Source organism: Pseudophryne corroboree, chromosome 10, assembly GCF_028390025.1.
Source record: "Pseudophryne corroboree isolate aPseCor3 chromosome 10, aPseCor3.hap2, whole genome shotgun sequence".
NCBI classification, from domain to species: Eukaryota; Metazoa; Chordata; class Amphibia; order Anura; family Myobatrachidae; genus Pseudophryne; species Pseudophryne corroboree.
Window position 1 is genome coordinate 354,317,731 of NC_086453.1, and position 136,179 is coordinate 354,453,909.

Below are 136,179 nucleotides of genomic sequence, written 5' to 3' on the forward strand. Positions count from 1 at the left end.
CAGCAGCATTGCTATCATCAGCTCCTTGTTGTCTGGTGGGCATGGAGCTTATCTTTGTATGAGTCATTCCTGTGTGGGAGGGAGGGGGAAGTTAGCAGTGCACAAGTTGCTGCCTGCACTCAACACAGCCAGACAGTGCTAAAACACATACTGTGCAGCCCCCCACCATTTGATACCTGCAGATCCCCACCCATTTATTAAGCCCCTTCATTCTATGGATAGCCATCGATGAGAAGTCCAGACACAGCAATCAGCAGTGTGCAGCAGCCTGACACTGACAGCTGGAAGGCAGGGAGAGATCCTTCCTGGTTGTCAGGAATATGAGCAGGCACAATGCAGCAATGGCCCTTGTGCTGCATAATTGTACTAGCCCAGTGGGCAAATGCACTCTGCACCCCCCCCCCCCCCCCCCCCGGCTTAGCCCACCACTGGTTAAACCGCTGAGATATTACAAACTCCCCAACCCTTCGGCTATTACATGTGGCCCATAATGTTCGTAAATTCACCAATAATTGGATTTTAATTTGGATCAATTAACTGTCCCTTCCTGTCTAATAGTGACATTTTTTGCAATAGATTGGTGTGAGTTATTACTGCCCCCAGGTATACATATAGGACTCCCCACTCACTGTGTGCTACGACCCTTCTTCTTTGAAGACACTGGGGGTCATTCCGAGTTGTTCGCTCGCATGCGGATTTTAGCAGATTTGCTCATGCTAAGCCACCGCCTACTGGGAGTGAATCTTAGCATCTTAAAATTGCGAACGATGTATTCGCAATATTGCGATTACACACCTCGTAGCAGTTTCTGAGTAGCTCCAGACTTACTCGGCATCTGCGATCATTTCACTGCTTGTCGTTCCTGGTTTGACGTCACAAACACACCCAGCGTTCGCCCAGACACTCCTCCGTTTCTCCGGCCACTCCGGCGTTTTTTCCGGAAACGGTAGCGTTTTTTCCCACACGCCCATAAAACGGCCTGTTTCCGCCCAGTAACACCCATTTCCTGTCAATCACATTACGATCGCCAGAACGATGAAAAAGCCGTGAGTAAAAATCCTAACTGCATAGCAAATTTACTTGGCGCAGTCGCAGTGCGGACATTGCGCATGCGCATTAAGCGGAAAATCGCTGCGATGCGAAGATTTTTACAGAGCGAACAACTCGGAATGACCCCCATTGTGCACAACATTTCCAAAATGCTGTAATGATAATTTGGCAATATAACTCACTTAATCCATTTCTCTGTTGAAAATTTTGACATCATTAGTTTAATTTACTATAAAATTATACATTTTTGTAAAAAATGGAACGGGCGCCCTCTACACTGTGCATGTGCAGCTCTTGTTGCAGTTATGGCACTTAATCACAGAAACAGAATTTTAAAAACATACTTCCCAGATGATTTCCACACCCCCACATAAGTCATTTCTATTTCAAAATGCAACAATAGCAACCATATGCAGCTACTCATATCTTCCATATGCAACTCTGCACTCGACTCTTCACTGATCCTAAAAATACCCCACATGCCCTCAAGTCACCACTGGTCACAAATGTCCCAACGTGCAGGGCTGGCATATCCATTAAGCAGATTTAGGCAGCTGCCTAAGGGTGCCAGGACCTGAGGACACAGCCTGCTGAGGCTGACTGTGAGAAAAATGAAGAAGGATGTCTCTGACATCATTATCATGCTTAATGCTGGTGACCAGCTATTTTTTATACCTGCTGCACTCTGCTCCTCTGGTCGTCAGTGTTATCAGTCAGGTGCAGCAGGCAGGCAGCAGCATGTGTGCCTCACCCTGTTCCCACTAAGGTAGTCATTGAGACCCAGGCGCAACCACAGTTGTGCGGCCATACACAATGTGGTTGTATCTCCCATAGATGTGACTACAATGTGATTGGCCGCGGTGATCATTGCAGCGGTGGATTTACTTCATTGTAGGGCTATGCCAGGAAATGGGGCTGAATCACCTGTATTTTTGGGGCAGCTTTGTTAAGACACATGCAACCACTCCGATTAAAAAAAGGCCACTAACCACCTGGCTGTGCAGCCAGGCTGTGCTGCTAGGGTTCAACATAAGACCCAATGCCTCTGCAAATTGCAGATGTATCTGAAGGTGGCCTCACACATGATGGGTGACCTTGCCCTGTGCTGGGCAGCCCCCAGCATGTGCAGAGATGAATGCAGCTCTGGCTATGTATTCAACGATCTGTGGTCATCTCTTAATAGTCCCCAAAGTCTGATCAATGGAAAAAAGCTGTATTGTGCTGAGTGTTTCAGATAGGGGTACCTAATGGACACCTTTTCCCCACCACTACCATATTAAATGCACCTGAAAGATGAAAGAGGTTCCTCATTGAAAGTATAGAATAATGTCCAATTTCTTCGACCTTCAAGGAACCCACCCAGAAAATAAACAATGCCTTTCTAAATTATACCTTCCTATCCAATGAATCTCCATAATAAACTATAATAAACTAGAGATGAGCGGGTTTGGTTCCTCGGAATCCGAACCCCCCCGAACTTCACCCTTTTTACACGGGTCCGAGGCAGATTCAAATCTTCCCGCCTTGCTCAGTTAACCCAAGCGCGCCTGAACATCATCATCCAGCTGTCGGATTCTCGCAAGATTCAGATTCTATATAAGGAGCCGCGCGTCGCCGCCATTTTTCGATCGTGCATTGGAAATGATAGTGAGCGGATGTGGCTGGCATCCTCTCACTTTGTTTCAGGGGGCTGCATATCTTTATTCTGGGGACCAGCAGTATTATAGGAGGAGTACAGTGCAGAGTTTTGCTGACCAGTGACCACCAGTATTATACGTTGTCTGCCTGAAAAACGCTCCATATCTGTGCTCAGTGTGCTGCATATATCTGTGCTCATGTAAATGTTTGATTACCCAGGGGTACTCGGGCGCTTTGGGTATAAGGTGTTTCACCGAGCTGCTGCCTTAGATAAGGGGGAGTCACCCCCACAAGATAAATAAACAAAGAAAGATGGAAGGCTGCGCTAAATAATGTGTTCTGACAATATTGATATTAGTTTATTACTAGTACAATTTATTAACAGATAATATCACTTAAATTCTTATGATCAATATGTCATAAAATGCATGCAACATATATAAAACTTGATAAAATCATTCAGTAGATATAATAAAAAGGGGTTACCCAATTGGTCAGAATAGAAATTAATCGGTGAGTGGAAGAGTCCGTTCCAAATTGATCCCCCAGATCGATCTGAGTCCGGTATGTACGAATATATAGGAGGTAAGCAGTGTCCCATAGGATAGTGGTTGCCGCTAGAGGAATCGGTGCTCTTGGATTTTGAATGGTGAGCTCCTCATGCAATGCGGATTGTAAAAGTTGTCGGTCCAATCTGCTATTTAAGTCCTCCAATTCGTATATGGCGATCCGGAATTTGTGTGGGGGGTGGTTCGGTCTTCCAATTAGTAGTCTCTGGCTTTGGGTCCCATGTACAGCTGACGCGTTTCGCTGCGATCAGCTAGCAGCTTTTTCAAAGGTATCAATTACTTAGGTATGAGGGGTTTATATACCCCTTCCAATATGGTGGCTGATTAACACCTGGTCCCAATGTTGCATAATAATTAAACAATAAACAGATAAATATCTAAATAACATAAAGAAGACAAACCTACTTCACACAGGATGTGGGCCACGGAACTATAATTCGATTTTTATTCATAGTTTTAGTCACAGATAAAATTTATTTTGTTTTATTTTATTGTTAAGAGAGGAAACAGGAAATGCACATGTAATTATCAACCAATCCTTACGTTTGTATACACGTGCTGTTGCTATGGAGACTCAATTTGGAGGGTATTATTGGGTAGGGACAGGAATAGGAATGACACCTTATCCACCCCTTCAGAGGCCGATCATTTGATTATTCTAAGTCACATGATCGGGATTATTCGTAACAGGATAGGAGGTGCCGTGTTACTCACCCCTTGTATGTCCGGTCATGTGACTATAGTATGTCACATGATCGGGACGCTGATAGTAGACGTTATTGGGGAAGAGAGTGTGACACGGAGAGGCCACCGGATGTTGTCATATATTGTGGTCACGTGGCCTCCCGATACCGTCATGTGACCACTGACACGTCGCACGGCCGGGCGGAAGTGATCATGGGAGCTTCCGCCAGCCCGCAGGTTTACTGTGTGCAGGGCAACTCAGGGCAGTGCCGAATGTAGCACTTCCGCCCTTACTAGACGAAATATTTATAAATTATTTCCACTATCTACTTTCCGTGTTCAATGGCCAAATCTTATATTGTATATGGTATTTATAAATGAGCATAAGGAAAAGCAAAAACCTGATATAGACATCTCATGTATGACTTCTCTTAGAAAAGTTATTATTAATAACCATAGGAGGACAGTTAATTTCCAATAACTATATGTACATATATATATGTCCATAAGGATTGGAAAAATGATAATAATACTAGATACAAATTATAACCTAAATTTTAAAGGTGAAGAAGGAATACATATGTACACATAAACAAATATTAGATATAGAAGAACATAACCTTGATTCAATGACTTATCATTGATATAGTCAATGGTTTTGTTAGCAGTAAAGTATAAAGATAATCCATCATATCCTAGAATGGCATATACATGAAGGTCAAAATTGAGAGTTTGAAAAAAAAATTTGTTTATAATATTTAACTGATTAATTAGAGTATAGTCTAGAAGGGAAGGGAAAGATGTATGACAGAACTACAGTTTGTATCTATAGATGGCTTATTTTTCTTGAATGGATATCAATTTTTATATGAAGTAAGTCATCAAACCCACAGGCCTAATAAAGAATGTAAAATAAAAATTATATCTATACAGTATTTTATTAAATTATAGTGTTAAGTTCTACAGCCTCATTTAAACCATTCGGATAAATTGTGTCCATTCGAAACATCCAATAAGCTTCTTGTTGGCATAATCTCTTATACCTATCACCACCTCTGTTGGTCAAGGGAATGTATTCTACCCCAATTAATCTAAGACTTTTTGGGTTTCCATTATGGGCCATATGAAAGTGTTGAGAAACACTGTGGGACTCAAGTCTTTTAATGATGTTTCTGCGATGTTCAAGAAATCTGACCTTCAATTTCCTGGTTGTCCGTCCTACATATTTAAGGCCACACTCACATATTAGGACATATATGACATATGTAGAGTTACAATTAATGAAGTGTTTAATTTCATATAATTCATCGTTATTTTCTGTTTTAATATGTTTAGTTTTGTTATCTACATGGTTGCACGTGATACATCTATTTGCTCCACATTTAAAGAATCCTTTGGTTTCTATTTTAAGCCATGGATTTATTTGGTGTGCTTCCTTTCAATATTGTCAGAACACATTATTTAGCGCAGCCTTCCATCTTTCTTTGTTTATTTATCTTGTGGGGGTGACTCCCCCTTATCTAAGGCAGCAGCTCGGTGAAACACCTTATACCTAAAGCGCCCGAGTACCCCTGGGTAATCAAAAATTTACATATTCACATAGTCTATTCTTGGGCTGCTGAAGTATGAGTTGTTTCACCAAATTTGATGAAAGAATTAACAGAAGACAAACCTACTTTTCTAGATGGGACACAGGTAATGAAGATAGGGGTGAAAAGTCTGAGCCTCATTATAAACTAACGGAAGAATTTTATAAACTTGAGAACTTGCTGAAATCCGAAATGAAGCAATAGCTAGACGGTGTAAACTTTAGAGATGAGCGCCGGAAATTTTTCGGGTTTTGTGTTTTGGTTTTGGGTTCGGTTCCGCGGCCGTGTTTTGGGTTCGAACGCGTTTTGGTAAAACCTCACCTAATTTTTTTTTTCAGATTCGGGTGTGTTTTGGGTTCGGGTGTTTTTTTTTTTAAAAACACTAAAAAACAGCTTAAATCATAGAATTTGGGGGTCATTTTGATCCCAAAGTATTATTAACCTCAAAAAACATAATTTACACTCATTTTCAGTCTATTCTGAATACCTCACACCTCACAATATTATTTTTAGTCCTAAAATTTGCACCTAGGTCGCTGGATGACTAAGCTGGGCGACCCTAGTGGCCGACACAAACACCGGGCCCATCTAGGAGTGGCACTGCAGTGTCACGCAGGATGTCCCTTCCAAAAAACCCTCCCCAAACAGCACATGACGCAAAGAAAAAAAGAGGCGCAATGAGGTAGCTGACTGTGTGAGTAAGATAAGCGACCCTAGTGGCCGACACAAACACCGGGCCCATCTAGGAGTGGCACTGCAGTGTCACGCAGGATGTCCCTTCCAAAAAACCCTCCCCAAACAGCACATGACGCAAAGAAAAAAAGAGGCGCAATGAGGTAGCTGACTGTGTGAGTAAGATAAGCGACCCTAGTGGCCGACACAAACACCGGGCCCATCTAGGAGTGGCACTGTAGTGTCACGCAGGATGTCCCTTCCAAAAAACCCTCCCCAAACAGCACATGACGCAAAGAAAAATTAAAGAAAAAAGAGGTGCAAGATGGAATTGTCCTTGGGCCCTCCCACCCACCCTTATGTTGTATAAACAGGACATGCACACTTTAATCAACCCATCATTTCAGTGACAGGGTCTGCCACACGACTGTGACTGATATGACGGGTTGGTTTGGACCCCCAGCAAAAAAGAAGCAATTAATCTCTCCTTGCACAAACTGGCTCTACAGAGGCAAGATGTCCACCTCATCATCATCCTCCGATATATCACCGTGTACATCCCCCTCCTCACAGATTATCAATTCGTCCCCACTGGAATCCACCATCTCAGCTCCCTGTGTACTTTGTGGAGGCAATTGCTGCTGGTCAATGTCTCCGCGGAGGAATTGATTATAATTCATTTTAATGAACATCATCTTCTCCACATTTTCTGGATGTAACCTCGTACGCCGATTGCTGACAAGGTGAGCGGCGGCACTAAACACTCTTTCGGAGTACACACTTGTGGGAGGGCAACTTAGGTAGAATAAAGCCAGTTTGTGCAAGGGCCTCCAAATTGCCTCTTTTTCTTGCCAGTATAAGTACGGACTGTGTGACGTGCCTACTTGGATGCGGTCACTCATATAATCCTCCACCATTCTTTCAATGGTGAGAGAATCATATGCAGTGACAGTAGACGACATGTCCGTAATTGTTGTCAGGTCCTTCAGTCCGGACCAGATGTCAGCATCAGCAGTCGCTCCAGACTGCCCTGCATCACCGCCAGCGGGTGGGCTCGGAATTCTGAGCCTTTTCCTCGCACCCCCAGTTGCGGGAGAATGTGAAGGAGGAGATGTTGACAGGTCGCGTTCCGCTTGAATTGACAATTTTCTCACCAGCAGGTCTTTCAACCCCAGCAGACTTGTGTCTGCCGGAAAGAGAGATCCAAGGTAGGTTTTAAATCTAGGATCGAGCACGGTGGCCAAAATGTAGTGCTCTGATTTCAACAGATTGACCACCCGTGAATCCTGGTTAAGCGAATTAAGGGCTCCATTCACAAGTCCCACATGCCTAGTGGAATCGCTCCGTGTTAGCTCCTCCTTCAATGTCTCCAGCTTCTTCTGCAAAAGCCTGATGAGGGGAATGACCTGACTCAGGCTGGCAGTGTCTGAACTGACTTCACGTGTGGCAAGTTCAAAGGGCATCAGAACCTTGCACAACGTTGAAATCATTCTCCACTGCGCTTGAGACAGGTGCATTCCACCTCCTATATCGTGGTCAGATGTATAGGCTTGAATGGCCTTTTGCTGCTCCTCCAACCTCTGAAGCATATAGAGGGTTGAATTCCACCTCGTTACCACTTCTTGCTTCAGATGATGGCAGGGCAGGTTCAGGCGTTTTTGGTGTTGCTCCAGTCTTCTGTACGTGGTGCCTGTACGCCGAAAGTGTCCCGCAATTCTTCTGGCCACCGACAGCATCTCTTGCACGCCCCTGTCGTTTTTTAAAAAATTCTGCACCACCAAATTCAAGGTATGTGCAAAACATGGGACGTGCTGGAATTTGCCCATATTTAATGCACACACAATATTGCTGGCGTTGTCCGATGCCACAAATCCACAGGAGAGTCCAATTGGGGTAAGCCATTCCGCGATGATCTTCCTCAGTTGCCGTAAGAGGTTTTCAGCTGTGTGCGTATTCTGGAAACCGGTGATACAAAGCGTAGCCTGCCTAGGAAAGAGTTGGCGTTTGCGAGATCCTGCTACTGGTGCCGCTGCTGCTGTTCTTGCGGCGGGAGTCCATACATCTACCCAGTGGGCTGTCACAGTCATATAGTCCTGACCCTGCCCTGCTCCACTTGTCCACATGTCCGTGGTTAAGTGGACATTGGGTACAACTGCATTTTTTAGGACACTGGTGAGTCTTTTTCTGACGTCCGTGTACATTCTCGGTATCGCCTGCCTAGAGAAGTGGAACCTAGATGGTATTTGGTAACGGGGGCACACTGCCTCAATAAATTGTCTAGTTCCCTGTGAACTAACGGCGGATACCGGACGCACGTCTAACACCAACATAGTTGTCAAGGCCTCAGTTATCCGCTTTGCAGCAGGATGACTGCTGTGATATTTCATCTTCCTCGCAAAGGACTGTTGAACAGTCAATTGCTTACTGGAAGTAGTACAAGTGGGCTTACGACTTCCCCTCTGGGATGACCATCGACTCCCAGCAGCAACAACAGCAGCGCCAGCAGCAGTAGGCGTTACATGCAAGGATGCATCAGAGGAATCCCAGGCAGGAGAGGACTCGTCAGAATTGCCAGTGACATGGCCTGCAGGACTATTGGCATTCCTGGGGAAGGAGGAACTTGACACTGAGGGAGTTGGTGGGGTGGTTTGCGTGAGCTTGGTTACAAGAGGAAGGGATTTACTGGTCAGTGGACTGCTTCCGCTGTCGCCCAAAGTTTTTGAACTTGTCACTGACTTATTATGAATGCGCTGCAGGTGACGTATAAGGGAGGATGTTCCGAGGTGGTTAACGTCCTTACCCCTACTTATTACAGCTTGACAAAGGCAACACACGGCTTGACACCTGTTGTCCGCTTTTCTGTTGAAATACCTCCACACTGAAGAGCTGATTTTTTTGGTATTTTCACCAGGCATGTCAACGGCCATATTCCTCCCACGGACAACAGGTGTCTCCCCGGGTGCCTGACTTAAACAAACCACCTCACCATCAGAATCCTCCTGGTCAATTTCCTCCCCAGCGCCAGCAACACCCATATCCTCCTCATCCTGGTGTACTTCAACACTGACATCTTCAATCTGACTATCAGGAACTGGACTGCGGGTGCTCCTTCCAGCACTTGCAGGGGGCGTGCAAATGGTGGAAGGCGCATGCTCTTCACGTCCAGTGTTGGGAAGGTCAGGCATCGCAACCGACACAATTGGACTCTCCTTGTGGATTTGGGATTTCGAAGAACGCACAGTTCTTTGCGGTGCTTTTGCCAGCTTGAGTCTTTTCAGTTTTCTAGCGAGAGGCTGAGTGCTTCCATCCTCATGTGAAGCTGAACCACTAGCCATGAACATAGGCCAGGGCCTCAGCCGTTCCTTGCCACTCCGTGTGGTAAATGGCATATTGGCAAGTTTACGCTTCTCCTCCGACAATTTTATTTTAGGTTTTGGAGTCCTTTTTTTACTGATATTTGGTGTTTTGGATTTGACATGCTCTGTACTATGATATTGGGCATCGGCCTTGGCAGACGACGTTGCTGGCATTTCATCGTCTCGGCCATGACTAGTGGCAGCAGCTTCAGCACGAGGTGGAAGTGGATCTTGATCTTTCCCTAATTTTGGAACCTCAACATTTTTGTTCTCCATATTTTAATAGGCACAACTAAAAGGCACCTCAGGTAAACAATGGAGATGGATGGATACTAGTATACAATTATGGATGGACTGCCGAGTGCCGACACAGAGGTAGCTACAGCCGTGGACTACCGTACTGTACTGTGTCTGCTGCTAATATAGACTGGATGATAATGAGATGTAGTATGTATGTATAAAGAAGAAAGAAAAAAAAACCACGGGTAGGTGGTATACAATTATGGATGGACTGCCGAGTGCCGACACAGAGGTAGCTACAGCCGTGAACTACCGTACTGTGTCTGCTGCTAATATAGACTGGTTGATAATGAGATGTAGTATGTATAAAGAAGAAAGAAAAAAAAAAACACGGGTAGGTGGTATACAATTATGGATGGACTGCCGAGTGCCGACACAGAGGTAGCTACAGCCGTGGACTACCGTACTGTACTGTGTCTGCTGCTAATATAGACTGGATGATAATGAGATGTAGTATGTATAAAGAAGAAAGAAAAAAAAAACCACGGGTAGGTGGTATACAATTATGGATGGACTGCCGAGTGCCGACACAGAGGTAGCTACAGCCGTGGACTACCGTACTGTACTGTGTCTGCTGCTAATATAGACTGGATGATAATGAGATGTAGTATGTATAAAGAAGAAAGAAAAAAAAAACACGGGTAGGTGGTATACAATTATGGATGGACTGCCGAGTGCCGACACAGAGGTAGCTACAGCCGTGGACTACCGTACTGTACTGTGTCTGCTGCTAATATAGACTGGATGATAATGAGATGTAGTATGTATGTATAAAGAAGAAAGAAAAAAAAACCCACGGGTAGGTGGTATACAATTATGGATGGACTGCCGAGTGCCGACACAGAGGTAGCTACAGCCGTGAACTACCGTACTGTGTCTGCTGCTAATATAGACTGGTTGATAATGAGATGTAGTATGTATAAAGAAGAAAGAAAAAAAAAACCACGGGTAGGTGGTATACAATTATGGATGGACTGCCGAGTGCCGACACAGAGGTAGCTACAGCCGTGGACTACCGTACTGTACTGTGTCTGCTGCTAATATAGACTGGATGATAATGAGATGTAGTATGTATAAAGAAGAAAGAAAAAAAAAAACACGGGTAGGTGGTATACAATTATGGATGGACTGCCGAGTGCCGACACAGAGGTAGCTACAGCCGTGAACTACCGTACTGTGTCTGCTGCTAGTATAGACTGGATGATAAATAATGATATAAAAAATATATATATATCACTACTGCAGCCGGACAGGTATATATTATATAATGACGGACCTGCTGGACACTGTCTGTCAGCAGAATGAGTTTTTTAATTTTTATAGAATAAAAAAACACCACACAAGTCACACGACGAGTGTACTTTTTCAGGCAGACATTCAATCACAATATACTATACTGGTGGTCAGTGTGGTCAGGTCACTGGTCACAGTGGTCAGTGGTCAGTCACACTGGCAGTGGCACTCTGGCAGCAAAAGTGTGCACTGTTTAATATGTACTCCTGGCTCCTGCTATAACCTATAACTGCTCCCCAGTCTCCCCCACAATTAAGCTGTGTGAGCACAGTCAGATATTAATGACGGACCTGCTGGACACTGTCTGTCAGCAGAATGAGTTTTTTAAAGAAGAAAAAAACACCACACAAGTCACACGAGTCCACGACGAGTGTACTTTTTCAGGCAGACAATCAATAAATATAGTACTATAGTACTGGTGGTCAGTGTGGTCAGGTCACTGGTCACAGTGGTCAGTCACACTGGCAGTGGCACTAGTCTCTCTCTGGCAGCAAAAGTGTGCACTGTTTAATATGTACTCCTGGCTCCTGCTATAACCTATAACTGCTCCCCAGTCTCCCCCACAATTAAGCTGTGTGAGCACAGTCAGATATTAATGACGGACCTGCTGGACACTGTCTGTCAGCAGAATGAGTTTTTTAAAGAAGAAAAAAACACCACACAAGTCACACGAGTCCACGACGAGTGTACTTTTTCAGGCAGACAATCAATAAATATAGTACTATAGTACTGGTGGTCAGTGTGGTCAGGTCACTGGTCACAGTGGTCAGTCACACTGGCAGTGGCACTAGTCTCTCTCTGGCAGCAAAAGTGTGCACTGTTTAATATGTACTCCTGGCTCCTGCTATAACCTATAACTGCTCCCCAGTCTCCCCCACAATTAAGCTGTGTATCGTTTTTTTCAGGCAGAGAACAAGAACAGAACGGATTATTATTTAAATATTAATAAATTATAAAACTGCACTGGTGGTCAGGTCACTGGTCATCAGTCACTAGTAGTATAATATAATAACTCCTCCTAAGCTCCAGTAAGTATAGTAATGAACGTGTCTCACTCTCACTCTCCTATTTTAATTTCTAAACGTAGAGGACGCCAGCCACGTCCTCTCCCTATCAATCTCAATGCACGTGTGAAAATGGCGGTGACGCGCGGCTCCTTATATAGAATCCGAGTCTCGCGATAGAATCCGAGCCTCGCGAGAATCCGACAGTGTGATGATGACGTTCGTGCGCGCTCGGGTTAACCGAGCAAGGCGGGAAGATCCGAGTCGCTCGGCCCCGTGTAAAAAAAACTGAAGTTCGGGCGGGTTCGGATTCAGAGGAACCGAACCCGCTCATCTCTAGTAAACTTACAAAAATACAATGATAAAAAAATGATTCCGAGAGGTCTGAGACTTTTCAAACCCTCGATCTTCCAGGAAAACAAAACCTTCCAAGAACAATGGGAGAGTATATTAGATAAATGCTCTTTTTCCCTTATGGAACTAGTGATTTCCTATCGAATAGAAAAAGCCAAAGAACTAGAAGCAGAAATTGGGGAAATTAAGAAGAGACTAGAATCATCTATAAATACATCAGAGTTTAAGGAGAGGGACAGGATAACTACTGAAAAAGTAGACAGATTTGAACAGACACTTTTGGATACAAAATGTAAAAAATTTAAACGTGATTTTGAGGACTATAGAAGAGGGACAGTGAGAACATACAGACTAAAAGATAAAGAAGAACGCAGAGACCCAAGAGGCAGGTCCTATGAAAGAACTATTTGTATATGTGTACATATGTATTCCTTCTTCACCTTTAATATTTAGGTTATAATTTGTATCTAGTATTATTATCATTTTTCCAATCCTTATGGACATATATATATATGTACATATAGTTATTGGAAATTAACTGTCCTCCTATGGTTATTAATAATAACTTTTCTAAGAGAAGTCATACATGAGATGTCTATATCAGGTTTTTGCTTTTCCTTATGCTCATTTATAAATACCATATACAATATAAGATTTGGCCATTGAACACGGAAAGTAGATAGTGGAAATAATTTATAAATATTTCGTCTAGTAAGGGCGGAAGTGCTACATTCGGCACTGCCCTGAGTTGCCCTGCACACAGTAAACCTGCGGGCTGGCGGAAGCTCCCATGATCACTTCCGCCCGGCCGTGCGACGTGTCAGTGGTCACATGACGGTATCAGGAGGCCACGTGACCACAATATATGACAACATCCGGTGGCCTCTCCGTGTCACACTCTCTTCCCCCAATAACGTCTACTATCAGCGTCCCGATCATGTGACATACTATAGTCACATGACCGGACATACAAGGGGTGAGTAACACGGCACCTCCTATCCTGTTACGAATAATCCCGATCATGTGACTTAGAATAATCACATGATCGGCCTCTGAAGGGGTGGATAAGGTGTCATTCCTATTCCTGTCCCTACCCAATAATACCCTCCAAATTGAGTCTCCATAGCAACAGCACGTGTATACAAACGTAAGGATTGGTTGATAATTACATGTGCATTTCCTGTTTCCTCTCTTAACAATAAAATAAAACAAAATAAATTTTATCTGTGACTAAAACTATGAATAATAATCGAATTATAGTTCCGTGGCCCACATCCCGTGTGAAGTAGGTTTGTCTTCTTTATGTTATTTAGATATTTATCTGTTTATTGTTTAATAATTATGCAACATTGGGACCAGGTGTTAATCAGCCACCATATTGGAAGGGGTATATAAACCCCTCATACCTAAGTAATAGACACCTTTGAAAAAGCTGCTAGCTGAACGCAGCGAAACGCGTCAGCTGTACAGGGGACCCAAAGCCAGAGACTACTAATTGGAAGACCGAACCACCCCCCACACAAATTCCGGATTGCCATATACGAATTGGAGGACTTAAATAGCAGATTGGACCGACAACTTTTACAATCCGCATTGCATGAGGAGCTCACCATTCAAAATCCAAGAGCACCGATTCCTCTAGCGGCAACCACTATCCTATGGGACACTGCTTACCTCCTATATATTCGTACATACCGGACTCAGATCGATCTGGGGGATCAATTTGGAACGGACTCTTCCACTCACCGATTAATTTCTATTCTGACCAATTGGGTAACCCCTTTTTATTATATCTGCTGTATGATTTTATCAAGTTTTATATATGTTGCATGCATTTTATGACATATTGATCATAAGAATTTTAGTGATATTATCTGTTAATAAATTGTACTAGTAATATACTAATATCAATATTGTCAGAACACATTATTTAGCGCAGCCTTCCATCTTTCTTTGTTTATATATCTGGGCTCACACTGCTTTATTTTGGGGACTGGAGACCAGCAGTATTATATAGGAGGAGTACAGTGCAGAGTTTTGCTGATCAGTGACCACCAGTATATGTTGTCTGCCTGAAAAACGCTCCATATCTGTGCTCAGTGTGCTGCATATATCTGTGCTCACACTGCTTTATTGTGGGGACTGGGGACCAGCAGTATTATATAGGAGGAGTACAGTGCAGAGTTTTGCTGACCAGTGACCACCAGTATTATACGTTCTCTGCCTGAAAAACGCTCCGTATCTGTGCTGCATTGTAGTATATAGTAGGAGTACAGTGCATAATTTTGCTGACCACCAGTATATAATATATAGGAGTACGGTACAGAAGGCTACTGCTCTAGCTACCTCTGTGTCGTCAAGTATACTATCCATCCATACCTGTGGTGCATTTCAGTTTTGCTCAATTTGCTGACCACCAGTATATAATATATAGCAGTACGGTATAGTAGGCCACTGCTCTACCTACCTCTTTGTTGTCAAGTATACTATCCATCCATACCTGTGGTGCATTTAAGTTTTGCACAGTTTGCTGACCACCAGTATATAATATATAGCATTACGGTACAGTAGGCCACTGCTCTACCTACCTTTGTGTCGTCAAGTATACTATCCAGCCATACCTGTGGTGCATTTCAGTTTTGCACAGTTTGCTGACCACCAGTATGTAATATATAGCAGTACGGTACAGTAGGCCACTGCTCTACCTGCCTCTGTGTCGTCAAGTATACTATCCATCCATACCTGTGGTGCATTTCAGTTGTGCGCAGTATATATAGTAGTAGGCCATTTCTATTGATACTGGCATATAATTCCACAAATTAAAAAATGGAGAACAAAAATGTGGAGGGTAAATAGGGAAAGATCAAGATCCACTTCCACCTCGTGCTGAAGCTGCTGCCACTATTTATGGCCGAGACAATGAAATGCCATCAACGTCGTCTGCCAAGGCCGATGCCCAATGTCATAGTAGAGAGCATGTAAAATCCAAAAAACAAAAGTTCAGTAAACTGACCCAAAAATCAAAATTAAAGTGTCTGAGGAGAAGCGTAAACTTGCCAATATGCCATTTACGACACGGAGTGGCATGGAACGGCTGAGGCCCTGGCCTATGTTCATGGCTAGTGGTTCAGCTTCACATGAGGATGGAAGCACTCATCCTCTCGCTAGATAACTGCAGTGCCACTCCTAGATGGGCCAGGTGTTTGTGTCGGCCACTTGGGTCGCTTAGCTTAGTCACACAGCTACCTCATTGTGCCTCTTTTTTTCTTTGCATCATGTGCTGTTTGGGGACTATTTTTTTGAAGTGCCATCCTGTCTGACACTGCAGTGCCACTCCTAGATGGGGCAGGTGTTTGTGTCGTCCACTTGGGTCGCTTAGCTTAGTCACACAGCTACCTCATTGCGCCTCTTTATTTCTTTGCTTCATGTGCTGTTTGGGGACTATTTTTTTGAAGTGCCATCCTGTCTGACACTGCAGTGCCACTCCTAGATGGGCCAGGTGTTTGTGTCGGCCACTTGGTCGCTTAGCTTAGTCACACAGCTACCTCATTGCGCTTCTTTTTTTCTTTGCTTCATGTGCTGTTTGGGGACAATTTTTTTGAAGTGCCATCCTGTCTGACACTGCAGTGCCACTCCTAGATGGGCCAGGTGATTGTGTCGGCCACTTGGATCGCTTAGCTTAGTCACACAGCTACCTCATTGCGCCTCTTTTTTTCTTTGCTTCATGTGCTGTTTGGGGACTATTTTTTTGAAGTGGTATCCTGTCTGACACTGCAGTGCCACTCCTAGATGGGCCAGGTGTTTGTGTCGGCCACTTGGGTCGCTTAGCTTAGTCACACAGCTACCTCATTGCGCCTCTTTTTTTCTTTGCATCATGTGCTGTTTGGGGACTATTTTTTTGAAGTGCCATCCTGTCTGACACTGCAGTGCCACTCCTAGATGGGCCAGGTGTTTGTGTCGGCCACTTGGGTCGCTTAGCTTAGTCATCCAGCGACCTCGGTGCAAATTTTAGGACTAAAAATAATATTGTGAGGTGTGAGGTGTTCAGAATAGACTGGAAATGAGTGGAAATTATGGTTATTGAGGTTAATAATACTATGAGATAGCCCCCAAATTCTATGATTTAAGCTGTTTTTGAGGGGTTTTTGTAAAAAACACTCGAATCCAAAACACACCCGATTCCGACAAAAAATTTTCAGGGAGGTTTTGCCAAAACGCGTCCGAATCCAAAACACGGCCGCGGAACCGAATCCAAAACCAAAACACAAAACCCGAAAAATGTCCGGTGCACATCACTATAATAAACTATATCTTATTTCTCATGGTGTTGCATGACTAGTCCTAGATCCAAAGGAACCTTTTGTGTTTGTATATTTCAGTGACCTGTGTCAGGACAAAGACATGACATTGAAGATAGCAATAACAAAGACTATGAAATGTAACATTGACAAAGAAAATCTCACAGAACCAGAGGTGCTCCCACCAGCAGACTGTATCATCAGTGTATGCATGCTGGATACCATCAGCAAAGACCAAGCTAATTATATAAAGAATCTCAGGAACTTTATAAAGCTACTGAAACCTGAAGGATACCTGATATTGGTGGGGTGTTTAAATACAACTTATGGGATGGTTGGGCAGGACAAGATACATTTCTGCAAATATGATGAAAACTTTGTAAGAAAAGTTTTCACTAATGAAGGGTTTATTATTGACCACTGTGCAGTGCACAAAAGAACATCAGTGAGTGACCTTATTGACTATGAGGCAATTTTGTTTATTACAGCTCACAGAGAGTGTTAAGGCCTGATTCAGAGACGCATGCTCTGTTGATGTTGTTGGGCGTATTTTAGCATTTTCATTTTTACTGCACATGCATAAAAATCACACTACACATGAATCCTGATCATGTTCATACTGATTTGGAATAGAGAGATAAGACTCTTATTTGGGGGCACTGTTCTGTATGTGCAGTAAATATACATAAAACTTAACTTTTATTGTATATCTCATGAAACTACTGTATGTTAATCCTGTTTTTTGTCATAAAGCACACTCAATAAATAAAGATTAAATCATTTGAAGTATATTTCCTTTTTTTCATTGCAACAGGGATCAATATTAGGTGGTTTAAACACTTGACTAGATACTCTGTGTGTCCTAGTAGTAAAGGTAATACAAGTAACAGCACAGAGGAGTGAGATCATTGACAGCAAAAAATGACATGACATCTCCAGACTTTAAACTCCTAGCCAAAGATTATCACACTCAATAAATCCCAGAGTATTGTACAGTATGTCATGTGCAGGTGTCATATTACATTGGTACTTGAGTCAATCTCTGTGATTTGAATGGAGATTGTCAGGTCCCACATTCTCTTGTATCAAACCTATTTCAGGTCTATCTATGCCAGTTATACTGTATATCAAAACATCTCTGAGTTAATACTAATATCCACAGTTTAAACCTTGTGTCAGCATGCTATAATAATTAATTTAAGAATAATTCCTAAGGTGAGGACAGCCTCACTACCCATTCTGAGAGACTGCACATGTGAAAAAAGATTTTTGATAGATGATACCTTAACCCCTGTCTGTGCTGCTAACTTCTCTCAAGCAGGGACTCCAGTGTGCGCACTGCCGGAGTTACCAACAGTCTGTTGCCAACATGCACATTTCACCTGGGAGACTTGTTCATGGTCAATGTGTCAGACACACTGACCATGAACAAGCCTCCCAGGCGAAATGTGCATGTTGGTAAAAGACTGTTGGGTACTCAAGCAGTGCGCACAGTGGGGCATTTTAATGTGGCACAATATGAAGTGGAGGCACTATAGTATGACATAAGATGAACTGGGGCACTGCAATATGGTGTAATTTGTACTGGGGACACTGTCAGGGGCAGATGTACTCCATCTTGGAGAGGAATGCATTGTAGAGAGATAAAGTACCAATAAATTTGCTCCTAACTGACATTTTTCAAACACAAATCTAGAGAAAAATTGTGGGGGGTCTGGACTGCACACCCTATTACTAAAGATATTAAGAGCTGCTATCATGCTGAGGCTTCTAATACTATGCTGGAGGAAGAGAAATACAGATGCACACTCCTAGCACTGAGAACACTGATAATAAGAATAATTTAAATGAACCCTCAAAATTAACATGGAGTATAAGTGAAGTTCTTAACACACATTTGTGCAACTATGCGGGCCCATGTACTGTGACCAGGTGACTTCTGCACATGGGTACATAACATCCCTAATAATATCATATTATATACTGTACATTTATCAAGGTCTTACCTTCCAATAGTGCCCTTATAAATGTGTGATTTGAAATGCAGGAACCAGAATAGATTATCCATCTTATGAGAGTTTTATGGGAGTGTTGCAGACATAAAGTGGTTGCATACACAGATGTTTAGTCGCTCACATTGGAGGCCACACTCAGATGGAGAAAATGTATCTGCTAGCTGGGGCACATTTCTATGGTGCAACCGATGATAGTGTGTAAAGATGAACCAAATGGTGTTACAGCTTCATTAGATGTTGGATGTCAGCGTCTCAGTCCTAAAACACTTTTACACCATGGGAAGGACTTTTACTACCATCTTGATTTTTTCCCAGATGCAAGCACGGCAAATAAAGCAATTGCAGCATGTGACTCAGATCAGCCCCTAAGTGTCAGAAGCAATTAAAACATAAATATACATTGCTACATTTTACATTCCGGTCACTAAGCCCCATGAAAAAGTTTACCATTGAGACTTCTGGCATAGCTAGTTCACTACTCTAGTCGGACTCAACATGACTAGCTCACTACCCTAGTTAGACTCACATAGCTAGCTCACTACCCTAGTAAGACTCAGCAGAGCAAGCTCACTACCTTAGTCAGACTTGGTGTGTCTAACTCATTACATATCTACACATACCAAGAAGCAGGGAGTTCCAAGTGCTGATAGTAGGAGCCTGGGAGAAGTGGTTCCAGATGCCAGTTTAGGAGCTTGGTGGTGGCAGCGAAGTTACCCACCCACTACACAGTAGACAGACTCAGGACTGGCCCAACACACCTCCCTCCTCTCTTATCTGTCAGCCAGCAGCAGCCTCTTTCAAAAGCCAAGCACACACTGCTGTGTGTTGGACTACTGTGGTTGCAGGGAAGCTGCTGGCATTGAATGCAGCAGTCTTCTCTGCCTGAGGGGTATGTGCAATTGAACTGAGCTTCCCCCCTGATCTGATCTATGGTCAGGTTGGTGCCGATTTGTGGTGCATGAATAGTAGTTTGTAAAATTATTCTACTAAAGGGGATTTGACCACACCTCTGCTATTAGGCCATGCCCCTTCATTACCAGGGCCCAGCCAAGCTCTCTTTGGCCCTGCATCCAGTCACACTTTCTACTAATGAAAAAATTAGAACCCATGTTTTTCACTAAAATAACTTGAAAGTGATAAAATTTTTGGCATATTTAATAGATATCAGACTTTACATTAGATTTTTTATTCAACAGAATATTTGAAATAATAAAACAAATTAAACCAATGAAAAATTAACAAATAAAAATGATATATGATGGGACTCTTATCCTTATATTTTGTTGCTCATCTTGTATAAGCAATCACTGCAATCATGCAATATCGGTAGTTCTCAGTGAGACTTTTTCACCTGTCAGCAGGTAGTTTGGGCCACTCTTTCTGAGCAATCTGCTACAACTGTGTCAGGTGTGATGGGTGCCTTCTCCAGGCTGCATGTTTCATCTCTTTCTTGTTGGATAGGATTCAGTTCAGGGCTCATAGAGGCCACTTCAGAACACATCAATGATCTGTTCTTACCCATTCTTGGATACTCCTAGTTATTTAATTTGGGTCATTATCCTGTTACAGGACCCATTACCTGCGACTGAGCTTTCTGACACTGGGAAGTATGATTCACTCTGAAATGCCTTAATAGTCTTGATATTTCTTTGTACCCTGCACAGATACAAGATACACAGATACAACCAGACACAGAAAATCAGCTCCCAAACATAACCAAGCTTCCTCCATGTGTCATAGTAGGTATAGTGTTCTGTTTTTATAGCTTACTTTTTCCATCTGTGTACACAGAGCTAATGTGACATGCCAAACAGCTTCGGTTTTGACTCATCAGTGAATAGTACATTCTCCCAGAAGCATTGTGTCAGTGTGCAATTTAGAAAATTCCAGCCTGGACTTTTTATGTGTTTTGTTTTTTAAAGTGGATTCCTCCTGGGTCATCTTCAATGGAGTCCACTGTCACTCAAAAAGTGTTGGACTGTGTGATCAGAGACTAATATACCTTGACCTTGGAGTTCAGCTTGTAACTCTTTAGAATATTTCCTTGCTTTATTTTTACCATTATCTCTATCCTTCACTTTAATCTGGGGTTGATTTTCAACTTGTGACCACATCCAGAGAGGTTGCTTACAATCACATAGACTTAAATGTCATAATAATATTTGCAACTGTAGTTACAGGAATATTGGACAAGGTCTTACAGCCTTTACCTTTAATGTGCATGTCTTTAATGTTCTTTCTGATCACAGATAACTCTCCTTTGCTTTCCCTGGACCATATTCATTGTGGTGCACAAGATGATACCAAACTGCAGAGTGATTACTTTTTACAGTAAACTTGCATATTTTCGCACAAAAGCACATGTTCTCACACATTAGAAGGTTCAAGTTTGTCACAAAACTAGCCCAAATTATTAAACTGCAGATTTCAAGTGTGAGGCAATTACATTGTGCGAGTGTGTACGAGTTTTCTCAAATGAAAACTTACACATTGTAAAGTCTGTTTCATTACACTGTGCACATTTCACAGAAGCATGTGCTGATCTGTGATATCTGTGCATGCATCTGTCAGGAAAAGTGCTGAAACAGTTAAAAAAGTTTATTAAAAAAACCCAAACCATAACCAGCCCAGTACTTTCTGAGCTGGTTCTGGTTGCTAAAATACAGGGGAAAAATTTAGTAGGGGTCCCACTGTATTTTAACAACCAGCTCTTGGACCAGTCATGGTTCCAAAAATATGGGGAGATGATGTATTTTTGGAACCAACACCTGGCTCCACTAGTTATGGAGATAATGCCACAGCCAAGGATACACATTTATATAGATCCCTGCAGCCACAGCATTAAATCTTCAACTAGTCAGCCCTGTCTGAGGTTCCCTGGGGGAGTAGGGATGCACCAATAAAGGGATTCGCCCCTCCAGGCACACAACCAAGTGCCAAAGCTGAAGCCCAGGGCTATGTCCACAACCCAATGGCTGTGGGTGGTGACTTCATAGTCAATTATATAAAATGAAGAATTAATATTGTCTTTTACAGTAGAACTATAGGTCCCAGCAAGCTTGGAGAACCACAAGAACCAGTATCTGTAGTTCTATTGTAATAGAAATCTAACAATAAAGACATCACTCACACACCGTGAAAGTATCACTTCATTAAATATATATCTACCATCACACAGAGCCCTTTGGTCCCATAGTCCAAGGAGACATCCATAGGGTACCTGTTACAAAAAATAATATTCACCTAAATTTAGGTGTAGATCAGTCCTCTTCTTTCCATGTAGGCATCCACAGATTAAAAACAAACACCCCATGTAAACCAATCCACCCGGATATGAAGGGATCCATGTGTATACAACTTTTCTTTAATGGTGGGTCTCCACATGACATCTGTAACTTGGAGATTCTACAGCCAATCAGGGAGTGCCATGCAGTATAGGTCTACCGCATACCACGAGGTTAACTGAGGTCACCTTTGTTTGTGACCTCAATTAACTTTGTGGTCTCCGGTAGACCGCCAGTTTATACCCATAGATTTCAATAAGGGTTTTTTCCCCATTGGACTCTATGGGCTCTGCTTGAGTGACAAGTGAGAAGCACACAGCCAATAAGGATAGAACTACAATGTGGCACTCCCTGAATGACTGGCGGGTCTCCAAGTGACAAATGTTACATAGAGGTCAGCCATTTGGAAAAGGGGAGCGTGTTATGTGTTTTTTATTTTTTAACCAAAATTTAAATGAAAGAAAGCATAGAAGTTGCTCAGAACTAGTTTAAACACATAATAACATCTGTGTTATTGCACTCTGTATATAAGTTTATGACATGGTTCCTCGTGATCTTAAACAGACACAAGACCATATCTATATCCTCTCACACTAACACAAATCCATCTCCTGATCATCTCACACTGACGCAAGGCCATCTGACAATCATCTCACACTGACAAAGCTCCATCTACTGATTATATCACACTGACACAAGACCAGCTCCTGTGCATCTCACACTGACACAGCTCCATCTTCTGATTATCTCATGCATACACAAAAGACCATCTCCTGATCAACTCCCTCTGACACAAGACCACCTCTCAATCATCTTGCACTGACAAAGACCATCACCTAATAATCTAAAACCATCTATTGAGCATCTCCAAGTGATACAAGAGTGTCTCCCAATTATCTCACAGTAACACAAAACCATGTCCAGATCATCTCACACTGACACGAGCGAAAAAGAGATATTGTCAAGATATTATGGGTTGATATTTCTATGGGAAAGAAATTTACAAAAAAACTTTAAATGGGTACATGTTATATACCGCCTGATACTGTATTAGTGTGACTGAGGAAGTGCTATATATGATACTGTATTAGTGGACTGAGGAGGTCCTAATCATTGGGGACTTTCATTATCCAGACATAAATTGGGCCAGCGAATCATGTTATAGAGCTAGGGGTAAAAGTTTCTTAAATGTGCTAAAGGATAACTACTTGTCGCAAATAGTTGAAGAACCAACCAGAGTAGGGACTATACTAGAGCTAATACTAACTAACATCGTGAAGATACTAGTGAATACCACAGTAGGTGAGACGTTGGGTAGCAGTTATCATAATTTGATCACATTCGATATTAGCATTCAAAAGCAGCACTCTAATGGTACAAATAAAAGCCAGTACTGAGATGTGTGCTTAGCGATCTTAACACAGACAGCTCAGCACACATCTCTCTCCCCTCTAAAGCACAGTGCAATGTGAGCTGTGCAGGGGGGATTTGGTGTGCGCTCATTTCACCCAGTGGGTGAAATGAGTGATGTGCCAGATTGGCCAATCTAGCACTGACGCTATCGCTGTGGGGGGTACACATGTAGAGATCAGTGCTTAAGTTCTGAGCTATCTAGTCAGTTACTTAGAATTGAAGCACTGATTTCACCGTGTGTACCCCCTTAAGATTCTTAACTTTAGAAAAGCTTATTTTAACATGCTGAAACACTCAGTAAAGAACATAGATTGGGGAACTTTGTTTCAGGGAAAGCTGAAATGTGGGATGTCTTTAAAATTATGCTAGACAAATATACCCATAAGTTCATCCTCTTGGGCAGTAAAAATAAAAGTATTAAATTCAAATAAATGTGGATAAACAAAAATGGTAAAGTAAAAAATGGATAAAATGAGGTGAGCATTCAAAGCATTCAAAACAGATGTGAAGGCAGAGTCCTTCCAGTACTACAAGGAATACAAAAAGGAAATCAGAAAAAAAATAATATATAAAATGAAAAGCAAATCGCTAAGGAGAGTAAAACTAACCTTTAAAAAATTTTTAAGTACATAAATGATAAGAGGTTAAAAAAAGAGAATATAGGACAATTAAAATGTGAACTGGCATACCTGATAAATGACGACAAAAAAAAGCTAAAATACTGAACACTTTTTTTTCATCAGTGTTTACCAGAGAGGACCAGATGATGGGATTATTGAGTAACAATAATAATAGTAATTATAAAGGCTCCTTGCTTAATACTTATATGTCAGAGGAAGTAGTCTGTGAATGATTAAAAATAAAATTAAGACTAATAAATCTCCTGGTCCAGATGGCCTTCATCCAAGGGTTCTGATGGAGCTAAATGCTTAAATAGCAAGGCCACTGTATCTGATTTTCACTAAATCACTTAGATCAGGCATGGTACTTAAGGACTGGAGTCTAGTGGATGTATTTCAAAAAGGTATTAAACTTTATCCTAGTAACTATAGACCGGTTAGTCTGATATCAACAGTGGGGAAACTATTGGAAAGTATAGTAAAGGACAGCATACAGGATTACTTGGAGTTTTCCCATGCCATTAGTAAGAACCAGCATGGTTTTGTGAGAAATACAGTAGGTCATGTCAAACTAATATGATTAGCTTCTATGAGATAGTAAGCGACAATCTCGACCAGGGAAACACAGTAGATGTGGTTTATCTGGGTTTTGCAAATGCTTTCAACACAGTACCTCACAGGAGGCTGATTTTCAAATTAAGGGAGCACGGTATAGGAGACACTATTTGTACATGGGTGAGTAATTGGCTTGATAACAGGGAACAGTGAGTGTTGATTAATCGGATATTATCCACCTGGGCTAAAGTAAACAGTGGAATACCATAGGGTTCTGTTTTGCAGATGATACTAAAATATGTAGGGTAATCAAGTCAGATGTGGATGGGGAGTCTCTTCAGAGTGATTTATTTAAACTGGAAGTTTGGGGAACAAAATGGTGTATGAGGTTTAATGTGGAAAAATGTAAAGTTATGCACTTTGGGACTAGAAAAACATGCACCCTACCAATTAAATGGGGGAAATTTAGGGGAATCTGTATTAGAAAAAGATTTGGGGATGTTCATTGATAGAAGATTTAGTAGCAATACACAATTCTGGTCACAAAATGTCAAAGTGCAGCAACAAAGGCAAATAAAGTGTTAGCATGCATTAAAAGGGGAATTGAGACAAGGTATGAGAGCATAATTCTGCCACTGTACAAATTGTTGGTACAACCACATCTTGTCTATTGTGTACCATGTTTCTGTAGGATACCATTGATGCTTTTCCATTGTGGGTTAAATGTACTAAAGAATCTTATCGGTTTTTCTCTTGATGGTCCACTCTATGGGGTTAAAAGAGAATGTCTTAATTGAGATTTGACATAATGAACAGCAAATTTAAATTCTATTGCTGTACCCTGTTTTTTTTAAGCGTTCACACACTTGTTCTTTTCGTAATTGATATGTGTGATAATCTGAGCAATTCCTCTTTGTCCGGAGTAATTCTACTTTAGGAATTGCTCTGATAGTCACCGGTTAATGAGAACTGGTGGAGTTTAGTATACTATTTGTGGGTGTTTTTTCCTAAAGACATTTGTACTGATTCGCCCATCCATCTCTATACTGATGTTAGAACCAGGAAATTGAATTCCTGTTGGCTTCTTTCTCCTGTCATTTTTAAATTAAGATTATTTTGATTTAGGATGGTAATAAATTCCTCAAGAAGTTCATCTCCTGCCCCCCAGATAATTAATACATCATATATGTAACGGAGGTACAACAGGGTGTATTTTGTATATTTTTCCAAGGTCTCGCTAAAACACATGTTCTTTCTCCCACCACCTCAGGAAGAGGTTGGTGAATGATGGGGCACAGGCTATCACCATCGCCAGCCCTCTAACCTGAAGGTAGAATTTCTCCTCGCTAATAAAGTAATTTTTGGTCAGTATAAATTCCAAAAGGGAGATTAAGAAATCGTCAAAGTCTTGATGTATTCCCATGTTTAAGAATTATTTGATGGCTGCAACACCTTTATTATGATCGACACTGATATATAAACTCTCAATATTACTAGTGTGCCGCGACCAGTTGCAAGGTGTGCCGCGGAGCCAGAGCAGTGTCCTGCACCTTCAGAGTGAACTGTTGGCCCGGGCTCTTTTTAGAGGATCAGTCATGCTCCGGCCGTGACCTATGACTTGAAGATGCGGCGGTGTGATATCATAGGTCACTGCTGCCGCGTCTACCACCCAGCCAGCCCACTTGCCTGCTTACACATCTTCCAGTTCCCGCCTGCATACACAGCTTTCCTTGCCAACCCACATCCACACCTGCCCAACCGCCCCCTGCTCAGTATTTGCAGCACTCCACTATGAACGCCCGCAACCGAGGGACAGGGAGGAGGACAGCTGACCGGTAGGGGCTAATATTTGTTATTTTATTTCTCCTGTGGGGAACAATAAGATTTATGTGGAGAGAATAAGGATTTATATGGATTTATGGGGGGAACAATGTGAATAATTAATGTGGGGAGCAATACGATTTATGTGGGGAGAAATGTGATTGATTTATGTGTGAGCAACATGATTTATGTGGGGAGCAACTGTGTAGGCCAATGTATGTGTGGATTTTTCTTTACTGTGAGGGCCAATGTGTGTTTTTTGTTTTTTTTCTGTGGGGAACTGATGGTGTGCCCTGGGAATTTTAAAATATTATTCGGTGTGCCGTGACTAAAAAAAGGTTGAAAATCACTGCTATACAGTATTGTATGGCTGTCCCTCCCCCCAGTCAAACACCATTTCTGCAGACACTAGTTAATCCACTTTAATCTGAATACACATTCAATTGCTGCTAATTGAACACTAGTGTCTACAGAAACAGGTTTTGACTGGGGGGCAGTGATAGCCATATTGTGAAGGATATTTCTTAAAGCAACCAAAAAGGTTACTGCATATGGAGTTTGTTCATGAATGCACCACTTCGGATACAGCATACTGTACAGTATGTCATACAGAATCTCACAGTATACTCATTATTAGGCTCACTCAGATACTGTATGTTTCAGAACGCCTGTATTTCTTTAACATCCTAGAGGATGCTGCTGGCAAGTCTCCCTGCTTTGTGGGACTTAAGGGGGGTACTCACGGAGCGATCACTTAGATTTGACTAGATTGCTTAGATTTTACGCATGATCGCTCCGTGTGTACCTCCCACTGCGATAGCGATGCGCAGCTCTGCGCATCGCTATCGCTGGTGCTAGATTGGCCTGCATGCTAGATCTCGCTGCCCTGCTTAGTGTGGCTAGCAATTGCGGGGCATCTGCAAAGCCACGCCCCTTTTCATAGGCCCTATCCCCTTTTCGGGAGCACGCGGGTTCGCCACGCATGTGTCCCTCCTTAGAACATAAGAAAGTTGGGAGGTATGAAGTAGGAACCAACTTCTCATTAAGTTCCATGGCTCTGCTTCCGCTGACAGGACACCATTAGCTCCTGAGGGTACTGAACATAGCCCAAGCCTGGCCAGTGCTCACTCCCGCAGCACTGCCGCCACCCCCTAACAGAGCCAGAAGTCAGAAGAGTGGTGAGTATTCATCACTGGAGACCTTTCATATGCTGACCTGTCATGTCGACCATTTTCATGTGTCAACCATGAGTCCATGTCGACCATGTCACTGTCGACCAATAGTGGTCGACCTAATGACCTAATGACTGTCGACCTTAACATGGTCGCCCATCCAAACAGATTCCTCCGGGCACAATTTCTAAACTGACGTCTGGAGGAGGGGCATAGAGGGAGGGGCCAGCCCACATGTTTAAAGTCATTTAGTGCCGATGGCTCCTACAGACCTGTCTATACCCCATGGTACTAAATGGACCCCAGCATCCTCTAGGACATTAGAGAAATGTACATTACTTAAATACAGTAGTAATAATGTGCAGTACTGGACTGTACTTACTCCTCAGGGACAGCCGCAGTAATTCCAGTTTCCTGGGCTCCCTGGTGACCAGATCACTCCACTTCCTCTGGAGTGACCTGAGGCTGCAGGACTGGCCATATTTTGCTCGGATCTCAAGGCGGGCTTTATTGTAAGCCCGCCGCTTCTCCGAGTTCGTAGTAAATGGCCGGTCCCGCCACCTAAGCAGGATCAGAAGCTCCCCTCTAACGTAACGTCTCCCTGCCATTTTTGCCTGATGTACAGTAAGACGCCGGATGCAGTCCACAAACCGTGGATTGAATCTGTAGCCCACAATGCATGCAAACTGAATTTGCTTCCCCACCGCCTGCAATGTGGTATACCCATAACGGATTTTATCCGGTGTCTGTGTACAAAACATAATGGAGCCCAGCGGGAAAGAAAAAACAGACCAAACAAGTGTATTTATTTAAAAAAAAAAATATAAAAATAAATTCACCAGAAAAAAAAAATATTCCGGTCTCAACAGGATTCGAACACGGGATGCACGCATTGCAAGCAGACACTGTAACCATTATGCCACTGCTGACCATGTTATGAGTTGGTACTCCAGGTAAATATATGATGTGTTTTGATGTGGTGTACTATTAACGGATTTTGTCCAGTGTCTGTGTACAAACCATATTTATATTAGAAGGGATTAGGTACTTGGTTTGTCTTTTTTGGAGGCACAAGTATGGGTCCCCCGTATTTTTTACACCAGCATCGGGCTCCACTAGCTGGACAGATAATGCCACAGCCGGGGGTCACTTTTATACAGTGCCCTGCGGCCGTGGCATTAAATATCCAACTAGTCACCCCTGGCCGGGGTACCCTGGTAAATATATGATGTGTTCTACTCTTAGTGAACGCGGGGCACCGTGCTTAACATGGAGCATTCGCCACCTAGCGGTGAAAATGTGTATTACATGACGTGGGACACAACGCACGCCATAACGTTATTACAACTCGCGATTCAGGACCCTAAAAAGCGCGCTATGAGCAACGGTGTATGAGGATACATATGTATTATGCCCTACAGTAAAGCTTCTAATTTCTTTTAAATTACCTGCTTGTTGCCAAGGTTTTCACATGCTGTGTGTCATGTTCATTGCTAGGTGTTTCATGCACTTGGTGTCATGCTCATTTCCAGGGGTTTCATGGGCTGGGTGTCTTGCTCGTTGCCAGGGGTGTGTAATGCTCAGTTCCATGGGTAATGTTCATTGCCAGGGGTGTGTAATGCTAGTTGCCAAGGGTAATGCTCATTTCCAGGGGTGTGTAATTCTCATTGCCAGGGGTAATGTTCGTTACCAGGTTCAATGTTGTTGTCAGGGGTGTGTAATGCTCATTGCCAGAGGTAATGCTCATTTTCAGGGGTAATGTTATTGCCAGGGGTGTGTAATGCTTGTTGTCAGCGGTGTGTAGAGCTGGCACCAGCACCTGCATGCCAGCTCCCCCTCCTCCTTACCATAGTACTCCACTCGGGTGTTGGCGTTTCATGAAATGATGCATTGCGTTGTGACATCACGACACAAACGCGTCATTCTGCAAAACTTTACCCAGATTGGGGTACTATGATAGGGAAGAGTGGGAGAAATCTAGGGACAGGAAAAGTGCTGCGGTGGGAGCCCTGTGCAGTCGCATGACTCGTCCGCCACTGGAATGGCACTGCCTCCCGCAAAACACCCTCCTGCTGTCAGTCATTTGAGATTGAGTCCTCACTGTGAGCGTCCATGCAAAAGGACTTTGCGTCTGCATCTGAATCAGGTCCAATATTTGAATATGTATTCGCACCAGGAATATTGAAAAAAATTTACATTTGTAATTATCATATTTAATTACTTTTAATTAAATCACTGAAATATTGTGCACTATTTAAACATGTAATTGAAAAATGAATATTATGATAATTTATTCTGTTTCAGGAGATGATCACACTGTCACCTGCATTCCCATGACAGCTCCTGGGGCTGATACCCCATCATCTTATAACATTGATATCCTGGTTACTGATGAATATAAATAACTGGGTACTGGTGAGTATACTGTACACAGATATCCTGGGCCAGTTACATATACAGTAAGAGGGAAGACGTGAGAGTCAGTAAGTCTGTGATACAGTAATACAAGATGGATTCAAGCTCACATAAATTCTATCCTGTACACGGCTTTGATTCTAGAGAACATCTGGAAACATATTTTTCTAACAGACCAGACATGGTATTTGGAGAAGATACAATGAAATTTCCAATGGAATGTTTACACCATGCATTCAGTGAGGGTATGTACAGTAACAAAGCTATCCTAAGGGTAGGTGCATGTATGTGCGCAGTTGTGTTAGACTGTATTCTCCAATGAGATATGGACTTATATACTGTACATGACAAATATATTCTCGGTATGGCGATGCAGGGGCGTATCAATTGTTTGGCGAGGATGGCACTCGCCAGGCGCTCTGCCCAGAGGGGGGGGGGGGGTGCAACCTGGCAGTGCCACCCGAGATCAGTTTTGAATTTCATTAATGCTTCTATCTGCTCAGCTCAGCTGCTCTGCTCTCTCAGAAACATCAGCGCTGCCGCTGATTGAGAGAAAGTGGCAGAAGAGAGAACTGTTAGTTTCTGTCAACAGGAAAAGTCCAGTGAGGAATAGAGGGAGGGCACTCGCGGGGGCACTCTTTATCATACAATATATTGTCAGGCAGCAGTGGATCAAATGCAGCATTGGACAGCCTGTACTGTATAATCACAAAATACATGCTGCAGGGATTGAGTTTTAGCCATGTGTGTCCCGCCCCCACATCACCCGTGGGTGCACTTGTGGATATAGGGGGGGCACCCGCGGGGGGAGGGGGTATGAGGCAGGGCACACATGGCTAAAACTCAATCCTTGCAGCATGTATTTTGTGATTATACAGTACAGGCTGTCCAATGCTGCATCTGATCCACTGCTGCCTGACAATATATTGTATGATAAACAGTGGAGCAGCTCTTGCTGTAGTCTACATAGCAGCTCTGTACCTCAGGGGACCTCTCCTTTTTTGCTGGGCTGTGGAGGCTTTCTCCATGCCACAACAGCAGAGGATCAGATGTCCAACAAGCTCCTCCCCCTCCTTCCTGACAGAGGTAGAACAGAGCAGGAACTTTACAACAGCACCCATTGACCCTTCCCCCCCTCCCCTTATCTCATTCCTAACGTGACCAGTGGTGAAATGACTACTGGCATATTGTAACAGTGACACAGGAGTGGCTAAAAACCTGGAGCCTGGAGAGAACAGAAGCTTAAGGGGTGACAACCGCAGCAGAATCTTGGAAGAAAGGTCTCCAGGGAATCAGCTGGTAGAAGTAGTAAAAGGTTAGTGCTTATAATAGGAATCCGGTCAACATATTGGCATTTGGGATGAGTCGGGATCCCGACATGGATCACAGTGCTGATGCCGGAATCCCAACTGTCAGGTTCAGGGAAGGCTGTGGGGAGAGAGGGTTAGGGTTAAAAACTAAGGGGGGGAGGGTTAGGCGGCGGGGAGGGTTAAGGTTAGGCACTAAGGGGGGTGCATTAGGCAGCGCGGGGGGGAGAGTTAAGGGCCCCATACACTTATCCGACCACATGTCGGAGGCGATCGCAGGTGATCACCCCGGCAGCCTCCCGGGGGGCAGAATCGGCCATGATACATCGTATGCTTTCCTTTTTCATCTGATGTATCCTGGGCAATCCCAGCCATGCCCCCAGGTCAGACCTGATTGAATGTGCAGCACATTCAATCTGGAGGATCCGCACATCGGATCGGATCGGACCAGAGACACCTCAAAAATGCCTGATTTCACCCAATATATCGGGCCAAATGCCCGAATTGGGCTGAAATAGGGTATAATCGCTCTAGTGTATGGGGCCCTTTAGGGTTAGGCTGCTGGTAGGGAGAGTTAGGAGGGTAGATGGAGAGGGTTAAGATATTTACCTGGCAGGTACAGACTGTTATACCACTGTCAGTCTTCTGACACCTCTCACCATCTCAAGCACTGGCATCCCAATATCATCCCTTATATTATAATTATTATTTTTATTATTATTTATTATATCCATCTTATAAAACTTTTTAAATATTAAATTAATCTCTATTTTAAGCTTTTTTCTTTTAACATGTGGTAAAAAAACATTGAGAAAGGAGAATATAGTGATTTAGAGCAGAGTACACACCAGAATGACATCGCCACAATTTGTCATATAGGAACAACAAATCGTGCGGATGTCTAGTGTGTACCCTCAATTGCGCACTCCCATGGACAACATACAATATAATTTGATTGATCATGCTGCAGGTCAATCAAACGAGATCTTGTGCTGCAACTTTGTAGTGTAATGATGAACGGAACAAGGTATCATTCCGTCAGTCATTACATTGTGTAATGTGTACCAGCAATCTTGCATGGTCCGCAACGAAGGGAATTCATCCTGACCATCCACAATATTTCTGAATTTATAGATGTGTACCCAGCCTTTTTTATTATTATAGTACACTGGCTGTTGTGACATGGGCCATAACAAGGATAGAGGAGAACCCCTCCCCTTATCTCATCCTCAGCTCTTCCACTCTACCTCGTCTCCAAGGTCGGAAATACTGGCACTTTTCGACAAGAATAGGTCAAATTTGCATTTGACCTATTCAATTCACTTGCCATTTTTCTGACAATTCGTAAATTCCGACTTGTCAGAATACACAAGGATTTGCGGATTACCTGCGGATCCACATGTTTTGTCGGATTAGCGACCAAATCTGACAGTTTTTTTGCCCTGTTTCCAACAATGTCAACCTGACTTTAAAAAAAGTCGGATTGACATTGTCGGAAACGGACAAAACCTGTCGGATTTGGCCGCTAATTGAATACTAAACTGTCGGATCTGACAGTTCAGTAATTGAATAGAACCCTATGTGGCATAATGTGAATTGTGGACACTACTGTGTGGCATAGCGTGAATTGTGGGCACTATGTGTGGCATAATGTGAATTGTGGGCATTATATTTCAGTACATATAACATTATGCTGATGTTTAATGTTATATTACTGATTAAACTGTATACATCAGCTTAATTGATGCACCCCATAGCTGGATTAAAGAGGGGGCCCCTATCCCAGGGGACCCCGTCCCTGCCGTCCACCACAGGCTGTTTACTTGCATGCCGGGACGCGACGCTGCAGGCAGTGGTGTGACAATAGTGGGTGCAGGGATGGCTCCAGACTGCCTTCAGGGGCCGCCGCTCCACCTGTTCCCTGTCACACTACACTGCATTTCCACCCATGCACCGGAGATCTGTCGCAGTGCACTGCATTCCCCACCACTCTTCCGGAAATCTGAGCTGCCCGACGCCCCAGCGTCCCCGGCACCCTCCCTCCTCCAGCAACTGCCCTGTGTGTGTGGGGGGGGGGGGGTGAAGCAGTTATGGGCACAGTTCCAGGAGTATCCTCTATTCCAGCCTCACACTATCGTGCAGTGCCATGGTGCTGCATTGGCGCTGGCATTCTGATCCTCCTGCCGCCAGCCTCCTCTTCAACCTGTGCCTGGGTCTGCGGGCCTCCCTTGCTGGAGCGGTGAGTGACCAGAGAGCCCTGTGACCTCCTGCTTCCTACCCCCCTGTGAGTGGCCCCATGTACCCCCACCTTATGTGTGTGTGGCCCCCTCTTTCTCCCTCATCCTGGTGTGTGGACCCCTGTGTGTGTATGTGTGTATATGAAACCTTGTTCTCTCCTTTCCCTCCAACCCCCTGTGTGTGGCCCCTCTACCCCCTGTCTTATGTGTGTGTGGCACCATCTACCCCCCTCTCACATTGTTGTGTGTGTCACCCTGTGCCCCCCTACTCCTGTGTGTATAACGTTCTGTGCTCCCCATGTGTGGTGCATTGTGTCCCCTGCCCCTATGTTTGATACACTTTGCAACCCCTGCATCTCTGTGTGTGGCGCCCTATGCCCCCTACCCCCCACCGTGTTATACACCCTGTGCCCATTGCCTTTGTGTGTGTATCACACTGTGCCCCCCTACCCCTGTGTACATGACATTCTGTGCACCTATCTGGCGCAAATAAACTAGCTCAAGCTACTGAACTCATAGAAAATATAGAGTCAGCTACCCAACTGGATTTATTAAAATGTATTACTAAGTACTCCCTGAAAGATGCATACCCCAATGTGGAAATCGCTTTAAGGATCTTCCTGACACTACCTGTCACTGTGGCATCCTGTGAACGTAGATTCAGCAAACTGAAGCTGATTAAAAATTATCTTCGCTCGAGTATGGTGCAAAAACGCATATCAAATCTGGCTATACTTTCAATTGAGCAGAAGGTTGTGGAAAATATAGATTTGGAAGCCATAATTAGAGACTTTGCATCTATAAAAGCAAGAAGAGTAAAATTCTAGAACACTGCATTAATCAAGTTACCATTGTAACATAATTTTGCAGAGTATGCATATTTTTACTAATGCAACCTCTAATAAATGTTTAATAAGAGTTTATTTCTTTCAAAACTGTTAACTTTTGTTTTTATTTGCAAATATCCAAGATATAAGTAGAGATGAGCAGGTTCGGTTCCTCGGAATCCGAACCCCCCCGAACTTCACCCATTTTACACGGGTCCGAGGCAGCCTCGGATCTTCCCGCCTTGCTCGGTTAACCCGAGCGCGCCCGAACGTCATCATCCCGCTGTCGATTTCGCGAGATTCGTATTCTATATAAGGAGCCGCGCGTCGCCGCCATTTTCACTCGTGCATTGGAGATGATAGGGAGAGGACGTACAGCGTTCTCTCAGTTGTGTTCAGTGTGCTGCAAATATCTGTGTTCAGTGTGCTGCAAATATCTGTGTTCAGTGTGCTTGCAAATATCTGTGCTCAGTGTGCTGAAAATATCTACATTCTCTGCCTGAAAAATGCTCCATATCTGTGCTCAGTGTGCTGCAAATATCTGTGCTCAGTGTGCTTTACTGTGGGGACTGGTGACCACCAGTATTACATAGTAGGAGGACAGTGCAGGGTTTTGCTGACCAGGGACCACCAGTATTATACGTTCTCTGCCTGAAAAACGCTCCATATCTGTGATGCATTGTAGTATATAGTAGGAGGACAGTGCAGAATTTTGCTGACCAGTGACCACCAGTATTATATCAGTACGGTACAGTAGTCCACTGCTCTACCTACCTCTGTGTCGTCACGTATACTATCCATCCATTCCTGTGGTGCATTTAAGTTGTGTGCAGTATATATAGTAGGAGGACAGTGCATAATTTTGCTGACCACCAGTATATATCTAGTAGTACGGTACAGTAGTCCACTGCTCTACCTACCTCTGTGTCATCAAGTATACCATCCATCCAAACCTGTGGTGCATTTAAGTTGTGCACGGTATAGTAGGTGGACAGTGTATAATTTTGCTGACCACCAGTATATAATATATAGCAGTACGGTACAGTAGTCCACTGCTATACCTACCTCTGTGTCGTCAAGTATACTATCCATCCATACCTGTTGTGCATTTAAGTTGTGCACAGTATATATAGTAGGAGGACATTGCATAATTTTGCTGACCACCAGTATATAATATATAGCAGTACGGTACATAAGTCCACTGCTCTACCTACCTCTGTGTTGTCAAGTATACTATCCATCCAAACCTGTGGTGCATTTAAGTTGTGCGCAGTATATATAGTAGGAGGACATTGCATAATTTTGCTGACCACCAGTATACAATATATAGCAGTACGGTACAGTAGTCCACTGCTCTACCTACCTCTGTGTCGTCAAGTATACTATCCATCCATACCTGTGGTGCATTTAAGTTGTGCGCAGTATATATAGTAGGAGGACAGTGCATAATTTTGCTGACCACCAGTATATAATATATAGCAGTACGGTACAGTAGTAAACTGCTCTACCTACCTCTGTGTTGTCAAGTATACTATACATCCATACCTGTGGTGCATTTAAGTTGTGCGCAGTATATATAGTAGGAGGACAGTGCATAATTTTGCTGACCACCAGTATATAATATATAGCAGTATGGAACAGTAGTGCACTGCTCAACCTACCTCTGTGTCGTCAAGTATACTATCCATCCATACCTGTGGTGCATTTAAGTTGTGCGCAGTATATATAGTAGGAGGACAGTGCATAATTTTGATGACCACCAGTATATATCTAGCAGTACGGTACAGTAGTCCACTGCTCTACCTACCTCTGTGTCATCAAGTATACTATCCATCCAAACCTTTGTTGCATTTAATTTGTGCGCAGTATATATAGTAGGAGGACAGTGCATAATTTTGCTGACCACCAGTATATAATATATAGCAGTACGGTACAGTAGGCCACTGCTCTACCTACCTCTGTGTCGTCAAGTATACTATCCATCCATACCTGTGGTGCATTTAAGTTGTGCGCAGTATATATAGTAGGAGGACAGTGCATCATTTTGCTGACCACCAGTATATATCTAGCAGTATGGTACAGTAGTCCACTGATCTACCTACCTCTGTGTCATCAAGTATACTATCCATCCATACCTGTGGTGCATTTAAGTTGTGCGCAGTATATATAGTAGGAGGACAGTGCATAATTTTTCTGACCACCAGTATATATAATATAGCAGTATGGTACAGTAGGCCACTGCTCTACCTACCTCTGTGTCGTCAAGTATACTATCCATCCATACCTGTGGTGCATTTAAGTTGTGCACAGTATAAATAGTATGAGGACAGTGTATAATTTTGCTGACCACAAGTATATAATATATAGCAGTACGGTACAGTAGTCCACTGCTCTACCTACCTCTGTGTCATCAAGTATACTATCCATCCATACCTGTGGTGCATTTAAGTTGTGCGCAGTATATATAGTAGGAGGACAGTGCATAATTTTGCTGACCACCAGTATATAATATATAGCAGTACGGTACAGTAGTCCACAGCTGTACCTACCTCTGTGTCGTCAAGTATACTATCCATAAATACCTGTGGTGCATTTAAGTTGTGCGCAGTATAAATAGTAGGAGGACAGTGCATCATTTTGCTGACCACCAGTATATATCTAGCAGTACGGTACAGTAGTCCACTGCTCTACCTACCTCTGTGTCATCAAGTATACTATCCATCCATACCTGTGGTGCATTTAAGTTGTGCGCAGTATATATAGTAGGAGGACAGTGCATAATTTTGCTGACTACCAGTATATAATATATAGCAGTACGGTACAGTAGTCCACTGCTCTACCTACCTCTGTGTCATCAAGTATACTATTCTTCCATACATACCTGAAGTGCATTTAAGTTGTGCACAGTATATACAGTAGGAGGACAGTACATAATTTTGCTGACCACCAGTATATAATATATAGCAGTACGGTACAGTAGTCCACTGCTCTACCTACCTCTGTGTCATCAAGTATACTATCCATCCATACCTGTGGTGCATTTAAGTTGTGCGCAGTATATATAGTAGGAGGACAGTGCATCATTTTGCTGACCACCAGTATATAATATATAGCAGTACGGTACAGTAGTCCACTGCTCTACCTACCTCTGTGTCATCAAGTATATTATCCATACATACCTGTGGTGCATTTATGTTGTGCACAGTATACATAGTAGGAGGACAGTGCATAATTTTGCTGACCACCAGTATATAATATATAGCAGTACGGTACAGTAGTCCACTGCTCTACCTACCTCTGTGTCATCAAGTATACTATTCTTCCATACATACCCGAGGTGCATTTAAGTTGTGCACAGTATATATAGTAGGAGGACAGTGCATAATTTTGCTGACCACCAGTATATATCTAGCAGTACGGTACAGTAGTCCACTGCTCTACCTACCTCTGTGTCATCAAGTATACCATCCATCCAAACCTGTGGTGAATTTAAGTTGTGCACAGTATATATAGTAGGTGGACAGTGTATAATTTTGCTGACCACCAGTATATAATATATAGCAGTACGGTACATAAGTCCACTGCTCTACCTACCTCTGTGTTGTCAAGTATACTATCCATCCAAACCTGTGGTGCATTTAAGTTGTGCGCAGTAAATATAGTAGGAGGACATTGCATAATTTTGCTGACCACCAGTATATAATATATAGCAGTACGGTACAGTAGTCCACTGCTCTACCTACCTCTGTGTCGTCAAGTATACTATCCATCCATACCTGTGGTGCATTTAAGTTGTGCGCAGTATATATAGTAGGAGGACAGTGCATAATTTTGATGACCACCAGTATATAATATATAGCAGTATGGTACAGTAGTGCACTGCTCAACCTACCTCTGTGTCGTCAAGTATACTATCCATCCATACCTGTGGTGCATTTAAGTTGTGCGGAGTATATATAGTAGGAGGACAGTGCATAATTTTGATGACCACCAGTATATATCTAGCAGTACGGTACAGTAGTCCACTGCTCTACCTACCTCTGTGTCATCAAGTATACTATCCATCCAAACCTTTGTTGCATTTAAGTTGTGCGCAGTATATATAGTAGGAGGACAGTGCATAATTTTGCTGACCACCAGTATATAATATATAGCAGTACGGTACAGTAGGCCACTGCTCTACCTACCTCTGTGTCGTCAAGTATATTATCCATCCATACCTGTGGTGCATTTAAGTTGTGCGCAGTATATATAGTAGGAGGACAGTGCATCATTTTGCTGACCACCAGTATATATCTAGCAGTATGGTACAGTAGTCCACTGATCTACCTACCTCTGTGTCATCAACTATACTATCCATCCATACCTGTGGTGCATTTAAGTTGTGCGCAGTATATATAGTATGAGGACAGTGCATAATTTTTCTGACCACCAGTATATATAATATAGCAGTACGGTACAGTAGGCCACTGCTCTACCTACCTCTGTGTCGTCAAGTATACTATCCATCCATACCTGTGGTGCATTTAAGTTGTGCACAGTATATATAGTATGAGGACAGTGTATAATTTTGCTGACCACAAGTATATAATATATAGCAGTACGGTACAGTAGTCCACTGCTCTACCTACCTCTGTGTCATCAAGTATACTATCCATCCATACCTGTGGTGCATTTAAGTTGTGTGCAGTATATATAGTAGGAGGACAGTGCATAATTTTTCTGACCACCAGTATATAATATATAGCAGTACGGTACAGTAGTCCACAGCTGTACCTACCTCTGTGTCGTCAAGTATACTATCCATAAATACCTGTGGTGCATTTAAGTTGTGCGCAGTATAAATAGTAGGAGGACAGTGCATCATTTTGCTGACCACCAGTATATATCTAGCAGTACGGTACAGTAGTCCACTGCTCTACCTACCTCTGTGTCATCAAGTATACTATCCATCCATACCTGTGGTGCATTTAAGTTGTGCGCAGTATATATAGTAGGAGGACAGTGCATAATTTTGCTGACTACCAGTATATAATATATAGCAGTACGGTACAGTAGTCCACTGCTCTACCTACCTCTGTGTCATCAAGTATACTATTCTTCCATACATACCTGAAGTGCATTTAAGTTGTGCACAGTATATATAGTAGGAGGACAGTACATAATTTTGCTGACCACCAGTATATAATATATAGCAGTACGGTACAGTAGTCCACTGCTCTACCTACCTCTGTGTCATCAAGTATACTATCCATCCATACCTGTGGTGCATTTAAGTTGTGCGCAGTATATATAGTAGGAGGACAGTGCATCATTTTGCTGACCACCAGTATATAATATATAGCAGTACGGTACAGTAGTTCACTGCTCTACCTACCTCTGTGTCATCAAGTATATTATCCATACATACCTGTGGTGCATTTATGTTGTGCACGGTATACATAGTAGGAGGACAATACATAATTTTGCTGACCACCAGTATATAATATATAGCAGTACGGTACAGTAGTCCACTGCTCTACCTACCTCTGTGTCATCAAGTATACTATCCATCCATACCTGTGGTGCATTTAAGTTGTGCGCAGTATATATAGTAGGAGGACAGTGCATCATTTTGCTGACCACCAGTATATAATATATAGCAGTACGGTACAGTAGTCCACTGCTCTACCTACCTCTGTGTCATCAAGTATATTATCCATACATACCTGTGGTGCATTTATGTTGTGCACAGTATACATAGTAGGAGGACAGTGCATAATTTTGCTGACCACCAGTATATAATATATAGCAGTACGGTACAGTAGTACACTGCTCTACCTACCTCTGTGTCATCAAGTATACTATTCTTCCATACATACCTGAGGTGCATTTAAGTTGTGCACAGTATATATAGTAGGAGGACAGTGCATAATTTTGCTGACCACCAGTATATATCTAGCAGTACGGTACAGTAGTCCACTGCTCTACCTACCTCTGTGTCATCAAGTATACCATCCATCCAAACCTGTGGTGAATTTAAGTTGTGCACAGTATATATAGTAGGTGGACAGTGTATAATTTTGATGACCACCAGTATATAATATATAGCAGTACGGTACAGTAGTACACTGCTATACCTACCTCTGTGTCGTCAAGTATACTATCCATCCATACCTGTGGTGCATTTAAGTTGTGCACAGTATATATAGTAGGAGGACAGTGCATAATTTTTCTGACCACCAGTATATAATATATAGCAGTACGGTACAGTAGTCCACAGCTGTACCTACCTCTGTGTCGTCAAGTATACTATCCATAAATACCTGTGGTGCATTTAAGTTGTGCGCAGTATAAATAGTAGGAGGACAGTGCATCATTTTGCTGACCACCAGTATATATCTAGCAGTACGGTACAGTAGTCCACTGCTCTACCTACCTCTGTGTCATCAAGTATACTATCCATCCATACCTGTGGTGCATTTAAGTTGTGCGCAGTATATATAGTAGGAGGACAGTGCATAATTTTGCTGACAACCAGTATATAATATATAGCAGTACGGTACAGTAGGCCACTGCTCTACCTACCTCTGTGTCGTCAAGTATACTATCCATCCATACCTGTGGTGCATTTAAGTTGTGCGCAGTATATATAGTAGGAGGACAGTGCATCATTTTGCTGACCACCAGTATATATCTAGCAGTATGGTACAGTAGTCCACTGATCTACCTACCTCTGTGTCATCAAGTATACTATCCATCCATACCTGTGGTGCATTTAAGTTGTGCGCAGTATATATAGTAGGAGGACAGTGCATAATTTTTCTGACCACCAGTATATATAATATAGCAGTACGGTACAGTAGGCCACTGCTCTACCTACCTCTGTGTCGTCAAGTATACTATCCATCCATACCTGTGGTGCATTTAAGTTGTGCACAGTATATATAGTATGAGGACAGTGTATAATTTTGCTGACCACAAGTATATAATATATAGCAGTACGGTACAGTAGTCCACTGCTCTACCTACCTCTGTGTCATCAAGTATACTATCCATCCATACCTGTGGTGCATTTAAGTTGTGCGCAGTATATATAGTAGGAGGACAGTGCATAATTTTGCTGACCACCAGTATATAATATATAGCAGTACGGTACAGTAGTCCACAGCTGTACCTACCTCTGTGTCGTCAAGTATACTATCCATAAATACCTGTGGTGCATTTAAGTTGTGCGCAGTATAAATAGTAGGAGGACAGTGCATCATTTTGCTGACCACCAGTATATATCTAGCAGTACGGTACAGTAGTCCACTGCTCTACCTACCTCTGTGTCATCAAGTATACTATCCATCCATACCTGTGGTGCATTTAAGTTGTGCGCAGTATATATAGTAGGAGGACAGTGCATAATTTTGCTGACTACCAGTATATAATATATAGCAGTACGGTACAGTAGTCCACTGCTCTACCTACCTCTGTGTCATCAAGTATACTATTCTTCCATACATACCTGAAGTGCATTTAAGTTGTGCACAGTATATACAGTAGGAGGACAGTACATAATTTTGCTGACCACCAGTATATAATATATAGCAGTACGGTACAGTAGTCCACTGCTCTACCTACCTCTGTGTCATCAAGTATACTATCCATCCATACCTGTGGTGCATTTAAGTTGTGCGCAGTATATATAGTAGGAGGACAGTGCATCATTTTGCTGACCACCAGTATATAATATATAGCAGTACGGTACAGTAGTCCACTGCTCTACCTACCTCTGTGTCATCAAGTATATTATCCATACATACCTGTGGTGCATTTATGTTGTGCACAGTATACATAGTAGGAGGACAGTGCATAATTTTGCTGACCACCAGTATATAATATATAGCAGTACGGTACAGTAGTCCACTGCTCTACCTACCTCTGTGTCATCAAGTATACTATTCTTCCATACATACCTGAGGTGCATTTAAGTTGTGCACAGTATGTATAGTAGGAGGACAGTGCATAATTTTGCTGACCACCAGTATATATCTAGCAGTACGGTACAGTAGTCCACTGCTCTACCTACCTCTGTGTCATCAAGTATACCATCCATCCAAACCTGTGGTGAATTTAAGTTGTGCACAGTATATATAGTAGGAGGACAGTGCATAATTTTGCTGACCACCAGTATATAATATATAGCAGTACGGTACAGTAGTCCACTGCTCTACCTACCTCTGTGTCATCAAGTATACTATTCTTCCATACATACCTGAGGTGCATTTAAGTTGTGCACAGTATATATAGTAGGAGGACAGTGCATAATTTTGCTGACCACCAGTATATATCTAGCAGTACGGTACAGTAGTCCACTGCTCTACCTACCTCTGTGTCATCAAGTATACCATCCATCCAAACCTGTGGTGAATTTAAGTTGTGCACAGTATATATAGTAGGTGGACAGTGTATAATTTTGATGACCACCAGTATATAATATATAGCAGTACGGTACAGTAGTCCACTGCTATACCTACCTCTGTGTCGTCAAGTATACTATCCATCCATACCTGTGGTGCATTTAAGTTGTGCACAGTATATATAGTAGGAGGACAGTGCATAATTTTTCTGACCACCAGTATATAATATATAGCAGTACGGTACAGTAGTCCACAGCTGTACCTACCTCTGTGTCGTCAAGTTTACTATCCATAAATACCTGTGGTGCATTTAAGTTGTGCGCAGTATAAATAGTAGGAGGACAGTGCATCATTTTGCTGACCACCAGTATATATCTAGCAGTACGGTACAGTAGTCCACTGCTCTACCTACCTCTGTGTCATCAAGTATACTATCCATCCATACCTGTGGTGCATTTAAGTTGTGCGCAGTATATATAGTAGGAGGACAGTGCATAATTTTGCTGACAACCAGTATATAATATATAGCAGTACGGTACAGTAGGCCACTGCTCTACCTACCTCTGTGTCGTCAAGTATACTATCCATCCATACCTGTGGTGCATTTAAGTTGTGCGCAGTATATATAGTAGGAGGACAGTGCATCATTTTGCTGACCACCAGTATATATCTAGCAGTATGGTACAGTAGTCCACTGATCTACCTACCTCTGTGTCATCAAGTATACTATCCATCCATACCTGTGGTGCATTTAAGTTGTGCGCAGTATATATAGTAGGAGGACAGTGCATCATTTTTCTGACCACCAGTATATATAATATAGCAGTACGGTACAGTAGGCCACTGCTCTACCTACCTCTGTGTCGTCAAGTATACTATCCATCCATACCTGTGGTGCATTTAAGTTGTGCACAGTATATATAGTATGAGGACAGTGTATAATTTTGCTGACCACAAGTATATAATATATAGCAGTACGGTACAGTAGTCCACTGCTCTACCTACCTCTGTGTCATCAAGTATACTATCCATCCATACCTGTGGTGCATTTAAGTTGTGCGCAGTATATATAGTAGGAGGACAGTGCATAATTTTGCTGACCACCAGTATATAATATATAGCAGTACGGTACAGTAGTCCACAGCTGTACCTACCTCTGTGTCGTCAAGTATACTATCCATAAATACCTGTGGTGCATTTAAGTTGTGCGCAGTATAAATAGTAGGAGGACAGTGCATCATTTTGCTGACCACCAGTATATATCTAGCAGTACGGTACAGTAGTCCACTGCTCTACCTACCTCTGTGTCATCAAGTATACTATCCATCCATACCTGTGGTGCATTTAAGTTGTGCGCAGTATATATAGTAGGAGGACAGTGCATAATTTTGCTGACTACCAGTATATAATATATAGCAGTACGGTACAGTAGTCCACTGCTCTACCTACCTCTGTGTCATCAAGTATACTATTCTTCCATACATACCTGAAGTGCATTTAAGTTGTGCACAGTATATACAGTAGGAGGACAGTACATAATTTTGCTGACCACCAGTATATAATATATAGCAGTACGGTACAGTAGTCCACTGCTCTACCTACCTCTGTGTCATCAAGTATACTATCCATCCATACCTGTGGTGCATTTAAGTTGTGCGCAGTATATATAGTAGGAGGACAGTGCATCATTTTGCTGACCACCAGTATATAATATATAGCAGTACGGTACAGTAGTCCACTGCTCTACCTACCTCTGTCATCAAGTATATTATCCATACATACCTGTGGTGCATTTATGTTGTGCACAGTATACATAGTAGGAGGACAGTGCATAATTTTGCAGACCACCAGTATATAATATATAGCAGTACGGTACAGTAGTCCACTGCTCTACCTACCTCTGTGTCATCAAGTATACTATTCTTCCATACATACCTGAGGTGCATTTAAGTTGTGCACAGTATGTATAGTAGGAGGACAGTGCATAATTTTGCTGACCACCAGTATATATCTAGCAGTACGGTACAGTAGTCCACTGCTCTACCTACCTCTGTGTCATCAAGTATACCATCCATCCAAACCTGTGGTGAATTTAAGTTGTGCACAGTATATATAGTAGGTGGACAGTGTATAATTTTGCTGACCACCAGTATATAATATATAGCAGTACGGTACAGTAGTCCACTGCTCTACCTACCTCTGTGTCGTCAAGTATACTATCCATCCATACCTGTGGTGCATTTAAGTTGTGCGCAGTATATATTGTAGGAGGACAGTGCATAATTTTGATGACCACCAGTATATAATATATAGCAGTATGGTACAGTAGTGCACTGCTCAACCTACCTCTGTGTCGTCAAGTATACTATCCATCCATACCTGTGGTGCATTTAAGTTGTGCGCAGTATATATAGTAGGAGGACAGTGCATAATTTTGATGACCACCAGTATATATCTAGCAGTACGGTACAGTAGTCCACTGCTCTACCTACCTCTGTGTCATCAAGTATACTATCCATCCAAACCTTTGTTGCATTTAAGTTGTGCGCAGTATATATAGTAGGAGGACAGTGCATAATTTTGCTGACCACCAGTATATAATATATAGCAGTACGGTACAGTAGGCCACTGCTCTACCTACCTCTGTGTCGTCAAGTATATTATCCATCCATACCTGTGGTGCATTTAAGTTGTGCGCAGTATATATAGTAGAAGGACAGTGCATCATTTTGCTAACCACCAGTATATATCTAGCAGTATGGTACAGTAGTCCACTGATCTACCTACCTCTGTGTCATCAACTATACTATCCATCCATACCTGTGGTGCATTTAAGTTGTGCGCAGTATATATAGTAGGAGGACAGTGCATAATTTTTCTGACCACCAGTATATATAATATAGCAGTACGGTACAGTAGGCCACTGCTCTACCTACCTCTGTGTCGTCAAGTATACTATCCATCCATACCTGTGGTGCATTTAAGTTGTGCACAGTATATATAGTATGAGGACAGTGTATAATTTTGCTGACCACCAGTATATAATATATAGCAGTACGGTACATTAGTCCACTGCTCTACCTACCTCTGTGTCATCAAGTATACTATCCATCCATACCTGTGGTGCATTTAAGTTGTGCGCAGTATATATAGTAGGAGGATAGTGCATAATTTTTCTGACCACCAGTATATAATATATAGCAGTACGGTACAGTAGTCCACAGCTGTACCTACCTCTGTGTCGTCAAGTATACTATCCATAAATACCTGTGGTGCATTTAAGTTGTGCGCAGTATAAATAGTAGGAGGACAGTGCATCATTTTGCTGACCACCAGTATATATCTAGCAGTACGGTACAGTAGTCCACTGCTCTACCTACCTCTGTGTCATCAAGTATACTATCCATCCATACCTGTGGTGCATTTAAGTTGTGCGCAGTATATATAGTAGGAGGACAGTGCATAATTTTGCTGACTACCAGTATATAATATATAGCAGTACGGTACAGTAGTCCACTGCTCTACCTACCTCTGTGTCATCAAGTATACTATTCTTCCATACATATCTGAAGTGCATTTAAGTTGTGCACAGTATATATAGTAGGAGGACAGTACATCATTTTGCTGACCACCAGTATATAATATATAGCAGTACGGTACAGTAGTCCACTGCTCTACCTACCTCTGTGTCATCAAGTATACTATCCATCCATACCTGTGGTGCATTTAAGTTGTGCGCAGTATATATAGTAGGAGGACAGTGCATCATTTTGCTGACCACCAGTATATAATATATAGCAGTACGGTACAGTAGTTCACTGCTCTACCTACCTCTGTGTCATCAAGTATATTATCCATACATACCTGTGGTGCATTTATGTTGTGCACAGTATACATAGTAGGAGGACAGTGCATAATTTTGCTGACCACCAGTATATAATATATAGCAGTACGGTACAGTAGTCCACTGCTCTACCTACCTCTGTGTCATCAAGTATACTATTCTTCCATACATACCTGAGGTGCATTTAAGTTGTGCACAGTATATATAGTAGGAGGACAGTGCATAATTTTGCTGACCACCAGTATATATCTAGCAGTACGGTACAGTAGTCCACTGCTCTACCTACCTCTGTGTCATCAAGTATACCATCCATCCAAACCTGTGGTGCATTTAAGTTGTGCACAGTATATATAGTAGGTGGACAGTGCATAATTTTGCTGACCACCAGTATATATCTAGCAGTACGGTACAGTAGTCCACTGCTCTACCTACCTCTGTGTCATCAAGTATACCATCCATCCAAACCTGTGGTGAATTTAAGTTGTGCACAGTATATATAGTAGGTGGACAGTGTATAATTTTGCTGACCACCAGTATATAATATATAGCAGTACGGTACAGTATTCCACTGCTATACCTACCTCTGTGTCGTCAAGTATACTATCCATCCATACCTGTGGTGCATTTAAGTTGTGCACAGTATATATAGTAGGAGGACATTGCATAATTTTGCTGACCACCAGTATATAATATATAGCAGTACGGTACATAAGTCCACTGCTCTACCTACCTCTGTGTTGTCAAGTATACTATCCATCCAAACCTGTGGTGCATTTAAGTTGTGCGCAGTATATATAGTAGGAGGACAGTGCATAATTTTGATGACCACCAGTATATATCTAGCAGTACGGTACAGTAGTCCACTGCTCTACCTACCTCTGTGTCATCAAGTATACTATCCATACAAACCTTTGTTGCATTTAAGTTGTGCGCAGTATATATAGTAGGAGGACAGTGCATAATTTTGCTGACCACCAGTATATAATATATAGCAGTACGGTACAGTAGGCCACTGCTCTACCTACCTCTGTGTCGTCAAGTATATTATCCATCCATACCTGTGGTGCATTTAAGTTGTGCGCAGTATATATAGTAGGAGGACAGTGCATCATTTTGCTGACCACCAGTATATATCTAGCAGTACGGTACAGTAGTCCACTGATCTACCTACCTCTGTGTCATCAACTATACTATCCATCCATACCTGTGGTGCATTTAAGTTGTGCGCAGTATATATAGTAGGAGGACAGTGCATAATTTTTCTGACCACCAGTATATATAATATAGCAGTACGGTACAGTAGGCCACTGCTCTACCTACCTCTGTGTCGTCAAGTATACTATCCATCCATACCTGTGGTGCATTTAAGTTGTGCACAGTATATATAGTATGAGGACAGTGTATAATTTTGCTGACCACAAGTATATAATATATAGCAGTACGGTACAGTAGTCCACTGCTCTACCTACCTCTGTGTCATCAAGTATACTATCCATCCATACCTGTGGTGCATTTAAGTTGTGCGCAGTATATATAGTAGGAGGACAGTGCATAATTTTTCTGACCACCAGTATATAATATATAACAGTACGGTACAGTAGTCCACAGCTGTACCTACCTCTGTGTCATCAAGTATACTATCCATAAATACCTGTGGTGCATTTAAGTTGTGCGCAGTATAAATAGTAGGAGGACAGTGCATCATTTTGCTGACCACCAGTATATATCTAGCAGTACGGTACAGTAGTCCACTGCTCTACCTACCTCTGTGTCATCAAGTATACTATCCATCCATACCTGTGGTGCATTTAAGTTGTGCGCAGTATATATAGTAGGAGGACAGTGCATAATTTTGCTGACCACCAGTATATAATATATAGCAGTACGGTACAGTAGTCCACTGCTCTACCTACCTCTGTGTCATCAAGTTTACTATTCTTCCATACATACCTGAAGTGCATTTAAGTTGTGCACAGTATATATAGTAGGAGGACAGTACATAATTTTGCTGACCACCAGTATATAATATATAGCAGTACGGTACAGTAGTCCACTGCTCTACCTACCTCTGTGTCGTCAAGTATATTATCCATACATACCTGTGGTGCATTTATGTTGTGCACAGTATACATAGTAGGAGGACAGTGCATAATTTTGCTGACCACCAGTATATAATATATAGCAGTACGGTACAGTAGTAAACTGCTCTACCTACCTCTGTGTTGTCAAGTATACTATACATCCATACCTGTGGTGCATTTAAGTTGTGCGCAGTATATATAGTAGGAGGACAGTGCATAATTTTGCTGACCACCAGTATATAATATATAGCAGTATGGTACAGTAGTGCACTGCTCAACCTACCTCTGTGTCGTCAAGTATACTATCCATCCATACCTGTGGTGCATTTAAGTTGTGCGCAGTATATATAGTAGGAGGACAGTGCATAATTTTGATGACCACCAGTATATATCTAGCAGTACGGTACAGTAGTCCACTGCTCTACCTACCTCTGTGTCATCAAGTATACTATCCATCCAAACCTTTGTTGCATTTAAGTTGTGCGCAGTATATATAGTAGGAGGACAGTGCATAATTTTGCTGACCACCAGTATATAATATATAGCAGTACGGTACAGTAGGCCACTGCTCTACCTACCTCTGTGTCGTCAAGTATACTATCCATCCATACCTGTGGTGCATTTAAGTTGTGCGCAGTATATATAGTAGGAGGACAGTGCATCATTTTGCTGACCACCAGTATATATCTAGCAGTATGGTACAGTAGTCCACTGATCTACCTACCTCTGTGTCATCAAGTATACTATCCATCCATACCTGTGGTGCATTTAAGTTGTGCGCAGTATATATAGTAGGAGGACAGTGCATAATTTTTTTGACCACCAGTATATATAATATAGCAGTACGGTACAGTAGGCCACTGCTCTACCTACCTCTGTGTCGTCAAGTATACTATCCATCCATACCTGTGGTGCATTTAAGTTGTGCACAGTATATATAGTATGAGTACAGTGTATAATTTTGCTGACCACAAGTATATAATATATAGCAGTACGGTACAGTAGTCCACAGCTGTACCTACCTCTTTGTCGTCTAGTATACTATCCATAAATACCTGTGGTGCATTTAAGTTGTGCGCAGTATAAATAGTAGGAGGACAGTGCATCATTTTGCTGACCACCAGTATATATCTAGCAGTACGGTACAGTAGTCCACTGCTCTACCTACCTCTGTGTCATCAAGTATACTATCCATCCATACCTGTGGTGCATTTAAGTTGTGCGCAGTATATATAGTAGGAGGACAGTGCATAATTTTGCTGACTACCAGTATATAATATATAGCTGTACGGTACAGTAGTCCACTGCTCTACCTACCTCTGTGTCATCAAGTATACTATTCTTCCATACATACCTGAAGTGCATTTAAGTTGTGCACAGTATATACAGTAGGAGGACAGTACATAATTTTGCTGACCACCAGTATATAATATATAGCAGTACGGTACAGTAGTCCACTGCTCTACCTACCTCTGTGTCATCAAGTATACTATCCATCCATACCTGTGGTGCATTTAAGTTGTGCGCAGTATATATAGTAGGAGGACAGTGCATCATTTTGCTGACCACCAGTATATAATATATAGCAGTACGGTACAGTAGTCCACTGCTCTACCTACCTCTGTGTCATCAAGTATATTATCCATACATACCTGTGGTGCATTTATGTTGTGCACAGTATACATAGTAGGAGGACAGTGCATAATTTTGCTGACCACCAGTATATAATATATAGCAGTACGGTACAGTAGTCCACTGCTCTACCTACCTCTGTGTCATCAAGTATACTATTCTTCCATACATACCTGAGGTGCATTTAAGTTGTGCACAGTATATATAGTAGGAGGACAGTGCATAATTTTGCTGACCACCAGTATATATCTAGCAGTACGGTACAGTAGTCCACTGCTCTACCTACCTCTGTGTCATCAAGTATACCATCCATCCAAACCTGTGGTGAATTTAAGTTGTGCACAGTATATATAGTAGGTGGACAGTGTATAATTTTGCTGACCACCAGTATATAATATATAGCAGTACGTTACAGTATTCCACTGCTATACCTACCTCTGTGTTGTCAAGTATACTATCCATCCATACCTGTGGTGCATTTAAGTTGTGCACAGTATATACAGTAGGAGGACATTGCATAATTTTGCTGACCACCAGTATATAATATATAGCAGTACGGTACATAAGTCCACTGCTCCACCTACCTCTGTGTCGTCAAGTATACTATCCATCCATACCTGTGGTGCATTTAAGTTGTGCACAGTATATATAGTAGGAGGACAGTGCATAATTTTGCTGACCACCAGTATATATCTAGCAGTACGGTACAGTAGTCCACTGCTCTACCTACCTCTGTGTCATCAAGTATACCATCCATCCAAACCTGTGGTGCATTTAAGTTGTGCACAGTATATATAGTAGGTGGACAGTGCATAATTTTGCTGACCACCAGTATATATCTAGCAGTACGGTACAGTAGTCCACTGCTCTACCTACCTCTGTGTCATCAAGTATACCATCCATCCAAACCTGTGGTGAATTTAAGTTGTGCACAGTATATATAGTAGGTGGACAGTGTATAATTTTGCTGACCACCAGTATATAATATATAGCAGTACGGTACAGTATTCCACTGCTATACCTACCTCTGTGTTGTCAAGTATACTATCCATCCATACCTGTGGTGCATTTAAGTTGTGCACAGTATATATAGTAGGAGGACATTGCATAATTTTGCTGACCACCAGTATATAATATATAGCAGTACGGTACATAAGTCCACTGCTCCACCTACCTCTGTGTCGTCAAGTATACTATCCATCCATACCTGTGGTGCATTTAAGTTGTGCACAGTATATATAGTAGGAGGACAGTGCATAATTTTGCTGACCACCAGTATATATCTAGCAGTACGGTACAGTAGTCCACTGCTCTACCTACCTCTGTGTCATCAAGTATACCATCCATCCAAACCTGTGGTGCATTTAAGTTGTGCACAGTATATATAGTAGGTGGACAGTGCATAATTTTGCTGACCACCAGTATATATCTAGCAGTACGGTACAGTAGTCCACTGCTCTACCTACCTCTGTGTCATCAAGTATACCATCCATCCAAACCTGTGGTGAATTTAAGTTGTGCACAGTATATATAGTAGGTGGACAGTGTATAATTTTGCTGACCACCAGTATATAATATATAGCAGTACGTTACAGTATTCCACTGCTATACCTACTTCTGTGTTGTCAAGTATACTATCCATCCATACCTGTGGTGCATTTAAGTTGTGCGCAGTATATATAGTAGGAGGACATTGCATAATTTTGCTGACCACCAGTATATAATATATAGCAGTACGGTACAGTAGTCCACTGCTCTACCTACCTCTGTGTCGTCAAGTATACTATCCATCCATACCTGTGGTGCATTTAAGTTGTGCGCAGTATATATAGTAGGAGGACAGTGCATAATTTTGCTGACCACCAGTATATAATATATAGCAGTACGGTACAGTAGTAAACTGCTCTACCTACCTCTGTGTTGTCAAGTATACTATACATCCATACCTGTGGTGCATTTAAGTTGTGCGCAGTATATATAGTAGGAGGACAGTGCATAATTTTGATGACCACCAGTATATAATATATAGCAGTATGGTACAGTAGTGCACTGCTCAACCTACCTCTGTGTCGTCAAGTATTCTATCCATCCATACCTGTGGTGCATTTAAGTTGTGCGCAGTATATAGAGTAGGAGGACAGTGCATAATTTTGATGACCACCAGTATATATCTAGCAGTACGGTACAGTAGTCCACTGCTCTACCTACCTCTGTGTCATCAAGTATACTATCCATCCAAACCTTTGTTGCATTTAAGTTGTGCGCAGTATATATAGTAGGAGGACAGTGCATAATTTTGCTGACCACCAGTATATAATATATAGCAGTACGGTACAGTAGTCCACTGCTCTACCTACCTCTGTGTCGTAAAGTATACTTTCCATCCATACCTGTGGTGCATTTAAGTTGTGCGCAGTATATATAGTAGGAGGACAGTGCATCATTTTGCTGACCACCAGTATATATCTAGCAGTACGGTACAGTAGTCCACTGATCTACCTACCTCTGTGTCATCAAGTATACTATCCATCCATACCTGTGGAGCATTTAAGTTGTGCGTAGTATATATAGTAGGAGGACAGTGCATAATTTTTCTGACCACCAGTATATATAATATAGCAGTACGGTACAGCAGGCCACTGCTCTACCTACCTCTGTGTCGTCAAGTATACTATCCATCCATACCTGTGGTGCATTTAAGTTGTGCACAGTATATATAGTGTGAGGACAGTGTATAATTTTGCTGACCACCAGTATATAATATATAGCAGTACGGTACAGTAGTCCACAGCTGTACCTACCTCTGTGTCGTCAAGTATACTATCCATAAATACCTGTGGTGCATTTAAGTTGTGCGCAGTATAAATAGTAGGAGGACAGTGCATCATTTTGCTGACCACCAGTATATATCTAGTAGTACGGTACAGTAGTCCACTGCTCTACCTACCTCTGTGTCATCAAGTATACTATCCATCCATACCTGTGGTGCATTTAAGTTGTGCGCAGTATATATAGTAGGAGGACAGTGCATAATTTTGCTGACTACCAGTATATAATATATAGCAGTACGGTACAGTAGTCCACTGCTCTACCTACCTCTGTGTCATCAAGTATACTATTCTTCCATACATACCTGAAGTGCATTTAAGTTGTGCACAGTATATATAGTAGGAGGACAGTACATAATTTTGCTGACCACCAGTATATAATATATAGCAGTACGGTACAGTAGTCCACTGCTCTACCTACCCCTGTGTCATCAAGTATACTATCCATCCATACCTGTGGTGCATTTAAGTTGTGCGCAGTATATATAGTAGTAGGACAGTGCATCATTTTGCTGACCACCAGTATATAATATATAGCAGTACGGTACAGTAGTTCACTGCTCTACCTACCTCTGTGTCATCAAGTATATTATCCATACATACCTGTGGTGCATTTATGTTGTGCACAGTATACATAGTAGGAGGACAGTGCATCATTTTGCTGACCACCAGTATATAATATATAGCAGTACGGTACAGAAGTCCACTGCTCTACCTACCTCTGTGTCATCAAGTATACTATTCTTCCATACATACCTGAGGTGCATTTAAGTTGTGCACAGTATATATAGTAGGAGGACAGTGCATAATTTTGCTGACCACCAGTATATAATATATAGCAGTACGGTACAGTAGTCCACTGCTCTACCTACCTCTGTGTCGTCAAGTATACTATCCATCCATACCTGTGGTGCATTTAAGTTGTGCGCAGTATATATAGTAGGAGGACAGTGCATCATTTTGCTGACCACCAGTATATAATATATAGCAGTACGGTACAGTAGTCCACTGCTCTACCTACCTCTGTGTCATCAAGTATATTATCCATACATACCTGTGGTGTATTTATGTTGTGCACAGTATACATAGTAGGAGGACAGTGCATAATTTTGCTGACCACCAGTATATAATATATAGCAGTACGGTACAGTAGTCCACTGCTCTACCTACCTCTGTGTCGTAAAGTATACTATCCATCCATACCTGTGGTGCATTTAAGTTGTGCGCAGTATATATAGTAGGAGGACAGTGCATCATTTTGCTGACCACCAGTATATATCTAGCAGTACGGTACAGTAGTCCACTGATCTACCTACCTCTGTGTCATCAAGTAAACTATCCATCCATACCTGTGGAGCATTTAAGTTGTGCGCAGTATATATAGTAGGAGGACAGTGCATAATTTTGCTGACCACCAGTATATAATATATAGCATTCTGGTACAGTAGTCCACTGCTCTACCTACCTCTGTGTCATCAAGTATACTATCCATCCATACCTGTGGTGCATTAAAGTTTTGCGCAGTATATATAGTAGGAGGACAGTGCATAATTTTTCTGACCACCAGTATATAATATATAGCAGTACGGTACAGTATTCCACTGCTCTACCTACCTCTGTGTCATCAAGTATACTACCCATCCATACCTGTGGTACATTTAAGTTGTGTGCAGTATATATAGTAGGAGGACAGTGCATAATTTTGCTGAACACCAGTATATAATATATAGCAGTACGGTACAGTAGTCCACTGATCTACCTACCTCTGTGTCGTAAAGTATACTATCCATCCATACCTGTGGTGCATTTAAGTTGTGCACAGTATATATAGTAGGAGGACATTGCATAATTTTGCTGACCACCAGTATATAATATATAGCAGTACGGTACAGTAGTCCACTGCTCTACCTACCTTTGTGTCGTCAAGTATACTATCCATCCATACCTGTGGTGCATTTAAGTTGTGCGCAGTATATATAGTAGGAGGACAGTGCATAATTTTGCTGACCACCAGTATATAATATATAGCAGTATGGTACAGTAGTACACTGCTCTACCTACCTCTGTGTTGTCAAGTATACTATACATCCATACCTGTGGTGCATTTAAGTTGTGCGCAGTATATATAGTAGGAGGACAGTGCATAATTTTGCTGACCACCAGTATATAATATATAGCAGTATGGTACAGTAGTGCACTGCTCAACCTACCTCTGTGTCGTCAAGTATACTATCCATCCATACCTGTGGTGCATTTAAGTTGTGCGCAGTATATATAGTAGGAGGACAGTGCATAATTTTGATGACCACCAGTATATAATATATAGCAGTACGGTACAGTAGGCCACTGCTCTACCTACCTCTGTGTCGTCAAGTATACTATACATCCATACCTGTGGTGCATTTAAGTTGTGCGCAGTATATATAGTAGGAGGACAGTGCATAATTTTGCTGACCACCAGTATATAATATATAGCAGTATGGTACAGTAGTGCACTGCTCAACCTACCTCTGTGTCGTCAAGTATACTATCCATCCATACCTGTGGTGCATTTAAGTTGTGCGCAGTATATATAGTAGGAGGACAGTGCATAATTTTGATGACCACCAGTATATATCTAGCAGTACGGTACAGTAGTCCACTGCTCTTCCTACCTCTGTGTCATCAAGTATACTATCCATCCAAACCTTTGTTGCATTTAAGTTGTGCGCAGTATATATAGTAGTAGGACAGTGCATAATTTTGCTGACCACCAGTATATAATATATAGCAGTACGGTACAGTAGGCCACTGCTCTACCTACCTCTGTGTCGTCAAGTATACTATCCATCCATACCTGTGGTGCATTTAAGTTGTGCGCAGTATATATAGTAGGAGGACAGTGCATCATTTTGCTGACCACCAGTATATATCTAGCAGTATGGTACAGTAGTCCACTGCTCTACCTACCTCTGTGTCATCAAGTATACTATCCATCCATACCTGTGGTGCATTTAAGTTGTGCGCAGTATAAATAGTAGGAGGATAGTGCATAATTTTTCTGACCACCAGTATATATAATATAGCAGTACGGTACAGTAGGCCACTGCTCTACCTACCTCTGTGTCGTCAAGTATACTATCCATCCATACCTGTGGTGCATTTAAGTTGTGCACAGTATATATAGTAGGAGGACAGTGCATAATTTTGCTTACCACCAGTATATAATATATAGCAGTACGGTACAGTAGTCCACTGCTCTACCTACCTCTGTGTCGTCAAGTATACTATCCATCCATACCTGTGGTGCATTTAAGTTGTGCGCAGTATATATAGTAGGAGGACAGTGCATAATTTTGCTGACCACCAGTATATAATATATAGCAGTACGGTACAGTAGTCCACTGCTCTTCCTACCTCTATGTCATCAAGTATACTATCCATCCATACCTGTGGTGCATTTAAGTTGTGCGCAGTATATATAGTAGGAGGACAGTGCATAATTTTGCTGACCACCAGTATATAATATATAGCAGTACGGTACAGTAGTATACTGCTCTACCTACCTCTGTGTCGTCAAGAATTCTATCCATCCATACCTGTGGTGCATTTAAGTTTTGCGCAGTATATATAGTAGGAGGACAGTGCATTATTTTGCTGACCACCAGTATATAATATATAGCAGTACGGTACAGTAGTCCACTGCTCTACCTACCTCTGTGTCGTCAAGTATATTATCCATACATACCTGAGGTGCATTTATTTTGTGCACAGTATATATAGTAGGAGGACAGTGCATAATTTTGCTGACCACCAGTTTATAATATATAGCAGTACGGTACAGTAGTCCACTGCTCTACCTACCTCTGTGTCGTCAAGTATACGATCCATCCATACCTGTCTTGCATTTAAGATGTGCGCAGTATATATAGTAGGAGGACAGTGCATAATTTTGCTGACCACCAGTATATAATATATAGCAGTACGGTACAGTAGTCCACTGCTCTACCTACCTCTGTGTCGTCAAGTATGCTATCCATCCATACCTGTGGTGCATTTAAGTTGTGCACAGTATATATAGTAGGAGGACAGTGCATCATTTTGCTGACCACCAGTATATATCTTGCAGTACGGTACAGTAGTCCACTGATCTACCTACCTCTGTGTCATCAAGTATGCTATCCATCCATACCTGTGGAGCATTTAAGTTGTGCGCAGTATATATAGTAGGAGGACAGTGCATAATTTTGCTGACCACCAGTATATAATATATAGCAGTACGGTACAGTAGGCCACTGCTCTTCCTACCTCTGTGTCGTCAAGTATACTATCCATCCATACCTGTGGTGCATTTAAGTTGTGCACTGTATATATAGTAGGAGGACAGTGCATAATTTTGCTTACCACCAGTATATAATATATAGCAGTACGGTACAGTAGTCCACTGCTCTACCTACCTCTGTGTCGTCAAGTATACTATCCATCCATACCTGTGGTGCATTTAAGTTGTGTGCAGTATATATAGTAGGAGGACAGTGCATAATTTTGCTGACCACCAGTATATAATATATAGCAGTACGGTACAGTAGTCCACTGCTCTGCCTACCTCTATGTCATCAAGTATACTATCCATCCATACCTGTGGTGCATTTAAGTTGTGCGCAGTATATATTGTAGGAGGACAGTGCATAATTTTGCTGACCACCAGTATATAATATATAGCAGTACGGTACAGTAGTATACTGCTCTACCTACCTCTGTGTCGTCAAGAATTCTATCCATCCATACCTGTGGTGCATTTAAGTTTTGCGCAGTATATATAGTAGGAGGACAGTGCATTATTTTGCTGACCACCAGTATATAATATATAGCAGTACGGTACAGTAGTCCACTGCTCTACCTACCTCTGTGTCGTCAAGTATATTATCCATACATACCTGAGGTGCATTTATTTTGTGCACAGTATATATAGTAGGAGGACAGTGCATAATTTTGCTGACCACCAGTATATAATATATAGCAGTACGGTACAGTAGTCCACTGCTCTACCTACCTCTGTGTCGTCAAGTATACGATCCATCCATACCTGTCTTGCATTTAAGTTGTGCGCAGTATATATAATAGGAGGACAGTGCATAATTTTGCTGACCACCAGTATATAATATATAGCAGTACGGTACAGTAGTCCACTGCTCTACCTACCTCTGTGTCGTCAAGTATGCTATCCATCCATACCTGTGGTGCATTTAAGTTGTGCGCAGTATATATAGTAGGAGGACAGTGCATCATTTTGCTGACCACCAGTCAGTACGGTACAGTAGTCCACTGATCTACCTACCTCTGTGTCATCAAGTATGCTATCCATCCATACCTGTGGAGCATTTAAGTTGTGCGCAGTATATATAGTAGGAGGACAGTGCATAATTTTGCTGACCACCAGTATATAATATATAGCAGTACGGTACAGTAGTCCACTGCTCTACCTACCTCTGTGTCGTCAAGTATACTATCCATCCATACCTGTGGTGCATTTAAGTTTTGCGCAGTATATATAGTAGGAGGACAGTACATAATTTTTTCTGACCACCAGTATATAATATATAGCAGTACGGTACAGTATTCCACTGCTCTACCCACCTCTGTGTCGTCAAGTATACTATCCATCCATACCTGTGCTGCATTTAAGTTGTGCGCAGTATATATAGTAGGAGGACAGTGCATAATTTTGCTGACCACCAGTATATAATATATAGCAGTACGGTACAGTAGGCCATTGCTATTGATATATTACTGACATATAATTCCACACATTAAAAAATGGAGAACAAAAATGTGGAGGGTAAAATAGGGAAAGATCAAGATCCACTACCTCCTCATGCTGAAGCTGCTGCCACTAGCAGGGCCGGATTAACAATGGGGCGGGTGGAGCTGCAGCTCCAGGCCCTCCCATCAAACTAGGCTCACAGCATCTGATTTGCTGCTGCAGCCAGGAATTTTTTTTTTTCCTGCTACAGCAGCATGCCAGTGACAGTCTGAAGCACCTCTCCCTCCTGCCCGCAGTGGAGACGTACAGATGGACCTCTATTGGTCCATTTCTCACCGAGCGGCTCAACATACCAGTAGGAAGCCGCTTGGGCAGGGGATACACTGATACTGGAACTCTGCAGGGGGCGGGGCTAAACGGGACCCAGGGGGCGGAGCTACACGGTACCCAGGCTGCCTGCTGCTAACATGGCTGTTGTTGCATCTGTTGAGAGGGAGAGAAGCTGCTGCACATCCATGTCCGGCTCAGCCAGTGAGACAGTGACTGCACTGAAGACCGAGTGAGTAGAGGGGATTGTGAGTGAGTGGGTGTGAGCTTCTGCAGGGGGTAGAGTTTAATATAGAGCAAGGGTGAGAAAGTATGTGAGTGTGACACTGCATGGTGGTAGGGAGTTTGTGAGTGTGATAGAGCGCAGGCCGCTGGGGCAAGAAGAGTGTGAGTGTGATAAAGAGTGTGCCGCTGGGGGAGGGAGTGTATGAGTGTGATAGAGTGCTGGCCACGGTAGGGAGGGAGTGTGTGTAATAGTGCGCAGGGGCAGGGAGTGTGTCAGTGTGATAGAGTGCAGGCCGCAGGGGGGAGGGAGTGTGTCAATGTGATAGAGAGCGGGCCGCGGTGGGAGGGAGTGTGTCAGTGTGATAGAGCGCAGGCCATGGGTGGTGGGTAAATGTGTCAGGGTGATAGAGAGCAGGCCGCGGTGGGAGGGAGTGTGTCAGTGTGATAGAGAGCGGGACGCTGTGGGAGGGAGTGTGTCAGTGTGATAGAGAGCGGGCCGCGGTGGGAGGGAGTGTGTCAGTGTGATAGAGAGCGGGGGCTGCGGTGGGAGGGAGTGTGTCAGTGTGATAGAGAGCGGGGGCCATGGTGGGAGGGAGTGTGTCAGTGTGATAGAGAGCGGGCCGCGGTGGGAAGGAGTGTGTCAGTGTGATAGAGAGCGGGCCGCGGTTGGAGGGAGTGTGTCAGTGTGATAGAGAGCGGGCCGCGGTGGGAGGGAGTGTGTCAGTGTGATAGAGGGCAGGCCGCGGTGGGAGGGAGTGTGTCAGTGTGATAGAGAGCAGGCCGCGGTGGGAGGGAGTGTGTAAGTGTGATAGAGAGCGGTCCGCAGTGGGAGGGAGTGTGTCAGTGTGATAGAGAGCGGGCTGCGGTGGGAGGGAGTGTGTCAGTGTGATAGAGAGCGGGCCGCGGTGGGAGGGAGTGTGTCAGTGTGATAGAGCACGGGGGGAGGGAGTGTGTGAGTGTGATAGAGCTCAGGCAGTGTGTCAGTGTGATAGAGTGCAAGCAGCGGGGGCAGGGAGTGTATGAGGGTGATATAGTGCAGGCCACGGAAAGGGCGGAGTGTGTGAGTGTAATAGAGCGCAGGCAGCAGGGGCAGTGAGTGTGTCAGTGTGACAGAGAGCGGTCCGCAGTGGGAGGGAGTGTGTCAGTGTGATCGAGAGCAGGCCGCGGGGGGCAGTGAGTGTGTCAGTGTGATAGAGAGCGGGCCGCAGGGGGGAGGGAGTGTGTCAGTGTGATAGAGAGCGGTCCGCAGTGGGAGGGAGTGTGTCAGTGTGACGCTCTGTGTGGGCAGTGGAGGCAGGGAGTGTGTCAGTGTGATAGAGCACGGGGGGAGGGAGTGTGTGAGTGTGATAGAGCTCAGGCAGTGTGTCAGTGTGATAGAGTGCAGGCAGCGGGGGCAGGGAGTGTATGAGTGTGATATAGTGCAGGCCACGGTAATGGCGGAGTGTGTGAGTGTAATAGAGCGCTGGCAGCAGGGGCAGTGAGTGTGTCAGTGTGATAGTGCGCAGGCTTGCGGGGGGGAGGAAGTGTGTCAGTGTGATAGAGGGTAGACAGCGGGAACAGGGAGTGCGTCAGTGTGATAGAGCGCAGGCCGCGGTGGGAGTGAGTGCGGGGCCAATGTGTTTTCCTATTGAGGCCATTAAGTCCCCCCTTCCCTCTCTCCTTTGGGGTCCAGTGTGTTTTAGTTCACCCTTTGAGACCAATTTTTTTGTTTGTATATTCCTGTTGGATGCCAATGTGTCTTGAGATTGACGACCAGCTCAGTGGTATGAATATGAAAGTCCGCTGTTTTCTCATAACTGGAGATTTCTCATGGTGTTAAAAAGTGGTTATACCATTTGTGGGGTGTGGTATGGCTGACCGATGGTCTCCTGCCCGCAGGTCAGCATACCGACGCCGGGATCCCGGCAGCACACCGATGCCGGGATCCCGGCGGGGAGGGGCAAGTGCAGCAAGCCACTTACAGGCTCACCGCGATGCGGGCTCGGTGGTCGCCACGGGTTCTATTCCCACTCTATGGGTGACGCGGACACCCACGAGTGGAAATAGCACCTGTTGGTCGGCATGCCGACCTTCGGGATAGTGAGGGGGTGGGATTTTGGGGGAGGTCATGTGACCGTCAGTCTGCTGACCGCCGGTCACATGAATACCACCCCCGTTTGTGACATTACAGGTAGCACCCCACTGATGAGACTGTGGGAGGAGTGCATATTGCTTTAAATAACTTTTCATACATATAGATGTATTTATTTAAGCGTGTATTTTAACCTGAAATTAGGACTGAGAACTCGATTTTATAAAACAATTGGGTCTCGGGAGTTGCGCTCTACGTTGATGGTAATCACTGCCTGGCTGTGACTGCGGCCAACCTCTATCACCCCATGACGCACTGCAGCTTATCCTAAAATGCTGCTCTGTGCTACGGCTAATAGATTTCTGCCACGTCTCCACCCCCCACCCCACCCCCCAGTAGCAGGTGGTAAGTCATCAGCTGCAGAGGCGTCAGGTGTCATCTGTGCGAGAGATCGGACCAGCCATTTCATGACCAGCGCAAGGAGTAGGAGAAAAGGCATCCACCTCTAGCCAATGGCAGCGGATGGCTGCCGGGATCTTACTACCCCACAGTACATGTAAGGGCTGGATATAGAAAATACTTGTGTATAGTAAATACTGTTTGTTTGGGGGGGAAATGGAGCAAACCGAGTGAGCTGCCTGTCGTATTTTATATACTGTTTGTGGGCCCTTTTTTGTGTATTGCCAACCCCCCTCAATAAAAGCCAAAGCGCTTCCAAGTTGGACTCAGGCACGTCCGTGTGTGCATCTTTTGCTGCTGTAGCGTGTTCGACTCTATGCTAATATTGGTACAAGCCCTTCCCTGGTGTAAAGCCATGCGTGTAAATACGCCAGCAGTGACTTGTCCACTTTCAGCTTCTTTAGACATTGTAATTCCTCTTGGTGCATCTTTCAAAACCTGCACCTGCCCCATGCTAGGTGCAGACCTCTATCAGACTACGGCCTCCAATATTAGCGATTAATCATCTGATTCCGCTACCACATCAGTGACATTCCTATAACATCTCCATAAGAGGGTGCATCTCCGTGCGTCTGATTCCATCCCCCAGTCACTGCCCAGGAACCCCCAATACATTATACTGCAGCTATGTATTAGAGATGAGCAATTCGGGTTTGTATCTCTTATTTATCTATCTATCTATCTATCTATCTATCTATCGGAGCAGACACGTCACCAGGGGGAGGAGCTACGGCCGAACAGGGTACCCGCTCGCCACACTTCGGGCTCGGTGGCTCGCTTCGCTCGCCACCTGATTACTAAACGTAATAGTTGGTGGCGTGGATAGTAGAGGAACTATCTCGCTGGTTGTAGCCCCTCCCCCTTGTATTGTGGCCCCTCCCCTGACGTAAAAGGTCCCTTAGGCCACTTAGATCTAGCATCAACCCTAGGTCTTCCCCCTGTTTTGCCCTGTCCAGGCGACACTCTCTCTTCAACCCCACCCCCTCTATCTACCCTTCTTGATATATCTTTTCAGTATAGCTATTATGACAAATGTAAAGTCTTTTTTTTTACATATAGAAAGATTTCAAATTTATGACATCACTAAGCGACCTGTAACCTCTTTCGCTGAGAGATTTCATATTTACGTCCTCACTAAGCACCATTATTCATATTATGGTCACATTAACAAGAGATGTTTCCCTTTGTTCATTTGTAGATTCTCACATTACACTATTGATATAAGTGAAAAAGGGAGGGATATTGAGGTTCTTCAATGTAGGCGCTAGTCACACATCCCCTGTGCAGACCACACCCTCACATCAACCACACCTGCCACATTACTAGTCACACTCCCTCTGCATTTTCGCATCCCCTGCGGTGGCATAAAATAGGCCTTTCGTAAATTTCAGCTCCAGGCCCATGTGGATCTTAATCTGGCACTGGCCACTAGTCATGGCCGAGATGATGAAATGCCATCAATGTCGTCTGCCAAGGCCGATGCCCAATGTCATAGTAGAAAGCATGTAAAATTCGAAAAACAAAAGTTCAGTAAAATGACCCAAAAATCAAAATTAAAAGCATCTGATGAGAAGCGTAAACTTGCCAATATGCCATTTTCGACACGGAGTGGCAAGGAACGGCTGAGGCCCTGTCCTAAGGTGGTCATTCCGATTTGTTCGCTCGTTGCCGATTTTCGCTACTGAGCGATTAAGGCAAAAATGCGCATGCGCTTAGTCATTTTACTAAGAACTTAGTAGATTTACTCACGGCAGAATGAAGAGTTTTTATCGTTGAAGTGATCGTAGTGTGATTGACAAGAAGTGGGTGTTTCTGGGCGGAAACTGGCCGTTTTCTGGGAGTGTGCGGAAAAACGCAGGCGTGTCAGGCAAAAACGCGGGAGTGTCTGGAGAAACGGGGGAGTGGTTGGCCGGACGCTGGGCGTGTGTGTGACGTCAAACCAGGAACGAAACGGCCTGAACTGATCGCTATTTGTGAGTAGGTCTGGAGCTACTCAGAAACTGCTAAGAAATTTCTTTTCGCTATTTTGCGAATCTTTCATTCGCTATTCTGCTAAGCTAAGATTCACTCCCAGAGGGCGGCGGCTTAGCGTGTGCAATGCTGCTAAAAGCAGCTAACGAGCAAACAACTCGGAATGATGGCCTATGTTCATGGCTAGTGGTTCAGCTTCACATGAGGATGGAAGCAGTCATCCTCCCGTTAGAAAAATGAAAAGAGTTAAGCTGGCAAAAGCACAGCAAAGAACTGTACATTCTTCTAAATCACAAATCACCAAGGAGAGTCCAATTGTGTCGGTTGTGATGCCTGACCTTCCCAACACTGGACGGGAAGAGGTGGCACATTCCACCATTTGCACGCCCCCTGCAAGTGCTGGAAGGAGCACCCGCAGTCCAGTTCCTGATAGTCAAATTGAAGATGTCACTGTTGAAGTACACCAGGATGAGGATATGGGTGTTGCTGGCGCTGAGGAGGAAATTGACAAGGAGTATTCTGATGGTAAGGTGGTTTGTTTAAGTCAGGCACCCGGGGAGACACCTGTTGTCCGTGGGACGAATATGGCCATTGACATGCCTGGTCAAATTACAAAAAACATCACCTCTTCGGTGTGGAATTATTTTAACAGAAATGCGGACAACAGGTGTCAAGCTGTGTGTTGCCTTTGTCAAGCTGTATTAAGTAGGGGTAAGGACGTTAACCACCTAGGAACATCCTCCCAAATACGTCACCTGGAGCGCATTCATCAGAAGTCATTGACAAGTTCAAAAACTTTGGGTGACAGCGGAAGCAGTCCACTGACAACTAAATCCCTTCCACTTGTAACCAAGCTCTTGCAAACCACACCACCAACTCCCTCAGTGTCAATTTCCTCCTTAGACAGGAAAGCCAATAGTCCTGCAGGCCATGTCACTGGCAAGTCTGATCAGTCCTCTCCTGCCTTGGATTACTCCGATGCATCCTTGAGTGTAACGCCTATTGCTGCTGGCGCTGCTGTTGCTGGGAGTCGATCGTCATCCCAGAGGGGAAGTCGTAAGACCACTTGTACTACTTCCAGTAAGCAATTGACTGTCCAACAGTCCTTTGCGAGGAAGATGAAATATCACAGCAGTCATCCTGCTGCAAAGCGGATAACTCAGACCTTGGCAGCCTGGGTGGTGTTAAACGTGTTTCCGGTATCCACCGTTAATTCACAGGGAACTAGAGTATTGCTTGAGGTACTGTGTCCCCGGTACCAAATACAATCTAGGTTCCACTTCTCTAGGCAGGCGATACCGAGAATGTACACAGACCTCAGAAAAAGAGTCACCAGTGTCCTAAAAAATGCAGTTGTACCCAATGTCCACTTAACCACGGACATGTGGACAAGTGGAGCAGGGCAGACTCAGGACTATATGACTGTGACAGCCCACTGGGTAGATGTATTGCCTCCCGCAGCAACAACAGCAGCGGCGGCACCAGTAGCAGCATCTCGCAAACGCCAACTCGTTCCTAGGCAGGCTACGCTTTGTATCACCGCTTTTCAGAAGAGGCACACAGCTGACAACCTCTTACGGAAACTGAGTAACATAATCGCAGAATGGCTTACCCCAATTGGACTCTCCTTGGGATTTGTGACATCGGACAACGCCACCAATATTGTGCATGCATTACATGTGGGCAAATTCCAGCACGTCCCATGTTTTGCACATACATTGAATTTGGTGGTGCAGAATTATTTAAAAAACGACAGGGGCGTGCAAGAGATGCTGTCGGTGGCCCAAAGAATTGCGGGCCACTTTCGGCATTCAGCCACCGCATGCCGAAGACTGGAGCACCAGCAAACACTCCTAAACCTGCCCCGCCATCATCTGAAGCAAGAGGTGGTAACGAGGTGGAATTCAACCCTCTATATGCTTCAGAGGATGGAGGAGCAGCAAAAGGCCATTCAAGCCTATACAGCTACCTACAATATAGGCAAAGGAGGGGGAATGCACCTGACTCAAGCGCAGTGGAGAATGATTTCAACATTGTGCAAGGTTCTGCAACCCTTTGAGCTTGCCACACGTGAAGTCAGTTCAGACACTGCCAGCCTGAGTCAGGTCATTCCCCTCATCAGGCTTTTGCAGAAGAAGCTAGATGGATTGAAGGAGGAGCTAAAACGGAGCGATTCCACTAGGCATATGGGACTTGTGGATGGAGCCCTTAATTCGCTTAACCAGAATTCACGGGTGGTCAATCTGTTGAAATCAGAGCACTACATTTTGGCCACCATGCTCGAGCCTAGGTTTAAAGCCTACGTTGTATCTCTCTTTCCGGCAGACACAAGTCTGCAGAGGTTCAAAGACCTGCTTGTGAGACACTTGTCAAGTCAAGCAGAACGTGACTCGTCAACAGCTCCTTCTTCACATTCTCCCACAACTGGGGCTGCGAGGAAAAGGCTAAGAATTCCGAGCCCATCCGCTGGCGGTGATGCAGGGCAGTCTGGAGCGAGTGCTGACATCTGGTCCGGACTGAAGGACCTGCCAATGATTACTGACAATGTTGTCTACTGTCAATGCATAGGATTCTGTCACCATTGAGTGACCGCATCCAAGTAGGCACGTCAGACAGTCCGTACGTATACTGGCAGGAAAAAGAGGCAATTTGGAGGCCCTTGCAGAAACTGGCTTTATTCTACCTAAGTTGCCCCCCCTCCAGAGTGCATTCCGAAAGAGTGTTTAGTGCAGCCGGTCACCTTGTCAGCAATCGGCGTACGAGGTTACTTCCAGAAACTGTGGAGAAGATGATGTTCATCAAAATTAATTATAATCAATTCCTCCGTGGAGACATTCACCAGCAATTGCCTCCAGAAAGTAATCAGGGACCAGAGATGGTGGATTCCAGTGGGGACGAATTAATAATCTTTGAGGAGGGGGATGTACACAGTGAAATGGGTGAGGAATCGGACAATGAGGAGGAGGTGGACATCTTGCCTTTGTAGAGCCAGTTTGTGCAAGGAGAGATTGATTGCTTCTTTTTTGGTGGGGGCCCAAACCAACCAGTCATTTCAGTCACAGTCATGTGGCAGACCCTGTCACTGAAATGATAGGATTGTTAAAGTGTGCATGTCCTGTTTATACAACATAGGGGTGGGTGGGAGGGCCCAAAGACAATTCCATCTTGCACCTCTTTTTTCTTTCATTTTTCTTTGCATCATGTGCTGTTTGTGGACTATTTTTTGAAGTGCCATCCTGTCTGACACTGCAGTGCCACTCCTAGATGGGCCAGGTGTTTGTGTCGGCCACTTGGGTCGCTTAGCTTAGTCACACAGCTACCTCATTGCACCTCTTTTTTTCTTTGCATCATGTGCTGTTTGGGGACTATTTTTTAAATCTGCCATCCTGTCTGACACTGCAGTGCTACTCCTAGATGGGCCAGGTGTTTGTGTCGGCCACTTGGGTCGCTTAGCTTAGTCACACAGCTACCTCATTGCACCTCTTTTTTTCTTTGCATCATGTGCTGTTTTGGGACTATTTTTTAAATCTGTCATCCTGTCTGACACTGCAGTGCCACTCCTAGATGGGCCAGGTGTTTGTGTCGGCCACTTGGGTCGCTTAGCTTAGTCACACAGCTACCTCATTGCACCTCTTTTTTTCTTTGCATCATTTGCTGTTCGGGGACTATTTTTTAAATCTGCCATCCTATCTGACACTGCATTGCCACTCCTAGATGGGCCAGGTGTTTTTGTCGGCCACTTGGGTCGCTTAACTTAGTCACACAGCTACCTCATTGCACCTCTTTTTTTCTTTGCATCATGTGCTGTTTGGGGACTATTTTTTAAATCTGCCATCCTGTCTGACACTGCAGTGCCACTCCTAGATGGGCCAGGTGTTTGTGTCGGCCACTTGGGTCACTTAGCTTAGTCATCCAGCGACTTTGGTGCAAATTTTAGGACTAAAAATAATATTGTGAGGTGTGAGGTGTTCAGAAAAGACTGTAAATGAGTGGAAATTATGGTTATTGAGGTTAATAATACTATGGGATCAAAATGACCCCCAAATTCTATGATTTAAGCTGTTTTTGAATTTTTTTTGTAAAAAAAACACCCATATCCAAAACACACCCGAATCCGACAAAAAAATTTCAGGGAGGTTTTGCCAAAATGCGTCCAAATCCAAAACACGGCCGCGGAACTGTATCCAAAACCAAAACATAAAACCCGAAAAATTTCCGGTGCAGAGTTTTATCATACCTAAAAATGGTGGGGGGGGTGGGGGTGCCAGTCCCATACTTTGCCAGGGGTGCTTGGACCCCTATATACAACCCTGTGGCAATGCATAAAATACACAAACTAAAAAAATAAATAATAATAATGATACTTTATGATGGAACTAAGATTATACATTTGTATTATTAGATGCATTTGTGAACCTCTTCAGGGATACTGGCAGAGGCATCACCTCTAAAACACCCGGTGTGTCCGGTCGCAAAAGGGGCACAGCTTCATGGGATGGGCGTGGCTGTGTAAGATGGGGCGTGGCTTCACAGGAGAGGGGTTTTGCTAATCATCCCGACCCCGGTTTTTGTCACCTCAGGTGTCCTGGAGATGTAGCCTGGCCTTGGAGAATGGCATTTCTTCAGTGACTGCTTCTGCATGATGACAGGTGCCAGGTTGCTGCATGTAATATTACAGTGCAGCACCCGGCTTCTGTCACTGAACAGGAGCTGGCACTTTGGTGTCACCCCTCAGCAGGTGACACCCGGGTGCGGGATGTACCCCCCGCACACCATTGTGACGCCACTGGATATTGGAACATATGTGAATATAAAAGTTAATGGTTATTCTTAATTGCAAAATATTTAGAAGTTTGAAATAGTATTAATAATTGAATCTGTCAATATATTCATGGCTGGAAGCATCATTGCTTGGAGATTGATAATATGGAGAGGGAAAAAATACCAGCCAATAAGACCATAGACTAATTGTGGCTGCACAGTGAAATGACTATATATAGTGGCACACTACGCTATACTCTGCAGTGTCCATCCAGAGACTCCAGACTAATTGTGTCTGTGCAGTATAGTGACTGTATATAGGGGCACTCTACGCTATACTCTGCTGTGTCCATTCAGAGCCTCCAGACAAATTGTGGATGTGCAGTTTAGTGACTGTATAGGGGCACGCTGCACCATACACTGCTGTTTTAGCTGGATGTGTCCATCCAGAAACTCCAGACTCATTGTGGCTGTGCAGTATAGTGACTGCGTATATATGGGCTTGCTGCATGCTGGTGTGTGTTGTGCTGTACTCTCCTGTATTGTCTGTGCTTTACTTTTTCCCTGTGATCTGTGCAGTTTGAACTGAGCTGCAAGTTTAAAAATATAAAAAAATATTGTTATTGTTTTTGTACTGATTGGTTGGTTTGCTTTACTCGAGTGCACTTTGGTCACATGCAAGTATAAGCCCTGTGATCCATGCAGTTTGAAAAGAGCTGCAAGTTTAAAATAGAAAAAATATATATTTATTGTTTGTACTGTTTGTTGTGCATTAGTTCACATGCATGTAGAAGCCATTTGATATACAGTTTGAACAGAGCTGGAAGTTTAAAAATAGAAAAAAACAAACAATATATTTATTGTTTGTACTGTTTGGTGCGCTTTACCCTAGTGCACTTTGTTCTTGTGCATCTATAAGCCCTGTGATTCATGCAGTTCGAACCGGACTGCAAGTTTAAAAATAAAAAAGAGACCAGACTCTTATATACCGGGTGTGATCAAATATTTGTTAAAACTGAGTTCCTGCAGCTCACAGTGGAGGGAGTTACTCGTCTCCCTTAAATTAGTCAAAAAGATAAAAGAAATTTGAAAGTGCTGCAATTCAGTAAAAATAATAATAAATACATTTAAAATATTTCTATCCTTCCAATTTGTATAGAGATATCTACTGTATCTGTCAATATACCAATAAAGACCAACCATACAAGCTAAAATATACATACAATATATCACAAATTCTTCTATATCATCAAAATTAAAACAAATAAATGCTTGAAATATCTCACTTTGCTTGTATTGAGTCTTTATAATATATTAGTTTCACCTTTTAAGTTGAATTACTGAAATAAATAAACTTTTGCACGGTATTATAATTTTCTGAGTTTCACTAGTATTACGAGCTATGAGGCGGCTTACAGGGGCAATCTGTGCATGTCCTACCCATTTACACTCCATTCAAGATGGAATATAGTAAAGATCAGTGAAAACATTTTTGCAGGTACTATTACTTTTTGGGCTGACATTACTAACACAAGCATCCAATTGCCTCCCAAAAACAAGTGCCGCCCCTAGGCATGTGCCTCACAGGCCTAATGGAAAATTTGCCATGATTGATTTATGCAGAGCTGCCGCTGCCAGATTCCGGAGAAGTAAATGTTAAAGAAATGGGTACAAGGTGTGTGCTTTGGCTCTGTTGAATCCCGGGCCCCAGGTGCACCACAAACAATGCACCCATTATAGATATGACACTGCCCTTCACTATCATAAAAAATCCCCCTAAACCTAACCAACACCTTTACTCCACAAATTTAATTTTTTTTCTCAGTAACAGTAAAGTATGTACAGAATAAAAGCTCACAAAGGGCCTTATTATGGTAGGGTCCTGCTTATTTGGCAGGGATCTGGTCTCTAGGTTTACAGTAACTAGGTCAAAAAAAAGTTTAGGCTGACCACTATTGGTCGACAGTAACTAGGTCGACAGGGTGTCAAGGTCAACAGGGTCTCTAGGTCAACATGTTCTATGTCAACAGGTCAAAAGGTCGCATTTTTCACATATTTATTTTTTCAACTTTTTCATATTTAACGATCCACTAGGACTACGATTGGTAATAGTAACCTGTGCCAAGTGCAGCGGTAGCGGAGCGAGGCACCTTGCCCAAAGCATGGTGAGCAAACACGGTGCAGTGATTGGGGTTCCCGGTCACTGTACGGAGAAAACAACACCCAAAAAACATTAAAAACTCATGTTGACCTTTTGACCTGTCGACTTAGACCATGTCGACCTAGAGACTCTGTCGAAGAAGCATCCCTGTCGACCTAGTTAATGTTGACCAATAGTAGTTGACCCAAACATGGTCGACCTAGACACTGTTGACCCTGTGAACCACACCCCATTCGGCACATGTGCAGAACGGGTCCTGCGATCACAAAGCAGTGATGCGAATGCCTCTGTCTGATTGACAGTCAGAGGCATACACAGGGAGGGAGGGGGTGGGGGTGGCTGATATTGCCAGTAATGGGGGATATTGCCCTCATTTTCAGGGAGTGGCGAGGCCAAGGACTGCATCACGAGATGCAATTTCCTTGCTCTCACAAGCCGCTCTATGATGGAAAGCCTGAGTAAGCCTAGGATTACTCAGCCTGTCATCGCAGATAAACATCGCTATCTATGGTTGTGATGTTCATTCCATATGCAATTGCATCGCAAATGTAGGAAGGAGATAGTATGCACCTCCTACTTCTTTTGCATTGTTAAGGATAGCAATCGCAAATTTGCTGTAAACAGCTTTGTAATTGCAATCCTTAGTGAATTAGGCACTAGGTGTGTATATTTTCTAAGGGTTTACATTATGAAACATTATGGACAATTCTGATGTCTACAAATGTCTGTGTATTTACTGTAGGCAGGATAGGTGTCCCCAGATACTGGAAATTCTGCTCAAATAAGTACTTACAGTACAGTACATTTCTCATACAGTAAACTGAAGGAGAAAATTATGTGTGGTGAGGCAGTTGCTTACCTGTAACAGGACATTACAGAATCATGAACAGAATAGATGCTACATAACATATTATATTCTGTAATCATTGTAATCTTTCCCTGCAGGTCACATTAAGGGAGATCTTCTGATTGACATCAGTGCTGGATCCTTCATTCATCATCTCTATACAGCCAGTGGATTTTTCAAACAGATCCTTGTGCTGAAGTGCTCTGAGCAATGTATTATGGAGCTGAACAGATGGATTAACACACGTACTGGAGCTTTTGATTGGTCTCACATAATGACATATATGAAATGCCTAGAAGGAAGCAGGTAACATATTTTCCAAAACATCTATCATGAGTAATCCCAGTGTCAGTACATAATAAACTATTCCAATTGTTCTACCCACCAAAAATAAAACAAAGAGTTCTTACAGGGTGTCATTTAGTCTTTGATGAATTTTTGTTTTTTTTCTCTGTTGTACAGTACACACCATGGTTTGGTACATGTAGTAAAGCAGTTTTTGCTAAATATTACTAAACCCCTTACTGCTTGATTCTTTCACTGAAATAAACACCTTTTTTCTCGAGCATAACTTGTCATTTCAAAGTACTGGAAAAGCATTTTACTTCCATCCTGGAACCAAATCTTCTGACCTCACCATATGAACCTTCTTCATCCTTGAAGCATGCCAACTCTCTGTCTTGTCAAAACTGTAGACTACAGTATATAGAAATTAGTTATTGTGATCTACTGCATATGGTTACACCTGACACTCTTTCTTGTTTTTGCTTTTGAGCAGTTAAATCATTTAATAGAAGAAACTTTATAAAGGATAAAATGTACCTGACTTTAGTTCTAATGTTTCAGATATTATAAACAATTGTAATACCTGCCCGATGCTAATGCTTCATATCTAACTGATAGATCTACTGTCTTGCAATCTGTACTGCCATTTTTCTGACCCGGCTTACCTTCTTTCCTATGCACTTTCCTCCACATTCCCTTATTTGATTCCTCCCAATGCTTCAGAAAGAATGACTGATCTTAAGCAAGTGAGACTCTTAGCTCTCTTCCAAGCCCAGACACAGAGCGTTTCCATCATGTCCCAAAACAAAGAAAAACAATGTTATATAGAATAAAAAAATGACATTCCAGTGTAAAATCAGCAGAGCAATCACAGTACTCAAATCAGAATCCATGGTATGGTCCTGTTCTGTCTCCTCTGCACATTGATTTGGCATGAGTTGAAGACAAAGTGGAGGACATTGACTATTGGGCTTTTCCTGAGTCAATGTTACTTGAATCTTATCTCTCATGGTAGTGCATTGTCAAGATTCATCAAACCTTTCTTTTCAATTTGATGCATTGCCCTACTTTTTATAACATTCTTCTGGATAATTCTTGCAAATTAACACCTTCCCTACAGGTATTTCTGTCCGATGACCAGTTTAACATCTTCTTTTGTCTTGCATAATGTTAAAAGTGTGGGGGCGGGGTCGTGGTTATGCTCAACTGTGATCTTGGACTGCATTACATAAAGCCAAATATATGAATCTTAGATTTAGAATTTCTTGAAAATTGAAAAAAATATCTAAAATCAAATAATTTTTGCAATCCAAAACCTGAAATTTGGATTTCAAATCCAAATTCCAAATGTCTGGAGCATCAAACTAGGTATTGGTTAGGATCAGCAAAATTTCCATGGCTTCGGATTTCTTGAGAACCAAACAGCACATTTCTAATATACAGGGGTGTTTCACTAGCTGATGGCCCCAAAGGTTTTCTTATAACTTTGAAAGCAATTGAAGTAAATACTTTCAACACTTGCTATGACTTCCTCATGCTTATCATAGAACAAGGTCTGTATGTCAATTACTTTAAAAGTTATACAAAAAACTTTGGGGCCAATAGCGAGTGAAACGCTCAGTATTTACCTTGGCTCTAATTTATGCTTTCATTTATAGCCAAATCTCATATCTTTAAAAAAAATAATTCCGAAATCTATCCTTTTTGTAAAAAGGTTTTGTTATTGTTGCTTTAATCCCACCATAGATACTGTAGTAATGCAGAAACATCTAGGACAGCGATTCACAAACTTTTTTGAATCACAGAACCCTTTAGTATCCGAATTTGTGTAAAGTCACTTCCAGTCCTGTTTTGATGAAAAGACTCCAGGAGCTCCATTAACAAATGTGAGACAGGAGCTAAGAGAAAATACAAGAGGCCGTTACTGTTTCCATGGGGAATATTTTAAAAGAACATCAGGATGATGCCCGGAGACTGGAAGTGACGTCGCGGCTCCGTGCTGAGTCACTATTGGGCATCGGGATACCATGAAATCATGGATATACAAAGGGGTGTATTGGGGTACTATACGTACGCAGCAGAGGACCATGGGACATGTAGTCATCATTGTGTATAGGATCTAACTGCACACAGTGGACTGTGATTGGTGCTTTGAACATTTAAATAACTTGCATTTTAGACTGATTAACATTCTGAGCAGCACCTTGAAAAAGACCCCAGCCCGGGGTAGAAACACGTCGGTGTTCCTGTGGCAGTGGAGCTTGGAGGAGTGGATGACCGATTGTCATCGGATTCGATCCAGGTTTTTTTGGGACTATTCGGAATCCCTAAATTGAAACTATGCACTTTTAGGAACTGTTTGGCCACAGTTCTGATAATATTCAGTAATTACCCGCTTAGCATGCTGCCTTAGGATTTTTGTCGATGTTGATCCATTGTGTTTGGAGTTTTATGTTTTTTATGTCTATGCATTAAACGGTATCACACTATATATACCTATTTTTATTGTTTTCTATGGTAATCTGATATATGGCGGAGGCCCAAAGAGTACATCAGACCAAGAGAACCTGACCAAGCGCCGGCTAAGTGTTTGCTCCAATTTTCTATATTTTGCACTTGTTTTGAGGGATGAAGGAAACATCTTAGGAGTTTCTTACACTAACTGGCAGCTTATATTGGGCACTGAGTCATTTCTATAACCTCTATTCACTGTTAAATTTTGCTGGTTATAGCACATTTGATCACCGCTTGTGCAGTGGAAAAGGAGACAGTGAGAGACACTGCAGGGGGCAGTGGGAGAGACTGCAGGAGAAAGGGAGGTAGTGATTAAGTACAAGAGAACTTTAATATAGTGATGGAACGTAAAAGATTGACATACTACAATTCAGGAATAAATAGAGAAACAGGTCAACAAAGGAAAATTACAAAGGGCAAAAAGAAATTATGTCGACAGTAACACCGTGATAAAATAAATGGCATAAAAGACAGCAGACTGATCTCCTCCAAGGACAGTATGGATACTCCTCCAAGTGCTACTATTATGCCATCAGACTCCTCCGCATGCCACTATTATGCCATCAGACTCCTCCGCATGCCACTATTATGCCATCAGACTCCTCTGCATGCCACTATTATGCCATCAGGCTCCACCACATGCCAATGTTATGCCACCAGACTCCTCCTCATGCCACTATTATGCCATCAGACTCCTCTGCATGCCACTATTATGCAATCAGATGTAGTGTCAGTAGCTGCCAGGTCCAGCTTTGAAGATAAGCTGGGTACACACTACATAATGTGTGTAACCAGTGACATCGGCAGCAATGGGAGCTGGCAGGGGTGCCAGCACCGGCAAGTGCATAAAGACTTGCTGATGCTGGCAGCAATGATGGGGCGGCCATGCTGCATTTGGTAGCATGGTTCTCAATAGCAATGTCTTCCATTGGTCCTGCATGTAGGGGCGATGGAGGATGTTGCTGATGCCACATGGTAGTATGCATCATCAGCGACATAATGTAGCGGGTTCACATAATCCTAGATCGGATGACATACGTAATGTCTAGTGTGTACCCATCGTAAGGCTGACAGAATGGCCCCTGTGACTTCTATAGATATTGTAAGGACCATTACAAATGAAACAGGCAGGGTACCCTGCTGTTTGCTAGGTACCCCCATGGCTCAGACCTCGTTACACCCCCACCCCTCCATGCAACCCTCCAATCCAAAAAGGCTTTCTAATAAATTACTAAAGGGGTACAGCTGCATGCAATCTTTGTCAATAAAAGCCCCCCACTGTCCAGGGAAGCAGCAGCAGCATTGCTATTATCAGCTCCTTGTTGTCTGGTGGGCATGGAGCTTATCTTTGTATGAGTCATGCCTGTAGGAGGGAGGGGGAAGTTAGCAGCACGAAAGTAGCTGCCTGCACTCAACACAGCCAGACAGTGCTAAAACACATACTGGGCAGCCCACCACCATTTGAGTCCTGCTAATCCCCACCCCCTCATTTAGCCCCTTCATTAGTAACATAGTAACATAGTATCAAAGGTTGAAAAGAGACAATTGTCCATCGAGTACAACCTATTTGTGGTCTCCTATGCATGATTATTTTGTAGAAAATTTTGACTGAAGTTGATGACTGCCGTTACGTTTTACCCCTCTTTTTTATAATAACCATAGTGCGTGACTATGCCCCGTAACCCTGGATATCCTTATCCATTAGGAATTTATCTAACCAATTCTTAAAGGTGTTGACTGAGTCTGCCATTACAACTCCCTCAGGCAGGGAATTCCAAACACGTATCGTCCTTACCGTAAAAAAGCCTTTACGCCGTATTGTGCGGAATATCCTCTCCTCTAACCTGAGCGAGTGTCCACGAGTACTCTGTGTTGATCTAACCAAAAACAGGTCCTGCACAAGATCTGTATAATGTCCCCTAATATATTTGTAAATGATGACCATGTCCCCTCTTAATCTCCTCTTTTCCAGTGTAAACATACCTAGTCTTGCAAGCCTTTCCTCGTATTCCAGTGTCTCCATACCCTTAATTAGTTTGGTTGCCCATCTTTCAACCTTTTCTAGCTCCAGGATATCCTTTTTGTAGTAAGGTGCCCAGAATTGTACACAGTATTCAAGGTGTGGCCTCACAAGTGATTTATATAACGGGAGTATAATAATCTCATCCCTAGCATCAAAAACCCGTTTTATGCATGCAAATATCTTATTAGCCTTCTTTGCTGCAGTCCTACTTTGGGTACTACTGCTTAGTTTGCTATCTATGAGGACACCTAAGTCCTTTTCCAGTACAGAATCCATTCTTGGGATAGCCATCGGTGAGAAGTCCAGACACAGCAATCAGCAGTGTGCAACAGCAGCCTGACACTGACAGCTGGAAGGCAGGGAGAGATCCTTCCTGGTTGTCAGGAATATGAGCAGGCACAATGCAGCAACGGCCCTTGTGCTGCATAATTAACCTAGCCCAGTGGGCAAATGGCACTCTGCCTTCCCCCCAGCTCAGCCCACCACTGGTTAAACCGCTGAGATATCACAAAATCCCCAACCCTTAGGCTATTACATGTGGCCCATAATGTTCGTAAATTCACCAATATTTGGTTTTTATTTTGGAACAATTAACTGTCCCTTCCTGTCTAATGTGACATTTTTAACAATAGATTGGTGTGAGTTATTACTGCCCCAGGTATACATATAGGACTCCCAACTTACTGTGTGCTACAATACTTCTTCTTTGAAGACGTTGTGCACAACATTCTCAAAATGCTGTAATTATAATTTGGCAATATAATTCACTTAATCCATTTCTCTGTTGAAAACTTTGACATCATTGGTTTCATTTACTCTAAAATGATGCATTTTTGTAAAAAATGGAACGGGCGCCCTCTACACTGTGCATGTGCAGCTCTTGTTGCAGTTATTGCACTTAATCACTGAAACAGAATTTTAAAAAGAAACTTCCCAGATGATTTCCACACCCCCACATCAGCCGTTTACAATTCAAAATGCAACCATAGCAACCAAATGCAGCTACTCATATCTTCCATATACAACACTGCACTCAATACTTCACTGATCCTAAAAATACCCCACATGCCCTCAAATCACCACTGGTCACAAATGTCCCCACGTGCAGGGCTGGCATATCCATTAAGCAGATTTTGGCAGCTGCCTAAGGGTACCAGTACCTGAGGACACAGCCTGCTGAGGCTGCCTATGAGAAAAATTTATTTATTTATTTTATTTATTAACAGTTTCTTATATAGCGCAGCAAATTCCGTTGCGCTTTACAATTTGAAATAACAATTACAAACTGGGTGATAACAGTCATAGAGGTAGGAAGGCCCTGCTCGCAAGCTTACAATCTATAGGCATATGTACATAAGGAAAGGTGCTATCTATTGCATAGAATGAGAAGACATGTGAGGATATGTGTGGACTGTACAGAGTGGATGTAATTTGATAGGAAGGTTTATGAAAGTTATGTGGGCGGTTCAGGAATTTGATACGCTTGCCTAAAGAGGTGAGTTTTGAGGGAACGCTTGAAGGTTAGGAGACTAGAGGAGAGTCTTATTGTGTGTGGTAGGGCATTCCACAGAGTGGGTGCAGCCCGATGAAAGTCCTGCAGTCGTGAGTGGGAGCGAGTAATGAGTGTGGATGAGAGACGCAGGTCTTGTGAAGAGCGCAGAGGTCGGGTTGGGAGATATTTTGTGATAAGCGAAGTGATGTACGTTGGTGTAGTTTGGTTAATGGCCTTGTGTGTGAGTAAAAGTATTTTATATTGAATGCGGTAGAATACAGGTAACCAATGGAGGGACTGACAGAGTGGATCTGCAGACGATGAACGTCTAGCGAGGAAGATAAGCCTCGCCGCTGCATTCAGAATGGATTGTAGTGGTGAGAGTCTCGTCTTGGGAAGACCAGTTAGGAGACTATTGCAATAATCAATGCGGGAAATAATGAGAGCGTGGATTAGAGTTTTAGCAGTGTCTTGTGTAAGGTATGGTCGTATTTTGGATATGTTTTTTAGATGCATGTAACATGATCTTGAGACAGATTGAATGTGGGGAACAAAGGACAGATCAGAGTCAAGGATGACACCTAGGCAGCGAGCTTGTGGGGTAGGGTAGATAGTCGAGTATTCAACAGTGATAGAGATATCAGGTTGGTACCTACTATTGGCCGGTGGAAATATAATTAACTCTGTCTTTGAAATATTAAGTTTGAGGTGGCGAGATGTCATCCAGGATGAGATAGCAGAAAGGCATTCAGTGACACGGTCCAGTACAGATAGGGACAAGTCAGGGGAGGATAGGTAGATTTGAGTATCATCTGCGTACAGATGATACTGAAAACCAAAAGAGCTGATTAGTTTACCAAGAGATGAGGTATAGATAGAGAAAAGCAGAGGACCCAAGACTGAACCTTGCGGTACTCCAACTGAAAGAGGTAGCGAAGAGGAGGTAGATTCAGAGAAGCGAACACTGAAGGAGCGATTAGATAGGTACGAGAGGAACCAAGAAAGGGCTGTGTCTTTAAGACCTAGGGATTGTAGTGTCTGTATGAGAAGAGAGTGGTCTACAGTGTCAAATGCAGCAGATAGATCTAGAAGAATAAGTAGTGAGTAGTGGCCTTTAGACTTCGTAGTGACCAAATCATTAACCACTTTAGTCAGTGCCGTCTCTGTGGAATGTTGGGAACGGAAGCCTGACTGAAGTGGGTCCAACAAAGTGTATGAGTTAAGAAAGTGTGTGAGTCGAGTGTAGGCAAGTCTCTCAAGTAGCTTAGAGAGACAAGGGAGCTGAGAGATAGGGCGGTAGTTTGAGAGAGCATTAGGGTCAGAATTTTGTTTTTTTAAAATGGGAGTAATAACTGCATGCTTGAAGAGTGAAGGAAAAATACCAGTAGAGAGAGAGAGATTACAGATGTTAGTTAAGGTAGGGATGAGCACCAGAGACAGAGCTTTACTTATTTGTGAGGGTAAAGGATCAAGAGGAGAGGTAGTAGAGAAGCAGGATGAGAAGAGTGATGATACTTCATCTTCATTTGTGGGATCAAATGAAGAAAGAGTGCCAGAGGGTTCAGGTAAAGAACGGAGCAGGTCACTGGCTGCCGAAGAGCATACCATTTCATCTCGGATCTTATCAATCTTCTCCTTGAAGTAGGAGGCAAGATCTTGTGCCTTGATAGTGGCTGGTGGGGTAGGTGCGGGAGGATTCAGAAGTGATTTAAATGTATTAAAGAGTCGTTTGGGGTTAGAGGCTTGAGCAGAGATAAGAGTTTGGAAATATGTTTGTTTGGCAATGTCCAGGGCATTTTTATAAGAATGGTAGACTGTCTTATATGTGAGGAAGTCACTTGAAATACGAGATTTACGCCACTGACGTTCAAGTTTTCGTGTGAGTTTTTGTAGTTGTCATGTTAATTTGGAGTGCCATGGTTGACATCTAGGCCTACGTGGAGTGTGATGGGTAGCTGGAGCCACTTCATCAAGGGCTAGTTCGAGAGTCTTATTAAGGTGTGATACAGCCATCTTAGGAGAGGTGAATGCAGAAATAGGTGAAAGCAGTTGTTGGAGTGAAGTGGAAAGTTCTTGAAGATTAATTGTGTTAATATTTCTGCGAGTTTGAGGAAGATTGGAGAACTTCCGCAACACAGGGTTTGAATTAACAGAGGAAAGCATGCAGGTGATAAGGTTGTGATCTGATAGGGGGAAAGGAGTGTTAGTGAGTTCAGAGATGGAGCATAGTCTGGTGAATACTAGATCAAGGCAGTGGCCCGCCTGATGAGTAGAGGAGTCAGTCCATTGGGAGAGGCCAAGAGAGGAGGTTAGAGAGAGTAGTTTGGAGGCATGCGCAGCAGATTTTGGACAATCAATAGCAATATTGAAATCACCCATGATAATGGTGGAGATGTCAGAGGATAGAAAGTGAGGGAGCCAGGCAGAAAAATCTTCCAAAAATTGTTTTGGATGCCCAGGTGGGCGGTAGATAGCTGCAACACGCAGAGAGAAAGGAGAGTAAACCCTAATGGAATGTACTTCAAATGATGTAAATGTGAGTGATGGAACCTGTGGTAGAACAGTATATGCCAAAGATTGTGAAAGTAAAAGTCCAACTCCTCCTCCTTTATGGTTATCGGGTCTGGAGGTGTGTGTAAAGTGGAGACCACCATGTGCCAGTGCTGCAGGGGAGGCTGTGTCAGATTGTGTGAGCCAGGTTTCTGTTATAGCCAGCAGATTGATGTTGTTAGATATGAAGAGGTCATGGATAGATGTTAATTTGTTACAAACAGAGCGTGCATTCCATAAGGCACATTTTAGTGATCTGGAGGGTGATGGAAGACATGTGATGTTTATGAGGTTAGCTGGATTTCTATGTTGCTGTGAATCAGGTGAATGCGAGTGATGCAAGTGGCAGGGTCCTGGATTTGGTGAAATGTCACCAGCTATCAGAAGCAGAAGAGAGAGATAAATGTGGGTGTCAGAGGTTTGTGAAAGTTTTTTATGGTGAGAGGTTGTAGAGGTTATTGTCAATGAGTATAGGGAAGTAAAAAGCTCATGAGTGCTAATAAGAGGGGAGTGTAGAATTGAGGGGGCAATATGTACAGAGGGCTGAGTTGCTGGGAGACTGAATGATGCAATGGCCTTTATGAATACTCCATGAAGAGCAATGCAGAAAATCAATTTGTGGAACATAGTTAGTTTGAGATGAAACCAGTGTTTTCTAGGCTGAGAGTGTAGGGTTTTACCTGTTCAAGTTAAAAGTGCAGGTGCCTATTTACTGGTGGTGTTCTGCTGTATGTTAACTGTGCATTATAGAGCAAAGTGACAAACTGGTATGTACAATCACATGTAAATCACAATGTATATAGTTGTCTACCAAATTGGTTGCATTTTGTTCTTAGAGGTCATGAGGTTTTTAGTTGATAAAATTTTACATACGCTGAAATACACAGATGATTGGGAATGAAAGGATAGGATGATGTTTTCTGTTTTGTCGGTGGGTTGTTTCCGTCTGTTTTCGTCCTGGTAAGTCCTGGGTAAGTCTATATTGTAATATTTTCATAACCCTTTTAAAAAAAGCCCTTATAATAAAGCCCTGTTCAGCCGGCTGTTGTTCAGCCAGGCATCTTTCCTTATGAATGGTAAGTATCCATGTGTCTCTAGTAATTGCAATCAAGGCCTAACATCCCACCCCCGTTTACAGAGCATGCCATAAAACTCAGCTAAAACAAATACTAAGATAGCAGTTAACAACTATATAAAGTTGCAAGACAGTTTCATCCTACAATACAATGAATATAGCATATAATATACAAATTGACAGTGTAGATTACCTAGAATAGGAAAAAAACGGATAATTTGAGACAGGGGTCCCAGATATCCACAACCGGCGCTAATTAGTTATATTTTATTTTATTAAGATCTTTGTCTCTTTAAAGCTGCTGAGTAAAACAGCTTGCTAAGCTGCACAACAAAGACAATTAGAACACAAAAGAGAATAACTCTGCGCTTTAGAGACACCTTAAAGTTATATTACGTGTGGTCTGTCATGTCGAATAAATAACTCAGTGAGACTTTGTATATTAATATTTTTTATCTAAGATTGTCAACATGTAATATTTATTATACAAATCTGAGTAATTTAATAGCTTTTATGTATAAAATCTAATTAGTAGTAAATAGGTAGTTAAAAAGACTTGAAATTCAGCACTAAAAATTACACTTTGTATAACAGTATAATTAGATGTTTATAAACACATGGTAACAAGGTGTGAACCGTTACTCTCCCAGAATAACGGTATAATTAAACACTTAATAACAAAGAATAAAACGTTACTCTCCTAGTAGCTATTAGTATATAGTATTACACTGGCGTCCCAGTGTGTTATAGGAATAAATGTCCCGCATATAGTTCACAGTAATTAGAGTCTTATTAAGACAGCAATAGCTTAGGTATAATTACCCCCGTGTTGGTTCCTGACGGTTCCGTTTGGTAATGTTACACGTGGTAAACTTATTGCTGGATAGTACTGTGCAAAACAGCCCCGCTGGGAGATAAATGTGTCCCCACTCGTGGGATCACAAAGGTATAAAGTCTGCCATTGGCAGCAAGGAGTGATCCGTCTTGAGGAAGTCTCCGGTTGCTAGGAGACGAAACGCGTTGACGCCCACTTCTTTGAAAGTACTCTCCGACTGCTATTCACCGCTATCTCAAACAGCTCCCGCACACCGCTGTAAATGCACCCGGCTCTCTTCAGCTGAATCCCACGCCTTCTGCCACGGAGGTCTAGATTGCTGAGCAGCACTACGGGTGATCGCACAAGACCCCACCAAACAGCACAAGCATCAACCCTAACGGGGACCTGCTGCTGTGTATCGGGTGAGTCTGGTCTGACCTCCGCCGTGAGGACTATACACCCTTTCAAAATCAAGTAGCCGTAGAGTGTAACAGCGGGCAGCATTGACGGGAGAGTGGGGACACATATATCTCCCAGCGGGGCTGTTTTGCACAGTACTATCCAGCAATAAGTTTACCACGTGTAACATTACCAAACGGAACCGTCAGGAACCAACACGGGGGTAATTATACCTAAGCTATTGCTGTCTTAATAAGACTCTAATTACTGTGAACTATATGCGGGACATTTATTCCTATAACACACTGGGACGCCAGTGTAATACTATATACTAATAGCTACTAGGAGAGTAACGTTTTATTCTTTGTTATTAAGTGTTTAATTATACCGTTATTCTGGGAGAGTAACGGTTCACACCTTGTTACCATGTGTTTATAAACATCTAATTATACTGTTATACAAAGTGTAATTTTTAGTGCTGAATTTCAAGTCTTTTTAACTACCTATTTACTACTAATTAGATTTTATACATAAAAGCTACTAAATTACTCAGATTTGTATAATAAATATTACATGTTGACAATCTTAGATAAAAAATATTAATATACAAAGTCTCACTGAGTTATTTATTCGACATGACAGACCACACGTAATATAACTTTAAGGTGTCTCTAAAGCGCAGAGTTATTCTCTTTAGTGTAGATTACCTAGTTATATTAACACTATCACTGATGCATATATATTCTCAGCAGATCCAAAATGCAAAGTAGTGTAAATGAAGGATGTCTCTGATATCATTATTATGCTTAAAGCTGGTGACCAGTGATTATTTATACCTGCTGCACTCTGCTCCTCTGGTCGTCAGTGTTATCAGTCAGGTGCAGCAGGCAGGCAGCAGCAGCATGTGTGCCACACCCTGTTCCCTCTCCTTACATTCCCACTAACGTAGTCATTCAGACCCACAACAACAGCAGCTGTGCCGCCATACACATTGTGGTTGCATCCCCCATAGATGCGACTGCAATGTGATTAACCGTAGTGAGCATTGCAGGGGTGGATTTACATCATTGTAGTGGCTACACCGGAAAAATAAGACTGGATTAGCTATATTTTTGGGACAGCTGCGTGAAGACACATGCAACCACTCCGATTAAATAAATGCCACTAACCACCTGACTGCGCAGCCAGGCTGTGCTGCTAGGGTTCAACCTAAGACCCAATGCATCTGCAAATTGCAGATGTATCGGAAGGCGGCCTCACACATGCTGGGTGACCTTGCCCTGTGCTGGGCGGCCCCCAGCATGTGCAGAGATGAACACAGCTCTGGCTATTTATGTAGCGATCTGTGGTCATCTCTTAATAGCCCCCTAAGTCTGCACAATGGAAAAAACCTGTATTGCGCTGAGTGTTTCAGATAGGGGTACCTAATGGACACCTTTTCCCCACCACTACCATATTAAATGCATCTGAAAGATGAAAGAGGTTAATCATTGAAAGTATAGAATAATGCCCAATCTCTTCCACATTCAAGGAACCCTTCCAGAAAACAAACAATGCCTCTCTAAATTATACCTTCCTATCCAATGAATCTCCATAATAAACTATATATTATTTCTCATGTGGTTGCATGACTAGTCCTAGATCCAAATGAACATTTTGTCTTTGTATATTTTAGTGACCTGTGTCAGGACAAAGACATGACATTGAAGACAGCAATAACAAAGATCATGAAATGTGACATTGACAAAGAAAATCTCACAGACCCAGAGGTGCTCCCACCAGCAGACTGTGTCATCAGTATGTATATGCTGGAGACCATCAGCAAAGACCAAGCTGATTATATAAAGACTCTCAGGAACTTCATAAAGCTACTGAAACCTGAAGGATACTTGATAGTGATAGGGTGCTTAAATACAACTTATGGGATGGTTGGGCAGGACAAGGTACATGTGTTCAAATATGATGAGAACTTTGTAAGAAAAGTTTTCCCTAGTGAAGGGTTTATTATTGACCACTGGGCAGTGCACAAAAGAACATCAGTGAGTGACATTACTGACTATGAGGCAATTTTGTTTATTACAGCTCACAGAGAGTGTTAAGGCTGATTCAGGGACGCATGCTCTGCTGATGTTGTTGTTGGGCGCAGTTCAGCATTTTCATTTTACTGCACATGTATATAAATCACACTACACATAAATACTGATCATGTTCATACTGATTTGGATAAGGAAGAGAAAGATAAGACTCTCGTTTTGGGGCACTCTTGTGTATGTACAGTAAATATACATAAAACTTAACTTTTATTGTATATCTCATGAAACTACTGTATGTTAATCCTGTGTTTTGTCATAAAGCACACTCAATAAATAAAGATTAAATCATTGGAAGTATATTCCCTTCTTTTTTCATTGCAACAGAGATCAATATTAGGTGGTTTTCCCTGAATCTCTTTTTAAACACTTGTCTAGATACTCTGTGTGTCCTAGTAGTAAAGGTAATACAAGTAACAGCACAGAAGAGTGAGATCATTGACAGCAAAAAATAACATGACATCTCCAGACTTTAAACTCCTAGCCAAAGATTATCACACTCAATAAATCCCAGAGTATTGTACAGTATGTCATGTGCAGGTGTCATATTACATTGGTACTTAAGTCAATCTCTGTGATTTGAATGGAGGTTGTCAGGTCCAACATTCTCTTGTATCAAACCTATTTCAGGTCTATCTAAGACAATTATACTGTACAGTATATCAAAACATCTCTAAATTAAGACTAATAACCACAGTTTAAACCTTGTGTCAACATGCTATAATAATTAATTTAAGAATAATTACCAAGGTGAGGGCAGCCTCACTACCCGTTCTGATAGACTGCACATGTAAAAAAAGATTTTTGAAAGATGATACCTAAACACCTGTCTGTGCTGCTAACTTCTCTCATGCAGGGACTCCAGTGTGTGTACTGCCGGAATTACCAACAGTCTGTTTCCAACATGCATGTTTCACCTGAGAGTCTTGTTCATGGTCAGTGTGTCAGACACACTGACCATGAACAAGCCTCCCAGGTGACATGTGTATGTTAGAAAAAGACTGTTGGGAACTCCAGCAGTGCGCACAGTGGGGCATTTTGATGTGGCACAATATGAAGTGGAGGCACTATAGCAGTGGCGTGCGGTGAGGTCAGTGGCTAGTGAGGCACTACAGCCATAATGTCCGCCGAATCTTGCCGATGACCCCTAGCTAATGCCCGCTACTGCCTCTGAGCCGGTACCCGCTGCCACTGACAATGGCTTACAAACTCGCCCACATTCAACTGACCCAGCCCTCCGCCACTAATTTCTATCTCAGTCAAATGCTGCCAATGCCCGCTGCCTGCCTGCTCATCATACTTCTGATATATTGTAAATTTTTATAGAAAATAAAATAAAATTAGTGTTTGGGACTGGGAAGGGAGTGGGAGGAGGACATGAATGCAATTCTGTTGTCCAGGGCTTCCATTAACTTAATGGAGAAGGGTCTGAATGGGTTAAAAAAAAAAAGCGTGAGGTCCCCCCTCCTAAGTATAACCAGCCTCGGGCTCTTTGAGCCAGTCCTGGTTGTTTAAATACTGGGGGGAAAAATGGACAGGGGTTCCCAGTATTTAGACAACCAGCACAGGGCTCTTAGTCCGGTCCTGGTTCCAAAAATACGGGGGACAAAAGATGTAGGGTCCCCCGTATTTTTAAAACCAGCACCGGGCTCCACTAGTCAGAGAGATAATGCCACAGCCGGGGGACACTTTTATGTAGGTCCCTGCGGTCGTGGCATAACCCCCCCAACTAGTCACCTCTGGCCGGGGTACCCTGGAGGAGTGGGGACCCCTTAAATCAAGGGGTATCCCCCCTCCAGGCACCCAAGGGCCAGGGGTGAAGCCCGAGGCTATCCCCAGCACCCCTGGGTGGTGGGTGCCGGGCTGATAGCCATGTGTGTAAAAAAAGAATATTGTTTTTTGTTGTGGAACTACAAGGCCCAGCAAGCCTCCCCCGCTTGCTGGTACTTGGAGAACCTCAAGTACCAGCAGGCGGGGAAATAACGGGCTCGCTGGTACCTGTAGTTCTACAACAAAAAAAATACCCAAATAAAAACACAAACACACACACCGTGACAGTAAAATTTTATTAAAACACATTACACACTCACACGTACTTACCTACATCCCACGCCGGTCACGTCCACTTGTCCAGTAGAATCCAAAGGGGTACCTGTAAAAATGAGAGAGATGAATTACCAACATCCCACGCCGGTCACGTCCACTTGTCCAGTAGAATCCAAAGGGGTAGAGGCACCTGTAAAAATGAACATTATACTGACATATGAGGGAGGGAGAGGGAGAGGGAGAGGGAGAGGGAGAGGGAGAGGGAGAGGAGAGAGAGAGAGAGAGAGAGAGAGAGAGAGAGAGAGAGAGAGAGAAAAACTAACCTGCTGCTGGAGCCGGCAGAGGAGGACAGCCGCACGTACTGTACGGCCACCGCTGCTGCCTGTCAGGTGATCGGGAGCCGGAGCAGGAGGACGGGGGGGGGGGAGCCGCACACGCTGAAGGCCCACGCTACTCCCGGGTATCATTAACGCCGGGACCCGCCGCCTCCAGCGCCGCATGTGGATGATTGGACAAGCGGGTCCAGCCCTGGATCCGCTGTCCAATCACAGGTGCCTCGCTGACATGGGGGTGGTGTCCCTGTCAGCGAGGCACTTAGAACAGTGCCGCTTTCCCTATGGTTTTTCATGGGCTTTTACAGCCCAGTGCTAGGCTCCGCCCTCCGCACTGTCCCCGTTCCCATTATCCACGGGAGGCACTGCTATCAGTGCCTCCCAAAGTACTTTAAAGCAGAAAAATTATTAGGATTCTATAAAGAAGATACTTATGACACAGAATATGTGTCATAAGTATCTTCTTATCACAGGGGAGGCACTGCCTCCCCTGCCTACCCTGACTGCACGTCCCTGCACTATAGTATGACATAAGATGAACTGGGGCACTGTAATGTGGTGTAATTTGTACTGGGGACACTGACAGGGGCAGATGTACTACATCTTGGAGAGGGATGCATTTTAGATAGATAAATTACCAACCAATTAGCTCCTAACTGACATTTTTCAAACACAAATATAGAGGAAAAAGGGGAAACGGGGGCTGGACTGCACACCATATTACTAAAGTAATTAAGAGGTGCTATCATGCTGAGGCTTCTAATACTATGCTGGAGGAAGAGAAATGCAGATGCACACTCTTAGCACTAAGAACACTGATAATAAGAATTATTTAAATAAACCCTCACAATTAACATGGAGTATAAGTGAAGTTCTTAGCACACATTTGCGTAAATATGCAGGCCCATGTACCGGGATCAGGTGACGTCATCATATGGGTAAATAACATCTCTAATAATATCACATTATATACTGTATAATTATCAAGGTCTTACCTTGCAATAGTGCCCTTATAAATTAGATATGTGCGGTAGACACTTTTTGTGTTTTGTGTTTTGGTTTTGGATTTGGATCCTCTCGTGTTTTGGATCTGGATTGGTTTTGCCAAAACCACCCTTTCGGGTTTTTATTTTGGTTTTGGATCTTGATCATTTTTGATAAAAACATAAAAACAGCTAATATCACAGAATTTGGGGGTGATTTTGATCCTATGGTATTATTAACCTCAATAACATTCATTCCCACTAATTTCTAGTCTATTCTGAACACCTCACACCTCACAATATTGTTTTTAGGCCAAAAGGTGGCACCAAGGTCGCTGGATGACTAAGCTAAGCGACCCAAGTGGGTTGCACAAACACCTGGCCCATCTAGGAGTGGCAGTGCAGTGTCAGACAGGATGACACTTTTCAAAAACTAGGCCCCAACCAGCACATAATGCAAAGAAGAGAAAGAGGTGCACTGAGGTTGCTGGATGACTAAGCTAAGCGACCCAAGTGGGTGGCACAAACATCTGGCCCATCTAGGAGTGGCACTGCAGTGGCATACAGGATGGCACTTTTAAAAACTAGGCCCCAAAGAGCACATAATTCAAAGAAGAAGAATAAGTGCAATGAGGTCACTGGATGACTAAGCTAAGCTACACAAGCATTTCCAGTCTATTCTGAACACCTCACACCTCCCAATATTATTTTTAGTCCTAAAATTTGCACCGAGGTCGCTGGATGACTAAGCTAAGTGACCCAAGTGGCCGAAACAAACACCTGGCCCATCTAGGAGTGGCACTGCAGTGTCATACAGGATGGCACTTTTAAAACTAGGCCTCAAACTGCACATAATGCAAATAAAAAAAGATGTGCATTATGGAATTGTCCTTGGGCCCTCCCACCCACTCTTATGTTGTATAAACAGGACATCCACACTTTAACAAACCAATCATTTCAGCAACAGAGTTTGCCACATGACTGTGGCTGAAATTATTGGTTTGTTTGGGCCCCCACAAAAAAATAAGTAATTAACCCCCCCACCAAAAAAGAAGCAATTCATCTCTCCTTGCACAAACTGGCTTTACAGATTCAAGATGTCATCCTCATACTCCGATTCCTCACCCCTTTCAGTGTGTACATCCTCATCCTCACAGAGTATTAATTCATCCCCACTGGAATCCACCATCACAGGTCCCTGTGTACTTTCTAGAGGCAATTGCTGGTAAAGGTCTTCCCGGAGGAATTTATAATTCATTTTGATGAACATCATCTTCTTCACATTTTGAGGAAGTAACTTCCTACACCGATTGCTGACAAGGTGACAAGCTGCACTAAACACTCTTTCGGAGTACACACTGGATGGGGGCCAACTTATATAAAATAAAGCCAGTTTGTGCAAAAACCTCCAAATTGCCTCTTTTTCCTGCCAGTATACATAAGGACTGTCTGACATGCCTACTTGAATGCTGTCACCCATTTAATCCTCCACCATTCTTTCAATGGTGAAAGCATCATATGAAGTGACAGTAGACATGTCAGTAATCGTTGGCAGATCCTTCAGTCAGGACCAGATATCAGCACTTGCTCCTGCCTGCCCTTCATCACTGCCAGCGGGTGGGCTTGGAAATTTTATCATTTTCCTCGCAGCCCCAGTTGCGGGAGAAAATGAAGGAGGAGGTGTTGATTGTCACGTTCCGCTTGAGTTGACAATTGTCTCACCAGCAGGTCTTTGAACCTGTTTGCCAGAAAGAGAGATACAACGTAGGCTTTAAACCTAGGCTCGAGCACGGTGGCCAAAATGTTGTGCTCTGTTTTTCATCAATAATCTTTTATTACATTTTATTCCATGTGTACGGAAAGGGGAAGGGTACAGAAACAAAAAAGGGAAGGAGAAAGAGAGGGAGGGGGCATAAGGAGCCATAAATAATAGTCACACAGCATATAATAGAATATACACAAACGGAATGGTCAAGTGTAATATATAAAGCAGGTTACACAATAACATAAAAATAAGAAATAAAGAAAAAAGATATAGCAACAGCCCAAGTACCAAGAGACAATTAATCGTATGATTCAAGCAGTGAGTTGGCCCCTTCTCTTGTATTGGAATAGTCGTGCCAGCTAAGCCATCTGACCAAAGGGGATTTTGCATGAAACATGTAGGGTAAACCTTAAGTCTCAATCATAAAGGCCTGGTGGGTCTTATGGATTATTTTAATGAGCGATGGGGGCAAAGGAGATTTTCAGTTTTGGGCTATTGTGGCTCTAGTAGCTATGAGGATATGACCTAATACATAGCCATCGACAGAAGTGTGTTCTGCCGGGTACATGTGAAAAAGAGCCAACAACAGAGACTCTTTAAGGGTAACTTTAAGGACTTTAGAAGTGAAAGCAAACACATCACTCCAGAGCTGGCGAATCTTAGCACACGACCAGACTATATTAAAAACATCTCCAATCTCAGAACAGTTCATCCAACAATACTTTGAATGGCTAGGCCAGATTCTGTGTAACTTGGCGGGTGTAAAGTATAATTTATGAAGTAGTTTGAAATGCATTTCCTTGTGGTTGTTGCACTTAGACATAACATGCGAATCTAGATAAATTGATTCCCATTGATGTCATGTAAATGTGCAACCCAAATCCACCTCCCACTGAGATTTAGCTGGAGTCTTATCTTGTGCCAAAATATCTTGGAGTATAGTGTACCAAAAACGAATGGAGCCTCTAGAATTACCGTATAACAGTTTTGATAAGAGGAGGTGGGAGTTGTAGGGGCCTTGAGGATTTAATTGAGCTAGAAATCCAATGTGTTATGCAATGATATGTAAATATCTCAGTATGAGGCAAACAAAAATAGTTTTGTAACGTGGAAAAGGGGGTAATGGTAGATCCATCAACCAAATCGGCAATGGTAGTGATACCACAATACAGCCATTTTAAAACATTTAAATCCTGGAATCAAGTTCAAAAATGGGTGTTGCCAAATACCACATGGGGCGTGGCCAATGAAAATGGGGGGGTGATACACATATGGGGGGAGGAGCAGATACACGTTTGACCCCAGTAGTGCCAGATACATGTTGCCCTACAGTGCCAGATATACATTGCCCCACAGTGCCAGATATACATTGCCCCACAGTGCCAGATACACATTGCCTCACTGTGCAAGATACACAAATGCCCCCAGAGTGCCAGATACACAAAATGTCCCCAGAGTGCCAGATACACATTGCCTCACAGTGCCAGATACACATTGCCCCACAGTGCCAGATACACAAATGCCACCAGAGTGCCAGATATACATTGTCTCACAGTGCCAGATACACATTGCCCCACAGTGCCAGATACACAAATGCCACCAGAGTGCCAGATATACATTGTCTCACAGTGTCAGATACACATTGCCCCACAGTGCCAGATACACAAATGCCACCAGAGTGCCATATATACATTGTCTCACAGTGTCAGATACACATTGCCCCACAGTGCCAGATACACAAATGCCACCAGAGTGCCAGATATACATTGTCTCACAGTGTCAGATACACATTGCCCCACAGTGCCAGATACACATATGCCACCACTGTGTCAGATATACATTGACCCACAGTGCCAGATACACATTGCCCCACAGTGCAAGATACACAAATGCCACCATAGTGCCAGATATACATTGCCCCCCAGTGCCAGATACAGAAATGCCCCCACAGTGCCAGATATGCCCCCAGTGCCAGATACAGAAATGCCCCCAGTGCCAGATACACATGTCCCCCCAGTGCCAGATATGCCCTCAGTGTCAGATATGCCCCAGTGCCAGATACACATCCCCCAGTGCCAGATACACATGTCCCCGCAGGGCCAGATACACATGTCCCCGCAGGGCCAGATATGCCCACAGTGCCAGATACACATGTCCCCCCAGTGCCAGATATGCATGTCCCCCCAGTGCCAGGTACACATTTCAGCCAGTGCCAGATATCCCCCAGGGCCAGATATCCCCCCAGGGCCAGATATGCCCCCAGTGCCATGTACACATGTCCCCCCAGTGCCAGATATCCCCCCAGGGCCAGGTACACAAGTCCCCCCAGTGCTAGATATACTCCCAGTGCCAGGTATACATGCCCCCCAGCTCCAGATATACATGTCCCCGCAGGGCCAGATATGCCCCCAGTGCCAGATACATATGTACCCCCAGTGCCAGATACACATGTCCCCCACGTGCCAGATATCCCCCATGGCCAGATATGCCCCCAGTGCCATGTACACATGTCCCCCCAGTGCCAGATATCCCCCAGGGCCAGATATCCGCCCAGGGCCAGGTACACAAGTCCCCCCCAGTGCCAGATATGCTACCAGTGCCAGGTATACATGCCCCCCAGTGCCAGATATGCCACCAGTGTCAGGTATACATGCCCCCCAGTGCCAGACATGTCCCCCACCCCTGCTCACCACTGCCACTGCCATCCAGTCTGTGAGAGGGGAGGAGAGAGCAGCCTGCGCCTTTCCTTCCCCTCAGTCTCCGGCGGGTGCGGGTGTCTCAGTTTAAATCAGCGCCAAACCGTCAGCCAATCAGAGCTCGTGGTGCAAGCTCTGATTGGGTCACGGGCAGCACTGAATTGAATGAAGACACCTGCACCCACCAGAGACTGAGGGGAAGGAGAGGTGCAGTCTGAGCTCTCCTCCCCTCACATCAGCGTCGGTGTGGCGGGGAGCATCGGTGTACAGCTGACGGAGGGAGGGTGGGACAGAGCGGCGAGGAGTGGCAGCCGGTCGGTGTGGGTACGGCGTACCCAAGGCTAAATTCTTAAGGGTACGCCATACCCACCCGTACCCGCACACTTGCACCACTGGTAACAGCGTAAGCAGTCCACTAACACCTAAATGATGTGGTTCTGTTTGAATATTATTTCTCTGTGAGGATTAGGATGTAACGACTGAAGTGGGGGGAAGAATCTGAGAATGAGGATGACATCTTGCCACTGTAGAGCCAGTTTGTGCAAGGAGAGATTAATTTGTTCTTTTTTGGTGGGGGCCCAAACAAACCAATCATTTCAGCCACAGTCGTGTGGCAGACCTGTTGCTGAAATGATTGGTTTGTTAAAGTGTGCATGTCCTGCTTATACAACATAAAGTTGGGTGGGAGGGCCCAATGACTATTCCATCTTGCAAGTATTTTCATTGCCACATCATTCCAGGGGTGCTGCCCTCTTTAGGGTGCGGTCCCTCTGCCCTATCAGTCCAGGGGTGCTGCCCCACTACTGTTTAAGTCTAGAGGTGCTGTTGCCTGTCTACTGTGCTGTGTAATTCTCCAGGGGTGCTGCCTATGCTGTCTAAATCCAGGGGTGCTGCTGTATAATTCCAGGGGTGCTGCTGTACTTGATCAAAGGCTTAAATGAAAGACTAGAGCAGATATGAAACAAGCTTCAACATCACAAACAGATTTGTGAAAACATAGCCTCAAAGGTTGAAATGGAAATTACTATTTTGACTAAGTATTTTTAAATAAAGTAGGGAGAGACAACATTTGTGGCCAAAGTCAGTGTGACTCAGAAGAGACTGAATCATAATCCAGCGCAACTGCCAGGGAGGTAAAAGTCATATTTTCTGCCGGAGCATTAGAGAGAGGTTCTACTCAATTATTTCATGTTAGGGACTCACTCAAATGAATGGCTCGAGTTAGTCAACCTTAATTTTGATTTATTATTGATGTTCCACATTTTGGGATTATTTATTTAGAAGATGTGCATTTGTTGTACAGGGATATTGTTTTACTAAGGACTGCGAAGGGTTATTGCAAGACCTCGTGGTGTTAGAAAAACAGATTTTTAGTGATCTTGCATTGCATCAGCTTTCCATTGCACTGCAGTACTAGATGGGCCAGGAGCTCCAGTGAGGCACAAATAGTTACTTAATAAGGCCCAGTATAGAATCTCATGGTGGCTTACATGTCTGGCTTGCCAGGCTGAGGCATGTTGTGGGCACAGAGGTTAGCATTGCTTCCTCCCACAGTCCTACTTATAGTATGAAATGAGTTTTGACTGTAGAGTGGTAAGCTCCACTAGAGCAGGGGCTCAATAACAAAAAGATTCACTGCACAGTCCTGCTTAGTACTTTACCGAATCCATCCAAACTCAAATTGCCCCATCCGGGGCTGCTATAGAGGCTCACAAGGGGCTGCTCAAACATCTAAGGGACTGCTTTATTTAAAAATAAAATATGAATAAAATAAACTAGAAACACAGGTATGCTCACATGCGTGTAACTGGGAGCTGTGAAAAATGAAAATAAGGCATCTTCCACAAAATATGTAATAAAAATGCAATAAAAAATGGAAAAAAAGAAACCCACGAGATTTTCACAAAATAAGTCTCCAGACTCTGTGGAGGGGAAAATATCCAATCTTGATCCAGTGGTATACACCAGTTTATTTGCATCCCAGCATTAAGTACAACATTATTTTAATCCCTGACATGTAGAAGGGAAATTTGGAGGCATTGACCACTAATTTTTTAGTTTGTCCAGTAATATGGTAATTAATAATAACATATTTGCTTGGTTGAAGTTCTTTCTGTTCCACACCAATATAGGAGTAGAAGTGAAAGCCTGTGTGTTGTTCCTGATAGCATGTGCCTCTCTAATTTTGAATCACCTTCTTGACACTGTGCTCTTCCTCTTGTCTCTTCTCATAATATGAAAAGTCATCAAAGAAGGAGGTGGTATGTTTGTAGCTAGCTATGATTCAGACAAGTTGGCAAGGTTTTTTCCAGGGGCACCACCTGCTGTTGAAATGATGGGTTTATTAAACTGTGCATATCCTGTTTAAACAACATATGGGTGGGTGTGAGGGCCCAAGCCAATTCCATCTTGCAACTCTTTTTTTTCCTTTGCTTTATGTGCTCTTTGGGGCCTATTTTTTTAAAACTACCATCCTGTCTGCCATTGCAGTACCACTCCTAGATGGGCCAGGTATTTGTGCTGCCCACTTGTGTCACTTAGCTTAGTCTTCCAGTGACCTCAGTGCAACCTTTTGGCCTAAAAACAGTATTGTGAGGTGTGAGGTGTTCAGAATAGACTAGAAATGAGTGGAATTGAATGTTATTGAGGTTAATAATACTGTAGGATCAAAATTACCCCCAAATTCTGTGATTTTATTTGTTTTTCTGTTTTTTTCAAAAATCATCCAGATCCAAAACCAAAACCCAAAAGCATGGTTTTGGCAATACCAATCCAGATCCAAAACACGAGCAGAGATCCAGATCCAAAACCAAATTAAAAAACACAAAAAGTGCCCGCTGCGCATCTCTAGAACAGACCAATGATATTTTCTTACTAGGGTTGCCACCTCATCCATTTATTTCTGGACACATATTAATTACACAGGTTCTGTGGCTGGCTGACTTCAAGACTCCATTTCACCTTGTTTTAATCAGCCATAGAACATGTATAATTAATGTGTCCAGAATTAAAGGGATGAGGTGGCAACCCTAGTTCTTACCCATTCTTGGATACATTTAGTTACATAATTTGGGTCATTATCCTGTTACAGGACCCATGGCCTGCAACTGAGACATAGCTTTCTGATACTGGGCAGTATGTTTCACTCCAAAATGCCTTCATAGTCTTGATATCTCATTGTGCCCTGCACAGATACAAGATGCACATATACAAGCAGTAGGTATAGTTTTCTTTTCTTTTATAGCTTACCTTTTTCATCTGTGTACACAGAGCTAATGTGACATGCCAAACAGCTTCGGTTTTGACTCATCAGTGAATAGTACATTCTCCCAGAAGCATTGTGTCAGTATGCAATTTAAAAAATTCCAGTCTTGGCTTTTTATGTGTTTTTTTAAAATGGATTTCTCTTGGGTCTTCTTTAGTGGAGCCCAATGTCACACAATAAGTGTTGGATTGTGCGATCAGAGTCTAATATACATTGGCCTTGGAGTTCAGGTATCTCTTTAGAAGATTTCCTTGGATCTTTTTTTACCATTCTCACTATCCTTCAGTTTATTCTGGGGTTGATTTTCCTCTTGTTACTGCATCCAGAGAGGTTGGTTACAAGCCCATGGACTTAACCTTCTTAATAATATTTGCAACTAGAGTCACAGGACCATTGGACAAGGTCTTACAGCCTTTACATTTAATGTGCATGTCTATAATCTTTTTTATAATCTCAGATAACTCTCCTTTGCTTTCCCTGAACCATGTTCAGTGTGGTGCACATGATGATACCAAACTGCAGAGTGATTAATTTTTTCCAATTAAAATGGCTGAATAACTGCTTAGAAGATCGAAAACATGAGTGGTGCAATTTCAGGGAAGCAATTAGTTTGAAATATAACTATAATCCAATTCTTTATTATCTTTTCAATGGGGTATCAAAAGATCTGTCCAGGCCATTTTAGAATATCTTTGGATAATAAGCAATAATTGTTCTGTTTTTACTGTTTCTTTGCTTTTTTTCTATCTATGAAAATGCAAACAGGTATACATGACACAATAGCTTTTCATTGAATCACTTTTCAGGAGAAAAGAAGCAGTAGACTAGAAGGGGTGGGGGTTTAACCATGGTCCCGTCCCCAAATCTTAGCACTAACCAACACCCACAGAGTCTTAGCCCTAGCCACCACCCCCAGAGTCTTAGGGCCTAATTCAGGTCTGATCGCTTGCTAGCTATTTTTTGCAGCACTGCAATCAGATAGTCGCCGCCTATAGGGGAGTGTATTTTAGCTTTGCAAGTGTGCAAAAGCATGTGCTGCCGAGCAGTACAAAAAAGTTTTGTGCCGTTTCTGAGTTGTCCAGAACTTACTCAGCCGCTGCGATCACTTCAGCCTGTCAGGGCCCGGAATTGACTCCAGACACCTGTCCTGCAAATGCTTGGACACGCCTGCGTTTTCCCAACCACTCCCAGAAAATGGTCAGTTGACACCCACAAACGCCTTCTTCCTGTCAATCTCCTTGCAATCGGCTGTGCGAATGGGTTCTTGGTTAAATCCATTGCTCAACAACGATCCGCTTTGTACCCGTATGCCGTGCCTGCGCATTGTGGTGCATACGCATGCGCAGTTCTGACCTGATCGCAGCGCAACAAAAAAAACTTGCATGCGATCATGTCTGAATGACCCCCTTAGCCTTAGACACCATCTCAGGTGGATTAAAGTTAGGGTAGAGGACAGTGGGGGTAATTCCGAGTTGATCGCTAGCTGCCGTTGTTCACAGCGCAGCGATCAGGCTAAAAATCGGCACTTCTGCGCATGCGTATGTGGCTCAATGAGCACGCGCGACGTACTTTCACAAAAGCCAATGCAGTTTCACACAAGGTCTAGCAGCGCTTTTCAGTCGCACTGCTGGCCGCAGAGTGATTGACAGGAAGTGGGTGTTTCTAGAGGTAATGGATCGTTTTTGGGGAGTGTGTGTAAAAACACAGGCGTGACAGATACAAACGCAGGTGTGTCTGGCGAAACGCAGGCGTGACAGATACAAACGCAGGCGTGTCTGGCGAAATGCAGGCATGTCTGGCCGAACACAGGGCGTGTTTGTGACGTCAAAACAGAAACTAAACAATCTGAAGTGATCGCAAGCTAGGAGTAGGTCTGGAGCTACTCTGAAACTACACAATCTTTTTTTGTAGCCACGCTGTGATCCTTTCGTTTGCACTTTTGCTAAGCTAAGATACACTCCCAGAGGGCGGCGGCTTAGCGTTTGCACGGCTGCTAAAAGCAGCTAGCGAGCTAACAACTCAGAATGACCACCCATATTCTCAAAGTTGTGATGCCGATGTCGGTCATGTGATTGCTGGCATCCTACCAGCCGGGATCCCATACTAAACCCTTATAAAATACATTTGGTCTATCTATCTATCTATCTATCTATCTATCTATCTATCTATCTATCTATCTATCTATCTATCTATCTATCTATCGTGTGAAATTTTTATATGATTAAATTATGTAAATTACAGCTATTTTACTCTTATTCAGTATAATTTATTTACAAATCTGAATATTTGTTAATAATATTGTACCTGTTCAGGTTTAAATAGCTATTATTTACAACATTTCATAATAAAAAAACAGCAATTTTGAGGACATTTTTGAAAACATATTAGAGAGTTAAGTGGTTAATAACTTATATGACGTGAAAGAGAAGATAAAAGTATTGTTATATTTGGCGCACTAATAATAAAATGTAACCTTTATTGTGTATCTTTAAAATGTTGAAATAAAAACAGCGAAATATTAAAAGTACAAGTATATATGAAAATAAATTTAAAAAGTGATTCTCTGTGAAATTTTTATATTATTAGGTGCTATACTATTGACAGAATATAATGGGATGTAATTTAGTTGTGTGGGACAAAAACGCACTTTCTTGCACATTAGAAAGTTCAAGTTTGTCACAAAACTCGCCTAATTTATTAAACTGCGAGATTTGAAGTGTGAGGCTATTACATTGTGCGAGTGTGTACGAGTTTTCTCAAATGAAAATTCACACATTGTAATGTCTGTTTAATTACATTGTGCTGTTTGACAGAAGCATGCGCAGATCTGTGAGATCTGTGCATGCTTCTGTCAGGAAAAGTGCCGAAATATTGCAGTTAAAAAGTAAAAAAAAAAACAGCACCAGGCTCCACTAGACAAGGAGATAAGGCCACAGCCGGGTAACACATTTATATAGGTCTCTGTGGACATAGCATTAAAACTTCAACTAGTCAGCCCTGGATGGGCATCCATAGGGGAGAAGGGATGCCCCAATAAAGGAGTTGCCCCCTCAAAGCACCCAAGGGCCAGGGCTGAAGCCCAGGGCTACAGCCACCACACGTGGGCTGAGGGTGGCGACTTCATAGTCCATTGTATAAAATCAAGAATTAATATTGTCTTTTACAGTGGAAGTATAGGTCCCAGTAAACCTCCCTCTAATGCAGGTGCCTGGAGAACCATAAGTTCCAGAATCTGTAGTTCTATTGAAAAATAAATATAACAATAAAGACATCACTCACACACCGTGAAAGTATAACTTTATTAAAGCATACTTACACAGGGTTGGGTTCAGGTGACTGGCGGACACACACACACAATCACACCCACACTTACTTACCTACCGTCCCACACAGCCCCTCAGTCTCCTTGTTCAATTAGAAATCCATAGAGTACCTGTTAAAAAAATACTTTTCACCTAAATCCGGTATAGATGAGTCCCCTTCTTTCCATGTAGGCATGCACGGGTTAAAAATAAACACCCCACATAACCCAAACCAACCAGATGTAAGGGGATCCATGAGCATACACATGGATCCCCATTATTGAATGGCAGGCATCAACGTGACATCTGCAACTTGGAGATCCTCCAGCCAATCAGGGAGCACCATGTAGTAGAGGTCTACCACAGTCCACAAGGTTATCTAAGGTCACTCTTGTGAGTGATCTTAATTAACCTTGTGGTCTGCAGTAGATCGCCAGTTCCTACCTTTAGACTTCAATGGGGATTTTTTCCCATTAGACTCTATGGGCTCTGCTTTAGTGACATGTGTGGAGAATACAGCCAATCAGGAGAGCACAACCAGTGGTTTGTCCTTCTTTAACCCAAATTTATAAAGAAGGAAGCCTAGAAGTTGCTCAAAACTAGTTTAAACACATAAACTTTATGTTATTGCACTCCGTATATAAGCTTATGACATGGGGGGTGATTCAGAGTTAATCGTAGCTGTGCTTAATGGAGCAAAGCTACGATCAGACACACTGACATGCAGGGGGACAACCAGTACAGGGCTAATCCACCCCGCATGTCAGTGGCGATGATTTTGTACTGTAGGAGTAGCTCCCAGCCAGCGCAGCTTATGCGCGCTGGCAGGAAGCTACTCATTGCAGCCTGGGTCACAGCGGCTGCGCGTGATGTCACGCAGCCGCTGCGTCCCGCCTCCCCAATGGTCCGGACACACCTGCGTTGCCCGGACCGCACCCATTAAATGGTGGCTAAACGCCGCCGGCCCACCCCCTCCTGCCCAGCGACCACCTCTGCCTGTCAATCAGGCAAAGTTGATCGCTAGCCTATGACAGCCATCGGCTGTCTGGCATGTGTCAGCGCACTGCGGCACCAGCACATTTGCAGTTCAGACCCAATCACTGCTGTGCGAAAACACACAGCAGCGAACGGGTCTGAATGACCTCCATGGTTCCTTATGATCTTACACAGACACAAGACCATTTCCATATCCTCTCACACTGACACAAATCCATCTCCTGATCATCTTACATTGATGCAAGGCCATCTCCTGATCAACTCCCTCTGACACAAGACCATCTTCTGATCAACTCCCTCTGACACAAGACGATCTATCTTTAAATCATCTTGCACTGACAAAAGACCATCACCTGATCATCTAACACTGACACAAGACATCTATTGAGCATCTCCCAGTGACACAAGAACGTCTCCCAATAATCTCACACTAACACAAAACCATCTCCTGATCATCTCACACTGACACAACACATCTATTGAGCATCTCCTATTTATAAGAGATCATTATTATCACATACAGTACTAATAAGAAACCAATTACTGCTCATCTCATATGAACACAAGATTACACAAGACTATCTCATTATCTAACCAAACAATAAGACAGCGCTTCTCACTTTGTAAAAATATTTTTTACTTCATATATATATTTATCACAATAAAGCACCGGCCAGTGCTAAAATACTAAAACATACAGGATAATGTTAAAAATGTGTTTTATCACATGCAAATACTATATTTTGCACATAAATAAATTGCACTGTATAGATGTTACAATCCCTATATGACTTTAATTAAAGAAGACACATCGGGATATATAGTATACAGGCAAACTTTGAATTAATAGCACATAGCTAGCTTATATAAGCCGATCTTCATTAGCTAATGAGCCCACATGTGAAGTGCAAGGTGTTAATTCAGCAAGCAGCATGAAATTTATAAGCCAGTCCACATGCAGGTAAGTCACGATGTTAATCAAGCAGATGTCACGGATTAAAGTCCATCCATATTAGTACTTATAACGTTGTTAATATAACTAATAGATAGCTGATAGATCTAAATTCTGCTAATATAAAAGCATATATGTGAGAGGCAGTAATTAAACACTGCAGTCCAAAGTCCACCTAAGGTACAATTGCCGGGTATCCAGGATTGATACCTCTCCTTAATTGATGAAGGGCTTTGCAGCCTGGTTCATGGAGACCGGTGGACAGATGGAGACCGGTGGACAGATGAAGACCTGCGCAGTGTTCCCTTTTAGGAAAAAGCCATTATCTCTCTTATGAACAGAAAACTATCACCTGATAATCACATACTGACACAAAAAAACCTGGTGATGATCTATCAGATACCGACACATAACAACCTCCAAATCATCTCATAATGACAAATAAACATCATCTTATTTATTTTATCTTTTGCTCTTTGTGAGACTGGGATCAGTTTATGATGAAACATCCCTTATATCCTTATGCAGATCTCATTAGAGGAGACTCTGTAATATCACAGTATTAGAGACCAATGAATCCTCGCTCAGAGAACTGAAGAAATGGATAAGAAACCACCTGGAGGCTGTCAGTTGTTCTCATGTGTCAAAGAAAGTTTCTGAACTAAGAGGCCAAAGATATAATATATCTAATACGTATTCCATACATTTTTATCTGTTATATATAAAATGCTGACAGATTACACAGCGCTGCAAATTAAGGCATGGCCGCAACTAGGTGGGGGTGGTGGAGGTGTGTGTGCTAAGGGGACATATGCCCCGGGTGCAAAATCTGAGAGGACACAGAGATGGGTACTCTGCCTCCCCTCCTTCCTATCAACCCTAAGGGGCTATCTGCTTCCAGGTCCAAGAACCCTTGCTGTAGGTACCCTCTCCCCAGCACCACCAATGAAACTCACCCCTCCCCGGCAACTAGAATGCTAATAAATGGGCAGTAGCAGTGACCGTGGACTCTCCAACTGCCACCTTTCTTTTACCAGGTGCCGGTCCATGGCAATCACACACTCCTATGCCTGTGTAAGCAATGTCTACCCCCAGGCCTGTTCCCCAGCACATCCCTTCTTCCCACACAAAGCTCCACCAGAGGAGGACAGGGCCCTAAGGGGCTACCTACTGCCTTGTCCCAGAACCCTCACTGCAGTACCCTGCTCCCCATTACCACCAATGTGGACTCCTGGGAATCCAACCGTGGCCGTTCACGCACTCCTGTGCCTGTGTTAATTATGTCTGCCCCAGACCTGTGCCTCAGGGCATTCTTCTTCCTGTATGGCAGCTCAACCAGAGGAGGACAGGGTGGAAGGAAGCAGCAGCAGTTGATAATTAGTCTGGGCACTGAGGTGAGGTCTCTATACGACAGGACAGCTGCTGCCTCTCAAAAAGTAGTCCTAGGTCCCTACTTGCATGCAGGGCTTTGTAGTCCTACAGCAGTTGGACAGTTGGAGTGCCCCCTGAGTGTGTGTGATACTGTACAGTGATTTCATGGCTTACATCAGGTATATAACATCTGCCAGTCCTAGGGACTCCTCTCTGCAGCCAGGATAACCCACATTGTGTGTCACCCCTCCCCAAACAGTTGGTACTCCTCCTCTTTAATTATTCCTAGGTCCTGACTGGCATATTGGGCTTTGTAGTCCTACAGCAGTTGGGCAGTTGCGTACCCCACAATACTGTATTTGAGGTGCATGTTAGTTTTCTTGTGTTCCTCTGCATTTACCTAGGGAACGTGTGCTGGATGCAACCTGACGGTTCTGGTTGTCATTTTGCCAACTGTTTATTACTGTGTTTGCACATGGGCAACTTCTCCACTGGCTCACTTCTCCACTCTTTTCACTGCTTCCTGAACAGACCCCTTAGTTGCTCAAAGATGTACAAGTACCACAAGTCCCAGGGATCACAAATGTAGCTTTGTTGCTTCTTGCAGCTTTTTTGTTTTTAAAAGACTTTATTCATAATTAGAAAATGTAACACAACAAACATGTACTTGGAAAACAAGACAGACATGTCAAGAACAGCAGAACAGATCAAGTATTAACATATTTGGTTAGACAGGTGATAGACCCAAGAATTTGGAGTGCGAGCATAATGTCGCTTACATTATTTTTCATATTTAAACACATACAGGAATGAAAAAGAGTGAGAAAGAAATCAGAGAAGAAAGAAGCACTGCAGGTGGCTAACCAGTGGCAGAACTGTGGGAGGCAGTGAAGTTGGCTGCCGCCGGGCTCCTGATCTCAAGGGGGCACATCTCCATTGCCTGATGATTGCCCGTTGCATTTTTTTTTAAATCATTCTCTCAGATGGAGGAGCTGTGTTCGTGCAGGAACTGGCTGCAGCTAGGGGGAGCTGCAGAGCGCAGCTCCTCCCAGGTCCTTACAGTTGAGCTGCCTGAGTGAAGCTCTCTTCTCTTCCATTGGACTGATAGCAACAGGTAGTATGTGGCAGCACTTGCCTCAAGCTCCACTGAGTGTGTGTGTGTGGGGCAGTGTAGTCGGAGAGGGGGTGCTGGGGGGTCTTTAATAAATATTGGCAGCACTGTATTTAGAGTGTGCATGTTTTAAGTGAGGTGTGTGTGGGTCTCTGTGTTTTTTTAAGGAAAATCGTGTGTTCAAGTGAAAGAGGCATGTGTGTGTGTGTGTGTGTGTGTGTGTGTGTGCACTCGTATTCCTATCCTTATGGGGACACAGACCGGACAGCACACCAACACTGGAGGGACTTTCAACATGGTGGGGACCTGAAATGAGGTCCCCACAAGTCAGACCACAGGAGGTGATAGTAAGGGCATGTCCCAACTACCCAGCATCAAAATCGGGCATGTCCTCGGGAATCCCATTTGCCAGACCATGCTGTGTGTATGTGTGTGCAATGCAGATTGTATTAAAGCAACTGATTGGTTCTCTAAAAAATATAGATTTATATATTTTAGGGGCCCACTGCAGTTCCACCAGGCAGCCACCGGGGGTGCCACACATTCCCCCTTTCCCTTAAGGAGCAGCAGACAGGGTGCCTCCCTGTAATTTTGGGGACCCGGGAGGCCTTCTAATAATTTTGGGGCCTCGCTGCAGTTCCGCCCGGCGGCCACCGGGGGGCGCCGCATGTGCCCCCTCCCTCTGCCCCCTACAGGAGCAGTAGTCAGGGTGCCTTCCCATCATTTTTAGGGCCCCACTGCAGTGTCACCTGGTGGCCACCGGGGGGCGCCGCACGTGCCCCCTCCATCTGCCCCCTGCAGGAGCAGCAATCAGGGCGCCTCCCCATAATTTTGGGGACCCGGGGTGCCTCCCATAATTTTTAGGGCCCCACTGCAGTACCACCCGGTGGCCACCGGGGGGCGCCGCACATGCCCCCTCCATCTGCCCCCTGCAGGAGCAGCAGACAGGGCGCCTCCCCATAATTTTGGGGACCCGATGCGCCTTCCAATAATTTTGGGGCCCCGCTGCAGTTCCGCCCGGTGGCCACCGGGGGGCGCCGCGCGTGCCCCCTCCCTCTGCCCCCTACAGGAGCTGTAGTCAGGGTGCCTTCCCATAATTTTTAGGGCCCCACTGCAGTTCCGCCTGGTGGCCACCGGGGGGCGCCGCACGTGCCCCCTCCATCTGCCCCCTGCAGGAGCAGCAATCAGGGCGCCTCCCCATAATTTTGGGGACCCGGGGTGCCTCCCATAATTTTTAGGGCCCCGCTGCAGTACCACCCGGTGGCCACCGGGGGGGCGCCGCACATGCCCCCCTCCATCTGCCCCCTGCAGGAGCAGCAGACAGGGCGCCTCCCCATAATTTTGGGGACCCGATGCGCATTCCAATAATTTTGGGGCCCCCGCTGCAGTTCCGCCCGGCGGCCACCGGGGGGCGCCGCGCGTGCCCCCTCCCTCTGCCCCCTACAGGAGCAGTAGTCAGGGTGCCTTCCCATAATTTTTAGTTCCCCACTGCAGTTCCGCCTGGTTGCCACCGGGGGGCGCCGCACGTGCCCCCTCCATCTGCCCCCTGCAGGAGCAGCAGATAGGGCGCCTCCTCATAATTTTGGGGACCTGGGGTGCCTTCCCATAATTTTTTAGGGCCCCGCTGCAGTTCCACCTGGTGGCCACCGGGGGGCGCCGCACATGCCCCCTCCATCTGCCCCCTGCAGGAGCAGCAGACAGGGCGCCTGCCCATAATTTTGGGGACCTGGGGCGCCTTCCAATAATTTTGGTGCCCCGCTGCAGTTCCGCTCGTCGGCCACCGGGGGCGCCGCGCGTGCCCCCTCCCTCTGCCCCCCTACAGGAGCAGCAGTCAGGGCGCCTCCCCGTAATTTTGGGAACCCAGGGTGCCTTCCCATAATTTTTGGGGCCCACTGCAGTTCCACCCAGCGGCCAACAGGGGGCGCCGCACGTGCCCCCTCCCACTTTCCCCAGTACGGGCTCTAGCCGGGGCCCTTCTTATAGTTTTCACGGGCGCTGGAGAGGAGCTATTCGACTTATCTCGATAAAAAGTGTTGAATTTCCCATTCTGGAACTCCCCCAAATGAGTGTGGACGTGTATCCCTCGTGCCTGGACACGTTTCCAGGAGCTAGGGTAAAATCTGAGCATGGCTCACTAGAATGACGCGCGCTCCACCCGATCTGCTACCCTGAAAAGAACCCCTCGGGCATATTGATATGGCCAGATCTTCAGGGGATGGTGATGTGGATGAGAGGCTGGAACTGCAGTTAAGGATCTGTGCCAAAAATGCCTTGGAGCTCAGAGACTGGATACAGGCTGAACAATAGAGAGAGGTCTTCTTCCCTTTCAGAGGCAACCCAGCCAGAGCTCCGATGCTGAAATGGGGCTCCTCCGGGCATCGGTTGGAGCCCGCGGACCGGGCTTGGGCCGGCTCCCTCTCCCCTGGCGCAGCGCCCCCCTGTGGCAGATGGGGGAAGCGCAGTCTCACCGGGACTTCCAGTATCCCGTTCCTCCGATCTCCCCTCCGTGGCTGAAATGGGGCTCCTCCGGGCATCGGTTGGAGCCCGCGGACTGGGCTTGGACCAGCTCCCTCTCCCCTGGTGCAGCGCCCCCCTGTGGCAGACGGGGGAAGCGCAGTCCCACCGGGACTTCCAGTCTCCCGTTCCTCCGATCTCCCCTCCGTGGCTGAAATGGGGCTCCTCCGGGCATCGGTTGGAGCCTGGGGACTGGGCTTGGCCCGGCTCCCTCACACCTGGTGCAGCGCCCCCCTGTGGAAGATGGGGGAAGTGCAGTCTCACCGGGACTTCCAGTCTCCCGTTCCTCCGATCTTCCCTCCAAGGCTGAAATGGGGCTCCTCCGGGCATCGGTTGGAGCCCGCGGACTGGGCTTGGACCAGCTCCCTCTCCCCTGGTGCAGCGCCCCCCTGTGGCAGACGGGGGAAGCGCAGTCCCACCGGGACTTCCAGTCTCCCGTTCCTCCGATCTCCCCTCCGTGGCTAAAATGGGGCTCCTCCGGGCATCGGTTGGAACCTGGGGACTGGGCTTGGCCCGGCTCCCTCACACCTGGTGCAGCGCCCCCCTGTGGAAGATGGGGGAAGTGCAGTCTCACCGGGACTTCCAGTCTCCCGTTCCTCCGATCTTCCCTCCAAGGCTGAAATGGGGCTCCTCCGGGCATCGGTTGGAGCCCACGGACTGGGCTTGGACCAGCTCCCTCTCCCCTGGTGCAGCGCCCCCCTGTGGCAGACGGGGGAAGCGCAGTCCCCACCGGGACTTCCAGTCTCCCGTTCCTCCGATCTCCCCTCCGTGGCTGAAATGGGGCTCCTCCGGGCATCGGTTGGAGCCCGGGGACTGGGCTTGGCCCGGCTCCCTCTCCCCTGGCACAGCGCCCCCTGTGGCAGATGAGGGAAGCGCAGTCTCACCGGGACTTCCAGTCTCCCGTTCCTCCGATCTCCCCTCCATGGCTGAAATGGGGCTCCTCCGGGCATCGGTTGGAGACTGCGGACTGGGCTTGGCCCAGCTCCTTCTTCCCTGGCGCAGCGCCCCCTGTGGAAGATGGGGGAAGCGCAGTCTCACCGGGACTTCCAGACTCCCGTTCCTCCGATCTTCCCTCCGAGGCTGAAATGGGGCTCCTCCGGGCATCGGTTGGAGCCTGTTGACCGGGCTTGGCCCAGCTCCTTCTCGCCTGGTGCAGCGCCCCCTGTGGAAGATGGGGGAAGTGCAGTCTCACCGGGACTTCCAGTCTCTCGTTCCTCCGATCTTCCCTCCGAGGCTGAAATGGGGCTACTCCGGGCATCGGTTGGAGCCTGCGAACTGGGCTTGGCCTAGCTCCTTCTTCCCTGGCGCAGCGCCCCCTGTGGAAGATGGGGGAAGCGCAGTCTCACCGGGACTTTCAGACTCCCGTTCCTCCGATCTTCCATCCGAGGCTGAAATGGGGCTCCTCCGGGCATCGGTTGGAGCCTGCGGACCGGGCTTGGCCCAGCTCCTTCTCGCCTGGTGCAGCGCCCCCTGTGGCAGACAGGGGAAGCGCAGTCCCACCGGGACTTCCAGTCTTTAGTTCCTCCGATCTCCCCTCCGAGGCCGAAATGGGGCTCTTCCAGGCATCGGTTGGAGCCTGCGGACCGGGATTGGCCTGGCTCCCTATTCCTGGGAGCAGCGCCCCCCAGTGTGCTGAACTGGTTACTGCATTTTGTGGAAGTCATGCTGATGAGTGTGTACGGCTGAACCCTCAGGCTGGGAGTGGTTCCAAGAGCCTGGGTAAAATAGGAGAGTGTACTGCAAAAGTGTCGCGCGCATCACCTGTCCTGCTACGTCCAAGAGAACCAAGCTGAGAGATTCACAGGATGAGAACAGTCCAGCCAGGAAAAAGATGGGTTCTCGATAGAAAGTCCTCTTTTCTTTGTCCTGCAAACCCGATCGATGTGGCTCCCTGCGCCCCTGTGGAAGATGGGGGAAGTGCAGTCTCACCGGGACTTCCAGTCTCCCGTTCCTCCGATCTTCCCTCCAAGGCTGAAATGGGGCTCCTCCGGGCATCGGTTGGAGCCCGTGGACTGGGCTTGGACCAGCTCCCTCTCCCCTGGTGCAGCGCCCCCCTGTGGCAGACGGGGGAAGCGCAGTCCCACCGGGACTTCCAGTCTCCCGTTCCTCCGATCTCCCCTCCGTGGCTGAAATGGGGCTCCTCCGGGCATCGGTTGGAGCCCACGGACTGGGCTTGGACCAGCTCCCTCTCCCCTGGTGCAGCGCCCCCCTGTGGCAGACGGGGGAAGCGCAGTCCCACCGGGACTTCCAGTCTCCCGTTCCTCCGATCTCCCCTCTGTGGCTGAAATGGGGCTCCTCCGGGCATCGGTTGGAGACTGCGGACTGGGCTTGGCCCAGCTCCTTCTTCCCTGGCGCAGCGCCCCCTGTGGAAGATGGGGGAAGCGCAGTCTCACCGGGACTTCCAGACTCCCGTTCCTCCGATCTTCCCTCCGAGGCTGAAATGGGGCTCCTCCGGGCATCGGTTGGAGCCTGCGGACCGGGCTTGGCCCAGCTCCTTCTCGCCTGGTGCAGCGCCCCCTGTGGAAGATGGGGGAAGTGCAGTCTCACCGGGACTTCCAGTCTCTCGTTCCTCCGATCTTCCCTCCGAGGCTGAAATGGGGCTACTCCGGGCATCGGTTGGAGCCTGCGGACTGGGCTTGGCCTAGCTCCTTCTTCCCTGGCGCAGCGCCCCCTGTGGAAGATGGGGGAAGCGCAGTCTCACCGGGACTTCCAGACTCCCGTTCCTCCGATCTTCCCTCCGAGGCTGAAATGGGGCTCCTCCGGGCATCGGTTGGAGCCTGCGGACCGGGCTTGGCCCAGCTCCTTCTCGCCTGGTGCAGTGCCCCCTGTGGCAGACAGGGGAAGCGCAGTCCCACCGGGACTTCCAGTCTTTAGTTCCTCCGATCTCCCCTCCGAGGCCGAAATGGGGCTCTTCCAGGCATCGGTTGGAGCCTGCGGACCGGGCTTGGCCTGGCTCCCTATTCCTGGGAGCAGCGCCCCCCAGTGTGCTGAACTGGTTACTGCATTTTGTGGAAGTCATGCTGATGAGTGTGTACGGCTGAACCCTCAGGCTGGGAGTGGTTCCAAGAGCCTGGGTAAAATAGGAGAGTGTACTGCAAAAGTGTCGCGCGCATCACCTGTCCTGCTACGTCCAAGAGAACCAAGCTGAGAGATTCACAGGATGAGAACAGTCCAGCCAGGAAAAAGATGGGTACTCGATAGAAAGTCCTCTTTTCTTTGTCCTGCAAACCCGATCGATGTGGCTCCCTGCGCCCCGGCGGGGAGGGCCATTCGCTTGGCCGGAACCCAGGGGTCCCGGCCAGCTCCAGGCGAACAAGGCCCTCCTTCTGCCCACGGCGTGCCTGGAAACCCTCCACTGTAAGGGTTTACTAGTCCCCAAATGTCCGCCCAGTGCTCTTGGCCAGAGCTGGGTGGGCCTTGTTTCTGACTCCAGTCAGTATGGTCTGCTCTGTCTATCAGCCCAGCAGGTGCCTGACAACACCAGGGGTGCTGGGGAAGTGTCCCCATCACCTAGCAAAGCTCACCATTGGACCCTGGTGGAGCACATGATTTCCCGGGAACTGCACAAGTGCCACCATGAACCAATGATGCGGTCTGTCAATGGCCGCAGGTGGCTGCACGGAAGGGTTCAGCTGTGGGGTCCTGCGGAGAGAAGAGCCAGACAGGATGGAGGTAGAGTGAGATAGAAAGTGTGCGAGAAAGGGGAGTCTCGTATGGCGTGAGAGAGAAGCACAGGCTCTGAGCAAAGCTGACTGGATTACGTCAGTAGAAAAAGGGAGAGTGGGAGGCCCCTTTGGAGGGATCCAGTGGAAGCTGCGCACAGAGTGGGCCTGGGACTACCCATGTATCATTGACGGTATCCTGGAGAGTGGAACAGCCCTTTACAATATGAACCTTTCACCCCCCATGACAAGATGAAACCAGTCAGGTGTAGATCGGGATGTGATGGGTTGGGGGCAGCGGGGTTCCCTGGGGGCCGACGGCTCACCCTCGCCTCGACCGGCGGGGACCTGGGTTGGGAGGCCTGAGGCGACCTTTTTAAATCGCTGCTTACCCAAACTGTCCCCCAGGGTGGCTTGCACTGGTTGCCTAGTGAACAGGTTGTCGGGTGAGGAGAAAAATGTGAGATCGAATGGGTGCTGTTCCCCTTTATCTGGGGGCTGATCAATGTGCCTGGTGCCTGGGTACCACGGAGAGCGGGCCCCACTGTCCATCTGACTCTGAACTTCTCACTTGGCCCGCACTGATGGCCATCCACTGGGCCTACTCCTCTTGTTGGTTGCCTGCTTGGTGTGTGGCTCCTTCTTCTCTGTGGGGTTTCCTGCTGCTTTCGAGATGGCGGCTGGCTCACCCCCTGTCACCGCTGGCTACTGAGAGCTACCTTGTTGATCCTGCCAGTAGCCTTCCGCATCAATGCAGAAACTGGAGGGCTGCTGTAACCCAAAATGCTTGCCCTCAGCTGAGTGGCACAGCTGGGGGCTGTCGCGGGAGGTTTTCAGGTCCCACTCCATTATGGAGGGGGGGGGGTGATAACCACTCTCGTCCCCCCTTAGGCGGCGGGGTGCGGGACAGGCTCCGCAGGGCGGTGATGTCGGCCGGAGGGGTCACCTCCACCGGTCGCTGCTCCGCCCTGTCTGCAGCCTCCCCCTGCATCACCGCAGGATCCGGAGGGCTGCCGGATTCCCCAATGCTTGCTGGCGGCTGAGCGGCACGGGTCGGGGATGGATTGAGGATGTCTGCCCCCCCCTCCATCCAGGAGGGGGGGGAGGTGACAGCCACCCTCGTCCACCTTAGGCGGCGGGGTGCGGGACAGGCTCGGCAGGGCGGTGATGTCGGCCGGAGGGGTCACCTCCACCGGTCGCTGCTCCGCCCTGTCTGCAGACTCCCTCCGCATCACCGCAGGATCCGGAGGGCTGCCGGATTCCCCAATGCTTGCTGGCGGCTGAGCGGCACGGGTCGGGGATGGATTGAGGATGTCTGCCCCCCCTCCATCCAGGAGGGGGGGAGGGGACAGCCACCCTCGTCCACCTTAGGCGGCGGGGTGCGGGACAGGCTCCGCAGGGCGGTGATGTCGGCCGGAGGGGTCACCTCCACCGGTCGCTGCTCCGCCCTGTCTGCAGCCTCCCCCTGCATCACCGCAGGATCCGGAGGGCTGCCGGATTCCCCAATGCTTGCTGGCGGCTGAGCGGCACGGGTCGGGGATGGATTGAGGATGTCTGCCCCCCCCTCCATCCAGGAGGGGGGGAGGTGACAGCCACCCTCGTCCACCTTAGGCGGCGGGGTGCGGGACAGGCTCGGCAGGGCGGTGATGTCGGCCGGAGGGGTCACCTCCACCGGTCGCTGCTCCGCCCTGTCTGCAGCCTCCCCCTGCATCACCGCAGGATCCGGAGGGCTGCCGGATTCCCCAATGCTTGCTGGCGGCTGAGCGGCACGGGTCGGGGATGGATTGAGGATGTCTGCCCCCCCTCCATCCAGGAGGGGGGGAGGGGACAGCCACCCTCGTCCACCTTAGGCGGCGGGGTGCGGGACAGGCTCCGCAGGGCGGTGATGTCGGCCGGAGGGGTCACCTCCACCGGTCGCTGCTCCGCCCTGTCTGCAGCCTCCCCCCGCATCACCGCAGGATCCGGAGGGCTGCCGGATTCCCCAATGCTTGCTGGCGGCTGAGCGGCACGGGTCGGGGATGGATTGAGGATGTCTTCCCCCCCTCCATCCAGGAGGGGGGGAGGTGACAGCCACCCTCGTCCACCATAGGCGGCGGGGTGCGGGACAGGCTCCGCAGGGCGGTGATGTCGGCCGGAGGGGTCACCTCCACCGGTCGCTGCTCCGCCCCGTCTGCAGCCTCCCCCCGCATCACCGCAGGATCCGGAGGGCTGCCGGATTCCCCAATGCTTGCTGGCGGCTGAGCGGCACGGGTCGGGGATGGATTGAGGATGTCTGCCCCCCCCCCCTCCATCCAGGAGGGGGGGAGGGTACAGCCACCCTCGTCCACCTTAGGCGGCGGGGTGCGGGACAGGCTCCGCAGGGCGGTGATGTCGGCCGGAGGGGTCACCTCCACCGGTCGCTGCTCTGCCCTGTCTGCAGCCTCCTCCCGCATCACCGCAGGATCCGGAGGGCTGCCGGATTCCCCAATGCTTTCTGGCGACTGAGCGGCACGGCACGGGTCGGGGATGGATTGAGGATGTCTGACCCCCCTCCATCCAGGAGGGGGGGAGGTGAAAGCCACCCTCGTCCACCTTAGGCGGTGGGGTGCGGGACAGGCTCCGCAGGGCGGTGATGTCGGCCGGAGGGGTCACCTCCACCGGTCGCTGCTCTGCCCTGTCTGCAGCCTCCTCCCACATCACCGCAGGATCCGGAGGGCTGCCGGATTCCCCAATGCTTTCTGGCGACTGAGCGGCACGGGTCGGGTTATGGATTGAGGATGTCTGCCCCCCCTCCATCCAGGAGGGGGGGAGGTGACAGCCACCCTTGTCCACCTTAGGTGGCGGGGTGCGGGATAGGCTCCGCAGGGCGGCGATGTCGGCCGGAGGGTTTACCTCCACCGGTCGCTGCTCCGCCCTGTCTGCAGCCTCCCCCCGCATCACCGCAGGATCCGGAGGGCTGCCGGATTCCCCAATGCTTGCTGGCGGCTGAGCGGCACGGGTCGGGGATGGATTGAGGATGTCTGCCCCCCCTCCATCCAGGAGGGGGGGAGGGGACAGCCACCCTCGTCCACCTTAGGTGGCGGGGTGCGGGACAGGCTCCGCAGGGCGGTGATGTCGGCCGGAGGGGTCACCTCCACCGGTCGCTGCTCCGCCCTGTCTGCAGCCTCCTCCCGCATCACCGCAGGATCCGGAGGGCTGCCGGATTCCCCAATGCTTTCTGGCGACTGAGCGGCACGGCACGGGTCGGGGATGGATTGAGGATGTCTGACCCCCCTCCATCCAGGAGGGGGGGAGGTGAAAGCCACCCTCGTCCACCTTAGGCGGTGGGGTGCGGGACATGCTCCGCAGGGCGGTGATGTCGGCCGGAGGGGTCACCTCCTCCGGTCGCTGCTCCGCCCTGTCTGCAGCCTCCTCCCGCATCACTGCAGGATCCGGAGGGCTGCCGGATTCCCCAATGCTTGCTGACGGATGAGCGGCACGGGTCGGGATGGATTGAGGATGTCTGCCCCCCTCCATCCAGGAGGGGGGGAGGTGACAGCCACCCTTGTCCACCTTAGGCAGCGGGGTGCGGGACAGGCTCCGCAGGGTGGTGATGTCGGCCGGAGGCATCACCTCCACCGGCTGCTCCTCTGCCCTGTCTGCAGCTTTCCCCCGCATCACTGCAGGATGCGGAGGGCTGCTGGATTCCCCAATGCTTGCTCGAGTCTGAGTGAGAGGTATGGCTGGGGGCTGTCGTGGGAGGTTGTCAGTTCCTAATCCATCTTGGAGGTGGGGTGATATTCACCCTCGTCCCCCCTTAGGCGGTGGGAGTGTGGGACAGGCTCTGCAGGGCGGTGATGGTGACTGCAGGGTTCTAAGGTTTGCTGGTTCCTTTACTTATTGGCCATGGTTGAACGTCATTGCTGTGCAAGGTTTTCGTAACCCTCTTCACCTTGGAGGTGGGGGGGGGGATCCGCTGTCATCATTTCTCACTTTGGTGTCAGGTTGAGATATTGGGCGCTGGTGGTTAGGTTTGTGTCGGCCTACTGATGATGTGTTGTCACTATTGAAATTCTCTCTAAGAGAGTAACTATAAGATCAGACATTTGCTGCACATGTAAAGCTGAGAAACTAGAGGAGCCTGAGCTACTATCTCTGATATTATGACCGAGTGCCACGAAATCAGTCAATATTTGGCTGACAGCGGGGGTGGGCATATGGGGCGTCCTGTACCCACGCACCCGAAGCTTCTTGCTCGCCTAGGCCGCGAGCAGTGTCCCGTCCCGGGGACTTGGCCGGGGACAATCGGTTCGGCACGAGGGCCAGCGCCTCCGCCGGCCGGGTGGGTCGGCGGAGGCGCCTCTCCCCTGGTCCTCCCGGCCCCCGGTGGCTGGTCCCTCCCTGGGCTTAATACCCGGCCGGAGCCCCCGCTCCCCGGGCTTAATAGTCGGGGGCCGGCGGCGCGAGCAGTGTCCCGTCCCGGGGACTTGGCCGGGGACAATCGGTTCGGCACGAGGGCCAGCGCCTCCGCCGGCCGGGTGGGTCGGCGGAGGCGCCTCTCCCCTGGTCCTTCCGGCCCCCGGTGGCTGGTCCCTCCCTGGGCTTAATACCCGGCCGGAGCCCCCGCTCCCCGGGCTTAATAGTCGGGGGGCCGGCGGCGCGAGCAGTGTCCCGTCCCGGGGACTTGGCCGGGGACAATCGGTTCGGCACGAGGGCCAGCGCCTCCGCCGGCCGGGTGGGTCGGCGGAGGCGCCTCTCCCCTGGTCCTCCCGGCCCCGGTGGCTGGTCCCTCCCTGGGCTTAATACCCGGCCGGAGCCCCCGCTCCCCGGGCTCAATAGTCGGGGGCCGGCGGCGCGAGCAGTGTCCCGTCCCGGGGACTTGGCCGGGGACAATCGGTCGGCACGAGGGCCAGCGCCTCCGCCGGCCGGGTGGGTCGGCGGAGGCGCCTCTCCCCTGGTCCTCCCGGCCCCCGGTGGCTGGTCCCTCCCTGGGCTTAATACCCGGCCGGAGCCCCCGCTCCCCGGGCTCAATAGTCGGGGGCCGGCGGCGCGAGCAGTGTCCCGTCCCTGGGGACTTGGCCGGGGACAATCGGTTCGGCACGAGGGCCAGCGCCTCCGCCGGCCGGGTGGGTCGGCGGAGGCGCCTCTCCTCTGGTCCTCCCGGCCCCCGGTGGCTGGTCCCTCCCTGGGCTTAATACCCGGCCGGAGCCCCCGCTCCCCGGGCTTAATAGTCGGGGGCCGGCGGCGCGAGCAGTGTCCCGTCCCGGGGACTTGGCCGGGGACAATCGGTTCGGCACGAGGGCCAGCGCCTCCGCCGGCCGGGTGGGTCGGCGGAGGCGCCTCTCCCCTGGTCCTCCCGGCCCCCGGTGGCTGGTCCCTCCCTGGGCTTAATACCCGGCCGGAGCCCCCGCTCCCCGGGCTCAATAGTCGGGGGCCGGCGGCGCGAGCAGTGTCCCGTCCCGGGGACTTGGCCGGGGACAATCGGTTCGGCACGAGGGCCAGCGCCTCCGCCGGCCGGGGTGGGTCGGCGGAGGCGCCTCTCCCCTGGTCCTCCCGGCCCCGGTGGCTGGTCCCTCCCTGGGCTTAATACCCGGCCGGAGCCCCCGCTCCCCAGGCTTAATAGTCGGGGGCCGGCGGCGCGAGCAGTGTCCCGTCCCGGGGACTTGGCCGGGGACAATCGGTTCGGCACGAGGGCCAGCGCCTCCGCCGGCCGGGTGGGTCGGCGGAGGCGCCTCTCCCCTGGTCCTCCCGGCCCCCGGTGGCTGGTCCCTCCCTGGGCTTAATACCCGGCCGGAGCCCCCGCTCCCCGGGCTCAATAGTCGGGGGCCGGTGGCGCGAGCAGTGTCCCGTCCCGGGGACTTGGCCGGGGACAATCGGTTCGGCACGAGGGCCAGCGCCTCCGCCGGCCGGGTGGGTCGGCGGAGGCGCCTCTCCTCTGGTCCTCCCGGCCCCCGGTGGCTGGTCCCTCCCTGGGCTTAATACCCGGCCGGAGCCCCCGCTCCCCGGGCTTAATAGTCGGGGGCCGGCGGCGCGAGCAGTGTCCCGTCCCGGGGACTTGGCCGGGGACAATCGGTTCGGCACGAGGGCCAGCGCCTCCGCCGGCCGGGTGGGTCGGCGGAGGCGCCTCTCCCCTGGTCCTCCCGGCCCCGGTGGCTGGTCCCTCCCTGGGCTTAATACCCGGCCGGAGCCCCAGCTCCCCGGGCTCAATAGTCGGGGGCCGGCGGCGCGAGCAGTGTCCCGTCCCGGGGACTTGGCCGGGGACAATCGGTTCGGCACGAGGGCCAGCGCCTCCGCCGGCCGGGTGGGTCGGCGGAGGCGCCTCTCCCCTGGTCCTCCCGGCCCCGGTGGCTGGTCCCTCCCTGGGCTTAATACCTGGCCGGAGCCCCCGCTCCCCAGGCTTAATAGTCGGGGGCCGGCGGGCGCGAGCAGTGTCCCGTCCCGGGGACTTTGCCGGGGACAATCGGTTCGGCACGAGGGCCAGCGCCTCCGCCGGCCGGGTGGGTCGGCGGAGGCGCCTCTCCCCTGGTCCTCCCGGCCCCCGGTGGCTGGTCCCTCCCTGGGCTTAATACCCGGCCGGAGCCCCCGCTCCCCGGGCTTAATAGTCGGGGGCCGGCGGCGCGAGCAGTGTCCCGTCCCGGGGACTTGGCCGGGGACAATCGGTTCGGCACGAGGGCCAGCGCCTCCGCCGGCCGGGTGGGTCGGCGGAGGCGCCTCTCCCCTGGTCCTTCCGGCCCCCGGTGGCTGGTCCCTCCCTGGGCTTAATACCCGGCCGGAGCCCCCGCTCCCCGGGCTTAATAGTCGGGGGCCGGCGGCGCGAGCAGTGTCCCGTCACGGGGACTTGGCCGGGGACAATCGGTTCGGCACGAGGGCCAGCGTCCTCCGCCGGCCGGGTGGGTCGGCGGAGGCGCCTCTCCCCTGGTCCTCCCGGCCCCGGTGGCTGGTCCCTCCCTGGGCTTAATACCCGGCCGGAGCCCCCGCTCCCCGGGCTCAATAGTCGGGGGCCGGCGGCGCGAGCAGTGTCCCGTCACGGGACTTGGCCGGGGACAATCGGTTCGGCACGAGGGCCAGCGCCTCCGCCGGCCGGGTGGGTCGGCGGAGGCGCCTCTCCCCTGGTCCTCCCGGCCCCGGTGGCTGGTCCCTCCCTGGGCTTAATACCCGGCCGGAGCCCCCGCTCCCCGGGCTCAATAGTCGGGGGCCGGCGGCGCGAGCAGTGTCCCGTCACGGGGACTTGGCCGGGACAATCGGTTCGGCACGAGGGCCAGCGCCTCCGCCGGCCGGGTGGGTCGGCGGAGGCGCCTCTCCCCTGGTCCTCCCGGCCCCGGTGGCTGGTCCCTCCCTGGGCTTAATACCCGGCCGGAGCCCCCGCTCCCCGGGCTCAATAGTCGGGGGGCCGGCGGCGCGAGCAGTGTCCCGTCACGGGGACTTGGCCGGGGACAATCGGTTCGGCACGAGGGCCAGCGCCTCCGCCGGCCGGGTGGGTCGGCGGAGGCGCCTCTCCCCTGGTCCTCCCGGCCCCGGTGGGCTGGTCCCTCCCTTGGCTTAATACCCGGCCGGAGCCCCCGCTCCCCGGGCTTAATAGTCGGGGGTCGGCTGCCCCTTCCCCAGGGCTGAACAGCCGGTGAACACCCGCCGGCCGGCGGGTCAATGGCGGAATGCAGATACTGGACAGCCCCAGCTTGTGGATAATTTTTTTCCCATTTTTTGGGGGGAGGGGGATTATTGGGGGAAGGTTTTTATTTCTCCCCCCCCTCCCATGGGCTGGACATACCTGCTGCCAGCCCATGTTTTTTTTTTTTTTTTGTGTTTTTTTTTTATCTACGCAGGCGCTGCAGCGTCAGCGGATGGGGATTCTTGGCATTCACCGACGCCGCCACAATTATTTTTCCCGTGCTGGTTTTTTTTCTGGAGGGGGGGGTTTGTTTGTTTGTGGTTTTTCTTTTGTTTTGGAATTTGTTTTGGAGGGGGATAAGGAGGGTGCTTTGTACTTGTTTATTTTTTTGGGGGGGGGTCTGTTTGTTTTTGGGTGTTTTTTTTTTTTTTTTGGGGGGGGGTCTTGTTCTTGCCCCAGGCACTGCAGTGGCAGATGGGGATAATGGACAAACCTCACTGCCGGACAAGTTATTTTTCCAGTACTTTTTATTTTGGGGGGTCTTTTTTGGGTGGGGTGCTTTTTTTTGTGGGGTGGTCTTGTTCTTGCCCCAAGCACTGCAGTAGCGGATGGGGATATTGGACAAACCCCGCTGCCGGCCAATGTATTTTTTCCCGTACTGTTTATTTTTTTTAGGGGGGGGGGTCTGTTTGTTTTTTGGGTGTTTTTGTGTGTGTTTTTTTTTTTTTTTTTTGGGGGGGGGGGGGGCTTTTGGTTTTCTTTATTTATTTATTTTTTGGGGGGGTCTGTTTGTTTTGGGTGTTTTGGGGTGTGTTGTTTTTCTTTTATTTCAGGGTGATTTTTTTTTTTTTTTTTTGGGGGGGGGGGTCTTGTTCTTGCCCCAGGCACTGCAGTGGCAGATGGGGATACTGGACAAATCCCACTGCCGGACATGGTATTTTTCCAGTACTGTTTATTTGGGGGTCTTTTTTTGGGGGGGGGGTTGTTTTTCTTTTTTTTTTTTTTTTTTTTTTTGTGGGGGTGGGGGGTCTTGTTCTTGCCCCATGCACTGCAGTGGCGGATGAGGATACTGGACAAACCCCGCTGCCGGCCAAGGTATTTTTCCCGTACTGTTTATTTTGGGGAGTCCTTTTTTGTGGTTTGAAAAAAAAAATATATTTTTGTGTGTGGTTTTTATTAGGGGGGGGGGGGGTTTCGTTTTGGTTTTGCGTGTGTTTTTTTTTTTTACCCCTTGTGCTGCAGCAGTGGATGGGGATATTGGACAACCCAGCTGCACTTTATTTTATTTTTTTTAAACTGGGCAGGGTCAAAGCACACAGCATCACATACTCCCAGAAGTCCTTGGTTTGTCTCCCACCCCCAGAAGTTCACCATTATATATCTCTCACTCTCAGAAGTCCTCGGTCTGTTTTCCACTCCCGGAAGTCCCTGGCTTGTTTCCTTAAGACAATGAACGCGGATGGGGCAGACAGTAAAACGGATGGCAGTGATGAAGACTATCTCCCCGACTCATCTGAGTTGAGCAGTTCAAATGACAGCAGCGCGGAAGAGACATCTTTTCACAGGAGACAGGCGCTGGAAGAAGCCGAGGCTTCCTCCACAGACGGCGGCCTGAACCGACGGACACATCACGGCGTGTCAGTCCAGGTTCTTACCCAAAAAGGGGATGGTTCCAGAACATATAACAAGAAGAAAAACTTCTGCCTATGGTGTGAGAGGCCATATTCCAAAATTGCGAGGCACGTGGAAGCCGTCCACCGCAGTGAGCCAGAGGTAGCAAGGGCACTGAGCTTTGACAAGAACTCCAGGAAAGGTCAGTGCAGCTGGACCTAATTCGCCACCGGGGGAACTTTGCACATAATATCGGTGTTCTCCGCGAGGGCAGCGGTGTCCTACTACCTTGCAAGCAGCCGGCCAAAGCAGCAGCTCCCCAAGATTTCATGCACTGCGCACACTGCCAAGGTCTGTTCTCCAGGCGACACCTGTGGCGACATGTGAAGAGGTGCCCTCTTCGTAAAAGGGGTGGCCACCCCAAACCTGGTAGAACTCGGGTCCAGTCCCTGTGCACTTACGCCACACCCATTCCGCCAGGTGTTGGCACCGGCCTGTGGAAGTTGTTGAGCCAAATGAATTATGATGATGTGGTACCTGTGATCAAGGGGGACAGCTGCATCATGCAGTTCGGGCAGCACCTCTACAACCGACTGGGGTCTGATGTCGGCAAGCACGAGTACATCCGCCAGAAGCTCCGGGAGGTGGGTCGTCTCCTGCTGCATGCGATGAAGGTCACTCCATTGCGGAGCATGGAAGATTTCATCCGCCCACCAACTTTTTCCATGTGGTGCATGCCGTCAGGAGCCTGGCTGGCTACGATGACAAGACCAACACATATAGGGTCCCCTCGCTGGCCCTGAAGGTGAGCCACAGCTTGCAAAAGATTTCCGCCATGGTTGAGTGCTAGGCGCTGATGGAGGGCAGTGCCCTGACAGTGGAGAGCGCACGGAGCTTCAGGAAACTGTACGAGGCGAGGTGGAGTGAGCTCATCTCAACTGCTGCCCTGAAGACCCTACGAGAGATAAAATGGAATGCCCCACTCCTCCTACCCTTCACTGACGACGTGAAGCGATTGAACCTGTACCTCCTTGACCGGCAGCGGGAGTACTTGGATGGGTTATCTGCCCACCCTTCTCCAAAGCAGTGGTCAATGCTGGCCAAGGTCACCCTCACACAGTTGATCCTCTTCAACCGCAGGAGGGAAGGTGAGGTGTCCAAGATGCGGCTATCCTCATTTGAATCACGGCACACAGCTGACCTGCAGGGTGACGTGGCCCAGGCCCTCTCGGAGATGGAGAAGGCTCTCTGTCACCACTTCACCCGTATTGAGATACCTGGTAAAAGAGGCAGGAAGGAAGGTTCCCGTCCTGTTATCCCCATGCATGCAGAAAGCCATGGAGATTCTGACCGAGAAGAGGGCAGAGTGTGGTGTCACCCCTGAAAATTTCTACATGTTTGCCAGGCCAGCCGCCTTATCACACTTCAGGGGATCCGACTGCATTCGTCTCTATGCCCGGAGTGTGGGGCCAAGCATCCCGAAGCACTGTCCTCCACCCGCCTCCGGAAGCATGTAGCCACCCTTTCCAGGGTCCTCAACCTAAGCGACACCGAGATGGACCAGCTAGCCGATTTCCTCGGACATGACATACGGGTGCATAGACAGTATTATCGTCTTCCAGAAGGTACCCTGCAGCTGGCCAAGTTAAGCAAGCTCTTTGTGGCCCTGGAGCAAGGGAGAATGGCTGAGTTCAGGGGCCGCAGTCTGGAGGAGATCTCCATTGATCCAGATGGTAAGTATCACTGGACAAGTGTCTCCAGGGACTGACACTGTAAGTGGGCTGGTGTGACGGGGTTTACTGTCTTTCTCTATTTCCAGAACCAATCCAGGTGGCAAGTGATGACTCTGGGGATGAGCCAGAGAGGCAAGCCAGTGAGGTGACAGTGGTGCACACCGAGAAAGAAGCAAACAGTGTGGCAGTGGAGGGAGCCATTCCTAAAGGTGGGTGCAACCTTCCATGCTGGTGAGGGGGGGGGGGTGTGGGGGGGTGGCCTTGGCTGGTGATGGCCTTGCAGGGTGACTGACCTTTCCTCTCCCACAAAGGTGACAGCAGAGGTGCTAAGAGAAAACCATGGACCCCAGCGGAAGTCAGAGCCGTTGAAAGACACATGATGCGGTTCATCCACTCCTGCAAGGTTCCGGGCAAGAAGGATTGTGATGCGTGCCTACGGGCTGAAACCCAAGCACTGAAGGCTCGGAACTGGCTTTCAATTAAATTCTACATAAAGAACAGAATAACTGCGATAAAGAGAAAGAACATGAACTAAATAAATAATAAATAAGTAAACAAACACATGCATCCATACACAAATAAATAAATAAATAAATAAATGAATAAATAAATCAATACATAATAAAATGTGGGTGCCATTGCACCCGTTGGCCACCTGGGGGGAGGGTGTCACACATAAATTGATCCATATATTATGTCCCCATGGTCCCCTCCCAGGCCACGCATGCCCGCACCCTCTGTCCCTTGCACAGGCTACAGGCTGGGCCCTTCCAGGGGTAAGGGAAATGGTGTCCCCATGAGGGATGTTCCATACATGGGTCCCGATGAGGTCACAAAAACAAGTATGTGTGTGTGTGTGTGTGTGAGGTGTGTGTTTGTGTGAGAGAGGTGTGTGTGTGGTAAGTGAGTGAGAGGCATATGTGTGTGTGTCTAAGTGAGAGGCGTGTGTGTGTGTAAGAAAAAGAGGCGTTTGTGTGTGTTTAAGTGAAAGAAGCGTTTGTGTGTGTTTAAGTGTAAGAGGCATTTGCATGTGTTTTTAAGTGAAGGAGGTGTGTGTGTTTTTAAGTGAAAGAGGCGTGTGTGTGTGTGTGTGTGTGTATAAGTGAAGGAGGCGTGTATGTGTTTTTAAGTGAAAGGCATGAATGTGTTTTTAAGTGATGGAGGCATGTATGTGTTTTTTAGTGAAGGAGGAGTTTGCATGTGTTTAAGTGAAAGGGGCGTGTGTGTTTTTAAGTGAAACAGGCGTTTGTGTGTGTTTAAGTGAAATAGGCATGTGTGTGTTTTTAAGTGAAGGAAGCGTTTGTGTGTGTGTTTAAGTGAAAGAGGTGTATTTGTGTGTGTGTTTTTAAGTGAAGGAGGTGTGTGTGTTTTTAAGTGAAGGAGGCGTTTGCGTGTGTGTTTAAGTAAAAGTGGCATGTGTGTTTTAAGTGAAAGAGGCGTGTGTGTATTTTTAGGTGAATGAGGAGTTTGTGTGGTTTTTGTATATAATGGCATACTGCTGCACCAAATAATCTCCATTGAGACCCGTTGGTGGGTGAGGGAGCACTGTAGGTGTACTATAAAGTTATGCTGGTGTCTGTTTTATTGTGATGACTTACATGGAGTGCCATCAACTTTGCTTGTGTATCTATATTACTATTGGGAAAGGCACCTGAGCACGCTGCTACTATTCACATCTGAGTGCCTTATAGCTACATATGGTGTGTATGTGTATATGTAGGGGGACACCAATATTTATCATGCCACCGGGCAACTGAGGCAAACTTACGCCACTGCGGCTAACTGCCAACAAAAGAAAAGTAAAAGTTTGGGTAGTGGGGGTGGAGCACTGTCCTCACACACAGAAAGTTGATAGATACAAAGAAAATGGGTTCGAGGACCAAAATGAATTATGTAAAATGCTTGTCAAATACTCCATTTGGCATATGTGTGACTAATTCTATTTGTGATTGCAAGTACAGATAGGGGAATGGCTGACACCAAGCAAAGGCAGTTTCACATGTAATTGCAGGCATGTCTGATCAGCTTATTAAGGTGTTTATTGTCTACAGCAGAGGTTCCCAAACACCGTCCTCAAGGCACCCCAACGGTCCTGGTTTTAAATGTATCCATACTTGGCCACAGGTGACTTAATTAGCACCTTAGTCAATTTGATTTAACCATCTGTGCTGAGCCATGGATATACCTAAAACCTGGACTGTTGGGGTGCCTTGAAGACCGTGTTTGGGAACCTCTGGTCTACAGGATATTTCAATGGTTCGCAGAAGAAAAGTAAGGGTTCAGAAGGAAAGACAATAGATGACAGCTGAGCTAGGCTTGCATTGATATATAGAGCTCCTCCACACAGGAGCATTTTAACAGAGGAGGGGTCCCGTGTGCCATGCTTGGTGGGCCCCCTCCTCTTCACGGTGTAGTAGTATTACTCAAATAAACAGGCCCGCCATCAGGGGGGTGCTGCGGGCGCAGATGTCCAGGGCCCAACCTCTTTAAAAGAGAGGAGAGGACTCGGCCACTCATGCCGCCATCCGCCCACCACGATGCTCCATCCACTTTTCATTCCTGAGTTCTGGCATTGTCAAAGGAGGGGGAGAGGATGCTGCAAGCTTCTATTGTAAACATCCCTCCAAAAATGGCCACCGCTTCAGAGGAGACAGTTTTTAAAGATACTAGAGGAGGCTCCTCTTGTATCTTTAACAACTGTCTCCTCTGAGATGGTGGCCATTTTGGCAGAGACTTTTCAATCGAAGCGTCAGCATACTCTCCCCCCCTCCTGTGACAGTGCCAAATATTGTCATGAAAAGGGGGCAGAGCTACACGAACAGAAGGGGCAGAGCTACACAGGACCAGGCTGCTACAGCTCCAGCCTGCCTGTGATAGGTAAGTTGAGGGAGAGAGAGTGGGAGATAGAAACTGTGTGTGTGTGTGTGTGTGTGTGTGTGTGTGTGTGTGTGTGTGTGTATATATTTATTTTGTATGTTATAAATATTAGTGTTGAGCGGGTTCGGATCCTCGGAATCCGACCCGCCCGAACTTCACCTTTTTTTTACACGGGTCCGAGCGACTCGGATCCTCCCGCCTTGCTCGGTTAACCCGAGCGCGCCCGAACATCATAATCCCGCTGTCGGATTCTCGCGAGACTCGGATTCTATATAAGGAGCCGCGCGTCGCCACCATTTTCACACGTGCATTGAGATTGATAGGGAAAGGACGTGGCTGGAGTCCTCTCCGAGTCCGTTGTATTATATTAGAACTTAGTTAGTTATAATTGTGGGGAGGATTGGGGACAGGGAGCAGCTGTTAGGGAGTACAGTGCAGGGTTTTGAGTTTAATCCGTTGTTTCTCTGCCTGAAAAAAAAACGCTCCACCATATCTGTGCTCACTCAGTGTGCTGCACTGCTGCATGATATATCTGTGCTGAGTGCACTGCTCACACTGCCTAATTGTGGGGACTGGGGAGCAGTTATAGCAGGAGTACAGTGCACAGTTTTGCTGACAGTGACCACCAGTCCAGTATACGTTTGTCTGCCTGAAAAACACTGTGGTGTTTTTTTTTTCTTTCTTCATGCTAGTTTGTTTAGCAGTCTGCTGACACTGCAGTGTCCACCAGGTCCGTTATACAGTATATTATATATATAATTAAGCACTAAGCAGCAGTACGGTAGGCCACGGCTGTACCTACCCCTGTGTCGACTCGTCACTCGTCGTCCATAAGTATAAGTAATACTATCCATCCATCTACATTGTATACCTGTGGTGTTTTTTTTCTTTTTTTCTTCATACTAGTTTAGCAGTCTGCTGCTGACACTGTCCACCAGGTCCGTTATACAGTATATTATATTTATATATAAGCACTAAGCAGCAGTACGGTAGGCCACGGCTGTACCTACCTCTGTGTCGTCACTCGTCGTCCATAAGTATAAGTAATACTATACTATCCATCCATCTACATTGTATACCTGTGGTGTTTTTTTTTTCTTTCTTCATACTAGTTTAGCAGTCTGCTGCTGACACTATCCACCAGGTCCATTATACAGTATATTATATTTATATATAAGCACTAAGCAGCAGTACGGTAGGCCACGGCTGTACCTACCTCTGTGTCGTCACTCGTCGTCCATAAGTATAAGTAATACTATACTATCCATCCATCTACATTGTATACCTGTGGTGTTTTTTTTTCTTTCTTCATACTAGTTTAGCAGTCTGCTGCTGACACTGTCCACCAGGTCCGTTATACAGTATATTATATTTATATATAAGTACTAAGCAGCAGTACGGTAGGCCACGGCTGTACCTACCTCTGTGTCGTCACTCGTCGTCCATAAGTATAAGTAATACTATACTATCCATCCATCTACATTGTATACCTGTGGTGGCTTTTAGTTGTGCGCAAAATATGGAGAACAAAAATGTGGAGGTTAAAAAAATAGGGAAAGATCAAGATCCACTTCCACCTTGTGCTGAAGCTGCTGCCACTAGTCATGGCCGAGACGATGAAATGCCATCAACGTCGTCTGCCAAGGCCGATGCCCAATGTCATAGTACAGAGCATGTAAAATCCAAAACACAAAAGATCAGTAAAAAAATGACCCAAAAATCAAAACTAAAAGCGTCTGAGGAGAAGCGTAAACTTGCCAATATGCCATTTACGACACGGAGTGGCAAGGAACGGCTGAGGCCCTGGCCTATGTTCATGGCTAGTGGTTCAGCTTCACATGAGGATGGAAGCACTCATCCTCTCGCTAGAAAAAAGAAAAGACTTGAGGCAAAAGCACAGCAAAGAACTGTGCGTTCTTCGAAATCACAAATCCCAAAGGAGAGTCCAATTGTGTCGGTTGCGATGCCTGACCTTCCCAACACTGGACGGGAAGAGCTTGCGCCTTCCACCATTTGCACGCCCCCTGCAAGTGCTGGAAGGAGCACCCGCAGTCCAGTTCCTGATAGTCAAATTGAAGATGTCAGTGTTGAAGTACACCAGGATGAGGATATGGGTGTTGCTGGCGCTGGGGAGGAAATTGACAAGGAGGATTCTGATGGTGAGGTGGTTTGTTTAAGTCAGGCACCTGGGGAGACACCTGTTGTCCGTGGGAGGAATATGGCCATTGACATGCCTGGTCAAAATACAAAAAAAATCAGCTCTTCGGTGTGGAATTATTTCATAACAAATGCGGACAACAGGTGTCAAGCCGTGTGTTGCCTTTGTCAAGCTGTAATAAGTAGGGGTAAGGATGTTAACCACCTCGGAACATCCTCCCTTATACGTCACCTGCAGCGCATTCATCATAAGTCAGTGACAAATTCAAAAACTTTGGGCGACAGCGGAAGCAGTCCACTGACCAGTAAATCCCTTCCTCTTGTAACCAAGCTCCTGCAAACCACACCACCAACTCCCTCAGTGTCAATTTCCTCCTTACCCAGGAGAGCCAATAGTCCTGCAGGCCATGTCACTGGCAAGTCTGACGAGTCCTCTCCTGCCTGGGATTCCTCCGATGCATCCTTGAGTGTAACGCCTACTGCTGCTGGCGCTGCTGTTGTTGCTGCTGGGAGTCGATCGTCATCCCAGAGGGGAAGTCGGAAGACCACTTGTTCTACTTCCAGTAAGCAATTGACTGTCCAACAGTCCTTTGTGAGGAAGATGAAATATCACAGCAGTCATCCTGCTGCAAAGCGGATAACTGAGGCCTTGGCAGCCTGGGCGGTGAGAAACGTAGTTCCGGTATCCATCGTTACTTCAGAGCCAACTATAGACTTGATTGAGGTACTGTGTCCCCGGTACCAAATACCATCTAGGTTCCATTTCTCTAGGCAGGCGATACCGAAAATGTACACAGACCTCAGAAAAAGAGTCACCAGTGTCCTAAAAAATGCAGTTGTACCCAATGTCCACTTAACCACGGACATGTGGACAAGTGGAGCAGGGCAGACTCAGGACTACATGACTGTGACAGCCCACTGGGTAGATGTATTGCCTCCCGCTGCAAGAACAGCAGCGGCTGCACCAGTAGCAGCATCTCGCAAACGCCAACTCGTTCCTAGGCAGGCTACGCTTTGTATCACCGCTTTCCAGAATACGCACACAGCTGAAAACCTCTTATGGCAACTGAGGAAGATCATCGCAGAATGGCTTACCCCAATTGGACTCTCCGGGGGATTTGTGACATCGGACAACGCCAGCAATATTGTGCGTGCATTACATCTGGGCAAATTCCAGCATGTCCCATGTTTTGCACATACCTTGAATTTGGTGGTGCAGAATTTTTTAAAAAACGACAGGGGCGTGCAAGAGATGCTGTCGGTGGCCAGAATAATTGTGGGCCACTTTCGGCGTACAGGCACCACGTACAGAAGACTGGAGCACCACCAAAAACGCCTGAACCTGCCCTGCCATCATCTGAAGCAAGAGGTGGTAACGAGGTGGAATTCAACCATCTATATGCTTCAGAGGATGGAGGAGCAGCAAAAGGCCATTCAAGCCTATACATCTGCCCATGATATAGGCAAAGGAGGTGGAATGCACCTGTCTCAAGCGCAGTGGAGAATGATTTCAACGTTGTGCAAGGTTCTGCAACCTTTTGAACTTGCCACACGAGAAGTCAGTTCAGACACTGCCAGCCTGAGTCAGGTCATTCCCCTCATCAGGCTTTTGCAGAAGAAGCTGGAGACATTGAAGGAGGAGCTAAAACAGAGCAATTCCGCTAGGCATGTGGGACTTGTGGATGGAGCCCTTCATTCGCTTAACCAGGATTAACGGGTGGTCAATCTGTTGAAATCAGAGCACTACATTTTGGCCACCGTGCTCGATCCTAGATTTAAAACCTACGTTGTATCTCTCTTTCCGGCAGACACAAGTCTGCAGAGGTTCAAAGACCTGCTGGTGAGACAATTGTCAAGTCAAGCGGAACGTGACCCGTCAACATCTCCTCCTTCACATTCTCCAGCAACTGGGGGTGCGAGGAAAAGGCTACGAATTCCGAGCCCACCCGCTGGCGGTGATGCAGGGCAGTCTGGAGCGAGTGCTGACATCTGGTCCGGACTGAAGGACCTGCCAACGATTACTGACATGTCATCTACTGTCACTGCATATGATTCTCTCACCATTGAAAGAATGGTGGAGGATTATATGAGTGACCGCATCCAAGTAGGCACGTCAGACAGTCCGTACGTATACTGGCAGGAAAAAGAGGCAATTTGGAGGCCCTTGCAGAAACTGGCTTTATTCTACCTAAGTTGCCCTCCCTCCAGTGTGTACTCCGAAAGAGTGTTTAGTGCCGCCGCTCACCTTGTCAGCAATCGGCGTACGAGGTTACTTCCAGAAAATGTGGAGAAGATGATGTTCATTAAAATGAATTATAATCAATTCCTCCGTGGAGACATTCACCAGCAGCAATTGCCTCCAGAAAGTACACAGGGACCTGAGATGGTGGATTCCAGTGGGGACGAATTAATAATCTGTGAGGAGGAGGATGTACACAGTGAAAGGGGTGAGGAATCGGACGATGATGATGAGGTGGACATCTTGCCTTGTAGAGCCAGTTTGTGCAAGGAGAGATTGATTGCTTCTTTTTTGGTGGGGGCCCAAACCAACCAGTCATTTCAGTCAAAGTCGTGTGGCAGACCCTGTCGCTGAAATGATGGGTTGGTTAAAGTGTGCATGTCCTGTTTATACAACATAAGGGTGGGTGGGAGGGCCCAAGGACAATTCCATCTTGCACCTCTTTTTTTCTTTCATTTTTCTTTGCGTCATGTGCTGTTTGGGGAGTATTTTTTTGAAGGGCCATCCTGCGTGACACTGCAGTGCCACTCCTAGATGGGCCAGGTGTTTGTATCGGCCACTTGGGTCGCTTATCTTAGTCACACAGCTACCTCATTGCGCCTCTTTTTTTCTTTGCGTCATGTGCTGTTTGGGGAGTATTTTTTGAAGGGCCATCCTGCGTGACACTGCAGTGCCACTCCTAGATGGACCAGGTGTTTGTGTCGGCCACTTGGGTCGCTTATCTTAGTCACACAGCTACCTCATTGCGCCTCTTTTTTTCTTTGCGTCATGTGCTGTTTGGGGAGTATTTTTTTAAAGGGCCATCCTGCGTGACACTGCAGTGACACTCCTAGATGGGCCAGGTGTTTGTGTCGGCCACTTGGGTCGCTTATCTTAGTCTCACAGCTACCTCATTGTGCCTCTTTTTTTCTTTGCGTCATGTGCTGTTTGGGGAGTATTTTTTGGAAGGGCCATCCTGCCTGACACTGCAGTGCCACTCCTAGATGAGCCAGGTGTTTGTGTCGGCCACTTGTGTCGCTTAACTTAGTCACACAGCGACCTTGGTGCGCCTCTATTCTTCTTTGCGTCATGTGCTGTTTGGGGAGTATTTTTTTGAAGGGCCATCCTGCGTGACACTGCAGTGCCACTCCTAGATGGGCCAGGTGTTTGTGTCGGCCACTTGGGTCGCTTATCTTAGTCACACAGCTACCTCATTGCGCCTCTTTTTTTCTTTGCATCATGTGCTGTTTGGGGAGTATTTTTTTGAAGGGCCATCCTGCGTGACACTGCAGTGCCACTCCTAGATGGGCCAGGTGTTTGTGTCGGCCACTTGGGTCGCTTATCTTAGTCACACAGCTACCTCATTGCGCCTCTTTTTTTCTTTGCGTCATGTGCTGTTTGGGGAGTATTTTTTTCAAGTGCCATCCTGTCTGACACTGCAGTGCCACTCCTAGATGGGCCAGGTGTTTGTGTCGGCTACTTGGGTCGCTTAGCTTAGTCACACAGCTACCTCGGTGCAAATTTTAGGAATAAAAATAATATTGTGAGGTGTGAGGTGTTCAGAATAGACTGAAAATGAGTGGAAATTATGGTTATTGAGGTTAGTAATACTATGGGATCAAAATGACCCCCAAATTCTATGATTTAAGCTGTTTTTTAGGGTTTTTTGAAAAAAACACCCGAATCCAAAACACACCCGAATCCGTCAAAAAAATTTCGGTGAGGTTTTGCCAAAATCCGTTCGAACCCAAAACACGGCCGCGGAACCGAACCCAAAACCAAAACACAAAACCCGAAAAATTTCCGGTGCACATCACTAGTTAAAAATAAACACCCCACATAACCCAATCCAACCAGATGTAAGGGGATCCATGTGCATACACATGGATCTCCATTATTGAATGGCGGGCCTCAACGTGACATCTGCAACTTGGAGATCCTCCAGCCAATCAGGGAGCACCATGTAGTAGAGGTCTACCGCAGTCCACAAGGTTATCTAAGGTCACTCTTGTGAGTGATCTTAATTAACCTTGTGGTCTGCAGTAGATCGCCAGTTCCTACCTTTAGAATTCAATGGGGATTTTTCCCATTAGACTCTATGGGCTCTGCTTTAGTGACATGTGTGGAGAATACAGCCAATCAGGAGAGCACAACAAGTGGTTTGTACTTCTTTAACCCAAATTTATAAAGAAGGAAGCCTAGAAGTTGCTAAAAACTAGTTTAAACACATAAACTTTATGTTATTGCACTCCGTATATAAGCTTATGACATGGGGGTGATTAAGAGTTACTCGTAGCTGTGCTTAATGGAGCACAGCTACGATCAGACACACTGACATGCAGGGGGACACCTATTACAGGGCTAATCCACCCTGCATGTCAGTGGTGATGCTTTTGTACTGTAGGAGTAGCTCCCAGCCAGCACAGCTTATGCGCGCTGGCAGGGAGCTACTCATTGCAGCCTGGGTCAAAGCGGCTGCACGCAGAGCCGGCCCTAACCAATATGATGCCCTAGGCAAGATTTTGGCTAGTGCCCCCTAGCACCACTCAGCCATAGCAGTCTTTATTTTGGTGTTTGTACCCCCTATATTTTAAATAGGAACAGTTCGCACATTTGGCGCACAGCCCAAATAGGGGTGTGTTTTTGCTGGCAAGGGGCATGGCCACACAATAGTAACCCCAATTCCAAATACGCCACACAGTACTGCACTTTATTCACATTTGATCATGCGATAGTTTCCATAATTCATATTACATCCCACAGTAGTATCACTTTACCTTATAAACGTTACTCCTCACAGTAGAGCCCCTTATTCACATTACATCACACTGAATTGCTCCTTATTCACATTACACTATACCCTATTGCTCTTTATTCACATTAGAGTACACAGTAGTGCCCTTTCTACACGCAACACCACATAGAAGAGCACCTTAAACACATAATTCCACACAGTAATGCCCCTAACACATATGAGACACATTATTAATGTCCTTCTAAACATAATGTGCTTACACATTATGACAACCTTTATTAATGCCCTTTTACACATAATGTCCCTTACACATATGCCGCACATTATTAATACCCTTATACACATAATGACACACACAGTGCCTCCTACACATTTGCTGCACATTGTTAGTGCCCCTATACACATAATGACACATACAGTAGTACCCTGTTACACATACAGTATGCCACACATTATTAATGCCCTTATACACATAATGACACACATAGTGCCCCTTATACATATGTTGCACATTATTAATGCATTTTTACATGACACACATAATGCTCCTTACACATATTCCGAACACTACTGCACAACCAACCCACTCACATGCACACAGCACTCACACTGTCACTAACACTGTGACCTCTGCCTCTGCTTGGATACAGATGTGTCCTCATAAATATTGCCTCAGTGCTAACGTCGGGCAAATTTTTTAATGAAAATGCATCTTATTTGCATTGTTATGTGGCTAGGATGCACAAGCAGCTTCTGCTGATTAAAATTATATACAGCATGCCTTTATACTGTGTGAGACTGTGGCTGTATCTGCATATGAAATGCAACACACAGAATATAGGCATGCCGCATATCATTTTAATCAGCAGAAGCTGCTGATGCCCCTGGGCATATCAAATGCCCTAGGCAATTGCCTAGTTTGCCTATAGCTATGGCCGGCTCTGGCTGCACGTGATGTCATGCAGCCGCTGTGTCCCGCCTCCCCAATGGTCCGGACACACCTGCGTTGCCCAGACCGCACCCATTAAACGGTGGCTAAACGCCACCGGCCCCCTCCTGCCCAGCGACCACCTATGCCTGTCAATCAGGCAAAGGTGATCGCTAGCCTATGACAGCCATCGACTGTCTGGCATGTGTCAGCGCACTGCGGCACCAGCACATTTGCAGTTCAGACACAATCACTGCTGTGCGAAAAACACACAGCAGCGAACGGGTCTGAATGACCTCCATGGTTCCTCATGATCTTACATAGACACAAGACCATTTCCATATCCTCTCACACAGACACAAATCCATCTCCTGATCATCTTACATTGATGCAAGGCCATCTCCTGATCAACTCCCTCTGACACAAGACCATCTTCTGATGAACTCCCTCTGACACAAGACAATCTATCTTTCAATCTTCTTGCACTGACAGAAGACAATCACCTGAGCATCTAACACTGACACAAGACATCTATTGAGCATCTCCCAGTGACACAAGAACGTCTCCCAATAATCTCACACTAGCACAAAACCATCTCCTGATCATCTCACACTGACACAACACATCTATTGAGCATCTCCTATTTATAAGAGATCATTATTATCACATACAGTACTAATAAGAAACCAATTACTGCTCATGTCATATGAACACAAGACTATCTCATTATCTCTCTTATGAACAGAAAACTATCACCTGATAATCACATACTGACACAAAAAACCTGGTGATGATCTATCCGATTCCGACACAGAACAACCTCCAAATCATCTTATAATGACAAATAAACATCATCTTATTTAGTTTATCTTTTGCTCTCTGTGAGACTGGGATCAGTTTATGATGTAACATCCCTTATATTATTATGCAGATCTCATTAGAGGAGATTCTGTAATATCACAGTATTAAAGACCAATGACTCCTCGCTCAGAGAACTGAAGAAATGGATAATAAGCCACCTGGGGGCTGTCAGTTGTTCTCATGTGTCAAAGAAAGTTTCTGAAATAAGAGGCCAAAGATATAATATATCTAATACATATTCCATACATTTTATCTGTTATATATAAAATGCTGACAGATTACACAGCGCTGCAAATTAAGGCATGGCCGCAACTAGGTGGGGGTGGTGGAGGTGTGTGTGCTAAGGGGACATATGCACCGGGTGCAAAATCTGAGAGGGCACAGAGATGGGTACTCTGCCTCCCCTCCTTCCTGTCAACCCTAAGGGGCTTTCTGCTTACAGGTCCAAGAACCCTTGCTGTAGGTACCCGCTCCCCAGCACCACCAATGAAACTCACCCCTCCCCGGCAACTAGAATGCTAATAAATGGGCAGGAGCAGTGACTGTGGACTCTCCAACTGCCACCTTTCTTTTACCAGGCGCCGGTCCATGGCAATCACACACTCCTATGCCTGTGTAAGCAATGTCTACCCCCAGGCCTGTTCCCCAGCACATCCCCCTTCAGACACAATGCTCCACCAGAGGAGGACAGGGCCCTAAGGGGCTACCTAATGCCTTGTCCCAGAACCGTCACTGCAGTACCCCGCTCCCCATTACCACCAATGTGGACTCCTGGGAATCCAACCGTGGCCGTTCACGCACTTCTGTGCCTGTGTTAATTATGTCTGCCCCAGATCTGTGCCTCAGGGCCTTCTTCTTCCTGTATGGCAGCTCCACCAGAGGAGGACAGGGTGAAAGGAAGCAGCAGCAGTTGACAATTAGTCTGGGCACTGAGGTGAGGTCTCTATACGACAGGACAGCTGCCACCTCTCAAAAAGTGGTCCTAGGTCCCAACTTGCATGCAGGGCTTTGTAGTCCTATAGCAGTTGAACAGTTGGAGTCCCCCCCTGAGTGTGTGTGATGCTGTACAGTGATTTCATGGCTTACATCAGGTATATAACATCTGCCAGTCCTAGGGACTCCTCTCTGCAGCCAGGATAACCCACATTGTGTGTCACCCCTCCCCAAACAGTTGGTACTCCTCCTCTTTAATTATTCCTAGGTCCTGACTGGCATATTGGGCTTTGTAGTCCTACAGCAGTTGGGCAGTCGCGTACCCCACAATACTGTATTTGAGGTGCATGTTAGTTTTCTTGTGTTCCTCTGCATTTTGTGCTGGATGCACCCTGATGGTTCTGGTTGTCATTTTGCCAACTGTTTATTACTGTGTTTGCACATGGGCAACTTCTCCACTGGCTCACTTCTCCACTCTTTTCACTGCTTCCTGAACAGACCCCTTAGTTGCTCAAAGATGTACAAGTACCACAAGTCCCAGTGATCACAAATGTAGCTTTGTTGCTTCTTGCAGCTTTTTTGTTTTTAAAAGACTTTATTCATAATTAGAAAATGTAACACAACAAACATGTACTTGGAAAACAAGACAGACATGTCAAGAACACCAGAACAGATCAAGTATTAACATATTTGGTTAGACAGGTGATAGACCCTAGAATTTGGAGTGCGAGCATAATGTCGCTTACAGTATTTTTCATATTTAAATACATACAGGAATGAAAAAGAGTGAGAAAGAAATCAGAAAAGAAAGAAGCACTGCAGGTGGCTAGCCAGTGGCAGAACTGTGGGAGGCAGTGAAGTCGGCAGCCGCCGGGCTCCTGACCTCAAGGGGGCACATCTCCACTGCCTGATGATTGCCCGTTGCAATTTTTTTTAAATAATTCTCTCAGATGGAGGAGCTGTGTTCATGACACGGAAGCTGCCTCCTGTTAGATACAGAGCAGGAACTGGCTGCAGCTAGGGGGAGCTGCAGAGTGCAGCTCCTCCCAGGTCCTTCCAGTTGAGCTGCCTGAGTGAAGCTCTCTTCTCTTCCATTGGACTGATAGCATCAGGTAGTAAGTGGCAGCACTTGCCTCAAGCTCCACTGAGTGTGTGTGTGTGGGGCAGTGTAGTTGGAGAGGGGGTGCTGGGGGGGTCTTTAATAAATATCGGCAGCACTGTGTTTAGTGTGTGCATGTTTTAAGTGAGGTGTGTGTGGGTCTCTGTGTTTTTTTTAAGGAAAATCGTGTGTTCAAGTGTAAGAGGCATGTGTGTGTGTGTGTGTGTGTATGAGAGAGAGAGGTGTGTGTGAGAGAGAGAGGTGTGTGTTTGTGTGAGAGAGGTATGTGTGTGGTAAGTGAGTGAGAGGCATATGTGTGTGTGTCTAAGTGAGAGGCGTGTGTGTGTAAGAAAAAGAGGCGTTTGTGTGTGTTTAAGTAAAAGAAGTGTTTGTGTGTGTTTAAGTGTAAGAGGCATTTGCATGTGTTTTTAAGTGAAGGAGGTGTGTGTGTTTTTAAGTGAAAGAGGCGTTTGTGTGTGTTTAAGTGAAAGAGGCGTTTGTGTGTTTAAGTGAAAGAGGTGTGTGTGTGTTTTTAAGTGAAGGAAGCGTTAGCGTGTGTGTTTGAGTGAAAGAGGCGTTTGTGTGTGTTTAAGTGAAAGAGGCATTTGCGTGTGTTTTTAAGTGAATGAGGCGTGTGTGTGTTTAAGTGAAAGAGGCATGTATGTGTTTTTAAGTGAAGGAGGCATGTGTGTGTTTTTAAGTGAAGGAGGCATGTGTGTGTATAAGTGAAGGAGGCGTGTATGTGTTTTTAAGTGAAAGGCATGTATGTGTTTTTAAGTGAAGGAGGCGTTTGCATGTGTTTAAGTGAAATGGGCATGTGTGTGTTTTTAAGTGAAAGAGGCGTTTGTGTGTGTTTAAGTGAAAGAGGCGTTTGTGTGTGTTTAAGTGAAATAGGCATGTGTGTGTTTTTAAGTGAAGGAAGCGTTTGCGTGTGTGTTTAAGTGAAAGAGCTGTATGTGTGTGTGTGTGTGTTTTTAAGTGAAGGAGGTGTGTGTGTGTTTTTAAGTGAAGGAGGCGTTTGCGTGTGTGTTTAAGTAAAAGAGGCATGTGTGTTTTAAGTGAAAGAGGCGTGTGTGTATTTTTAAGTGAATGAGGAGTTTGTGTGTTTTTTGTATATAACGGCATACCGCTGTACCAAATAATCTCCATTGAGACCCGTTGGTGGGTGAGGGAGCACTGTCGGTGTACTATAAAGTTATGATGGTGTCTGTTTTATTGTGATGACTTACATGGAGTGCCATCCACTTTGCTTGTGTATCTATGGCCCTAATTCCGAGTTGTTCGCTCGCTAGCTGCTTTTAGCAGCTTTGCACACGCTAAGCCGCCGCCTACTGGGAGTGAATCTTAGCATAGTAGAATTGCGAACGCAAGATTAGCAGAATTGCGATTA

General features: G+C 46.0%; 1 protein-coding gene across 1 annotated transcript; it reads left to right on the forward strand.

Moving 5' to 3' along the window:
- Positions 1 to 30,196: 30,196 nt before the first annotated feature.
- LOC134965362 (nicotinamide N-methyltransferase-like) lies at positions 30,197 to 85,064 on the forward strand. Its single transcript, XM_063941829.1, has 3 exons — positions 30,197 to 30,347; positions 71,909 to 72,116; positions 84,641 to 85,064. The coding sequence occupies exons 1-3, from the start codon at positions 30,197 to 30,199 to the stop codon at positions 85,062 to 85,064; spliced, it is 783 nt and encodes a 260-aa protein (XP_063797899.1).
- Positions 85,065 to 136,179: the final 51,115 nt, after the last annotated feature.

Coding starts and splice junctions, on each gene's coding strand:
- LOC134965362 (XM_063941829.1), top strand. CDS start 30,197: ATGGATTCAAGCTCACATAAATTCTATCCTGTACACGGCTTTGATTCT. Junction 30,348..71,908: donor ACACCATGCATTCAGTGAGG/GTATGTACAGTA, acceptor CTTTCCCTGCAG/GTCACATTAAGGGAGATCTT. Junction 72,117..84,640: donor AAATGCCTAGAAGGAAGCAG/GTAACATATTTT, acceptor TGTATATTTTAG/TGACCTGTGTCAGGACAAAG.